The sequence below is a fragment of the Dermacentor andersoni genome, chromosome 4 (assembly GCF_023375885.2).
Source record: "Dermacentor andersoni chromosome 4, qqDerAnde1_hic_scaffold, whole genome shotgun sequence".
NCBI classification, from domain to species: domain Eukaryota; kingdom Metazoa; phylum Arthropoda; class Arachnida; order Ixodida; family Ixodidae; genus Dermacentor; species Dermacentor andersoni.
The window spans coordinates 141,347,861-141,492,039 of record NC_092817.1 but is presented as its reverse complement, the minus strand read 5'-3'; the positions used below and the strand labels follow the sequence as shown (position 1 = coordinate 141,492,039).

The following is a 144,179-nucleotide window of genomic DNA, read 5'->3' as shown; positions in this document are numbered from 1 at the left end:
TTTCAGTAAGATGGCGCGTGCTCTAGCCGTACCGCGCACAGCGTGTACCCATGGTGGACTTTATACAAGCACGGTAACGGCACGGCGGTAACGGTTTGGTATACCGCTAATAATATTGCACTCGGTCATTTTCTACTGTAAACAAAAGCCATTACTTGCGAGCTCATGCTTAACACAACCTCAGAATGTGCCGGTAGCGATGATAATCATAAGTAGACCTAAAGTTCCCAGTGCCTCTTTTTTCTTCATTTTTTACGTGCTAACTCTGCTATATATAATCAATGACGTTTTACTTTCTTGCTTGGCCTCACAATTCGCATTAAATTAAGGCTCGACTATATATATATCTGCGTTAGATGCCATCAGCGGCGTTCGAAATTATCGTCCAGGAGAACTAAACCCGCGTAAGCTGTGCCTCACGCAGTGAGGGTAATCGCAGGGAATAATGGTTTTACAAATTCTTCCCCTGGGTTGTTAAATTGACAGAACATTCTGAAAGACTGAACTACGAAGGCAGGTTCGGAAGCACATGTAAAAAGTTGTGATGCGCTAGTTATACGCTACGTTCGCTGTCACTCCAATTTTGCAAAAGGACGGAAAATGCATTTCCACTTGCCACTTCCATAAAACGATGAGTGGCAATGGTTAAGGACTCGTTCTGTCGATGCCTTGTCAGTGTATGCGTTTTATGCTATAGGAATGCTTAAAAATCGCCGAAACGATTCATCCGTAATCAAGCGTAGTCAATCAGCAGCGGTTTAAGCCCAAACCCTTTTTTGCAGCGCACACAGTGGTATTGCGATGCTTTTTTCCGTCTGAAGTGCCGACTCTAGTGCCGTCTACCGTGCGCAGAGCTCCCCGTCGCCGCTTCTGAAGCGGCTGTGGAGATCGGTGATACGCACCAACGGCTCGCAGCTGGGCCGCATCATGTACCGCGACGAAAACATGCGCGAGGTGGTGGAGCGTCGCGCCGTGTTCATGGTGGACCACAACTCGCAGCGGTTCCACATGGCCGCCTTCTGCCGACGGGAGGTGGCACCCAGCTTCCACTTCGGCCGCGAGATCATCGAGGAGCACCGGCTGTCCTTCCTCATGTCGCGCTTCATGCGTCGGGATCTGCACCGACGCATACACATAAGGTACTGCGAAAAAGAAACGAAAACAGAACTGCACGCCCTACTCGCGTCATCACTTCAGAGAGCATGCAATGCGATAGTGTTTGGGGGATTCTATGTCAACTATAATCATCTCCCACAATACATTTTGAAACGAGTGAACCTCCAATTTTCCTGGAAACCCGCTGTTAGGCATTTTCGGCAACATTCACACGACGATTTCATTCAGATTATATTCCGGCGAATAGTGCATATGACAATCATTTTCATATATGCGTAACGGTGAAATTTTTGATAGCCGCAGTCTTTCACGCACATTGCAGGTGTGGCTGAAGTCTTCTTCCTCGAGCCGGCGATTGAATTCACTTACCGAAGACGCAGCTTGCGAAGGATCATCGCTCGTCCTTTCACGCTACTTGCCTCATAGTGGTCAATAACGCGTCAAGTCTGGCACGCTGCTCCGTGGTTTTTCATTGATGTCAGTCCCTGGCTTAGCACGACGATTCGTTTCGCGCTCAGCTACGGTCGTCCTTACCGAACGACGCATATTCGGCACGCGAGTGACTTCCGAGGTAGCGGCATGTTTCCCGTGTGTTTCGGGCCTTTCGTCAAGCTGCGCTGCTGCGGCCTGATGACGCGCCGTCTATACATAGCAGCAGCGACTGCCCCCCCCCCCCCCCCCTACGGACATAACCACCTGTTTAAACGCGTAAGCATTTCGATGCTTACCCAACGAGAAAAACAGCCCGTCCGCCGTCCGCCCCGTAAGACGATCGCTTTCAAGATTGCAACCGCAGCACCAAGCGAATTCACCTTCGTGCTGCCTCTCGCTTCAACGCCAACGAAGCAACGAAGCGGCGAGAACACAGCGCTCATGGAGCTCTTAGCACACAGACACACTCTGCCTCTTTCGCAGATCACTTTCAAGATACGGGCCCGCGCCTCTCTCTTCAACGCGAAGAAAGCGTCAAGAACACAGCGTGCGAAGCTATCAGCAGTCGATACTCTCTGTCGGCATCGCAGATTGCTTTCTAGATATGGTTCGCGAGGCCGTGCCTTACGGAGCCGCCGGCGGAGTACGTTTGGTCACAGTTCATAGTGAGTCGACGCTGACGGATAAGGCGCTAAAGAGCGATAACGGCTTATAATGATCGGAGCGCCACCGCACCACCTGACGCCGCCAGCTGCAGTAATTTGCTTGCACCTTGCGCTGCCGTACGTACCACTTCGTGTCGCCGCAGTTCAGGATAACAGGATTACATTCATAACCAAAACTACAAAATAACCAAATCTATTCCCACCATCACATTTCGTGCCAATCATAACAAACCATGGTTTTCAAAGTCCTTAAAAACACTTTAGAACAAAATGAAACGACTTTCCCCGCAGAAAAACAAAACACGAGTGCATGAGCACGGAAAAAATATTACGAGGCCGAGTCAACGTATTTGCAGTTCATTTGTAACGCCAAAAGCGCATTTTTTTTTCAAACTGCCCTGCCGAAGGACCTAACCAATAACCCGAGAAAGTTGTGGAAAGTACTAAACCCTGGTCAGGCGCCGATCATCACACTTACCAACACACTCAGCGAGGAAGCAAGCTACGTTGAACCTGCAAATATATTTAACAGCACATTCTCATCCGTCTTCACGAACGAAACTGGTATGCCACCATTTGTCTCCCAATTGGCCAACCGAGATCGCTTATCCAGTCAGTCACTTCTTCAGCGCACGGCACCTCCTGTATCATTGCCAATATTAAGATGTCATCTTCTGCAGGTACTGACAATATCACCAGCAAACTGTTAAAAAAATACTCGGCATGCTTCGCCAGTGTATATATCATTACTGTTCGCATAATCACTTTCCACAAGTAGCATACCCAGAGACAAATGTGACACTCGATGAAGAATTTCACGAGTCAGGGATCCGCGCAGCTCTCCAAGACCTTAATGGCAAATCAGCACCTGGTCCCGACAAGGTTACGAACAAGACTCTACGAAACATCGAAGATGCCTCGATAACCGCTCTTATGGCATACATCAGCAAATGCTGGCGAGCAGGTCGGATCCCAGAGGCGTGGAAACGCTCTAGGGCAGTCCTGATACCGAAGCCAGGTAAGCCGTCCAGCCTCGATCACTTGCGGCCCATTTCCCTCACATCCTGCGTTGGCAAGGTGATGGAGCACGCGTTCCTCTCCCGCATCAACCACCACCTCGAGGACACTGGAGCCTACTCACCCACTATGGTGGGCTTCTGGTCACACCTCTCCACTCAAGACGCCATGCTCCAGCTCTACCACCAGATTATCAATAACCCAACTAGTGGCAACCGGGCCATCCTCGGCCTAGATCTGGAAAAGGCATTTGACAATGTAGCACATGCAGCAATCCTGAGCCGCATAAACAAGCTCAACTTGGGTGAGCGAAGCTACAACTACGTCAGAGACTTCCTGTCGCGCCGCACAGTCACCCTCGCGGTCGGCAGCATGACATCCGACGAACATGCACTAGGAAGTACCGGCACTCCTCAAGGGTCGGTCATATCCCCGCTCCTTTTCAACCTCGTGATTCCGGGTCTCCCGGCCTACCTCGACGAGATCGATGGCCTCCATCACGCCTTGTATGCAGATGACATCACCCTGTGGGTCAACAAGGGCAGTGCCGGTCAGATAGAATGCGCCTTACAAGCAGCGGTCTCTGCAGTAGAAACCTACCTCCAAGACACAGGTCTCCGACTATCTCCACTCAAATCAGAGTTGCTCGTCTACCACCTGCGCCGCCGGCCCAAGCCTACAGCCGAATCGCGCCAATGTGACGACATAATCTTCTATACGCGAGACGGCTCCTGCATTCCCCGAGTCCCGAAGATGCGCATCCTAGGCATGCATATAACAGCCAACGGGTCAAACATAGAAGCTTTTCGCAAAATCTAAGGCAAGGTTACAGCGGCTACCCGCCTGATCAAACGCATTACAAACAAGCACACGCGCATGAAGGAGGACAGTGTCATGCGCCTCATACACTCTTTCGCAATCAGTCACATCACTGATGTGACTGCCTTCCACAACTGGAATGTCACCGAAAGGGAGAAAATCAACACCCTTATACGCAAGACTTACAAGATCGCCCTTGGCCTACCGGAGTCCAGAAGCACTGCTCGTCGGCTACAGCTGGGGGTATACAACACGCTTGAGGAAATCGTGGATGCGCAAAGAACCTCTTAACTCGAACGCATGTCTCTGACAGCCGCTGGCCGGTACCATCCTGCAGAAACTCGGCTTCAACTACCACGTCCAACACGGTCAGAAACAGGTCATTCCACCCGACCTCAGCGACACACTGATTGTCGCCCCTATCCCTCGAAACATGCACCCCGAATTTAATCGGGGCCGACGCCAGGCCCGTGCCAAGGCACTGCTGCGCTCCTTAGGTGAAAAGAGGACTACGCGCTTTGTAGACGCCGCAGAATACACACGAGAACACCGGTTCACGGCGGTAGTCGTAGACGTTAACTCCCGGCTTACGCACGCGTGTAGTGTCGCAACGGAATACCCTGAAACAGCGGAAGAGGTAGCGATTGCGCTTACCGACCCCCTCTGCGAAGTAGTTTTTAGCAACTCACAATCCGCAGTTCGCAACTACGCACGGGGGCGCATTTCCTCCGAAGCTCTCCAGATTCTAAGGAAAGCTGGTCGACAGCACTTCGATAACACCGCGATCATGTGGTTTCCAGCGCACGTCGCCAACCCCACCGATGAGGGCCCCATTAACTTGAACGAGGTAGCACACCGCTCTGAGCGAGAACTGACCCGCCGCGCAGAATCGGAGACCGCCTCTTCGAGTTCGGAACTCCTGGTTCAAAACACGCGAGAACGCCTGGTCAGGTACAATGACATCACCAAGCACTACCAGCTAGGCAGGTGGTTGCTGCCCCCACCTCACCCTATGCTGAAACCTCGCCAGGCAGTCATCTGGCGACAATTGCAAACACAAACATCCCCCAGTCCGGTGCGATTGCAGCACATTTTCCCCGCGCAATACCCGACTGCTCTTTGCAAATTATGTCAGGAAACTAGAGCGACGCTGTCACACATGTGGGATTGCAGTGGCGTAGCAACGAGGGGGGCCGGGGGGGCCGTAGGCCCCGGATGCAAGGGGCCAGTGGGGGGGGGGGGGTGGGGGGGGGGAGTGTCATATACGTCTGAAGACACCCCTCTTTCCACCAGCTACACCCGGGGGGGGGGGGGGTGAAACAAGACCTATGGGCCCCGGGTGCCAGACGACCTAGCTACGCCACTGTGTGGGAGTATCGTGTTACATCAGCTACAATGGCAGTAGCTCCGGAGGCTCTTGCGTCGAAGTGGGCCGCCGCTCTGCGCAGCTCCAACCTCAAGACACAAGAGTGGGCTGTCCAGCAAGCCCGAGAGGCGGCGACGAGGCAAGGCCTCGAAGTCCCCTCATGGGAGACCTGAGCCCGGGTCGTCAAATTTGTCGGATCTCAAAATAAAGTTGTCTCCATCCATACCCAGCGATTGTAAGGTGCGGAAGGTCGTTCCAATCTTTAAATCAGGTAACAAAAAATTATCCTTTAATTACCGCCCCATCTGTTTAACAAGTGTACCATGCAAAATCATGGAACATGTTATCTATTCCTTACTCACTGTTGTCTTTTCCTTGTAATGCCGTCTTCCACTCGTGCCAGCATCCGCGCTGTTGCCGCTGCAAACGAGTCACTTGATCTTCTGCATCCTCGTCTAGCGGCAGCTCCCGAACAAAATGGATGCAGTTACCACATGCGGTGCGCATGTGGTAACTGCCTGTCGTTACACATTGAAAGCTGGATGCTGCATAGATGAGCAGCGGATGCCTCGCGCCGGGCTTGCGACACTCTAAATGAGCTTTGGCGATTTAGTGCAGTTCGCAGAGTGGTGCAGTGAAGGCGCCTATGGATGTCAGCTGTATCTCGCCACGATGCCCTGGGTTCGAAACGCGTTTCCTTAACTTTCAGTATCTTTTATTGCGATAGCAATTACATAGACACTCCGGGCGAATTTCCGCCGTCTTCGCTGGCGTAGCCGGCGCCGTGAGGTTCCACATAAAGTCCAAGTGCGACGATCCTATCGCGCCCAGCGCACTGTATGCTGGAGTGCGAGGGAAAGCGTGCGAGAGTGAGCCGAGAAGGGCGGTAGTTTGAAGCGCGGCCCATGTGGGAGGTCACGCGATAAAATTCGCGCCAGGTGGCGAGGGGGGAACAGGAGAGCGCGCGTTTCCACCGCTACCTGGGCCGCGACTGAGCTGTTCGCGGGACTGAGCGCGTACGCCACCCGCGCCTTACCTTGGAGGTAATCTCTGGCAAGTGCAAGTATGAACTAGCCGAATGGCTGGTCGCTGCATTTGCGCTGTCTTTCCCTGTGCCTCGTGCTGTAGGTTGGGTAATCTCAAAGCTTCCGAGACGCGGTAGAGCGAGAGGAGCAGAAAGCGTTCGCTCCCCTCTATTCGCGTTCGTCATCATGCCAACGTCGGGGCAGCGAGCGTTCGCGGTCATCGAGTGTTCATGTACGCTTGCGCGCGCGTGACACTATACTTGTTAATCTTATTAGCAAGTGAACGCTTATGGCACCATAAAGGGCCGATAAAACTACGAAACTTACTTGGTGTAGTTGTCTAATCATTTGCTATCACTATCTATGCCATCATCTTTCGCGCGAAACTGCAAATCTTTTTCTATATTTGCTGTGTAGGCTCCATGGATACTGGGTTATCACATGTACAACAGCGCTGGACTGAAAGGCGAGCCATTAAGGAAAAACGCGTATTAGCAGTTACACTCTCTCCAGCAAGAAAATGTCAAGTTGACTTACAACTTTAAAACGCCGGCTATTTTCTTTTTTGATACCTGTGCAATTTCTGACTTCTCACGTGACAATCAGTCAGTGTCGCGGCAGAAGATGCCGGCATTTCCAATCATATCGAACAAACCAATGAATCAACCTTGTTTATATCCGCGGACTTCATCTGGCTCAACTATTCTAATTCCAGGATGGTGTAGGATGCCGGATTCTGATGCTATAACATGGTTAGCGGCCGGCTGCGCATCGTTGACAGAGAGTGCCCCCAACCTCAAGTTTGCAGACAGACGCCAGGGCCACGCCTTTCCCTGACGGAGAGAGGCGTCACCACTTATCAGGTCGCCGTCGCCGTGAGGTGCTTGCGATGCCCGAGATCTTCGCAAAATTGTGCCTCGCGTCGCCGTTGTTTCGCGATGGTTCCACGGTCGAACAGCCAAGGTGTCCGCGGTGCTGTTGCGCGGTGAAGTGCCACAGCAGTGACTAAAACACCCGGGGCCTGCAACCACGTGTCAGGTTCTACCGTATGGCGCGAAATGAACGCAAGCAGGCACAGATAACCACCGTCCGCATAGCCAAGCTGGTCGGAATGCGACAATTTGCCGCTTTACTTCATGCTAAAAAGAATTATGGGGTTTTACGTGCCAAAACCACTTTCTGATTATGAGGCACGCCGTAGTGGAGGACTCCGGAAATTTCGACCACCTGGGGTTCTTTAACGTGCACCTAAATTTAAGTACCACGGGTGTTTTCGCCTTTCGCCTCTATCGGAATGCGGCCGCCGTGGCCGGGATTCGATCCCGCGACCTCGTGCTCAGCAGCCCAACACCATAGCCACTGAGCGACCACGTCGGGTTCGTTCATGCTAGCTATTATTGGTGGCAGCGTTGTTACTTCGCCTTGAAGCTCAGTCGCCACAATTTGCTCCTGGCTGCGAGATTATCGCTGCAGCTCTACCCGACGTGCTTTGAGTGACACTTGAGAGTCGGCTAATTTGAGCGTGCGACGCGCATGGTGCTTTCTCCTATTTGTTTGACAGCGCGCGATTGATCGGGAACATTTCTGTTGTAGGAAGCTGCAAGCCGTTGAGCGCTTTAGCGCATCAGTATGATTAGGTAACCCATTTCTAGAAAGAATGCGGGCCATGCTGTGTGGCATCTCGACTCCGCGAGTGCTGTTGCAAGCGGAGGGCCGCGTAGGTTTGGATCGCTTTGGCTCTCGATCGTTCTTTAATACCGCAGCAACACGGGCACTTCCGATCGCGATCAAGCCTGGTACGGTTTATCCTTTTTTGTTGCGATTAAGAATGGCAGCTGTTACACGGTCCAGCGATCCGGATGGCGTCGGTTGAGCTCACTCAGCATTACGGTGCAGATCTACTGGATCCGGATCGTGATAAACCGTGATCGAAAGTGCAGGTGTAGAAGCACCCGATCCGGATAGGACTCGAAAGCGCTCCAACGTGGCTGAGTTACAGGGTATACATTCATCGTGGATTTAGACACCTCAAGGACGTCAAAGTCGTGTCACGCGACGCGATGGTAAGAGTCGCCTTTCTTGGTACTTGTGAGGCGGCTTTCCACGAGAAAGTTTCTTCACACTTTTACAGCGAAACTTTTATCCTCTACTTGGTCGGCATTTCTCGCGACGCGTCCTCACGGAAAATATACCTTCAGCGATTAAAAATAACTTAAGCGATTGTAGGGAAAAGTGCACATATTCTTTGATATTACGCACACTACATAGAGCACAGCATTCGTTTCAATAAAGAACACACGCAGAACAAGCATCTAAACCACATCATTGATGATAAGGCGCTTTTGATAACAATGTGAATCACGTAGCGCTCCCCGCAGATGTTTCTCGGTAAAGATTACTGTTGCGCAAGGCTGCCGCGACGACGGCAACTTGCGACGTGGGGAGTGACGTCACTAGCCTTTCATACATAGAAGAATCAGCCTAAATGTTGATTTAACTGTTTTGAGCTGCTAAGCACGAGGTCTCGGGATCAAATCCCGGTCACGGGATTTGATCGAAATGCGAAAACACCTGTGTACTTAGGCTTAGGTGCACGTTAAAAATCCCAAGAGGCCCAAATTTCCGGAGTCCTAAGGAGTCCACTGCGGCGCGCCTCATAATCACATCGTGGTTATGGCAAGTAAAACCCAGTAATCTAATATATTTCGTTGTTGTTACAGCACCGCTACTGGTAGCCAACGCACAGCTGTAGGACTCCAGAGGAGCAGTGTCAATACGAAGAGTGGCAAAGGGGAAAAAACGGCAATACAAGTGGCGGCGTGCTGCCAAAATTACAATTGCTTCCATTAGTATACCATTACTCTAAATTACCATTACTACCACTAATCTAAAGAATTACATACCCCTCTCAGCAGTTGTAGTGGTAGTTTTCAATAGCTTCGCTGGGCATCCGCTTTCGCAGAACCGGGACAGCGAGTCATTTTTTTTTTGTATGGACCCTTTGCCTCTTTTCTCGTTCTCGTTTTTAACATGCCATGATATCGCATCACATCCCGCCACTCGCAGTGCCTGCGTGACGCTGCAGCTCCTGGGGACACCCAGCGAGGCTACGAGCCCCAGTGCCTCCCTTAATGATGGACCCCAGTTACATGGGAGAGAACCCTTGACTGACTGCGCCATGCACAGGGATAGATATTTCGCATGCGAAAACGGTAAATAAATCGGCATGCAAAAGCGAATAACGCGACTCACTTGATTCTGCCAACCACAGCAACGGTGCACGCTTGTCTCCCCCCTTTCTCGGACTGCCTCCCCGGAAATATGTTGAATTTCAAGGCCGGGTGTCGACCCTTCGTGTTTTCGAGGCTGTTGTGGCATTGAACGGCAGGCTTGTGCGAACGAATGGACGGGAGTCTCGCAACCAGCGCTCTCTTACACAACACGCCTACGCAGGCGAGCGCTGCCTGGCAACATATATATGCGTAAGCATTTCTATGCCTACCCAACGAGGAAACCCGTCCGTCCGTCACGTAAGACGATCGCTTTCAAGATAGGGTCCGCAGCATCGAGTGAATTCACCTTCGTGCTACCTCTCGCTTCAACGGGAACTAAGCGGCGAGAACACAGCGCGCACGAAGCTATCAGAACTCGGTGAACTCTGTCCCCATCGCAGATCGCCTTCAAGATAGGGCCAGCGCAGCCGCCGCCGGAGTACAGTCGATCACGGTTGGTAAATGTTCGCATCGAGAGCAGGCAGCGTCATCGACCACGTCAATGCACGAGGTCTACCAAACGTGACACTGCTAAATTACGTCACGTACTACAGCACGCATCGGCCAGTGCTCATGTTCCGCGAAGCAGCGGTGTCTTGTCTTGTCTTGTGTCCCAGACATTGGCGCATACCCACTATGGGGGACTGGCCAAGAAGCAGGCGGTTTTTCGTGTGTCATCCAAACGCACCATCATATAACGTCGTCGTCGTCGTCGTCGTCGTTGTTGTTGTCCTGAGTGGCCGTGGCACATACCCACAGTGGGGGATTGGCCAAGAATCGGGTGGTTCAATTAGGTGCATAAAAATAACAATAATAACAAGGGAGTTAACAATTTGGGCATTGGAGTTTAAAAGTAAACGTTTTGTGTTTCGAGAAAAAAGGAAATAATCAGATGAAAACCGGGTATAACGTCAGGGAACATTGCTGCCGCTCGCCTCTTCTTCCTCGTCTCATGCTCGTGTGAGTCAACATTTCGGTGTTGCAACCACATTCCTGCATTCCACGATTCTTTCGCGGTGTTACTCGCAATTATACCAAACAGAGCAGCACATGACGACGAAACAGCAGCGGATTAGTATCAAATGCTTACGCATAACTTGGATAATTCACACAGAAGATTCTGCGTGTAATGTGTTTTTTTTTATGCTCCCGCGAACGACGCTGTTCAGAAGCGTCCGTAGTGCCGCAAAGCCCAGGTTGGGAAGTCTATATATGGCATTTTCAAATAATGATGCGCGAGTTCTTATTTTGCTCGTTCGCGTTTCGTCCCGCCGTGATAATACTCGATCCCGTTTCGTTGTCATAAGAGGTCCCTCATATATATACTTGCTTTTACGTACATTCGGTCTACACATATCTCATTGATAGATGAGTTGCAGTACGCGTGTTCGTCTTCGACAAAACACTACACTCCCGCGGCCAATACTTATTGTCTTATATTATGCTGAAAATTGTCCTTGCCTGCGTCCAAGTGTAAATAATGTGAGACACTTTGATTTACTATCATCGCTTTTCTAACAAACTAAAGGACTCCAAATATCGAATACGTCTTGGGGACCTAAAACGAGGGACTTAATTGAAATTTTGCTTTATGAACACTTTAATAGTGGCCAGGTTCACCGTGGATTTCGAGCTCATGCAGAGGCGCAAAATGTGCTTGATGATAATGATGATGATATGTGGTTTTTAATGGCGCAAGGGCCAGTTATTGCCAAAGAGCGCCATGACAAATGGTAAATTTAAGGATTTATTGTGAATGGCGTGGACGGTGAATTCATCATGGTAGGTGTGACATGGCTGTATAAGGGCCTAAAAGCTTTCGCTGTAAATGGCGTAAATATATAGCTACTAAAATAATGACACTGATTTATTATGGACGTGGACGATGGCAGCAAAATGTGCTTGTCACGTTGCTGAGAAGATTGCTTTGTAAATGTTGAAACTTACAAAGGAAGCAAGGACAGTTCCACGCGCAAGATGAATATACTGTTGAAGAAAAGGAGGTTGGATAATTTATGCGTTCCTGACGCCAGTGGCTTAGCCAGGAAGCGCTGATGGAAGGGCTCTCGCAAATGATATTAGAGATTACCTTTGTTACAGTTTCTTTTTTCGTCTGCACCAGCACACAGACAGCGGCGCTGTTGTATCGCCGTGGCGACGTGCTTGACGCCCGATTTCTATATACTTCACGCAGGGTCACGTGGCTGTACGAGAGTGGTCTGGTAAACAAGTGGATGGCCGACGGACTGGGAGACTGGCAGCGATGCGTGAGACGCGCAGGAGGCCACGTGGCCGAAGATCTCACCGTCAACGACACGCTGGCCACCTTCGTGCTCTGGGCGATCGTCATGAGCGCCGCCGCGGGCGCGCTGATCGTCGAGACGCTGCGGCGCCCGCACGTCGATCGCGCAATGCCGAACGTCGAGTCGGTCGAGTTCCAGCAGCGACGGGTCCCGGCGAGGCGGTCGCGCGTTGCCTACCGTGGGACGCTGAAGCTAGCGGTGCCCGCTCGACGACGCCAGAGAGAGACGTGCGCTCAGGTTCAAGGCCGATGAAGAACAAGCGGTGTCAGCAGATGTCATACGACTGCTTCAGATTGCACCAGAAAAATGCAGACGCCATCCCTGCAGAAAAAGTGATATAGTTAGTTACTTAGTTGAGGACTGTAGGCTAGTTAGCGCAACACACTGATCATTGTGCTGAGCGCAAAACTTGTAGGGAAGAAAGAGAGGTCAGGCGGACAGGACAGACGCTCGCTATAGCAACTGAGGATTTATTGAAACCTTCCTTTGAGCAACAGAAGTCGCATGCGCTGAGAATTAAGCACGCACGTGCGCACTGGACAATTCCGAGGGAAAAAGCACGCGCGCCGTACCGTCGATAAAGCGTACAAACCAGCGTGACACCTGGTATACATATGGAGGCAATATCACTGAATACCTTTTTTTCCTATTTATAGTTCATCTGTTAGGATAGCGTACGTAGTTCTTTTTGCGTCATGAAAGCGCACTGAAGGCACATTGATGCACGAGTCGGTGCGGTTAATAATCTGAGCAGCTCCTGAAATTTCCCACTCGAGCGTACGCCCTTGCTCCTGCCGATAACCGAAGTTTGCCGAAACACTGGGCTGCAGCCAGATAGATGCCTTGGGATTTTCGCGGGTAAATGCACGCCGAAGTTGCGTGCGCCCTGGGCCCATCGTTGACACATCGGCCCGTTTGGCCGATGTGCAACCCCCTCCCCTTCCGAAAGTCATGCCCCAAATCAACCTTGCAATAATCACGTATGCAACAGGTTAACCATAGCGTTCAACATCCAAGATTCGCGCCTGACCAGCTCAGTTTTCCCCTGCAGTGTTCTCGTAGCTCTGGTGGTTTTGTTTGCTCTCCAGATTGTGTGCCCTCGCACGTGATCAAGACAAAAAGAAAAAGGCACACCAAGCGCTTTGTTGCCTTGTGCAACTGTAAGTTGTGTACCAAATCTCGCTAACGTGCAGAGTATATATATATATATATATATATATATATATATATATATATATATATATTGTCCATATTATTTATACATTTTCTCTGTATGCGTCGAGAGGCGCGCGAAAAAAAAATGAATTATTAATAAAACGGTAGAAGAAAAGAAGAGTGGATAAATGATTTACGAATGGATTACGAGCGGGCCGCCTCGCTCACCCGAAAAGCCACGAGACACGTACGCAGAGTGACAAATTCAACTGCTTTATATATTATATTCAACTGCTTTATATTCAAATTCAACTGCTTTATATATTATATAAAGCAGTTGAATTTGTCACTCTGCGTACGTGTCTCGTGGCTTTTCGGGTGAGCGAGGCGGCCCGCTCGTAATGCATTCGTAAATCATTTATCCACTCTTCTTTTCTTCTACCGTTTTATTAATAATTCATTTTTTTTCGCGCGCCTCTCGACGCATACAGAGAAAATTAAATGTATAAATAATATCGACAACGTCTATCACGGATAATTCGAATGTCAGACAACCAACAGGGCTGTCTGACAGGGCCAGCCTCGTTGATCGGCTGCCATAGTCAGAAGTGCGGATTCTCGTTCTTTTTTTTAGAACATCGTACTTCGAATTTGAAGGTGGTAAATTCGAATTCACCTCTAGTACACTACATATTCAGGCTTGGAGTGGCTCCTCGTACCGGCTAAAAATTCCAGGAGCCAGTGGTGTTATACTGTGATGACCCACTTATGGGGGCAAAGGTTCGTGTTCTCAATGTTTTAACGGTTCTCTTAGGCGGAGCCTCCGAGAACCCAATTGAGGACAAAGCCATTGGTTTGAACACACACACAAAGACTTTTAATCAAATAAAAGAAAGGCATAAAGCAAATAGAAAGAAACAGAAAGCATGCATAAGATAAACACTCAAGCGGACATAGCGGTAAGGAACACACATAAGGCTTTAACGAGGGCGCGAGTCCAGGCTTGCCACGAGGGCGGGGACGCGTCGCAGTCTCGACGCGGCAACGCGGTGAGAAGCTGGCAGAAGGAGTGGCGCCGGTCTCACCAAAGGTTGCGGCGTAAGCTGACCGACCGGGGGCCGGGAGCGCGCCAGCTCTGGCTAGGCGAGGTAACGCTGGCGGCTGGGTGGCAGGAGCAGGCGGCGTCGACGTTCTGGCCGGGCAGCTGGCGTAGAACTCGGGCCCGTAGCCCGACTGTTCCCGTCTCGCCCACGGGCACGGAAGCTCGAACGCCGGCCTCGGGCAGCAGGCGGCACGGCAGACGGGGGTGGCGTTCTGGCCGGGCAGCTGGCGTAGAACTCGGGCCCGAAGCCGGACTGTTCTCGTCCTGCCCACTGGCGCAAAAGCTCACCGGCCTTTAGGAGCTGACGGCACGCTCAGGTAGACGGGCGACGCACAGGAACAGGTTGGCAGGAGGCCCCGGGCGGGTGAAGTCCTGGTGGGCTCGGGTCCGGAACCCGACGGCCCGTCTTCAACGCCCGCTCCGGTGGTTGACCTCCTCCTGCCGTCGTTTCCTGGGACTCTCCTGGCGTCTCCCCGGCGTCTCCCTGCGTGTCCTCTTGCGTGTCGACTCCCCGTGTCCCAGCGAACCACACTTTTTCTTGTGGTCTGGCCGATTTGGCATTTTCGGATTGGCTGCCCGACGCTCCGTGGTCTTTCTTGATTGGTTGCTTTTTTTCTTTTTGTTGTCTTTCCTGCGTCGCGCGTTCTCGTGCCGGACGCTCTTCGTCGTCGTTGTTTTCCTTCTTCCACCTCGGCGCGCGTGCACTCAGCGTCGTCTGCTCTCGACCGTCCCGAGCACCGCACCACGTCGCGCACCACACATCACATATACTAATCCAAGTGCAACCAAATTAGGAAGGCCCACTAAGCTTGAACAAAAGACACTTCCTCACCAGAACAGGAATCGGACTCCCTGGTGCAGTATTCGGCCACTCCCTCCCAAATGACTCATTTGATCAACCAATGACCGTCAGTCACCAGCATCTGCTGAGCACCTGACCAAGGCGGCGGTCAGACCTGCAACGCAGCAGAGGGTGCTAAGAATCTCTGGACTCGGACAGGCCACCAATGGAAACTGAACCTGACAATGTTCAACACACGAACCCTCTCGAGTGAAACTAGCTTAGCAGGACTCTTTGAGGAACTATCATGCGTTGTGCGGAATATCATTGGCCTTAGTGAGGTCAGAAGAACTGGTGAGGCTTGTATACTGCTAACGGCCACGTCCTCTGCTATAGAGGACTCCCAGATAAGAAGCAATACGGGGTAGGATTCCTAATCCATAAGGAAACAGCGGGAAACATTAACGAATTCTACAGCATTAATGAGAGGGTAGCAGTAGTCGTTATAAATCAAGATAGGAGGCATAGAAAAAAGGAAGCACAAGCCTACACTCTAACATCCAGTCTCGATGATGATGAAGTAGATCAGTTTTATGAAGATGTTGATTTAGCGATGAGAAAAGTGCTAACTCAGAATACTGGAGTCATGGGCGACTACAATGCAAAAGTGGAGGAAAAGCAGGCTGGTGAACAAGCAATTGGCCAGTACGGCATCGATTCTACGAACACTCTAGGAGAGATGTTGGGAGAATTCGCGGAAAGAAATAAGCTCCGAATAATGAATACCTTCTTCAGGAAGCGTAGCAACAGAAAGTAGACCTAGAAAAGCCCTAATCGAGAAGCAAGAAATGAAATACATTTCACACTTTCTGCCAATCCCAGCATAGTGCAGGATGCAGAAGTGTTACGGTAAAGTGCAATGATCACAGGGCTAGGATTTACCTGGATCTCAAGAAAGAAAGAGTAGAACTAGTTATGAAGAAACAGGCCAACCTAGACGCAGTAAGGGTAAAAGCGTACCGATTCAGGCTGGTGCTTGCAAACAAATCAGCAGCCTTATAACAAAGAAATGAAGATGACATAGAGGTAATGAATGACACCTTAACTAGGCTTGCTTCAGAAACAGCAATTGAAGGGGAAGGTAAGGCACCAAGGCAACCAGTAAGTAAGCTATCCCAAGTAACGAAGAACCTAATAAAGAAACGACAAAGAATGAGAGTGTCCAACTCTTTCGTTCTTTGTCGTTTCAGATCAGATAGAATTCACGGAACTATCAAAACTGATCAACAAGGAGAAAGTAAGAGATATCCAAAATTATAACGCGAGAAAGACAGCGGAAGCAGTAATAGATGGACGCCGCAGCATGAAATCAGTAAGAAAAGTGCGCATAGCACAAGCAAAGATGTATGCACTGAAAGATAAGCAGAGTAATATCATCAGCAATCTCGAAGATATAGTAAAAGCAGCGGAAGAAGTCTATACTGACCTGTACAGTACCCAGAGCAGCCACGATACGTCCATTCGAAGTAGTGATGAACCGGCTGTTGAGGCTTCTCTTATAACTAACGATGAAGTTAGAAGGGCATTGCAAGACCTCAAAGGGGGAAAGCGGCAGGAGAAGATGGACTAACAGCCGATTTAATCAAAGATGGAGGAGACATCATTCTTGAAAAGCTTGCTTCATAAGAAATGTCTCATGACTTCAAAGGTTCCAGAGGTCTACAAGAATGCCAACATTATGCTAATCCACAAAAAGAGAGACATTAAAGACGTGAAAAATTCTAGGCCCATTAGCACAAATCCAGTATTGTCTAAAATATTCAAGATGATTTCCAATAGAATAAGGGCAACACTGGACTTCAGTCAACCAAGAAAACACGCTGGCTTCAGGAAGGGATATATTACGTTGGATCATATCCATGTCATTCGCAGAGTACAATCAACCTCTTTATATGGCTGTCATAGATTACTAAAAGGCATTTGATTCAGTAGAGATGCCAAGCCGTAGAAGCATTACGTAATCAAGGCTTACGTGAATTTCTTGGGCGATATCTACAAAAATTTTACAGCTACCTTGATTCTCCACAAGAAAAGTAGAAAGATACCTATAAAGAAAGGGGTCGGCAAGGGAGACAATTTCTACAATGCTATTCAGTGCATGCTTGGAAGACGTATGCAAGCTATTAAACTGGGAAGGCTTAGGAGTGAGGATCAACGGCGAATATCTCGGCAACCTTCGCTTTTCAGATGACGTTGTCCTGTTCAGTAACACTGGGGACGAATTACATCAAATAAATGAGGACCTTAACAGAGAATGTGTAAAAGTGGGGTTGAAGAGTAATATGCAGAAGCAAAGGTAATGATCTATAGCCTAGCAAGGGAACAGTTCAGGATCGCCAGTCAGCCTCTAGGAGTACGTTTACCTAAGTCAATTAATCACAGGGAACCCTGACCATGAGAAGGAAATTCACAGAGGAATAAAAATGCGTTGGAACACATACAGCTGAAAATGTTAGCTCCTGCCTGGAAGCTTACCGTTATTATTGAAAAGGAAGGTGTACAATCAGGGCATTTTATCGGTGTTGACATTTGGGGAAGAAACTTGGAGACTGACAAAGAAGCTTGAGAACAGCTTAAGGAACGCGCAAAGAACGATGGAACGAAGAATGCTAGGCGTAACGTTGAGAGAGATGAAGAAAGCGGTGTGGATCATAGAGCAAACAGGTGTAGTGGATATTCTAATTGATATTAAGAGGAACAAATGAAGCTAGGCAGGCCGTGTAATGCGCAGGTTAGATAACCGGTGGATCATTAGCGTTACAGAATAGGTGCCAAGAGAATGGAAGCACAGTGGAGGACGGCAGAAAACTAGGTGGGGTGGTGAAATTGGGAAATCCGCAGGCGCAAGTTGGAATATATATATACATATATATATATATATATATATATATATATATATATATATATATATATATATAAGTCCGTGTGGCAGCACGCATTTATCCGTGAACATATGCGGCTGCAGCCCGGTGTTGAGAAAACTTCGGTTATCGGCAGGAGCAAGGGTATATACGCTGGAGTGGGAAATTTTTTCGAAGCCGCTCAGATAAATAACCTCATCGACTTGTGCATCAGTGTGCCTTAAGTCGGTGCACCTGACGTAAAAAGAACCACGTTATCTTAACAGATGAAAGAAAAATAGGAGAGAAAGTTACTCGATCATATTGTCTCTGCGCATGCCAAATGTCACGCTGGTTTGTACGCTGTACCGGCGATATTACGTGCTCGCTGTGTCTCTCGGAATTGGCCCGTGCGCGGCTCATCCCAGGCGCGTCCGCGTGCCTAACCCAGTGCGTGCGTACTTCCGTATCGCTCGTAGGAAGGTTTCAATAAATCCTCAGTTGCAATAGCGAGCGTCTGTCCCGCGCGCCTGGCCTCGCTTCTCTCCCGAAATTTTTTTTTTTTACTGAGCTTGTTTACTTGCGGTGTACCCAGTAAAGTTAGCCTTAAGCTGTACTTGGACTTGTCTCACGAGATATGCAACTGCGAGTGAAAAGAAGCGCATGCGCACGCGCGTTCCAGCGCAAAATATGGCGCCCAATCGGCAGGAATGCCTGTGCCCCAACACGCACCTACGCCAACGTGAGCAGTAGCGTTGCCTGCACGAGACCGCAGCATGAACACTATAGCGAAGGATGTGTCGATTTTCCCCTCGCTGCGTACACACCACTGCTGTTGACACGCGAAGTTTCGGCCCTGGTTGTTCACGGCCACGCGGTTCGAGAGTGCAATGATATACTGAGCAACTGCTGCTGATTCAGACAAAAATCCGCAAGCCGGAACGCTAAAGGAACGAGTCAAAGAGCGAACCCTGGATAGGACGCACGAAGCAATCTCAAATACTTATTAAACATCAACTATGCTGTTTGTATTGTTGGGGATCTGTTTTCTTCTTGCGTTTCCATCACTTTTCAATTAAAGCTCACGTACACAACGCAGTCAATAAATATGTAGCTTAAAGTGCAGTGTCAATTACTCTACGGTGTTGTTGAAAGCGCGAGCGCAGCCACGACCAAAGCCTTTTATACACAGAAAGCAAATAAATGAAAGCGGTGTGACAGCAAAGTAGAAGTGGCTTTTTAAATCTTTCTTTAAGTTTTTTTTTAGGTCCCCGCGAGCAAAGTTCATATCCTACCCTCGTATATTGGGTTGTGCCATTAGGGCTGAACCAATCACAGCGTTTCATACAAATGTAAGAAACGAGTGGCGTAGCAACTCTTTCTAGAGTGTATGTGTGTGGAGGCGGGGGGGGGGGGGGAGCGCAAACCACAGAATATATATATATATATATATATATATATATATATATATATATATATATATATATTGGTCGCACACGTACGTTTAATATGGCTGGCGCTGCATGGCCTTAGTCGCTTTTGCGCCATTAAACTCGAATGAACTAACCAACATACGTTTAAAGCAAACGAACAATGGGGGAACGACAAAATATTTGAATTTGCATTTACCTCTTGCAACGCTATACAATCTCAAGATGACGCAGGGATAAAAGGCAATGAGTGGCCCACAGAGGTCCAGGATCCCGCCCAGTAGCACCAGTACAGCGCATATAAAAAATACAAATTTGCTATAAACAATTTGAATATTGAAACAAAGAATTGTACTTGGTGTTTAAGTCTACAGCATAAATGTATGACTAGTTCAGATAATAGTATTGTCGAGGTTATACGCAACGAAGTAGAATCAACATAAGTGACTTGCAATATTTAAAAAAATATGACTCGCCATTCCGACCCTGCCAAAGTGCATGTCCAGCGAAGCTGTTGAAAACCAGCACTGCAACTTCTGAGGAGGGTATGCAATGCTTTATTGCTTTATAGCACCCCCCCCCTCACACACACACACACACACACACACACACACACACTCTCAATTTCAGCTAGATTTGATATTTCTTGAGTTCACAGTTCCTCCAGGACAACGATATAAATTCCTTGTTCGCAAAACACATTCATAAAGTTCCGGATCGCTTACATGCGTAATTTACTACAAATGCCATAGTAGGTCCCCTGTCTTAGAAGTTTACCTACATGGTGCCCACAGCACGCCCTTTATTTTCGCCCAATATAAACAAGACGTTTTGTTCATTTCACTGAGAACATCGCTGAAACTAACTCGGAACGTGTTATGACACCTGAAAATAGGTAAAGAGAAGCGATATGAACTGGCAATCCCCCTTGCGATGAAGAGTGCTATTCTTCGTTTTTTTTAATGAATGGTTGGTTCCTAGCGTTGCTGTTGTGTGAAAATAGTGCTATAATACTCGCCGTGCTATTCTGTATATATGAATAGGACGCAAAGTATGACGACAAGCAAATTATATGCGCTTGTAAGCGCATTATAGAACTATGCTACCTCATCCGGCACGTAGTTCAAATAATGAGAGCAAAAAAAGGCTACTTCCTTTTCATGCAGATGCATGTAGCCAGTTTAAAATTCTGTGGGTCCTGACTTCTCATACTGTCAAAGAAATACGTGTATTATAGTCTACCTTCTGTCTGTAAGCCAACAGTTGTGTCGCCGTCATAACATACGTGATAGTCAAGTTCCGTGTGACCAGCCAGTGATGGTTCATTTTTGCATTGGTTTGGATCTTCTGGAATCTATGTTCGCTCATTAAGTATAAATTTCAGTTGTGAATGAAAATTGCTGCTGCAGACTAACACTTTCGCACTGTGTGGAGGTCACTCTTTTTCCAGTACAGAATGTGTTAATAAAAACAAAAACGTTCAACTTTTACTTTTCTTGATTTATGGCTGACTGAGAAACCGGCCAACTTTAGTTGATCCGCTTCAAAACACACGAACAAAATTAACGATTGGTGGAGCAAGGAAGTTATTTTCATTATACTACCCTCCTCTATATCTCTGGACTAGTTGAACTGTAGCCCTAAACTTAACCACAAGTTAGGAATTTTAAGCGTCTACTTTCACGAAATAACGAAATGTAATATACTACTTTTGAATATTGCTAGTTAAGGACGGTTTGCTGTATAAATATTTTTCAATACAATTGCTTGGCACTGGTGTGTACGAGTGCTGTCCCAGTGCTTTAAAGAATGAGCAGAAGCTTCTAAGGTAAAGTCGGCAGAAAAAAAGCGCTTCGCAAACACGGCATACTTCAGCGGGTTCTGCTCCGCGATTTGGCCAATCACGCCGCACGGCCAGTGGACCTGCAGAGCGGACCTGCAACATAGCCCGCTTGCATGCGAAGTGGGAAAGGAGGGCTCCGCGGCAAGGGTGCCCCTTCCTTCCGAAGGGGCACCCTCTCCTTCTACCTTCTGACCTCGTCAATGACGTCATGGAGGCATTGTTTTGTTAGTGAGTTATTTCCAATTGGATATCCGGCAACCGTCAGTGGTAGATGCGGAGCTGCCACCACGTATCGGCAAGGGACCGAGTGTCCCGAGAGTGGTGTAGGGAGTTTCCGCCCCCTGCTACCGTGTTTGACGGGACGTTTGAAGTGGGGCGTTTCGGTAGTTCTCGCGAAAGATTATTACTTCCCTTCTTGTAATACTTGTACACGATAACCTGTGCATGTAATTCGAGCAGGTGATTCAATATTTTTTTTGAAAAAACGTAGCATGAGTGACTACAATAAATGAATATTTAATTATAATGTAATTATGATGGGTCACTATACAATGCGCAGTCATTCTCCCACCTTCACTTGCTTTCTATATGGAGTCTCCAGCACCTTGGCATAAAATTATGTAAATTCCACACATTTATCGACAGTCGATAGTAATAGTAAGAGGGCACGGCACCTGGCCTAGCGACAACATGCCTAAGCGGACGTTACTGCTGTTGCAGGTTTTGCCATGAATTTTCGTGAACGCTACATCGGTCTGCAGTCCGGACGAGGCACCGCTTTTCTTAACGCCTTATCAGGACTTTGGGATAGATGGCATCCGGCTCGTGGATCATCTTTCGTGACGTCACCGTGGACGGTGACGTCACCAGCGGACCGGCTACAAAAGGAGCCAAGCAGCGAGGGAGGCTCCAGAGGGCACGGCACCTGGCCTAGCAACAACATGCCTAAGCGGACGTTACTGCTGTTGCAGGCTCTTCATTTGCCTAATGCTACAACTTTTAGAAGCGACAACCGCTTTTTGTTAGCGCTGCCGTGCCCTCGGAGTTAACTGAATTTTTTGGTTGACTCTTGGTCTATGATGATGACACTGTTGGTTTCAGGAGATGTTGAAGAAAATCCTGGGCCCAAAACCGCAGAAATGTTGCAATTAATCATTGATAATCAGGCTTCCTCAAATGCTAAAATAAATGCATTAAGAGCTGAAATGACCGAAATGAATGAGAAATGCGAAAAAATGACCACTGCACTTAAGTAAATGCAGAATTGAACAGGCGAGTACAAACCCTAGAATCCCTTGTTCGTCATCAGGCGGAGAAGTTAGTAGAATATGAAAATAGAAGCCGATCAAATTAACTCTTGGTATTTGGTATTGATGAGGACAAGGGTGAATCAGAGAGTGATCTGAAACAAGCTGTTATTGAGAATGTCTTTAAAGCAACCCTGGGGGTGCAAGTGAACACGATCGACAAAATTCATTGCATTGGCAAGAAAAAAGACGGCAGTAATCGGCCGGTAATCATGCATTTTTATGATTCGCGAGAAAAAGTCTGTGATGCAGAACTGCGGCAAGCTGAAAGGCAGCTCGATAAGCACAAGACTACGCTAAAGAAACTGTAGAAGTACGGAAAAAACTAGGGCAAAGCAGTGAAAAGGAACGAGCAAACGGCAAGAAAGGTAAATCTGGTACATGACAAGCTTAAGATCAACAATCATATCTACGTCTGGGATCGTGAAAGGAATAAACGGTGTCTGTACCGTACTGAGCAAGATAACGTTCCTCAATTCAAAAAGAGGGTAAATACTGCTGGCCAGACATTGCTTCAGTTGCAAACTTTAGACAAGGCTTCTGACACGGATAGCCATTCTTCTCGGTTATAGCTCAACATTGTACTTGTCAACGCCCGCAGCATAGCAAATAAAGTAACTGGTTTAGAGTATCTACTAATTTCTCAGAATCCTGATGTATTGATGTTGACTGAGGCATGGCTACATAGTGCAATTAGTAACAGTAGTATTTTTCCTCCTGACTACAAGGTATTTAGATGCGACAGGGATTCCAGAGGTGGTGGCGTGGCCATTGTTGTGAAAAGTACTACAAGCACAGTCGCTCTTCATTGCAGTCTCCCTGCAATGGTTCGGTGCAAGATACGCTGTGCAGACATGTGGTATATATTAGGGACTGTGTACAGACCACCAGCCACTCCGCCAGAATTTTTGGATGGCTTGAATGAATTTCTTAGCTCCCATGTAAATGAAAAGACTGGTGACTGGTGACTGGCTAGTGACTTTAATTTGCCGCATATTAACTGGGAAAGTCTATCAACGGGTAATGTAGAAATAAGGAGCGCCAATAAAATGATCCAGATCATGTTTTCACATAACCTTAAGCAAATAGTTAAAGACTTCACAAGAGTTACACCAAAGTCCCAGTCATTGTTGGACGTGGTTTTCATATCCAGTAGAATACCTGACTATACTGTATCAGTTGAGAATGGTTTGTCAGATCATAAGACGGTTTGCTTGAATGTACCGATGCACACAAGTATCTGTAAGCAAGCATATGTCGTGATGCATGTTAAGGATTATGGCCGTGCGAATGACACGTCTATCCTAGACGTTTTGGAAGAAAAGTTTAATGAATTTGAAATAGCATCCAACCGGGAAAGTGCAGAACTATGGGACCGACTTAAAGGCATAATCAAATACTGCATAGATTATTTTGTCCCCACACGTATAAAGAAATCAAAGCAAAGAAATCCATGGATTACTAGGAACATCATACATCTTAAGCGTAAGATAAGAAAGATTAAGGAAGAAAAAAAGCAGGGCAACAGAGCTTTCAATAACCAAACAAATGCTGAAATCTGCATTGGTGGAGTCTAAGAAAACATTCTTCAATAAAACGCTTACAAAGTTCCTCAAATGCTCGCCACAAATGTTTTGGCGATATTTCACAGGTAGAAAGAATGAAACAGAACAGATAGCGGATGGCGACGTAGTCGTGACAGAAAAAAAAAGATATTGCAAACGTACTTAATCAGTTCTTCCAATCAGTTTTCACCAAGGATAGATGTGATAGTGATGATGATCCTTTAGTCTGTGCAATACAATACCCAATGGAAGACCTACGCATTACAAGGGAGGGCGTGTTCCAACATTTGCTTACATTGGACGCAATAAAACCGTGTGGCCCAGATGAAATACCGACGGCATTTCTTCAACGGTACGCTGAATGGATGCCGTATTATTTGCAGCTTTTATTCGAAAAATCTTTGCGGGATCATTCAGTACCTCAGGACTGGCGCGATGCCAACGTCATTCCGATATTTAAAGGTGGCAATAGGCTATGTGCAAACAACTATAGACCAGTCTCGCTCACTTGTGTGTGCTGTAAAGTCCTAGAGCATGCAATAGCTAGACATATTCTGTATTATTTAGAAAAAAAAACGATTTATTATGCCCAGTTCAGCACAGTTTCCGATCTTGCCTTTCGACAGTCACACAGTTAATAGAGGGTGCTATTCTCGACACGCATGGCGGCTGCACGGCCGCCATTATCCGCCATGTTTACTCTCTGATTGGCTGTCGAGAGGTCACGTGTTTTAAAATTTGTGCCGGGAAGCGGAAGTATTGCAAAATGCAATTTTGCGTTTTCATCAAGATGACGAAACGTGACGTGGAGCTGCAAATTTTATGGACTAATACATCTTTTGGGTCCTTGGCAGCTATATTGCGATGTTAGCGCTTCAAAAAGAATGTGAGCGGTAGCATGCACAACCAGTGCAATGCATGCGCAAATGCGCGAATATGTGGTGGCGATCCAAGATATGCGCCATGCCAGCTTGCTGATTGGCTGAAGGAATATCTCGTGAGGAGCGTCACAGGAAGGACTGTTTCGTAAACGTCATTTTGACGATGCGTGACGTTGCGCTGGGCCGCCATTGCTGAGATTTTCCGCCATAATTTTTGCTGCGACGAGCCGCGCGAATTATGCTAATGAGCAGCCATATACAATGACAGTCGAGAGGAATGCGTATCGCCACATTTTCCCCACCGTTTGGCGCCACGAAAATCTTTTGTTCATAACGCGTGCTCATAGTATTTGCATCGCTCTCGGGTAGTGTTGGCATTTGTGTTTGGGGCCATCATTTTTTAAAAGAACGCGTCTATACGAAATAATATTGGTTGAACATAGCAAACTTTCGGCAATGTTGTCCACTTTTCACTGCTGCATTTGTATTGTAATCAAGATTAATGCCTTTTCGCACAATCAAAAGTTATGACAACGGCCTCTTTCTAATTTATAAAAGAAAATGTACGCAAGGCCGCGCCTTGAAGTTTCCTCCCGCGGTGCGAGTAACCAGCGAAATGAACAAGAGATGGCAGCGCCGGCGCTTGCGTCGCGCTAGTGGATATCTCTGGCGCGCGCAACGCTATCGGTGATACTCGGCCGTTTCTCAGCCAGCCGAGTCGGGCTGAGTCATTTGCGTTTCACGATATAGCGATAACGTGGCCTAGAACGTGCGCGCATCACCACTGGTAGGTCGCGTATGTTGTCTGAAGCAAGAAAACAAGCGCGTTGGCGCCAACATGCGATGACTCATTCCATTTTCCGGCGGCACGCATCCTAGCTATTGAAGCAGACGACGGCTTGTGCGCAGCAGACAACGAAAGCGAGAAGCCTTTTCGACGGAATAATCATAAGCTTTGAGATAGCGGCTTTATTTTTACTGCGGAGGAAAACTGTTTTGCTTTACTGATAACGCTACATTCAGTGCCTTCATTTCAGTTTCTTAGGCAAAACGTCAAGTTGGCGTCGCATTACGTAAGCAAAAGTTGGCCACCAGCGCCATTTTGTTTGCGTCGCGCCTACGTCACGCACCGAAGAAAATGGCGGAATGTCCAGAATAGCGCCCAGAATCTGTACATGACCTTTCTAAAGCTATAGATGAATGCCAACAGATAGATGTTGTATGTATAGAATTTGCGAAGGCATTTGATAAAGTTGCACATTATAAACTGCTTTCCACATTGAGACGCCTAGGAATTAGTGAAAATATAGTATTGGTGGATTCAGGCATATTTAACAAACCGTTATCAAAGGGTCAGAATCGGGAAAAGTGAATCGGGGAAGTATGAAGTTGTGTCTGGAGTGTCGCAGGGGTCTGTTTTAGGTCCGCTATTGTTTTTATTGTAGATTAATGATATTCCTTCTAATGTTGATCCGCCTGTAAAAATTCAACTATTTGCCAATGATTGTTTAATTTACACGCGTGTAACCTGCGCGGAAGGTCAGATTAAACTAAACAGATGCCTGCAATCATTAAACTCGTGGTGCCAAAGTTGGGGCATGGTAATTAATTTTTAAAAATCTACATACACTCACGTAAGTAAAAAACAGAAGTTTATCAAATTTGAATACAATATAGGAGAAAATGCCTTGGTCGAGGTACAGAGTTTCCGATATTTAGGGGTGACAGTGACGCATAATCTAGACTGGCGTATTCACATTGAGAATATCTGTTCGAAGGCTTACCAAAAGCTCTGCTTTCTTAGGAGAAAGCTTCCAGATGCGACTAAAGAAATTAAATTGGTCGCCTACAAAACGTTTATACGACCAGTTCTGGAATATGCGAATGCTGTGTGGAGCCCTCACCAAAAATGCTTAAAAAAGGTGGAAAGGATTCAGCGGATTTCAGCACGCTTTATATGCTCCAAGTATCGCCGTACTGACTCGGTTACGGAGATGATACAGCAGTGTGAATTAGAAACGCTGGAAATGAGAAGAATAAAACATCGACTCAAGAGAGAGAGAGAAGAAACTTTATTAATGAATGGCCGGCAGTTTCGTTGTGGTGGCCTCAGGTGGCGGCTCGAAGTCCTTGGACTCGGGTGGCATCTTTGGCTTGCCGGACGGCCCAGAGCTGGTCTGCCAACTCTGAACTTTTGAGAGCCGCCTCCCAGCGGCGGCGACGCCGATGGAGAAGGTCCCCGGCGGCCCCCGCAGCTGGGGCGGCGTCGGGGAGGAGCTAGCTCGAGGCTTCCCGTACTGTGGTAACGGCCGCGATTACGGACGCGTCGCGAACGGATGTGGTCCCATTACCGTGGTTGCCGGCACATTCCCAGAGCATGTGCCGCAGCGTTGCTCGTTGTCCGCAAGCTTTACAGGCATCTGTTGTATATAAACCTGGGTAGAAGTGATGTAGGACCGCGGGGCTAGGGTAGCTGTGTGTCTGGAGCAAGCGTAAAGTTACGGCCTCATTCCTGTTTAACTTGTCGTGTGGTGGCGGGAATGTGCGTCTTTGGAGCCTGTAGTGTTGGGTAAGGTCTCTCAAACTTTTTTTCCAGATAATGGAAAGTGGTTAAATGATTAGTGGTTAGTGGATAGTGCTTTTATGATTAAAAATAAATAAAGAACATTATGTGAAAGCGCCTCTAAAACGTGGTTCACGAAAAAACCACAGCAGGGTACTACAACCTATTAACACGCGTACAGATGTATATCGGTATTCTTTTTTTCCTGATGTAATTGAACTATGGAACAAACTGCCAAGTGATGTCGTGGAAAGTGCGAACGTGCAACAATTTGAGCTGGGTGTCGATATGCTTTTGAGAAATGGTGCACAAATTTTGAATTCTGATTCATGATTGCTCATTGAAGTGCTTAATGGAATGTATATGTTCTTCTTCCCTCCCTGTAACGACCCTCATTGGAGGGTTGACAGTATGACCAAATAAATAAATAAATAAAAATTCGTGTTTGAAGGCATCTCACGAAAGTGCATGAAAAAACGAGAGCTTAGTAATTATCTGAGACACTTGCATTTAAAGCCGGAAAGTGAAAGTCTCGCAACGCATTGAGCTTAAGGTTTCCCCACTTTCATGGAATTTCATGTCCGTATCTCGTGCGGTTGTTTTAGTAGCGTAGGAAACATTTCGATTAGCGGCAGTATGACACCCTGGAACGCTGAGTATCTTTCTAGAAAGGCTGTAATGAAACTACACAGAATAAACATGTAGCTCGTGAGTGTGAACATTGTTTCGTACTTCGAATAAATATAAACACAGTGTCCTGCATATTTTACCGAGGATACCACGGGAAAACAACTAAACGCAGTGTATAACGCATAAAAATTGAGAGAAAGCGACCATTCATTTACTGTTTTCAGAGCACATAAGCAACCTACAAGTTGAAAATTTTCAGTTCACGTCACCAAAAAGTGGGCCTCATTTTTTCAGAATTGCGAAATATGTAGTGCTTTTGTTTCTGCCGGGAAACAATAGTGCAGATCTTATTTAGAAACAGCCTGAAAATGAAATCGTCAAAGTCAGAAGTGACACATGCCTTTAAAAAAATTCTTGTCAATGTTCTATTGGTACTGAAATAGCTCTGCGCGTTCGACCAAGGTCATTTTCAGAAGCATATTTACGATAAGTCGTGATTACACAATGAAATTGGACAGTTACACCTGTAAGACGTTTGATTAGATATTTGATGGCGATGAGATACTCAGACTGCAACGCTGTGTAGGCTATCTCTGAAGAGAGATGAAATAGTTGCGGCATTTGATAATGTAACGATTTCATGCCGTAAGGCACATCAGTCGTTGGGCGCGGCTGGTTATAATACTTTATCCAGACCTTCCTCTCACCCGCAGGTTATATGTAGCAAGCTGATTGTGTTTTCGAATACGGATATAGCGGTCCCAAATAACTTCGCATGATGCAATTGCGCAAGCTGACAGTTTGTTAGGGCGGGAACTGCCCAGAGCCAGGAGTTCTCCGCAACGTGAGCGTGTATGGCGAATCCCGCGCGTCGTCCGCTACAGGGCGACGCGATGTCCTCGTTGTCCAAGCAGGGATATGCATAGCAAAGAAAAGCATCACTTATGTGGTCACTCTATTAAGAAAGAAAATATAGCTTCAGCTGCAGTTTTGATCGACTTTCCAGCGTGCAGCCGAAAGTGCCAGTGCCCGCTTTCAAAAGTGGGGGAGGGGGGTGCAAATGACACACTCTGCCCCCCCCCCCCCCTGCCCCCACTTATGACAGCCGGGGAGCAAGTGACCCCTTTGCCCCCTCCTTCACCCCTCCCGCCCCGGTAGATACGCCTGTGTAAGAAACCTTATGCGAGCAATCGACCACTTTATTTGTTGGGTCTGGCCTGTCAACGCTGTCACGTATCGTTGGCACTAAACGCCTGTGCCCGCTTAAATTCTCGTCCAGTGACACGATCCTCCTCACCCCTCGCCCTATTTTCTTCATCTTTCCTTCTCCTCTTTCACTGCTGCTTTCGATAACTCACAATGCTGGGCGCCCTTGAATGATCCGCTCAGTGCTATCGCATAAGAATAACGGTCAAGCTTAAATTTAATGTCTGGCGTTTTATGTGACAAAACTACAATCTGATTATGAGTCACTCCGGAATAATTTTGACCAAATGGGGCTCTTTATTACGTGCGCCTAAATCTAAGTACGCGAGCGTTTTTGCATTTCGCCCTCGCGGGTCAAGCTTAGCACGAAATGTGATATGTCAAGGCTTTCCGCTTACGATCGAGGTCGAGACAGTAGTTTGTAAATATTTAACTTTGTATTCCGCGTTTGCCTTCATCAATGACTCTCATGACGCGGCCCTGCTTCTGTCACTGGCTTCAGCCGCTCGGCGCGACAGATCAGATGGATCGTTACAAAATACGGGGTCGCATTACAGAATAGCGCCGTCCTTCTGGTGGGAGGAAGCGCACCTGCAAAGTTCCGCATATCACTTATTACGATCATTGTGTATATATATATATATATATATATATATATATATATATATATATATATATATATATATATATATATATATATATATATATATATATATATTGGTCGCACACGTACGTTTAATGTGGCTGGCGCTGCATGGCCTTAGTCGCTTTTGCGCCATTAAACTCGAATTAACTAACCAACATACGTTTAAAGCACACGACACTTCATCTCGACACTAGCTACCATCTGTCGGCGCGGTCTACGCAGGGAGCTGTCGGTTTGATGACTGGCAGATGACACATCCATGACGAACGAACACTGTCGGAAAGCATGCGAGAGGTAAAAAAAAAATAAAAAAATTGAGCGCCATCACAACTGTTCGTACCGTCTAATGCTCCTGTATACCTTTCTTTTCTTTTAAAAGCTATGCAGTGACCTTTGAAGTGCCTCCAACGCATCCTATTCGTCGGCGCTCGATTTCCGACTGAAAGCGGTTTCCGTCCGCCACGTTCTTTCCAACTTGCTCTGAGGCTGCTGACAACGAAGTCCACTGTCAGGCTAACAACGTATTTCAGCTACGGATCGCCGAAAAATGACGCAGCGGTCATTAGTGCGCTTAGCTGACCACCGATAGCATAAAAAATTGGCCCCAGGTCACAGTACAATGCTGCGCTTCTTCCGGGCTGTTCTACAACTTTTTTTTTTTAATTTTGCTCCGCGTTATCCATTGCAATGTAGAAATTGCCATGGACTGTCAAAAGTTGCGTATTCATCCACTCCGTACATGGCTAAGAATATGGCCGCGACAGGATTGGCTGTGAAGGGGAAGGAGGAAGATGTCGCTATTTAGCACAGAAAGCAAGCAAATCCAAAGGCTTTAGTTTCGTCAGTTCCCGATAAAAGATGGATGCCACATACAAGCACTGCCAATTCAAATTCAGTAACTATACGTGTGAGCTAAACTCCATGGAAATTCTGCGAGCCGCAATGACCAGAATAGGCTTTTCAAGTGGAACAAACTGAATTCAAGTCAGTTCGACTGTCTCCGAACACTTGTGTTTCCCATGTTTGGGTGCAAGTTCACGCTTAAGAGTTCCCAGAGCGATGCTAGTGTTCGCGAACTTTTATGGTTCTGCGTTTCTGCAAGTTTGCTACCGCTCTTTGGAACAAAAACAACGCGCACAAACGGGACAAGAGCAGGAGCTAAGTGTCTGTATGACTTTCTTCGAATATGTTGAAGATGACAGCGTCTCTCGATCCTGTCGCCGCCTTCGCTCTAACCCTCGTATTTTTTACACTGTTATATTTTATGACGCGGCTTACCACCAGGCACTGTACTAAGCGCAAGCATTTGACGAACCTCGCTACTTTTGAGCCTGCAGGAGATTTCACTTGATTTTACAGCGAAGCTGCGCCACCGCGACTGAAAGCGCTCAAAAACGTTATGATAGATTTCACGGTTTAGGGAGTGGTTTGTCGCAAGAAAGACTCAAACTTCATTATAACAGAGATAGGAAAAATTGGAATATGTCAAGCTGCCATACTGCCAGGGGGCAAGCTTCACTGTCAACATACTTCCTCCATTTGCCGTGACTAGCGTCCGCAAGTGGCATTCTTTCCTAACCTTATCCTACGCACGTCATGAATCCAGCTTTATCTTTTTATTGCGATAGCAATCATATGGGCATCTCCAGGCGCGTTTCTACCGTCGCCGTGAGGTTCCGTATAAAGTCAAAGGGCGATAAAATCGTCGCCGCGCGCGGTATGCTGTATGTGCGAGTGAAAGCATGTGAGCGTGGGCCGGCGATCACGGCTCAATCTCGCACATGCTAGAGAGGAAAGCGGGGGGAACGCGCGCCGTATTCCGTCGCGCGCAAGGCTTCAAGGGGAGGCTAGGGATGGGGGCGTTCTACTCCGGGTCGCTATTGGCGGCGAGGAGTTACGGAGTCGCCATCTATCGGAAGCGCCTCGCTGGCGTAGTATGAGGGATCACGCGGCGCGCTCCTCATAGGTTTTGCTGTCAGCGCTCAATGAAAACACCACGCGCGAGCTCTCCCGGACATTTCTGTAAGTACTTTCGAAACGAGAGAAGTTTTTTACGGTCTAAACAATAATCTGGGGCAAACTGAAAGCACAGAATCGTTTACAGACGCTATCCCTTTACCGAATACGTGCAGTGAACGCCACTGCGCGCGGTCGCCGCGATGGAGTCTCCCGAACCGGCTTCTTGCGTGAAAGGTAGGTAAACGCCGAGAGAAAACTATGTGAAATATGTTCTTATAGTGTTTGTATAACTAAATGGAGCGTAGTAGAATGAAGCAGCGGTCGCACAGATTCGCAGCGACCGACTGCGCGTCTGCATGCTTGTCCGCGCACTGTTTCGCTTTCGCCGCGTGCGCGTTTTCGCGCCGTACTATGAGCTTTAGGCCGCAGAATATGAGAATTTCCCAGTACACTGGCAACCATTGTTGCGTGGGCGCTATGGGAGCTGTTCAAAAATAATTTCATTGTAGAGACTTCGACACCTACGGGGACTGTGATGTGCCGTCGCGACGGCTCAATCTTTTTTTCTTCTAAATTCTTGGATGTTTCAATATTATTTCTCGAATTGCGTCGCACTGTATGTTTGTCGGTGTTCTATATCGTGCGATGTCCCGCTTCTTCTCTTTTGTAATCCAGTGCATTAATTCATAACACAAACATGACCATATGCCGTGCTTTTTTTAATGTGCTTCTTACCGCTCCCTTTCCACTCCAGTGAACTTGCCAGTATCTATAGCATCGACAAGTTCATAGACCAAACCGTCATGACATTAGTCGGGCAGCGGACTCGGGCGAGCGTCTCAGTGCGCGTTTTCCGAACTTCGCACACCCGGCGCCGTAGCAGAAATCTTCCTCGCGTCTGTGCTTGCTGCATACCCGAGTTGTAGCCGATGACTGTTTGCCGGTTTTATGTTTCGCGAGCCAAGCTTCACGCAGCTTCTTGTCCTGTGGCTACGTGTGAATAAGGCTGACACCGGGCTCCGCTGCGTACGTCCGGCACTGCGGCACCGAGCATTAGCCTTCCATGTTGCGCGCCTTCAAAGGCAGCCACTACCTACTGTGGTGCTTTCAAGCGTTGTAAAGGAGACACTCGAAGCGGGAAAATCTCGCCACTAAATGAGAACCGCAGCGTACGAGGGAATTTAAACTCGTTTTCAGCTCGCTTCGGCTGCTCCCGAAGCAGCCGACGCGGCCGCTATGTCCACGTGATGCCTAATAGCACGTCACGCCGACGGTGGCGTCAGCTTTTCCAGTGGTGGAGCTCGAGGCCAATATCTTGAAAGCCATCTGCGACGGGAACAGAGTCCGCCGTGCGGTTTTCGCCGCTTAGTAATTTTTTGTCCACGTCTTAGTTCACGTTGATGCTGCACGCAGCACTAAGGTCATTTCGCTAGCTGCTGCTGCCTCGCTTTCTCACTCCAGTGTTCCGACAGAGTTTCTGCGGTCAGCAAGTGAGATGTGGGGCCGTATAACGTAAAACTATTCCAATATGTGTTTATTCCAAAACGCGTAACCACCGACGCAAGCATCGGGCGGTCACCCGCAGGGTTGTCAGAATAAACCAATCAAATGATCCCCTCATTCATAGGAATAGGATTCCACTTTTGTTTGCTTGAAACACGAATAACATTGCCTGCACTTAGCGGCTTGTCTTATCTAATTGGCTCACAAGAGGCGAGGATCACGCTCAAGTGGGGAGGGATTCGATGGGGCTGAGCCACTGCACTGAATGTCGATGACCGGATGAAGAGGGTGGTGCCGGCGTCTGCGATTGGTCCGCTTTCTCTTACTAATAGCGTCCTCGATCACCCGCACCGGTGCGCACCGGGGCGCCTTGGTGCGCACTTTCATCCTCGATCAATCGCACCGGTGCGCACTGAGCATCCTCGATCACCGGAAGCGCACCCTGTTGGAGCGGTTTTCCGTTGCCCCGTCTCGCACCGAGAAAATCGGCGGTGCGCGGAGTGCAATCCCAGCAAGCACTGCGGGACGCGCGACGTGCGCGCGTACTGCCGACTGCAGAACCGCGGACGCTCTGGTGCGGTACGTTGCAACGGAGTTGACGGAGTTAGCTAGTGGATTTGTCGGCGATGAGAAAGGAAGCGCTGCTAGTTGCCGCAATCGATGAGCATTCTTCAAGTTCGTCTGACAGCGAAGACGACATTCTGCTCGACCTCGTCCAAAAACAGTGTGGTGAAGAGCGGCCGAAAGTGGACAGGTTCATTGAACGGGTCGTCAGGATTAATTATAAAATTCATTGGTGTTTGCTTGCAACCAGGTATGTCGGAGCACGCAGTTTGACAAGGTTCGAGCGCTTGCCGCAGATGCTCAGCATCTGCAAACAATAAAATATGCGCGTGTTCGCGCACGTTTTGCGCGCCAGGGGCAAAGTAGCGCTGCATGCAAGCACTCTGCGCAGGGTGCAGTTTTGTCCTCGATGTTGACCCTCCGCAGTGCGGCACCACGGCGGGGCAAAGCGCACCATTCTGGTTTCGGGGCAACCCCGGGGCAAGGTGATCGAGGACGCTATAAGCTTGCGGTGGCTCGTCGACAATCGTGGCGGCATGGAACGGAAGCTTAAGAATGACGCTAAAACGGATCCTCAGGAAAGAAGAGTTGGCAGAACGAGGTCGTAAACGTGCCGAAAGTTCTGAAAAACGTTTTTGAACAATCGTGGTTGGCTGATTGCAGAATTGAAATGGAAAAGTTCGGAATAGTTTTACGTTACAGCGCCCGTGGTCACGTTTGCTTGTGCGCGAGTGACACCATGCTTTCCTCCCATTGAGCACTTCCCTCCCCCCACCTCTCGATTCTTGAGTCACTATGGTCGGACTCGGCAAATTTGGGTGCGCAGGCTTTTGTTTGAAATTTCAGCGGTTGGAATGCGCGCCGTGCAGACGTTTTACTGACACTTTGCAGACAACCAGCCATGGTTGCTTAGTGGCTAGTGTTGGGCTGCTGAGCACCGGGATCGCGAGATCCAATCCCGAACCGTGACGGCGGCCGCATTTCGATGGGGTCGAAATGCGAAAAAACCCGTGTACTCAGATTTAGGTGCACGTTAAAGAACCCCAGGTGGTCCAAATTTCCAGTCCTGCACTATGGCGTGCCTTATAATCAGATCATGGTTTTGGCACGTTATGCCCCTGCATAATTTTTACTTTGCAGACACGATTGCCACCACGTGATCTACGCGCCGCGCTTCTCTACGTCTGCAGTACACAAACCTGGTGAGGGGCCCTTTAAGAGGGCCCGACAACGCCGTTTCCGGGCCATCATACTTGCGCTAGACATATTATCAGCATGTGATTGTACGCCGAGCAAAACGAGTTATGAAAATTGACCCACCCAAACCCAAGTTATCGGTCAGAGAACATTCAATATACAAAATCAACGTTACCCTCCACTCGACGTCTCAACGTGCCGCCCAGTATCAGCAGCAGCACATTAGGGGAAGTCTGTGTCCCACGGTTGCCAAGTCCATTCAGCCTGTTGACGGCATGCCATGGCTTCCACGATAGGGCAGCACACCCTATCGTTCAATTTCCTTTAAGAGTGACCAGGCCCTTTAAGCGCGATATCGCCACTCAAGCACTCAATTAGAACTTATTCAAGGTTTTCTTTGAACCTTGTCTCGTCAGGCTAAGGTTGACATCAATAAACATATCAATCCTCGACTCGTGGAACTGCAACTCGAAAGGTGAAATGTCCCAAAAGTGAAGCCGGACTGACGCTACCTCAGGAAGGGCACTATAAAACGTTAGCTTATAGTGAACAAAAAGAACCCCTTACCCTGCACTCCCCCAGATATTGATGTCTGATTTTGTTGCACAGATGTTGGTTGACAAGTATCCTTATGTTACTAGTATTAGCATGAACGACGAAAATCCTGGCAAATTTTATTGGAGAACACATCATCAATAATCAGCCAAAGTTAACTCTTTCATTGGGAACACCCAGCTCTTATTTTCTAATTAGTCTAGCATTTACATTAACTGAGCAAAAGCACTCGATGTGTGACCGGACTTCAGCCAACAAGGCTGTTTCAGAGGTGTTTCTGTTTCAGAGGTGAAGCACAGGGCAAGTGCTGGTTGCACCTTTGCTGGCAAGATGCTGCAGGAGCTTTAACTCCAGAAATTGGTTTCAAAGGGTCCTTGAAACGGTTCTGACAAATTTTGCAAACGTGTAGGGTACAGCTGCAGTAAATCATTCGCAGCACAATTTGTGTGAACTCATATTAGGAGAGCTACGGATGATTACAAGTTACCCTCCTCTATAGCCATGTGTTTTATCCTCGACTCGTTCGCCGAGTGATTGGGGCTAAGCTCCGCCTTCACTGGCTCTGCGTAAAGATGGGACGGCATGTAATCTACTTCTGGTTGTCTTGGAGCCAACGCGCCAAGCCTCTCCAACCTCTCCACCAGCCGCCTGGCAGTCCATCCCAAGCGAAAGCTATCGAAGCAGCGTGTGTTGTGAGCATTGTCACAGCGCCGAGCGGTGACCACAGGTGAGATTGGTGTTTCGACGGAAGGGTGGAGGGATAAACTAAAGCCCCTTCACAGTACTATTGTTGTGATGGAGCTTTAGCATAGATGTATGTGAGTGGCTTGATCGGTGTGTATGGTCCAGCCACCTGCTGGCGCAGAGCTTAACCAACCAAAGAGCTAACGTTGCTCTAGCCAAGTGTAAAACATCTCAAACATTTAGAAGAATGTGTCCATGATTACGCTCCTGCCAAAAATTTGCACCAGCAGTAAAGTAGAATACACTTTGTTACTGCTATATTAGTTCTGTGTTTTGTTGAGCTATGTGCCACCAGGTGGCTGCACCGTGCAGACTGTTCTAAAGCTTTAGATAGTTCATGTTTGCACTTCCGCTCATCCCATGAAACGACCAGGCCCCTTGCACCTGCGTTTACTCAAATACCGGACACTCGAAACACTATTGTGGTAGTAATCCTCCGGCATAATGTGACCGCCGCAAATGTGCAAATTCTGGTGTCGATTGAATACCAACAGTCTGATGTGTTACAGCCACTCAGCTCGTTTGCTGCCTTGCACAAGGACACGATGTTGCAGCTTGACATATAGCCAGTCACTACGTTTGCAGCTCACAACGTAATAAGGGCGAACAATGGTGCTCGTGAGAAGAAAGATCGAGACCAACAATGACCGCAGAGCTTTTGTCAACATGGAGCACGCTGCAACACAAGCAGACGACACTTGCTATGTGCCGGAAGTCTTGAGTGTACTGTTACTTTCTTTTTTTAGAGAAACAAATGAACTAACATTCCAACTATTATCAACATTTGTTTGTCATAGAGTTGGAAAAAGTATCGATGACGCGAACTGGGCAGCCAATTGCATAGCTTGCCCTACTGGCGTCATATGGCCACCTCGTGTCGTCTGGTCAGGGGCGGCTGCAAACTCAGCCTAGTGGCATGCTGCGACTGGTAAAGATGTACATCTTTTAAACCTTATAATAAATTACAAGCTTTTTGTGGAGCACTTAGATGCATCAATTAATGATCAGAAGAACTTGCCCTAACGACTCGGTACATTTGTACAAAATCGTTTGGGGGTGCCTTTAAGTCCCCTTGCACAATCCTTGAGAAAGGGAACTTGCACAACACACAAACACATTAAAATGCATCAAAGCATAAATGGGACTATGTGGTGACATGCTTTATTTCCCCTGACCACTACTGGCTACAAAAAAAAAAGTACAGCATGGTTAAAAAAAGTTATCAGTAGTCACTTGTACATATACACTCTTGACCATGGTGTGACATAGATGCCTCTGCAAGGCTAAAATGCAGAACAAAGTTGGCAAAAGGAGATAAAGACGAGGTTGCTCGGCACCTTCGACGCTGCCCACAGGTGGCACAAAAGAGGTGAGGCAGGTCATTCTCGACTGTCGTTCATCTAGAACAAAAAATGAGCACCACGGACAGCATAGCCAAGGTCAGGCATGGCAAATCAACGTTAAAACCGCTAGTGGGATGTTTATGAAAAGCACTTTCTCCACGAATGCGGCAGTGCAAAATAGGCTAATACTGTGAGCAAATGCAGCAATCACGAGAAATAAAGCTGTGCTTGCATAAAAATTCATGAGAGTAAAATCAATAACATCGCCAAGGGCAGGAAATGCCTTCTGGCCAGTTCGATGCACTGTTGCGGTGTAGCTATCTAGCAGAAAAAATGAACATTGCATAGCAGCTCATGCAATTTCGACACACAGTCAACTGTGAACACATGACAAATAAAAACAATCTGCAACCGACCATATAAGTGGAAATGGACCAACACTACAGCCACTCTCAACATGCAACGAGCCACTGTTTACCGTTTTACAAAATGCCCACATATATATATTCTGCAGAGAGTGCCCCGGGCAATCAGAATTGTTCAAGTGACACTGCACTGTAGACAAGTCCAATCAGTATCACTACTAATCGGCAACCAAGACAGAAAGATGCTTGAAACCAAAGGTTACAAATAACTTGCGCCACTCTTATGTACACAGTGTCTCACAGCCACCTTTCCACATGCACAGGACTTCTGAAAGAACTGTCCAGACTTACAAAGTGACTGGTGCCAAGTTATAAACGTGCAAGAAAATCTGATCACGCCAAGCTACAACATAACTGCGGCAGCAACAAATAGCCTGTTGCAAGGGGGGCAAGTGTAGATTCTATGGCATGGAGAAAACAAGCTGAGCGCAATATGAATGAAAAGCTGCCAAAAAACCAGGACAGAGGCCACTACTGTCGTCAGCCGTACTTAACACTGCCATATTGCAAGAATGTAACTCCGTGTGACATGGAGTCTTGAGGGGCAGTCTCTTCTTTGCAAGCTGATCGCACAACTGCAGTCAAATGAATATTTAGGCATGTAAACCACTACACCTAAGGGAAAAATGGACATATACCCAAATTTTCAGCATGAAGCTACAAAGGAAACTGCCACGAAAAGGCGTTGGTTCTGGGTTTGAATCCTGGACCAGGATGAATTTTTGTTCAAGTAAGAAAAATTTTGTGAAGAAACGCACATGGGTTTCCTTTGCAGCTTTGTGCTACAATTTGGGAGGATGCAACTTTTTCCCTTTCGTGTGCTTTCCTCCACCTTGCGGGCTTTCACAGAACTGATTTGTCAAAACCACTACACTAAGCTGCACGCACTTTCCAAAACTTTCAACCACTATTCAACTGCAAGTCCATGCCTTACTTTAGAAGCATTGCACTGTCCGACCCAAAAAGTCAACCGGCAAATGCTTGTGTCTAAATGCAAGCCACTGAGGCCCAAAACTACAGCCCTATGCTGTGCTGGTGCGCTCATTAAACTGAGATAGGGACATCACCTCGTGGAAAGGCACTGTGCAATAGTGCCTATGCAATATTTTACCCAGTTTTGCAGTCTTGGTGTTAACAATTTCAGTGAAGAACTGCAGGATCTCAAGTTCGAGCAAGAAATGTTGCCCTTGACTAACACAATGGGCAGGCAGCATTACACAATAAGTCTCAATGTGTTTTAGCTCAAACATGTGCCTTGAAATAAGGCATTATCTCCCTTAGCTTTGGAGAAATCATGTAACTCCCAACATGAAACTGAACACAATAAATGCCCATACAATGTCCCCACTACACGAAGCCAAAGTGTTAAATAGCTACTAAATGAGAGGCAATAATGCCAGTTTTAAACGATGCCACTGAATGCTTTTAAGCATGCTATAACAAAATTGCAGAAATGATGTAAAACTGAAGCTGCTTGCTCACGCAGTGATGAGCACAGGCCCATGATTTCAGTATGTTTAGTCTTGTCTTGTAAAAGAAAGCATGCAGAGAGGTCAGTAATGAAGCCAAGCTGAAGACAGTGACCAAGCTGAAGACAGTGATGGAATGTGGGGCATAAGGTAAGCATGGTCTCACAAAGGCATAGTGCTTACATCGTAATTTTACTCTATCTATAAAGGTACCCATGTTGCAATTGATACGCAGGCTGCTTGAAGTGTGGCAAAAAAAATGTCTCATTTATGCTGTCTGCCACACCTGCTGCGCATGCTTTTTGCACAGCAGACAATGAGGTGGCAAGGCATGGTCTCTAATGGTGGCAACTGCTGGGCAAGTGATCTACAGTCTATGCTTGTTACAACGGACCCTGCGTACAACGAACTTTCGTATATAATGGACCATATTGCAATCTTAGTTTGCTCTGCTTATTTTATTAATGCAACGAAGTTCGCTTTTAACAGAATGTGCTGCTGTGGACTAAATTAGCGGCAATTTTTATCAAAATTGGGCGTATAAAACGGACTTTTGCCTTGTAGACACGGGCTGACAACCGACTTGCGAGGGTCAGCCAACGATTGCGACTCAATATTGCGTGTGCGAGGGACGAAGGCGGGGCGGAAGGCGCGCAGTCTTCTTTTGCACACGAGGCACGGGGAGGAGGCAGGGGAGAGGGGTTTCTACTCTGGCGGCTGCAGCTTACGGTGCGGCTGTGCAGGTGCCACATTTTGAAAGCGATCTGCGATGTGGACAAAGTGTGCCCAGTGCCGGTAGCTTCGTGTGTGCTGTGCTTTCGACGTTTAGTGGAAGCGAGAGACTGCAAAGAGGTAACTTCATTCGAGGATGCTGCCATGCTTGCTCACACAAGCTCTTTGACAGCGAGCATCCGCGCTCATCGAGTATGATGTATTCATGCCTGCCTACCTGTGTGCACGTGACACCGTCCTTGTTAAGTCAGTTAGTAAGTGTATGTTTACAACTTTATACAGCCGATAAAACTACTATCCTTACTTTGCATAGCTGTCTACTAATTTGCTATCGCAATCAATGCTTCGGCTCCTGGGTGAAACTGGAACTTTTTTTTGTTAATTTTTTACTTTGGACGTTCGTCACTCACTTTTTGTGATAACGTTGTTGCACGTCACGACCGAAGTTTCAGAAGCGAGGCGTCTCGGATGTTATGGACTTCGGATAAAACGAACATCTTTTGTCGCATTATCAGGGTCCATTGTAACGTGCGTCGACTGCATCTTTGTCACTTCCTGCAATGCGACGGCTGCCACAATGGCTACTGTATGCTTTGGGAGTGCGTGAAGATACCATCTCAGAGGCCATGTTGCACATAATTTTTCTGCGTTATCTGCCACGTGACCGTGGGCAATAAAGAGAAAGGGGGGGCCACACGACATTCTGCAGTTAAACAACTGATAGTAATCAGACAGAAGCATTGCCGTCTGTCCTGTCCTTTGGCTGCATTTCCACAATGTATAAAACATTCTTTTTTTTTTTTGTTCGACCATCTCCTCATTCATCACTCTGGAGAAATGTTTAGTCCCGTGCATGAAATGTCGGTATGCAGAAAAGATCAGACACAGTGGCTCACAAGAATGCACGCAGCATCCTGGGCAATGGCTGTGTGAATCCAATGCCTGACCTGCACTTTGTGAACTCTACTTCGTCACCACCTGAGGGGCGTAGCAAGACTCAATCAAACAAAGCAGTCACGCAGTTACTCCTTTGCACACAGTGCACAAACAAACTGTTTGCTTTACAAACCTCCCGCACGTTGGAACCGAGGATGATAGAAAAAACACAGATCGGGGATGTTCATTTCAACCATTGTGCGAGCGAATATGTGCATTGCTATTTCTAAATTGAGGGGAGAAAAAGAAAGAAAAAAAAAAAAAGAAAAAACAGACCAACAATATATATAACAAGATATAAAAGAATTTAACAAAACATATTAAGCATCAGATTGATGGCAAAAAGTGATAAACAGCAGCAGTAAATTCAAAGTCACAATATTCCAAATACAAATTACTACACATCACTGTAATGCAACACACATTAGTGAGTTTTAACATACTGCTGGTGCTCCACTGTTACTGCTACTGTTACTGCCAGCTTTCTGTGCTGTTTAAGATCATGTGACCAACGAGGTGTACACACGCTTGACGTAGTTCTCCGAGCACTCTGCAAGGCTAGATAAGCTAGTGTCGGCTATAAACATTCTTTGCGTTACTGACACTGAAGTGACTGTCTGATGCCTGAAATGAATCATGTGCACAAGATAAGTTGGGTTGTGCCTGCACCCAGCAGCGCTGGCAAGTGGCCGAAACAGCACCAGTAATGCACAGTGGAAGCCTTATGTCAGAACTCTCTACTTCAACATGCCCGTGAGTTGATAACAGCACATGAAACAGACTGGATTAAGCAGCTTCTTATTTGACACCGTTCTGTGCGCCCTGTTCATTTTGCTCATTCTACAACAGCGAGAGTCGAGAGAACTGTACCGCAAACTGCTCCGCACGTATGCGGCTGCGCGTGCAAGACAGAGTGACACCAAAGTGACAGATTCCAAGAAAACCAGGTGCTATTAACGAATGGCGGCAGTGTTCCTATTGCAAAGGAAATGCCATCTTGAAAAAGTTGCAGTGCAATGTGGCCAGGACTCGTATCATCAACACTGAGAACCTCCTCTGAATACACATACTGCTACCCAAGCCACTAAAGCAGTTCCCTCAACGCAAAGTACTGGTTTGGAAGAATCAGAAACACACTCACGCGACTGGAAGGCCTTTTCGCTTGGCTCCGAATGAAGCCTCCGACAAAACGGCCGTCGTATAGAAATGAAGTGCATGGGAGAACGCCCTTATTCAATAACAGCATGCCTTACAAATTTTCTGTTACAGTTGAACTGCCACGACTGAAACGGGACATGCCAACAACGCGCCACACTAGGCAATATAATACTGCTCCATGCAAAATTTTAATGGACACCACTGCTGCTCGCCTCAAAGCATTGCGAAAAGGCTATTTACAAGCACACAGGTACAGTTAACGGTCTTGTGTGTCGACAAAACGATGTTTCACCCCACAACACTAAAAGTGACACCACAACATTGAGGTGGTACGTTAAGACGACACCAAAGGAAATCATTACGTCAAGCTAACATTTCATAAGGTACAACACTTCTACCACCTGTATTTTAGTTGCTTTTCCTTTTTTGAACATCACCCGTCAGATAAAGCAGTTTTCTTTCTCCATCTGCAATGTTTCCGACAGATGAACAACACCAGCATGACATGTCACGATGAGCAATTAGATAAATCCTCAAAATTCCTATAATAAGCTTTTTTGATGATTAACTTCAGGCCACACACCACTTCCACGGCAAAAATATAGCCAGCCGATTCTCAAAGCAGGTCTGTTTAACAGGCATCCTAAGGATATCACCGTTATGTATATTCATCCCCAAAATATTCAAAGATTATACATGCAGTATTATTTTCCCAAAACGCCTCCCCTTCAGTAGTGGGCCGAAATAATCTAAATGCTGAGAAATGTGGTGCCACAATCTCAAAATTGGTAATAAAAAAGTGCTACAAATTTATCGGCAGTATTTTGCTGACTATTTAAACACCGTGACATGCCGTGCAAACAAAGCGTAGGAAAGGTGAAGGTAATGCAGATGAACTGGAAGAATTGCGCTAGTTTCCAAATTTTCAACATGCAATTTTCAAAAAATCACCTGTATCCTTAGGAAAACAACACAAATCAAGAAGCTGGGTATAAACCAAAGCCGAATGAATTGATTGATATGCAGAAAGTAAGAACACAAACTAGCAACATCTGTAGACACCTTTCCCAATACGAAATGTACCGAAATACGCAAAAGTGCATTGAATCTCGTGCTTTGGCAGGAAATACAGACATGAAATACAAGCATGAAAAATAATTGCTCATTACTCTTTTCTTTCATTTGATTCCGCCCTTGAAATGTAGATTAAGGGACACTAAAGGCAAATAATAAGTCGACGTGGACTGTTTAAATACCATTCCAAAAACCTCACAACACTCGCTTCGTGCCAAGAAAGGACTTGGTTTACGAGAAAAGTGCACCTGAAGGATCCGAATACCGTTTTCGAAATTCTAATCTCCTGCCACCCAAACGGGGAAGTGGTGACGTTGCATATGCCACCACCACCCTTCGCTGCCGTCATTAGTAAAACGGCACCCACCAGACGGCGGCACCGAGCCAAGACAGAGCAGTGGATACGCCGCTGCAGCAGCTTTATGGTCAAGTGGCGTAGAGCGTTCGGGCATCCCACAACATAACACGGTAGTTGAATTTTCTGTTACTTGCAGATTGTGAGAGTTTCGCGAGCCAGCAACACTAGAAAAGCACTACACGATAACGAAACTGCTGAACGCAAAAGCGAGCACGGCGCAGAGTCGTGCAAAAACAAAGCCCTCCAACTGCCCGCGTCATCGTGAAGGGTAATTTCAACGAGTTGTGTTTTTTCTAAAAATGAAGTTTAACTGGACAAGTAGCATTTTATTTCGTCTTATAATACAATGCTGCTTTTTGCAACGAGTGGTTGGGTACTAGTAACAGAATTCAGCTGAGGACTGCTTTCCTTATCAGACATGCACTTAAATGTCCCGGGGGAGTCTCTAATCATGTCTTGCATTTACCTCAGTTTCTCGGTTATTTGGGCTCTGTTCGCGATAATATTGACGCCTTAGAGATTCTCAAGCACTAATCTATCACTTTAGCTTGACTTAATATTTGCCTTTAGTGTCCCTTTAAGCCATGAACAAAGCTTGTGAGCCTACCCTGATAAGTTCCCTGTTAGTGACCCTTTAAAGAAGCAATTCATCTACTAACTCATAGACCGCTGAAGCAGCCACATCCAAGAGTCAAAAGCATGCGTTCAGAAAATGCCAGCAACAGCGAGAATAAAGACTATCTGTTCGCCATCACAAACTGCATGAAAGAAACAACAATATCCAAGATTCTAAAATGTATCGCGCCTCAATAACTAGAGTCTCATCTAAATGACCCTGCTCTACTGAGAGAACAATTTCAAACCAACCACAGTTGACTCCTAAAAAATTATTCTGCGGTACAGTGAAATCTTGACATATAAACTGTAGGTACAACAAATTATAGGATATAACAAAGTACATCTAAACTGTTTCTTGCCGAGACCAACCCATAAAAATGTGTTTATCGGATATAACAAAGGCATATTTGTGTGGGATGCGACTTCATTAAAATGCCACTCAACTGTGCACTTTATAGACTATATAGAAGACAATCGGCAATCCACTATGATAAATTTGGGCTGGCAATAACCACCAATATTGATGAGAGTGACTGCAGCATGGAATAATAAGAAAAAAAAAACACACAGGGGTCCAGGGTTAGCTTGAAAAACTGTGCCAGTGATGCAATACCTAAGCTGCCAGTCTTTTACGTGCTTCAGTTTCTTGATTAAATCAGATCAGCAGAAGCTCAAATTATGCAGCTACTTTTCTCGAGTCAAAAGGTGACACATTATAACAGAAAGGCCTAGACAACGGGAAGACCAGGGAAATATAGGAAAGTTACTCCAAGTCTAAGATGAAAATAAGTCTGCAGCTGGCTGTAGACGAAACAGGTTTACATTGAACAATGATATGGCAGTGGAAGAGGTGCCACTTTTATTTTAGAATTTCATCGCGCAGACCACGCGGCTTACTGTGTTAAGGTGTTTTGCTCATCCCTTAAATGCCATGATCACTGTGGACCCATTCTGCCCTTCGTTATTTTACATTAAGTTATAAAAGCACTGCAAAACTTTAAATTACTTCATTTTCTTTTAACTTTTGTTCTTGTGCCATTTCTTCATGCTAGTAACCGCTGTAACCCCGTTTTCTATGGCAACACAGCCCTGCCCAGAGAGGAACGGTGCTGCGACAATCGAGAACGGCCTTCCAAGAGCACGAGGAGAAAGGCTGAGGAGTGTTGTGCGATGAAGAAAGCGGAGCGGGAGGATGTCACGACTCTAGCAGGCACACCACTGCTGGTCCTTGCAGGACACGACTGAACGCCACAAAAACAAGGGGGGGGGGGGGGGGGGGGGGGGGGTTGGGAGAACTACACGCCCTTAGCATTTTGTGCCTTGTTCCAGAAACACTTGAGTGACCAAACTCAAATATGGTGCGGACACCCAATGTTACGAACACCTGGGAGGCTCTGAAGCCTGTTTCAAGCTGGCACCGACTAATGGCTAACAAAGACAGCAACCATGCCACTTCTGTTGCCCTGGTCTGCTTGGGCTTCAGCCCATGAGCAGTATACCTGGCCGCCGTTTTGCGGGGGCATCACTTTTGATGCGCATTCACTGGATCAAGCCAGACATGGTCTCCGAGATCACGTGATGTAACCAAGAGTTGCTTTTAAGTCATCCAATCTTGGAGGCTGTGAGAATCGGCGAACACAAAGGATGTCACTCGAGTGAGGCACTGTACTAGATGCTGCATCTCGCAGAAGTGAAGCTCCCCCAGACAGTGATCAGCACAAAATATAACTTTAGCAGCCGGTTCACTGGTTCTCAGCAGCTATGGTCTCGGACTTTCTTGTGTTCATGCACAACAAGCCCAGCACCTCCTCCCTGCGTAAGGAAGGAGGTGCTCCAATCTAATCTAATCTAATAGCTCTTGCAAGCGCAAATGATGCAGACGCCACTTTCCTGAAGCGGTGAAACAAACAGTGAAGTTGCCATACCTTTTGAACTTTTGGTTTTGGTGTTCCAAATGCAACCCCAGGTTACATCCACACCACCTCCTTTGTTCTGTTTTTCATTTCTTTGTGTCATGCTAATCTGACCACCAACTTACACAGATGCTAAACAAGAGTTACTCCTCCCAAGACATCTTTTGGTGTCATCCCACTTTATTGATTTGTGCTATCCAGTCAAACTAGAGCACAGATCAAACAAACAATACGTGCCTAATGCAAAGCACACACCGCAGCTGCCACATTGCGTCTTGACTAAATGCAGCGTGACAGAAGCACACAATGAGAGGAACGCAACACAAACAAGATAGGAATGAAGGCTGAACCGAACCAGTTCCTGCAGAACTTATTCTCAAAGGAAGACTACCACAAATACCCAGGTGAACAGGGCCGCCCTTACATAAGTTCAAGTCTGTCCCTTGCTTGCACTGGCTCACAACAAAAAGTCAACTAGCCCTGCGATATCTAGCTCCCAAGCCTTGAAGAGTCATTGCTTGAAGAGTCAAGCTTGGGTGATTGCTTTACCTTCACTTAGAGTGCATTACTTTGCAGCGTGGATCATCAGCAGTCATTACTGTTAGTGAAATTGTGCAAGGGGCAGACAAGAACCAAGGTGCTGCTTTCTACCAAGATGAAGGACAGTGACGCTTACACAGACGACAATGGGGAGAGCAGGGTGAAAAAATTAGGGCCACGAGGGAAGCTCTAGGGGAAAGCTTCCCTCTTTCCCAGGGAAACGGAGGGTGGCATGAGAGAAGTGAAAATACAAAGAAAAAAAAAAGGAAATGACTGTACACAAAAAGCGTGTGCTGTGTGTCGTTGAAGGAGGCCTTGGGAGTGATGACGACAGCGGACAGGGAAATCCAGGGAAGCCGGCGGCAGCCGGTGGATGAATAAGCCGGTCAACTGGACCCGAGTGCACATGTCCGCCACAGCTTCTGCAGGTTGGCATACATCTGCAAAGAGTGCGCAAAAGGGTTTCACAGGATGACATGTGCCGACAAGCAAGCCACTCACATGGGAACAGCTTAAGGTGAAAATTTCTCTAGTTCGCCCTAAGCACACAAATTCTGTGGGATACAAAAACGCACACACACTTTGTTAACAATAATTTACCGTTAGATGCAGAACACAAGCGGCAGCCAACCAGGATCGGCAGAGACTGGCAAGCGACCCATTGTTATAATGTCACAGCGACTTTCTCAGCAAAAGTCACTGTTGCAGATTTTGCCTGCTACAGTTGAACCCACTTATAACAATTCCAGGTATGTATAATGATTTATCGGTTGTAACGCCCATATTTTGCTAGATTTAAGATTTTCCAACATTGCCTATTGAAACTTCGTCCAGGTATTAAAACATTTTCAAAAGCACCGTAATCTTACAGTGAACACTTGAACCCGGTCACAGTAAAAGGAAGGCGCACGCAATGTTTCAAAGCACAGAAGCGTGAACGAACTGGGCGCATGGCAGCACGCCCCACGCTCCAGTGCGCCTCCAAGATGAGCAACTGCTGAGTGCGGGTGTGAGAAGCTGCGAGTAAAGTCACCTGCTTTCAACCGTGCCAGAATAACCATACTTTCAAGGCACGCCTCCAGCATGCTTCAGGATGAGGCAGTATAGCGTAGGGTGCCTCGATGTGCACACTCTACAGTGTACTACAGGCATATTAGTTTTTCCGCAGTTCTCTGTGCGGCACTGCGTGGACCAACGTCCGCTCAAGCGTTGCTACCTTATTGTTGCTGTCGATATTCATGTGGCCAGAGTTGGCAAGAATGCGGCACGACACGATGCTGCCACGCAAAGTTGCAAAGGGTCGGCGGCAGCCGCTGTGCCACGATCGGGAGACCACAGTTCGTCAACGCTCAATCTATTTACATTGTTGCTGATAATGGTTCCGAATGGCGCACGTGAACTTTCGAACTTCATACCATTTTAGCTGAAGCGACACGGAAAGTGTAACTCCACGACTCTCGGCGCCTGCATCATGACTGATGCTGCAGCCGTAAAAGCAAGACCTTTGCAAAATTCTGGCATGTCGCAGTACAGCCAAATCTCGATGTGTGATGAATTAGGCGGGACTGCACAAAATCGTTCCTTATTCTGAAAGGTTGTTACAGTGAAAGCCCCAAAATTAACCATTATGCCCATCAGTTCATAAGTTGTCGCCATTTGAGCTATCCGCGAAAATGTCATGGTTGGCTCTTGGCCCACCCACGCTGTTGCTATTTCCCCTAGATTCCGTCACCATGCACCACCGAAGTACAGTATAGTAAGAGTGATGTGCACAAAGCAGACGCTGAGAAAAGGACTGACAAAAACAACGCTCCACGTTGCTTCCAAAGCACAATGTTTCTTGCTGTTTGTTCGTTTTTCACATTCCTTGACATGGACACCGCAACTGTCTCACTTGAGCTGGACACCGTCTGCTAGGCTCTCGGCTGAGAGCGGCAGTATTGTAAAATAAAATTCCAAAGCGCAAGGCGCATCGACACTGTCCGGAAAGTGCGACCATGTGGTAATGGATATAAGAATCAAAATTTTGCCGTACGGATGGCTTTTTCCGTGCAAAATAATCGTGACATTTGCGTTGCTTAGTTCGCTGAAACAAACGATGTCGAGACGAGGCGATGTTTACCTCCGTAAGTTCGTATCTGCCGCCATTACCACGCTGTGCGTCCCAACGTTACTAGGCGCGTCCCGCCCCGCCTGCGCACCGGAGAGTACCTGAGTAGGCGCAGCGTGCCACAAGATGGCGCTAGCTGCTTCATGCGCGTCGGACACAGTTGCTCCGAAAGAGAGAGAAAGAAAAAAAAAAGCGACAAGCAAAGCGGCGCGGTGGCGCCTGTCCCGCACTCAGTCTCTCTGTCTCGCGATAGCAGGCTGCCGCCACCAAAGCAGCGTGCAACCAACGGTACAACTCAGTTCGAAGATGGCGCCGACAAAGCGCAAAGCTGTGTCGCTTGACATGAAGATGGATATTTTGCAGGACTCTTGACGCGGCTTCAGGGTGAGCGAGCTCATGAAGTATGAGCTCGCCCAGTCGACGATATCAACCATCTTGAAAACCGGGAGCACCGCGATAGTGAAGGCAGGAGCTACAGTGAAAGCTCGTTAATTCGACTTCCGTTAATTCGGAAAATTCGATAATTCGGCCTTCGCGCCTGGTCCCTACAATTATATATAGGAGTCTATGGGACGAAACTCTCGTTAATTCGGACGGATTCCAGCCCACCTCGGATAATTCGGACGATTTCGGGCGAAATAAGGCAAACGCACCACAAAAGTGATACCCAAACCAACGCCTCGTTGCCCAAACGCAGCATCGCCATTGACATCAAGTGGCTGAAACTTGGCCAATCCAATTCAATTGGCTCGACTTGTGGCTGGATGGGTGCTTTTCCTTGTTTTTGCATGTGTCAGCCTTATCGACGGGGCCATTTTGTCGCTTTGTTGCTGTTGGTGCGCTACATCCTTGCACGCTGTTTTGCCGAGGACCGCTGGATTTAGCGCAGCTCAGTTGTTGAACTTTATTGGTGCTTTTCTGTTGTGCGCCTGTGTCACTGCATTCTCCGCCGATGGCAACGCCGGCGAAGCGGCCGAAATACGAAGCGAAGGACTTGGCTACCAAGGTGGAAATGTTGCGGGCCCTGAAGGACGGACTCTTTCGACAAGAAGCCATGAAGAAGTACGACGTGAAAAGAAGTACCTCGAGCACGTATGTGAAAAATGAAGAACAGATTCTTCAGGCGTTCGAAAGCGAGAAGTTTCGAGCGTCACGAAAGCGTCTGCGAACAGCAGCTCATCCAGAGTTAGAAGAGGCTTTGCTTCGGTGGGTGGACGACTCGCGTAATGCAAATCTGCCATTGAGTGGACCCCTCATCATGGCGCAAGCCGAGAGATTTGCACTGATGATGCATATCGATGCATTCAAGGCATCGGAAGGGTGGTGTGCGCGCTTCAGAGAGCGACATGGCCTCGTTTTTAAGACTGTGTGCGGCGAAAGAGGCGCTGTCAACAAAGACGTTGCCAACAACCGGAAGAACGCTCAGCTGCTCGAACACATCGCCGCCTACGATCCAAACGACATATTTAATGCTGATGAAACAGCACTTTTCTTTAAGGCTTTGCCAGACAAGACTGTGACCATGAAAGGAGATCCGTGCATCGGTGGCAAAAGATCCAAGGAACGTGTCACCATTCTTTTAGCCGCCAACATGACAGGAACAGAGTGCTTGCCGCTTGTCGTCATTGGAAAGGCACAAAAGCCACGGTGCTTTAAGAACATGCCTGCTCTTCCGGTGGAATACCCAGCGAATAAAAAGGCCTGGATGACGTCGGAAATTTTTTGCGGCTGGATGCAGAAGTTAGACCGACAGTTTTCCGCAAAGAACCGCAAAGTGTTAATGGTGCTGGACAATTGTAGTGCGCATAACAGTGTCACCGGACTGGACAACATAGAAGTTGTTTTCTTGCCGCCGAACACAACATCGGCCCTCCAACCGATGGACCAAGGCATAATTCAGTATGTCAAGACCAAATACCGCAGGCGCGTGCTGGAACGGATGCTCCTGTGCCATGAAGTCGGCAAGCAGTACGACGTGAATCTTTTGAGCGCGGTCAACATTCTTGCCTACGTTTGGCACAACACGCCCGTGCACGTCGTCGCCAACTGTTTAGACACAATGGCTTTGTTGTGCGTGAGCCTGGCGATGATGCAGTGGCCGAAGTGTCGCTAGATGACAATGGAGATGACTGCGAGGATTTTGGAGGAGTTCTGCCGGATGCGGTGACACTCGCTGATTACGTCGGCATTGGTGACGGCGTTGTTACAGCTGGCTCGCTTACCGAAGAAGAAATTGCCAGGGACGTGCTGCACGGCGAAGATTCTGACGAGGAAGAGGAACCGCGAGAGGAGCAGCCTCGGCCCCCTCGCACTGTAAAGGAAGCCGCGGAGGCCCTCGCTGTGTTGGAAGAATTTTGTTGGGACACTGCAGACAGCATGCGAGCTGCTAAGCACCTGGAAGGACTTCGTAAAATAGTATCCGCGCGGGTTTCTGCTCGAAAGCAGACGAGAATCCTCGATTACTTTGCGCAGTAAAGGTTTGTTGATGAAAGTCGTGCATTTATTGTTTTTGTTGTCCGCTCGATAATTCGGACATTCGGTTAATTCGGACATAATTTACGGTCCCTAGAAGTCAGAATTAACGAGCTTTACACTGTATCAGCGGCCCTGCCAATCAGCGGAAAAGGGTTGAGACCCTTGTATGCCGATGTTGAAGTTGCGCTTTACCAGTGGTTCATCACAACCCGCACGCATAATGTGCCTATTAGTGGGCCAATACTTGCCACCAAAGCGAAAAACTTCGCTTTTCTTCTGGGACGCCCAAATTTTGAGCCTGGGGTAGGCTGGATTCAGCGCTTTAAAGAGCAGCACGGAATCGTTTACAAAAACGTGGTAGGGGAAGCGGCGTCTTTGGACACACAGGCAAAGCAGCAGTGGCTGCAGACAAAGCTGCCCAGTGTGCTGGAGCGCTACGCGGAGAAGGACATACATATTTGCGACGAAACTGCTGTTTTTTCAAATGTTGCCGTCGAAGACTCACGCTCTTAAAGGAGATCGATGCCCCGGCGGGAAGCACTCGAAACTTAGGGTGACCGTGTTGCTGTGCGTTAGCATGGACGGGAGCCATCGTCTCAAGCCTTTCATGATCGGGCGATCAAAGAAGCCAACATGCTTTAAGAATCAGCACATCCCGGTCCGCTATCGCAGCAATAAGAAGGCGTGGATGACCCGCAACCTGTTCGAAGAATGGCTGCTCGAGTTCGGCAGTATAATTGAAGGCCAAGGAAGAAAAGTAGTGTTGCTACTTGACAACTGTAGCGCACACAGCGTTAACCCGAAGCTAACATCTGTCAAAGTGATGTTTCTGCCTCCGAATACTACGGCAGGCCTGCAGCCGTTGGACGCCAGTGTGATCGCCAACTTTAAAGTCCTGTACCGGCGGCGCATGCTGGAGTGGCTAATTTTAGCCATTGACCGCGCAGCTCCTGGCACGTCGGGTCACGCAGACGGGCCCGCTGACCTGAAGATCAGACTTTTGAAAGCCGTGCGCTTCGTTTATGGTGCATGGTATGAAGTAAAGCAGTCAACCATTTACAACTGCTTCAAAAAGGCAGGCTTTGTGCTTCAGGACGAACTTCCCCAACCCACTGAGACCAACACGGTGGAAGCCGCTGACATAACCGAGCTCTGGATGCTCGTTCCTACTGGTGACACAGGTGGTGCGTCGATGGAGGAGTTTTTGACTGCAGACAGTGCTGCCTCGTTCTGCGATGAGGTCACCGACGAGGCGATCGCCAAAGATGTGCTGTCTCAACAGATGGCAAAGTTGAGCGACGATGGCGACGGCAGCAGCGACAGTGACAACAAGATTGACAGTGGCTCTTTGACCCCGACCATGATGTCCACGCAAAGTGCACTGTCGCTGATCGACTCCTTAATTGATTTTACGCATGCTAAAGGATTGCCGCCAGTGTTCGTGCAGCAGCTGGAATCCATGCACACCGCGGTTGTGAAGCTGAAGCTGCCGCAAAAGCATGTGCAGATTTCGGACTATTTCGGCACGCCTAACCCTTGACACGGTCACTGGCGCTAGAAATAAAGTTTGTTTTTCACAGCCTACTTTCTACATCATCTATTCTTTGGAGCAAGTAGCGAATTCGAGTTCGGAGCTGCAAAGATATGTTCCGCGCTTTTTTTTTATATGACTACAGTCCAGATATAGCGATCACTGGTTATAACGATTGTATTTTTCGTCTTTCTCGATATTTTATAAGTAGACTGTACTGTAGCGCGGAATATAGGTCGAGGTTTTTTCCAAAAAGTATTACTAAAAGGTCACCCCTTGACTTATATACCGGCCCTTGGCACAACATGAATAGTCGTCTGGCAACATGTAGGAGCGCAGACCTTTCGGCATCTGCATCTTTATCGCCTCCTTGGTGACCGAAGCGGCCCAACGTTAACGCGGCCTACGCAGTTGGAACGACGCCATCTTCCCTTTTTGTGCAGCAATCGTTCCTGGCGTTGCTAATTTCCCGACAACCCTCAAAATGAGTGTGAGCACTCGACGTCAGTTCACCGTGGCGTTTAAAAAGAAAGTCATCGAATATGCTGAAATGCATGGGAACATGTCTGCCCAGCGGCAATTTGGCGTCTCGGAAAAAAGCGTCCGGTACTGGCGAACGCAGAAAGTCAAGCTGTCTGCCTGCAACGCGCGGAAGACGTCCTTTTGCGGGACGTCTTCGCCACTGTGGCCACATGGGTGTTGCAGGCTTGGCGCTCGCTGCCCGACGATATGGTGGTGCGGGCATTCAAGAAGTGTTGCATTAGCAACTCCCTGGACGGCACCGAGCATGACATGCTGTGGGACGCAGCCAGCGAAAAGCAGTCGTCTTGGGACGAGAGTTCAGACAGCTCAGAAGAATGAGTAGGTGACGAGTCTGCCGGCACCACTAAATAAAACAAAGTTTGGTGCCTTATAATTTTTATGTTGACTTCTTTGCTTCAATGTAAGGGGGTTGACCTATATTCCGCATTATACGGTATGTCTCGTACGTACAAGACGTGCTCACTCTTTGCCGGAAAGTCGATGACAAAATGGCCGAGGTTGACAAAATCGGCCACGTACTCAAAGGGATTGCGGACGACGGCTTCAACTTGTTGGTCTTCAACAATGTGACCACCATCGACATCATTGCCAAGGAATGCCGCCACTTTCAGCTCGCCAAACACTGCCACGTCATTCAACAGTTCTCCCGGCTCCATAACACGGCTGTGACGTCGTCTTGCACCGACTTTACCGCTTCACCACCCTTAAATGAGCGCGTCACCTCTATTGTTTGCCGCGAGCTCGAGGCTACAAGTACTGCGCCGTTCCATCCATGCACACTTGACCCCACCATTGACCAAACAGCCCCAGCGATCTCTCTCATTCAGGCAGTTGTGCGACAAGAATTTGCCAACCTCAATTTTCCCGCTGCCTGCTCCGTCTCCAGACTTGACGCTTGACCGGTGCCGACACCTACGCCTCACAGCGATCGATATTCCCCTCCCAGATACCGCAACCCTACCGAGTGGAGAACTTTGGACGACAAGCCCATTTGCTTCCGTTGCCTCTGCATTGGCCACGTCGCTCGCCACTGCTGCACATCCGGGACGTCGCCGTATTCAAGCTTCTTTTCCCCACCTCCTTGCCCATATGCCAACCTGTGCCGTTACTCGCCGTATGCCTCCTACCTCAGGCGTATCCGTCGATGACAGTCGTCGTGCTCGCTCGCCGTCACCTTAGCACTGTTGGTCCCATCGCCCTAGCCACATTGCTATTCGTTGCCGACCAATTATGGACCCTCCCGGACGGAAAACTAGACCATGCAGCATCTGGGGGTAGTGCTGCATTATGTTCGTCACATAGAAATCCTCCATTGACGCCCCCAACACACCAGAACTTACTTGATGTTCACGTTGACGGTCTACCTTTGACGGCGTTAATAGATACTGGAGCCCAGGTGTCCACAATGAGTTGTAACCTCCGTCACCGACTGAGGAAGGTTCTCACGCCTCCTACTACTCGAGCCATACGCGTGGCCGCTGGTAGTAGCACTGTTGACGTCACTGGAAGTTGTACTTCCCGTATCAGTATCGCCGACTGCTACGTTCCTGTTCTTTTTACAGTGCTGACTAATTGTCCCCATGACCTAATCCTCGGACTCGACTTTCTTACGGCGCATTCAGCTTTGATCGACTGTTCTGCCGGTACCCTTTGACTCAAACTTCCTTTACTTGTGCATATTCCTGCCGAACAACTTTAGTATGACTGCCTTCGTCCGCTTGCCGCCTAAACCTTTGACTTTCGTCGATTTGCTATTATCTTTTCCTGTGCCCAATGGTGATTACATCGCCACAGCTGTTCCTGATGTCCTTTTGATTCGCAATATAACTGTACCCCACTCCGTCGTCACCGTCGCCGATAACCAGACATGCCTCCCCGTCGTCAATTTCGCCCTGACAAAGGAAGTTCTACCCAAAGGCATATCGGTTGCAATGCTGCGTGCTATAGGAGATGACCACGTCACGACGTTTTCAGTTGACGTCTGCTCAGGTTCTTCACCATGTCCACACGATGCTATTTACCCTGACGCAATATTTTGTCCCATGATTGTTGCGGAACTATTGCCTGGACAAGCAGCAGCTATATACCGCCTTTTGGGTTCCTACCACGATATCTTCAACCTCAACAATCGCGAATTGGGCCAGACTTCAATTGTTAAGCATCCCGTAAATATTGGTGATGCCAGTCCTATTCATCGCCGGCCATATCGAGTTTCTGCTTCTGAGCGTAAGGTTATTCAAGATGAAGTGAACAAGATGCTTGCCAAAGGTATTGTTGAGCCTTCGTCGAGCCCTTGGGTGTCGCCCGTAGTACTTGTTAAAAAGAAAGATGGCACATGGCGTTTCTGCGCAGATTATTGTCATCAAAACCGCATTACCAAGAAAGACATCTACCCCTTTCCTCGCATTGACGACGCCCTCGATTGTCTCCATGGTGCCAAATATTTTTCATCATAGACCTTCGGTCTGGTTATCATCAAATTTCTGTGGATGAAAAGAACCAAGAGAAGACCACGTTCGTCACCCCTGATGGCTTATATCAATTCAAAGTTATGTCGTTCGGTCTATGCAACGCCCCAGGAACGTTCGAACGTATGATGGACTCTTTGCTTCAAGGCTTCAAATGGTCAACATGCCTCTGCTACCTAGACAACGTTCTCATATTTTCACCTACATTTGAGACACACCTTGAGCGCTTATCAGATGTTCTTCAAGTCTTCCGCGAGACTGGGCTGCAATTAAATTCATCGAAGTGTCACTTCGGTTGTCGGCAGATTACAGTGCTGGGCCACTTCATCGACGCTTCCGGTATTCGACCAGACCCGGAGAAAATTCGTGCTGTCACGTCTTTTTCTGTACCTCAGTGTGTTAAAGATGTCCGAAATTTTGTAGGACTCTGCTCCTACTTCAGACGCTTCTTTAAAGACTTCGCAGCGATTGCCCGCCTGCTTACTGATGTTCTGAAGGACGTGCCATTTACATGGGGCCCCGCTCAAACTGTCGCATTTGGCCAGCTCACCAACATTCTTGCCACGCAACCTATACAGGCCCACTTTGAGCCGTTCTCTGCTACAGAGGTACGTACCGATGCCAATGGTCACGGTATTGGAGCCGTCTTAGCCCAGCACCAACAGGGTCAAGATCGTGTCAACTCGAAGAAAAAAAGTGGTACAGTAAAACCTTGTTAAACTGTACCCGCTGAAACAGTAGTTTCGGTTTAAAAGTAGTAAAGTCAATTCCCCGACTCAGCGGCCATTGAACATAATGTGTTTTGTATCTGCGTAAACCGCACCAGCTTATTGCGTACACATCGGTTAAAACGTAGCGTTTCCACTTTTCGTCGTGCAAACACGGCGGTGCATCGTCTCCATCGGGCGGCCCGGCAGAACAACAAGCCTCAGAGATTGGAACAACGGCCTCCAAGCACCCTGTGCGTTTGCGTGTGAAGCCACATCAACATCAACATCATTTTGACGCCGTGCCAGAGAATGTTGTGGCATCGTGCAAGCGAGGACTCGCGTCATGCCGAAGCTCAGATAAAAAAGACGCTGGGTGCTCAGCATAGAAGAAAAATTAGACATCGTCCGTGCTATCGAACGTAACACGAAAATAAGTCGGCGCTGGCACGGGATATGGATCTGCTGTTGACTACAGTGTGTGGCATTTGGAATGCGAAGAAGTTGCTCAGCAGCGCTGCTGCGACCACGAAGAGATGTCGGCTACGAGGTCCGACTTTTCGCCATCGTTGCTCTGTTGTTGCCGAAGTGTCGACTAGCAACAGTGATGAGGACGACACGGAAAGCAACAGCACAGGCGATTCAGGCCCGACAGTAGCAGAAGCTGCGCGTTCCGTCAACCTCATGAATGCAATCGTCGCGACGAGAACAGGGGCACGATAACGTAACTATTCCAAACGAAAAGTATTTCCGAACTCCGGCACCCGGCAATGAAAAAGGCGCCCTGGGACTTCTGCAGCACTACTGCGCGCGTGCACGGAGAATACTTAACGCCAACAAGGAATCTGCCATGCGCGTGTTTGCCGAGATGAGGGGGCTGGCTGAGAAGGTGGCATGCAGCTTCAGTAAGTTTGAGGCCGCTGTCTTCGTGCTAGGCCACCGCAGCGGCATCAAACGAAAATAACACTTTTGTCGCGCGAAGTGAATAAATACTGCATGTCTTCTTCCTCTTTAATCGCACTCTCTCTTAGTTCCATTTTCGACAGGTAAGTGGGCAATCTCATGCTATTTCGGTTAAACAGTACTACCGTTTATCACAAACTTTTTCCGAGCTCCGGCTAACTACGGTTTAACGAGGTTTCACTGTAGCTGCGGTCATAGTCATAGGTCATAGGTTTCGGAACAGCAGGTGATCTGAACTGGCCAAGCGTCGTTTTGAAAGAGCTGCAACACTGCATTTCTATCAGAAATTTACACTAGATAAGGAAAAGTGGTGGAAATAAAAATGAAGCCATTGAAAATCCGATTTTCAGACAAATATGGTGTCGAATCGTAACTGCCGATGCCAGCATCAGTAACGTCACTTTATGAGAACATTTAGGGCAAGTTCACAAATAAAGAATTACTGGTACAATGACTACGTTTCACAAGACTGTTGAATTTATTATAAATGGTTTCAACTGTATACGAACATGCTTGAATAAACTTGCTCGACGCAGGTACCCTTTGTTGCCATTTGGTTAAACTGTGCTTCACAAGGTGTCGCTACCAGAATTGTCGCTGCCGTACACCTCTTCTGCAGTTGACATACTTTTAGACAAGGTAAAGCTCTCTACTGCCAGCTGAAGGCTGCATGCAGATACGTTATGGGATTTTGGCAAGTTTTACCTATACACCGTGCATTGATAATACTGTGTGACAATGAAAACAACAATGCTCACCTGGTTGACCCAGGTGTCGTCTTGCAGGCAACGCTCGAGGATGATATGTGACTCGGTCACCTTCTGCTCCTCCTTCAAGCGCTCGATCTGCACATACATCACATGCCTACAGTCAGTACGAGTACTTGAAAATTCATGCATGCAGCTTACAGTCGCTGATGGATATTTTAGACTCCAAAAATTCTGACTTGATGGATATTCTGGACTTCACAAATGCACCGTCGGGGTTCTCATAGAGCCAATGCATTTTTGCTACCAATTTTTCGGACTAATTTAGGCTCCAAAGTTCAATTTTCTGGACTAAATCGCTTGTTGCAAGCCATGCTGCCTGTTTTCTGCTGGCTTGGCGAGGCTTAGCTTCCAGTGGCGCACTCTGTAGCCTCTAAGATAAACACACGCACGCTTTCAATAAAGTGCGCGCAACATCTTCTAGTCTCGGAGGTCATGCCCGCTCTTCCTTGGCCGACAAAATGCTCTAGGAGACGGCACTTTTTCTTTATTTTTATTTCAGTGGTGGAACAGCCATATCACCTTTCAGCGCAGGTCCTGGTGCAGGCAGAAAGCCGTTTTGGCGCAGGGTCCAATGCACGTGTGCTTACCATATATCATGCAAATATTAACTGATATAGTCGACATGTTGTGGAGACGGGTTTGCGCGAGGCTTATCCTGCAAGCCTGGTCAGGAGAGGATGCGATGCTCCTCCAAACCCACCACAATGCATAAAGAGCGCTACGGCCAGGTTCGTCGATACAGCGCAGAGAAGGCACCACAGACAGATTGTCAACGACGCGTGTTTATTAAAGGGAAGCTGAAACGGTTTTCAATTTCCATGAATTGCTGGAGTTGGGAAGAACAGACCTATTAAATTACGGTTCTGAAATTTTTTTTTTGCATTGTCAATATAAGGGGCAGAAATCGCTTTCTAAATCCCCCCCCCCCCCCTTGCGGACACGCCCCCGTCGCTTCCCGGAGCGCCGGGTGAGGAGGCAGCCGGAGGAGAGAACCGGCGAGAGTGACGTCATTCCCGGGGACCGTACTGCCGGACTGGCGTGCTGGCATGTGCTAGCATGTTTCCGTCCCGCGCTTTACTAAACGACGCTACGGGAGATCTGCCGCTGCTCACATTTGTTTTCTTTTGCGATTTTCGTGAACTGTGCTTCCTTTCTGTGCTGCGTGATGTCCTACAGCCAAGGGCGCCCAACATGCCCTCGTTCTGTGCAGCATTCGGCTGTGCAAACACAGGCGGGCGAGAAGATGTGGTGTTTCACATGTTCCCGAAGGACAAGAAACTTGCAGCGCAGTGGGTCCGTGCGGTGAGGAGAGATAATTTCTTGCCGACGAAATCAATTGTGCTGTGTTCGGACCATTTCCGCGACAGTGATTATCATCGAAGCTTGACAACGATGCAGGCAATCGGTATTCCAATTAAATCGGCGCGACTGAAGGCCGGCGTTGTTCCGTCTATATTCTCCCACAAGAGAAACACCTCGCCACTTCCAAGAGTGGCCTTCGCCAAGAGGAGAAAGGGTGACGTAAGGGTTTTAGTGTGCACACGGGCAATTTTTTAAATTGATGATCACCTGAATGTCGAACAAACGGCCTTACAGTGGCCTATGACGAAGCGAGGTGGCGGCACAGCCGGGAATATGCACACGCGTGCAAAGTGCTAGCCGTTTTCATCCTGTTCTTCCACTCCGCTTTGTCACGGAACACTGTACTACGGCTGTTTGTTCGGCGCTGTTTTGGTATGGTGAAATAACTCGCCGGGGGTACGCTTGCACATTCAGTGACATTTGCTATTCGTCCTGCCACGCGGTGCCCGCAGGTTTAGCTGATCAGCATTCGTGTTCAAATCGCACGACATAACGCGTTACGGTAATATTTTCATGCTCGCATTAGAGTAGTTGAACTCGTCGTGTAAAAACTTCGTTCCGTAGATTTCGCACTCACAGCTTGCTGCCAGCAGCGAAATGCCGCAAAAGCGAGCGTCGGCACAGCCGCGTTCGTGGCAAGGTGAACGGGCTCAAATATTGAAGTAACGTTGTGAGGTATTGAACTTGTCAGCGTTCGACGTGGTCTAGCCCAATACAGGCATCGCTGCTGGACAAAAAATGTTTTCTTGCCTTTAACTACCTATGCATCACGCATGCAAAATTATTATTTGAAAGTAAATATAATACATCACTCATTACTTTCTTATTACGCTAATTGATTTGAATTACATTACCAATTACCGCTTTCAAAAAAGTAATGGTATTACTTTACGATTGCTTCCAAAAAGTTTTTATGCACACAAGAAGCAAAAAGCAAAGTATAAAGGGACGCCATCCTTTCTTCAAGGTAACATACACTTGCCAACATTTCATGCCCTCCCCACCCCATGTGCCTCCACGACACCTCACGTCACTACCAACGTTCTGGCGCCGTACACAGCTTACTGGTGCATATGTAACGCAATTATTAATAACTTTAGCCATGAAATTACAGACACCAAATAATTCACATTACTAAATCACTAGACAACTAATCCATCACGTAAATTACTGAAAAAGTATTTCAATTACTGTAAGTAATACAACTGTTGTCATGTTTGCTGATATGCATGATATGCTGAAATTCCTGACATCCATGCCTTGCACTCTTTCAGATTCTACCAGAGCACCTTGAGAACCGAGCCCCTGATGAACCTGTTCCACTACCATCACCAATCGAAGAGTTTGAAGCAGCCATTGTGACACAGGCAGATAATGTTGAAGAGTTTGAAGTAGCCAAACGCGACACTTATGTTCGCGATCGTGTATCAATACGCAAAAAACCACGTAACTTTAGACAAGCAGTGGCAAGGGGCATGACATCGCGGAATTGCACCCGTATTTACAATCTAATGAGATGTTAATGCTTCGGCATTCTTCCAGCAGCATGTTCCCAGTGACACTTTAGCGCGTTCTCCTGTGATTGGAACGTGCAGCTACATGAAAAGACATATGTGCCAACTAAGATTTCCAACGCGCGAGAAGGTGCACACATCGCTCTCGCTGTTGGCACACTCAACATCGTCGTTGCCCCTGTTGCCGCCATCGTTTTCTGTATCGGCTGTCGGTTTGAACATGTATGGCGAAAATACAAGTTCTCCGAGACAGCGAGAACATCCCATAATGCTTACAACTCAGCTGTGAAGCCAGAACAGAACAGCATGCTACGCCATAGAGAAAGGCTACGCTCTAAAACGGCGGCGCCGACCAGCGATCCCCGTGAATGACGTCAAAGCCGTCCCGACCAATCACGAGCAACAGCGGCGTTCGCGCGATGCCCTGAGGCGCTGGTGCGTGTTTTCTTGCAAAAAACAGCCGCTTGCGTTTGTTTCCGCCCTTTTTAAACGCGATATTCGCGTTCAGTGGACTCAAAACTTTATAATGCCGCAGGGAACTCATTTTTTTTCGAAAAGTGTTTCAGCTTCCCTTTAACCCAGGATGCAACACAGTGTGACAGTCACGGCTTGTGGGCAAAGGATCACTGCAAGACCGATTCGAGTATGTGCGCCAGCACTGAACATGATATCATGCAATATACTCATGCCATGCCAAGCACATTAGGGAATTTTGGAATAGGGATGCAAAAGGTTTGCAGCAACAACAACGACGACAACAACAACGATGACAACAACAACAACGACAGTACCAGAATGCATTCGTGAGATGCAAATACGGTTTTGCGATTGTGTCGGCGACGCTATGTCACCGAAATAGCGCGACACAAATTCAACGCAAAAGTACTGCATCAACAAACATGGAGGCACCCATTGAAGTGGCGGCTCTCGCCGTGTACCACATTCGCTAATACCATTCTTAACTATGCACCACGTGCGATTCTGATCGCAGCGTCTCTTTTGCGAAGCCCAGCTATCACCCATAAACATGGGAAAAGCTTAATCCTAGAACGTGACATCCTTCTTCAGCAAACTTTGACGTACCACGTGGGATCGATGAACGCCGAAATAAAGCGCAAGCAAGAAAGTACAGCGGCGCTACATTGTATACATCCATTGGAGGAAAATGTGCGAATGACGAGCCAGACGACTCCAACGGGCTCATAGAGTTTCTCCCTAAGAGTGGAAAACTCTTCGGACGGGCCTATGCATTTTTCTATGATGATGATGATGATAGAGAGGTGTTGGTTTTGATTGCAGTTTTGCTAGCTGCGAAGCATCGATGGAAGGAGGGTTTTGCTTTTATGCATGCTTTGGGGCAGGCTCGGCAAAATTTTCAACTAAAATGACGATTTGGTGCAGGATGGCGCAAAAGCTCGCTCTCGGCGCAGCTATTCCACCGCTGCTTTTTTTCGGCCAGCACAATTACCATAATCACTTAATGTGAGATCCATGTCTATGAATTTATTTATTTTAAAGTTTCGGTTGCTATTTGCACGTGGTGTGTCCACAGAGCAGTTGTGCCTCGGAGACGATGTCACATTTTTGTGTGTGTTTGTGCGGCTTCGCATTTGTGCGATTGGCATCACTTTCGTGTGCCTTCACGAAAGCCAAGCGGTGCGAAGAAACGTGGCTCGTTTCTACTATCGCTAGGGCGATTTGCTGCAATAGACATCACCAATGCGGTGATGCTCTTATCAGACTGTATACGGTGACGACGTCACTCCTGCACAAATCCAAGCAAATCCGATTGCCCCCAAGCGTAGTATGAGGCAGGGCATTATTGAGATTTTTTTTAAGCCACTCTAAGTCGAATAATCTTTTTTTTTTTGCCAAATGAGTGTTTCGGTTCCTGCGAGGTCCAGAAAATCGGTTGACGACTGTACACACAGAATTCTGCATTGTCACCAAATATACGCAGTAAACCTCTGTTAGCAGAATTTCCTCCCGAGTCCGATCTTGCCATACAGTTCAGACAAGCAGTAATGCATTTGAATGAGCTGTGCCTCCTGTGATGTTTATGTGGTGGTAGCAGCGCAGAAGCATAATAATGAAAAATACTAAAAATTACGCAGATCGAGTTTAACTAAAGCTTAGCTTCAGTAAAGAGGTTAAATAAATGTTACAGTACAACTAACGGTGATGTGTATATTTGTGTTTACTTCCAACCTGTGCAATGTGTAATCACATGCAATGTATGTTTATGCACTGCAAAGATCGCAACTTCTAGTTACCATGTGTCACACAGGCTAATATGTGTGAAAATATTTAAAGCGTCTACACCTGTTGTGTCACAGTGGCACATGTCGAATGACTACACAACATAAAATCAAGTAAATCAAAGAAGCTGGTGTGTTCAGCAGACTTACTTTAATTAGACTCCGGTTAATTAGATCCCGACCAAGGGCTCTGGCTGGCACCCATGAATCTCTATAGGACCAAACATACGTTATTTAAATCCTAAAATTGGCTTTTTCCAGATAACTTGAACATGATGAGTCAGCACACAAGTGCCTGACCATTATGGTAACCCCAATAGCGACCCTTTTAGTGGCAGCGTGTGCGTCGGGGGAGGTTGGGGAGTGAATGCTATTAAAACATGTTGTCCCTTGTTGCAAACACTTATTTGTGGCCTAATCTAGGAAGAATTTCATGATATAACAAATGCTCGTGATGCCTGCATGATGCCATGCATATTTGCCCGATTCTAACTCACTTTTGTTTTTGTTTCGAGAAAATTGGGCCGAAAATTGCCTGCGTGGTGTAATCAGACACGGAACCAAAACAGCCTTCGTGGCGTTTGCATGCCTTAACGCATAACAATGATCTATTGCAGTGAAGCTGGCTTTTAAAACTGGCCGCCATGACGCAACACATATTAGCAGCGAGGAATTGGAGTGGCGCCCTCTCGTGAGTAACATTACAGTCGCTGCATACTCCGGCTCGCTTAGCTGCCGTGCGTGCTCGTTAGCTATGTGCGTGCTCCAAATAGTGGGCACGCCAGCCGTTCTTCCTCAAAGATAGTTTGGCTGCTTTCTGCTGTCACACTTAAACTGCAGTGTTTTTCAAAACTGCCTGAATAGTGAAAATTTGCTGCTAGGGTATTGTAAGCTCTGTAGCGTTGCATGGGTCTACTGCTTTCGCAATGCAGAGGTCTGCCTTATCTGTCCATAAGTTTCACATTAAAAAATTGGCAGAACCAGCCTCCCAATGTAAGTTGACAGTTATGCATTTTAATGCAGAGGTGCACCATGTTAAATTTAATGTAACAATGTCTTCAAATTCTGCATGGTAAATTTTCTATGATGCTTCACTCCAAACATGACATTCATTAAGTGTTTAGTTATGGCAGACATTTCCTTTTAAATGGAACAGCAATCTTGGTATTTGGCATCAACTTTATATTAAATCACCATGTTAGAAAAGGTACTGCCAGCAAAGCCTTCCTCAAACTTCTTGTTGCTCTGGTGAGTTCTACCCAAATGTGGGCACCGTAATAATGTGTAAGAGGAAGAGCCACAAGACGGTGCCAGCCACTTCACGTCCGTGTTGCCCACCATCGTGCTGAGTGTGAGGAGAGAGAAAAAAGAAAAAGCGAGACGCAAAGCAGCGCCTGCCCTCGCCCCCTTCTCGGCAAATGTGGGAACACGCGTGGAAATAGAAGATGACGCTGACAAAGTGCAAGGTCGTGTCGCTTGAGACGAAGCTGCAAATTTTGCAAGGCTCAAAGTATGAACTCTTGCAGGAGCACCGCTGTCATGACGGCTGCAACCAGGGGCCATGCTGATCAACGGAAAAGGCGGGCTTCACGCACCAGGGCGAAATCCTCCACGATAGTGGAACCAACATGGTGGAAATACAGTAAAACCTCGTTAAACCGTACCCGCTTAAACAGTAGTTTCATTTTGAAAGTAGTAAAGTCCAATCCCCGACTCAGCAGCCATGAAACATAATGCGTTTTGTATCCGCATAAACCGTACCAGCTTATTGCATACATATCAGTTAAGACGTAGTGTTCCCACTTTTCGTCGCGCAAACACGGCGGTGCGTCGTCTCCATCGGCCCAGCAGAACAACAAGCCTCAGAGATCAGCGCAACGGCCTCCAAGCGCCCTGTGCATTTGCCCGTGAAGCCACATCAACATCAACATCATTTGGGCGCCGTGCCAGAGAGCGTTGTCAGTTGGTTCTTTATTCTATGGTGTTGTGGCTTCGTGTAAGCGAGAACTCGCGTCATGCCGAAACTCGGTTAAAAAAGACACCAGATGCTTAGCATAGAAGAAAAATTAGATATCGTTCGTGCTGTCGAACGTGACACGAAGAAGTCGGCGCTGGCACACGACAGGGATCTGCTGTTGACTACAGTGTGTGGCATTTGGAATGTGAAGGAGTTGCTCGGCAGCACTGCTGCAACGGTGAAGAGATGCCGGCTACGAGGTTCGACTTTTTGCCATCGTTGCCTCTGTTGTTGCCGAAGTGTCGACTAGAGACAGTGATGAGGACGACATGGAAAGCGACATCATGGGCGATTCAGGCCCGACAGTGGCAGAAGCTGCTCATTACGTCAGCCTCATGAATGCAATCGCCGTGACGAGAACAGCACCACGAATTAAAAGGTGCCCCGCGACTCCTGCAACGCTACCGCACCTGTGCACGGAGGATATGCAACGCCAACGAGGAATCTGCCATGCGAGTGTTTGCCGAGGGGGCTGGCTGAAAAGCTGGCTCATCGCTTCAGCAAGTTTGAGGCCGCTGTCGTCGCTGCTAGGCCGCCGCGGCATCAAACGGAAATAACACGTTTGTCGCGTGAAGTAAATAAATACTGCATGGTTTTTCCCCTATCATCGCACTCTCTCCAAGTTCCGTTTTTGACAGGTATGTGGGCGATCTCATACTATTTTGGTTAAGCAGTACTACTGTTTAGTACGTACTTTTTCCGAGCTCTGGCCAACTACGGTTTAACAAGGTTTCACTGTAGTTGACATTGCCGAGCTCTAGGAGCATGTCGCTACTGACGATGAAACAGGTGGTGCTCCGATGGAGGACTTTCTGAGTGCAGATAGTACTGCCTCGTTATGCGAAGAGATCTTCTACGGGGCAATCGCTGTCGCGACAGATGGCGGCGTTGTGCGACAAGATTGACAATGACCTGACTTTGACATCGACCCCGATGTCCCCACGAAGTGCGCTGTCATCAATTGAGTTGCTTATTGATTTCATGCGTGCCAAATTCTTGCCGCTAGTATTTGCGCAGCAGTTGGACGCCACAGTTGTGAACCTGAAACTCTCGCAAAAGCAAGTGCTATTTCAGCGTGCCTAACACTTCATATGTTGTTTAGAAGTATAAATAAACATTTATCTTTAAGTCTACTTTATACAATGTCTACCTTATAGCGCAAGTGGGAAATTTTGTTTTGTAGCTACAAAGGTATGTTTGGTAGCTTTTTTTTTAGGGCAGTCCACATATAGCGATGATCGGTTGTAATGATGGGATTTTTGTTCTTGGTATTGTTATCAGTGGACTGCACTGTATATGCCTGCTGCAGGACGGAGAGTTTACCTGCTCACAAAACAGAAATGCTGACCAGACATGGACGAACTCCGACATGCCAATGAGCAGGACGGTCGACGAAAGAGGCATGCACACAGCATGCTTAGCATGCTTGTTAAAACAGGTGCCGAAAAGCAGCGCTTCTACTTGATGCCTGTGATAATAGCAGACGGCTGGAAGCAGCTGCGAGGATAAGGAGAGAAGTGCAATAAAAATGCCGTTACTGTATGTAAATAGTATACATGTATTTTTGCTGCGAAGATGTGTTATCTAATGGATTTTAAAATCATTACCGTCTCATGGTTTCAATTTTCACTGTATCGAGAAGTTGCCATAAAATTTCACCACATAATAAATGCACCTCCAAACTTTGCTTCGGTTTTTCGGGGAAACAAGTGCATTCATTATGCGAGTTTCTTCGCCACCAAGAAAACAGACTCCCTTATCTTGCGCAAATCCCGTCCTCATCACCATCAGGCAGCAGCAAAGACCCAGCAACAAAAGAAACTCGAGATAACCAGGCAGACCTTGAAATGTTGGCCTCGGAAGGCGCTAAGTACACTGCTCGCTGCTGACAGAATGGGCACGAAAAAGTGCGGCAGTGATTCAAATTGGAGTTAGCCAATAAGAGTGCTCCCTGCAGGCCATGTGACTGCCTAACGAACTACGATGCTAGTTTTCCCTTTCGTGCTCGCTTTTGCTACTTTTATTTCTGCAGAAAGAAATACAGTGCTGCAGCTATTGGAATCTATCTATCTATCTCTCGTGTCTGCAGCGTTACTGCAGTGTCAACAGTAAGCCACACGTGATCAGCGGCTCAATAGCACCTCCCAAAGCCCGATTTTCTTCTCAAATTCAAAAACAACACACTAAAAAAGCATTTTTCTCAAATTCTGCAGCATACTTCTAAATATTTCGCCATAACAGAAGGTCTTAGGATTGCGAGAAAGGAAATTTAAAAATAGGAAATTTTGAGCAAGTAGGCCATTTTATAGTCGTGCCCTCCCTTAATTTCCCTGTTTCCTTTTTTTTGCTGTTGGTTGATACAAAGTTCTCTGCCGTCCCAAAATTGGTATTACTGAGATTCTATTATGATGCCAGATTTTTAGCCGAAAGAGAATCAGAGGATAAAAGACAACAAAGAGGAAGAAGGAAGGTGATAAAAGATGCAAAGTTGTGCACCGAAATCTCGGAGGCAGCAGGCCATGATTCTCCTAGTGCGTGCTAGGTGGCACCACAATACGTATGTCAAGCCAGAGCAAATATACAAGCTTCACCGAGGAACACAATATGAGGGTCTTGCTAAAACAAGTTCATCAACATGCACATGAATGGGTGTATGATGATCAAGACCATGCATGCCAGTGGCTTTATGTGCCAGAAAGAGCTGAGCTTGCGATTGCTAGATCTTTCAGCTAGTTTAATGCGAAAGGGCCTTTAACTCTATTTGTGCCGGCAATTTCATAGAAATTGTCTGTCTATGAAAGGTCTATGTAAATGCCGTATACAAAGAACTGTGCAGAAATCATTGAAGATGACTGTTAATGTAAGCAAATAGCTGAGTGCTTCTAGAAAGCAATTCGCTTTACTAAAGGACTGATATATAAGCATAGAAGGGCTGATATATATAAAGCATGCACTTGTTGCAGTCAGGATAATTAGATAGCACTTGTCATTCCACTGCAAAATTTCATGGAGAACCTAGCAATTAACCAGCACATCTGTATCGATGCTGGAGCTCAATCCTGCAGCCACACAGGAAAAGAGGTGGTGGGAGAGTGGGAGGGCTGTCCTTCCAGAGTGCGCCACCCCAGCATCTAAACTTTTGGACAGCCCTAAAGCCCTGGCGCACCGCACAAGCATCTCAAAGGTGCTGTAATAGATGGCACTTGGCAAGGAACGTGCCCCACAACTCGGTTGCTTGAGAGAATGCTCCCCTTGCACGGGCATCTTTGCATTGGCGGTGAAAGTCCAACTACCGTGAAAGCAAGCGAAACAGGCAAAGCTACCCGTTTCAATAGTTTACCTGTCCTGGCTTGTACATCCAGAATTGTAGAAAGACCCTCCCCTGCTCACCTTCTCCCTGCATCGATTGAAGGTGTGGTACTTGTAGTGGTACAGCTGACTGTAGGTAGGAAGGTGACTCGCACAGGAGGTGCACAACTGGAAGCTACGCGCCTCGGGCCTGTCCTCACAGCGGGGCTCCAAGGAGAGGTCCATCTTGTCGTAGGGCTCGCCAGAGAACTCGGCCAATCGCGAGGCTGTGCCTTCCCCACATCCCTGCGGCAGCCAGGTAAGTCACACTCAGTTTGTGTGGGCACACACCGGAGTCTGCACCTCGCAGACTCGAGAGAGCAAGAAAACATGAAACTGCTCTCTGCAAGCGACTCTGACATAACAGAAGAGCGTGCCCAGCGCGCGTGCACTAGATGCGCAGCCGGGCACGACACACAGGAGAGTTCAAGTGAAAAAAGGGCGGCCGGCGTTTAGTCGATTCAGTGGGCATAGTCGGGCGTAGTGTTGAATTCTCTTTTGTTGCTCGCTTTTCTGCCTGTCTGGTTTCACTGTGTGCGATGGGCCTGTAGTTCGAGTAATAGGCCTGCTGGAGGATAGAGAGTTTATCTGCTCACAAAATGGAAACGCTTATCAGACACAGAACACTTTGACATGTTGATGAAAAAAGAATGCACACAGTGCTTGGTGTGCTTGTCAAAAACAGGTGCCAAAAATGCAGTGCTGGAACGTGATGCTTGTGATGACGGCAGACAGCCAGAAGTGGCTGCAAGGATGCAGAGTGAAGTGCAATAAAAACACCGTTATGGTTTGCAAATGATGCACCTGTATGTTTTACTGCAATGGTAAGTTATCTAATGCATTTTTCAAATCATTACTGTCTTAAGTTTCAATTTTTGCCGGTTCGAAAAAGTTTCCATAAAGTTTACCCTGCATAATAAACACACTCCTCAACTTTGCTTTTGTTTTTCAGGAAAAGAAGTGCGTTCATTACGAGAGTATATACAGTATTCCATGTGTACTTAGAAGCCCGGATACAACCAACACCTTCATTACAAAAAGTATGTTCGCTGTATTAGGAGCTCATTACAGTTGTACTTGCTCTCAAAACAACCAATACAGAGCACAACAAGGCACAGAAGAGATGTCTTATATCTGTAAACAACATGCACTACATTTACTGGCAGAAATTTGCGATTTAGCTGTGTTTAAGTAGTTTCCAACTGACATGATCCTTTCCACATTTGTCAAGCTGTCGATGTGATTGTGAATAAAGCCCGTGGCATATACAGAAAGCTTAGGTTAACTATGAGGCTCAAGGCAGTCAGTGTTGAGACCACCAAGGCCATGCTCCTCCCTGCTTGTTGAGATGCTGCCACGCATCAGTTCATTGCAACTGAACTGACCAGTGTGTGGAGTGATCATAAACAAACTGGCCTCTCATAGATTTCTTGCGAAATATTTCAGTTGTTGAGAAACTGTTCATAGTAGCTGAATGTTCACTCTAAGTGGGATCATTATACGTGCGCTCGAGTGTTGTTCACGGTGCAAGATCCCGACAACGGCTTGCCTCCTGCCGTCTCCTGCCAACTAGGCCTAGCGAGCGTCACTTGGCCATAGGCGGCAACCAAAGTACTGCAATTTTGATGAGCCTCATTAATTTGTTGTGGCAGGATTTAGCTGTAGCAGGCAGGGTAAAAACCATCCCTTTCTGCATTCAACGCATCTAAAAGGGACCCACCTCACACGGCTTCTCGACTATCTCCTTCTTCACCACAGTTTCGTCCCCCGCTGGGCTTTGGGTCTCGTTCTTAATGGCCACCGCAGCCTTCTGACCGGGAGGAAGGTCGGTGACACGTAGGTCAGAGTATGCAGCGATGGCCGCCATCAGATCGGGCCTCCACAAGCCGTTGCGAATCTGGGCGCTGCGGCGCTCATTCTCGCCGTCTACCGTCTGCAGGTTGGCGAGGAAATACTCGTCATTCTCGCGGCGCACCTCGGCCAGGAAGTTAGGGTCCAGCACGTGGCTCAGCAGCGTCTGCAGGTACACCTCAAACTTCTCCTCCAGGTTGGGCTGCTGGTCCCCACATGCCGTGGGCCTGGCTTCCATACCACCATTCCTGGCACAGAGACAACAGAACATTTCACAATCCAATCCAATCCAGGGTGATCGGCCCTGAACAGACAGTCTAACCCGCATATATTAAACTACCGTGCTTATTCGAATCTAGGCAGATAGGTTCTTTCAAATAATCATATGCCCAACTCTTGGGTCAGCTTAGATTCGAAGATTTAAAAAAAGAAAACATGCCAGTTTCTAACTGAAAATGATAAATATTGTGTATAGTTAGCACCATCTGGAAAAGTCAGTATCGCAGCCGCTACTAGTCGTGCCAATAGCCAACTGAAGTACACAAATGACGTTGCTGTTTTGACCTGTGTCATACCGGCATGCGGCATGGCGTTATCATAATGGCACCAAACAGGCGATTACACCATAGTGCCGCATTCAAACAAGTTGTGCTAGCTGCAGAGGCAGGTACTTCGGCATCGTTGAGAAATGTGTTCGTCGTTAGAGGAGGGCAACGGGAGACACTTTTTGTGTGCCGCAACAAGGAGATGACAGCTATAAGAAAGACAAGGTGCATTTATAATCCGACGTTATACGCACGCAGGTGAGCATTGCGACGCCAGGCGTGTTGGAGCGTGATGGCAGCGTCCGGTTACGTCGGCTGTGCCAGCGCATCAAACCACCGGTTGAACTATAGACGCTGTTGCTCTTTCTAACGTGATGTAACGTGGGCCTTAAAATTAAGGCGAAGGTCCAGGCTTGTTTCATGACCATGTCGCACTTCACTGGCAGGGACCGATCACGCATTTCAGCGACGTATGCCGCAAGCTTAGCCTAGAGCTCCGGAAAGCGTCCAGACTTCGGCACGTGGGAAATTTCTCACTTGCTGTCACAGGTGAAAATTTCGCTTCGCTGCAGTTGCCACTCTCGCACCACCCGTTTGTGATTTGTTTCTTCGGCGTAAATGATGGCAACCCTCTTGAAAGCTGCTGTGAACGAGTGCCGAACGATTAGTGGGCCTGGAGCACTCATGACAACTGGGGAAGCGTAGAAGTAGCACGTAACCGGCAGTCAAGTGGAACGCGTCAAACCAATGCCAATGCCTTTCAACAGAGAAAGTAATCCGCGAGCGGTGTCTGCTTTTCCATGAACTACCGATATTCCCCGCGAGCACCGCCGTTCTGAGGGTGCCGCCGCAAATGGGAACAGCGGCGCTTCTCAACTATCGACACCCCCCCATGAGTGTTGCATGCACTGTAAAACTCTCAAAAATGTTGAAAATGTCCTTCCGAAAAGCGAACAAACATGCGGGATAGCGAAAAGATACGGGTAGGGCCATAGAGCAAACATAAAATTGTAACTACGCTGTAGCTCCCGTTGGTCTCGCTTTTTTTGGCGGGGCCATGTTTTGGTTTCGATTGTAAGTCGACCCCCCAACTTCACACTCAAATTAAAAAAAAAGCGGTCGACATACAATCGTGTAAATACGGTAAGAAACTGAGAAAACGTGCCCAACGACCGCTGTTCGTAAACGGACTTCCGGATAGCGCATTCCCGTTCCAACAGGCCAGTGACGTCATAGCGTGACGCGTTCCGGAACTTCTGAAGCACTCCGGCTAGCACTACAGGAGCGCGTCCGCTGCAGGTTTCGTACCCGATACGTACACGATAGATGGCGCAGCGGCACGTTCTGCTCCACGTATTGAAGCGCGCCGGGAAAATTTGAGCATTAAAGGGCGCATGCAAATTGCTGTAAGCCCGGCTAAAGTTCTCGTCTGCCTGTCAAGGAGGCTCCTGGTATGTGCGTGCGATGCGCGAGGACTTCGTTAAATTGGAAGTACAGTATAAATTGACCTCGTTAAATCGCGAAAAAAATACATGGTTTTCAATGGGGCAGAGATTGGGAAAAATAAAAAGTGCATTATTTCGAGAATTTCGTTAAATTGAGGTTCGTTATATCGAGGTTCGGCTGTAACACTTTTGTCGCGTGAAGTGAATAAATACGGCATGTTTCTTTCCGCTTTCATCACACTCTCTCTGAGTTCTGTTTTCGACAGGTAAGTGGGCGATCTCATGCTATTCGGTTAAACAGTACTACAGTTTAGTACATACTTTTTCCGAGCTCCGGCCAACTACGGTTTAACGAGGTTTCACTGTAGTATGTTTTTCTTGTGTTTTTTTTTCCCATACGTATCAACAAGATTCTACTGCATTACAAAAACTAGACATGTTGGTTTTAATCAATGGCCCACAGACCTCAATACAGTCGTCAGCCCTGACAAAATCCTCAAAACAGACATTGCCCGGGGCATTGCACAAGTAGTCATTATCACTGCAATCTAGGTTGCTCAGGTCATCACTGTCGTCACTGTCATGTCACTGTCGTCGTTTACGGAACCAGTAGCACTGTCTGCTGAACTTCTTGCGTTTTCAAGTTTTTAGTAACCGCTGCTCGCATGAGGGGGCATGAGTGACAGTCTAATTAACCGAATCGGCATGCTTTCGCATTCAAACTAAAGTTTTTCTTCTACAGCAATGTATGGATTCACACAGACATTCAGGCGCGGTCAAATTACACAAAAGATCTAATTAACCAAATTCAAATTAGAGAGTTTTAGAATAGGGGCCCTAGTAGTTTGGGACCCCAAAGAGCTTTGCGGGTGTTAGCGTTGGGGCGTGCAGGAATGAAGAGTTTTAGAATAGGGTTTTGCGTTTGCGGATAGTGTCTTGCGCTGACAGTGCCACTATGGCGTCAAAGAAAAGTTAAATAAATAAAGAAAGAAATAAAGAAAGAAATATTTAAATAAAATATGCCATTTTATGATAGGAATAGTAATCTTGACTTGCGTGTATTCGCGTTTAAGTACAATTTAGAGGCTATTCTGTAAGCAGCAAATGATTAGATGCACTTTGTTTTGAGCAAACCAACTTTACGTGCCTTCACCAGCCAAGCTTAACCATGTTAGGCCTACGAGCCATAAAATCCACAATCAAATTCGGAGTCAGCAGCGTCTAGTGAATCAATATTCATAACACACACTAGTTGAGAGAAAGCGATAACCGCAGTCACTTCTCCTAGCTTGCGAACTTCAAGCGTTACCCCGAATCGAACCCAGTTTGGTGCTTGGTTAGAGCCGTCGCTTCGATGGGTGCCGCCATGTTTGCTGGCGCAAAGCTTTTGGGGCCGCTATTTGGGCTCTCGTTAAATCGGTGAAATAGCATTCCCAACGCAGTTTGTGTCTCGCGCATGCGCAGTGGCTTCGACGCTATTTCTTTGAGGCCCCAAAACATTTGGGGCCCCTATTCTAAGTCTCTCTATCAACAGCAGTCTAGTGTACAATGAATTATTGGCTATAAAGAAGTAAATCTGGTGATATACAATGCAAGAAAATTTTGGTGGGCATGGCTTTTTTCAGCGAGTATTCCCCTGCTACAGTAAAACCTCGTTAATTCAACCCTCGTTAATTTGCAAAATCGGATAATTCAGACGTATTTGGCCACACAAGGTTGATTCGGACAACTCTCAGAGCTCGGCGAGTGCCGCAAATCTGCAATGCAAGAGAGCAAAAACGGCGTCAGCGCCCACCAAAACGAAGTGGTGGATTCGGCACCACCATAGTCATCAGTAGAAATCATAGGTGAATGACAGCAACGCCAGAATGCTTCGTCCTTATTTGTGCCTTTAAAGTCTTTATTCTAGTGTTCACTGCCACGCGTAGCACCGCGTCACCTTTGTGCCTTCATGAAAGCGTAGTCACCATCCATAAATGTGTCGATAGTGACCGCGGTTTAATCCACAGTTGCAGCAAGCATTCGTTTTCGGTCACGTGCCTTCAGAACCGCAAGGTTGCCGTTCATGATCGTGCAGACAGCAGCCGCGGTTTTGTCCACAGTGGTTGCGGCAAACAGTAGTTTCGTGTTAGAGCTCAGCTCCTAATGCAGTGAGTGGCGGTGGCGGCGTAACCAAGTGAACGAGCACAACAGTAAAAGATAAAAGAGCGAACGCGGAGTGGCAGATGAAAGATGTGAGCCGCAAACGGCAGAGACCAATGAGGGCGGCTCCTTCAGTGATGTACGCCTGGGAAAATGGTTTCATGTGGACCTGCCTGGCCATTCGTTTCGTATTATCGTCTGCTCGTATCAGCTCTCACTCGCGCTTGTTTGCTTTGCTTGGTTTGGTCTCGTTCATGCTTGTTTCGATTGTCGTGGTTCGCGATTATTTTGTAATCAGGTTGTATGTGCAATGGGAATTGTGTAGAACTTTCTGGAAGCCAAGTGGCACCAGCGATTACACTGGAATCTTCGACGAGTCATCTAGAAAAGCTGATGTACTTAAGGGGGGACGCGGCCCTTGAAAACCGAAAAATCGCGAAAAGGTCGATTTTTGAAAAACCATATTTTTGGGTTGTATGTCTCATAAACTACCTGTTCCGTAATTATCAGCACCTAATTCAACCGTAAAGTACCAAAAATAACGCTACTTTTGAGGCCACCACGGCCCAAAAAACACGCGCAAATGCCGAAATCAAGTCAAACTTCGCGCGCGCGCCATTCCCAGCCCATGCGGCACGCCCGCGCCATCTTGGTGTCGTTTTGACCGTGGATTCTTTGTCTCTATTTTGCCACCTTGCAAAATGGCATCGTTGGCGCGGTTGAGGCGCTATTGGCATTTCCCGCGATGTGATGCGGAGCGCTGATTGGTCGGAACAGCGCGTTCAAATCTCGCGGGCTAAAGCGCGCCTGCCATTGGCTGCTGCGCGGGTGGCGGCGGCTGCTCCCGCCGCGCTCGCGTCGCTGTTGCCCCTTGCTCCGTCCGCCTCAACGTGAGCTTGCGCGCTGCCCATCGCCTTGCGCTATCTTTTCGATTATTTGCTCCGCTTTTTTTTTTTCACTAGTTCTTCGCTGCACGCGATGCCGGCAAAGCCCAAGACAGTGCAGATGCTCGGTGCACGGGAGCGCGATATGCGTCTTGTACGAGCATCGAACTTCTGATCTCCCGCAGCGAGTGCCGACTGCGTAGACGCTTTTCAGCGGCGGAACTGCGCTTTCGGCTGTCGCCAGTCGAAAATCCGACACACTGAGTGTGCCTGGAGCCGCAAGAGCTAATTAGAAGCTCCGCAGGAGCTTTCTAATAAAAGAAGCACATGGGTTCAACTTAGAGGCCTGTTTTCTCGGAATGGATTTTTTTGCTAGTAGTGGTGCTGGGGACGGCGATATCTCAAGAACCGCTCTTCAGATTTGTATGCCGTTTTTTTTATTCTGTTCCTGAATGACATTGCAAGGGGGTAACTGACTTCTTTTTTTGAAAGCTGGTGCAGTTAATTTATAATAAGCAATTAATTTTTGATGAATGTGGTCATTAGTGGCTACATCAAATTCAAAGTTGTCTTAAAATTTTTTGGAGGGGAAATTAAAGAAAAGGGCTCTTTAGCCCCCTGGGATATCTATCAAGGGATCATCACAGTGAATTTTAGCTTCCTACGATGTCCTGGCATTTCTTCAGGCTCTTCCTCAGGCATATACATACATGAATCACCTAGTTAGACCTCAATAACTCTGTAACTAATAAACATATCTTCATGAAACTTCGCAATTCCTCATAGTTCGGTGGTGTGAACGTACCCTGAAAGTTTCATCTGGATATCTTAAAAAATAAGAAAGTTCGGTCTCCAGGGTAGCCTCCCCCCTTAACCTGTAGATCGCATTTTCGACGATTGCCGACTCTGCTACATGTATCTCTCAAATTCTTTGCCTCAATATATCACAAAATGAAAACATGTATAGAGCTGCGCTCAAATTTCGCAATAAGGAGTATCGTAATCGTCGGTGAATTTTTTACTAAGTGCAAAGCTGTCAAGGATGAAGCACCGTCTACATAGCAATGGGCAGCAATCTGGTGAAAAAATGATTGGAATGTGTGCGCAGTAGTGAAAGGCATATCAAGACGCATGCTGCGGCTGCGCTGTGAAGGAAGTCCCGAGACCTTCGCCAGTGTGCGAGCTAATCAGTCACGAGATGAGAACTGCAGCTTCCGCTTTCGAGCAATATAAAAACAGGATTTGCTGATTTCTTCAGTAAATAAAAGTGTGTTGATGTAGTGAGCATCTGTTTTGTTTTCTTGATACTCTCGATAATTCGACATTCGGTAAATTCAGACATTTTTTTTTGGCCCCACGATATTCGACTTAACGAGGTTTTCCTGTATAACAAAACTGCATATGCGAGATCTATTTTCTTGCTGAGCACATGCCCCGTGTTAAAACTCATCTGAAGCAGCTGTATTCCAATGCGGGCGGAACACAAATAATGCTTGCATACTTGGATTTTGTCGCATGTTAAAAAAGCCAGGCGGTAAAGATTAAAACAGACCCCTCTGCTACAGTGCACCTCGCAGCCCAATGTGCAGTTTGAGGACCTTGAAACTCGCAAGGAAATTAAGAACAAAGTCCCAAGGACGAAAGAAAAATAAAGCTTGCCACCCTGGACTCTCACTTGGTGAGGCTGGAGCTGGGACTGGCATGGATCTCGAGCACTTCGACAACGGTGGCTGACCGGCTGTTGGAGTGCACCCGCACCGAGATGTTGGCATACTTGGACTGCTCCAGCGGGTTCCACGCCGAAAACTGCATCGACACAGTTCCAGCACGTTATGAGCCCCAACAACTGGCATTGATCACTTGCATGAAAACAAATGAGAGACTCCTCTAGAGGTACAGCACTGTGAGGCTATGCACAAACAGCCATACTGTTACACTGTAGTGACGGTGAGCAACTGAGTACTACCAAATGTGCAAGTTAGGAATTTTAACTCTAATTGGGTGAATTTGAGCTCAAAAAGACAAGCCACACTCCAATCGTGACGGTGGTGAGCACAGCTGTCAGTCGTTGAGTCAACTCTACCGGATCTAGTGTGTCCGACACATATAGTATGTGTATCACACAGCACATTCCAGGGTAATCACTGATGCACGCTTACATTCAAACATGTACACTATTTGCAACACACGCACAATCTCATCAGACACACCTCTCCTACTACAATCACCGACAGATTTTTCGGACTCCAAAAATTGTTGTTGTTAATCATTGTTAGCCCGCTAACTATGGTTTGAAACGCCGGTTTTGAGACTTCCCGCGCCGCTCACAGACACACTGCCCTCTGAAGTTTTTGCGCTCATCGAAGTAGAAAGCAAATATCGCCGCCCACTATCGATGATTTGAAACGCCGCTTTTGAGACTTTCTGCGCCATTCATGGACACTTTGCACCGTAGGACATAAAAGAGAATAACTATATTTTTGTTTTCTAAGCAGTTTGCTTTTCCCCCACCAGGTGTTCGTTTTTGGGTGCACTCTGAAGTTTTGGTGATCGTCAAAGCACAAAGCAAAAATGGCCGCCTCCCGGAGCGGCCTGTGTGCTTTGAAAGATTGCAGATCTCGCAATGCCGTTGCATTTGTGGCTGACTGTATCCTTGGATTGAGCCGCAGCGAGTCTGAGGATGCTACCTTTTCGTCAGACTTTGACTCTGAGACCGACAACGACGCAAGCCAGCCTGGAATATCGACGGCCGCAGCCTGGCACACGGAACTGTAGTGCTTGCACTTAAATTTTTGTAGTTGAATACCTGTTCAATAAAATATTTAGACTTTTTTCGGAAATAGTGCCAATTAGATGGCAGTACATTTTGCATATCACATAATTTTTGTTACATTTTTTTCTTATTAGGTAAAAGGGTGTCTTTACAAACTGTTCAATTTTGTCGTGCAATCTTGATTTTGGCAATTTATACCTTTTTTATGACATACATCTCGTTAATAAAAATTTTATGGGTGAAAAGTGCATTCATTCTGCCTTTTGTTTAAGTATTGCATAAAATATTGAGTGCAGTAGTTCCTTCAGAAAAAGAAACCTGGCGTAACTTACAAAAAACACCATTTCCCTCCCCCATGGCGGGGAAAGAGTTAAGCCGCAAAGTTCGATTTTCCGGGCTAAATCGCTCATTCCAAGTCACGCTACCCAATCTTGCGGGCCGCCATGTTGAATTTTCAGGTGGCATGGCTTCCAATGGGTGCTCTATAGCCTCCAAGATTGGGAGGTGCACGCTTTCAATAGAGAGCGCACGTCATCCTCCAGTCTCAGAGGTCATGCCCGTTTTTCCTTGGCTGACAAAACGCTCCAGAGGATAGCACTTTTTCTTGTCTCTTTCTTTTTTCGGTCAGCACTATCGTTATAATCACTTAATGCGAGATCCATTTTTTTAATAAATTAACTTATATTGAAAATTTTGGTTGCTATCTGCACATGCTGTGTCTACAGAGCAGGTGTGTCTCGGAGACGTCGCATCTTTGTGAGTATTTGTGCGGCTTTGCATTTGTGTGATTGGCACTCTTGGAGTGATCGTGGGGACGTCACTCTTGCGTAAATCCAAGCAAATCTGATTGCCTCCAAGGTTAGCATGAAGCAGTTCATTATTAGAGGTATTATTAAGCCACTCTAAGCCTAATCAATTTTATTTTTTGGTTGTGAACAAGTTTTTCACGCTGTTTGATTTTTCACACTATTTCTCAGTCCCCACGAGGTACGGGAAATCGGTCTGCAACTGTATTACGATTGGGACAATATACCAGAAATTTGGGATACAGCAGGGTTTGCGATGCACTAAGCAACAACTTGATAATGCTGATTATCCAGTGTAAATTAACATAAAGAAAAAGTAAAAGAACAATACATGGCAATATGCATGCCATAATGAAGGACACTGGCGCATTAAACTGAACATGGTGATAGCTGAGGAGGAGGGCACCACTGAAAAATACAAGGAGCATTGCAACCACTACTTTCATCAATGAAGGTCGCGTAGAGAGGGGGCTCACATTAGTGAGTTCCTAAAGCAGCTAGGAGTGATGTCAATGATTGCACCCATGACTGGTTGAGGTTCGTTAGTCATCGACTGAAAAAACAACTTAAGTTAAACCTCAACATAACAAACACAAACATAACGAATTATCAGATATGACAAAGCAAATATAAACTTTGGTTGGTCACGCTCTATTTCAATGGAGTATTCTGCTACTAAAACGAAATTGGTAATGTGGGCTCTGACAAAATGTTGGTTATAGCGAAGCAAATTTTTGTTTGCACATGCCTCAATATCTATATCCTGGTAGCAAAAATGCCAGATACAGTTGCTGACCCGAACTTTCAGACACCCGATTTTTCAGACCTGCACATTCCTGTGGCACCACCACCTAGCTTTAGCACCAATGTACAATGGTAATAACGGACATTTCGGATGCCACATGGTGTTTCGGGCCTGAAGAGTGCGTGCATGCCACAAACATGGTGGCCATAACACCAGACCACCAGAGGTGGTCACCACCAGATCAACTGGTACGTAACCCCAACTTTGGTTGCAGACTCCTGAGGAAGCAGCGCTCGTTAAGCCTAGCAGACTGAGTAGTGCCGCTGGCAGAGTGGCTGGTGACAAGTTGCCATGGGAACCTCACTGCCAATATGTTTGTAGTCGCAGACCTTACTTACGTGCATGTTTTGGGTAGCGGCTTTGCTTGGTTAGACCACAGTTGGCAAGGCCAACATGACAATCCTGCGCAATAACACAGATTGTGCGGTGGCGTATTCGTAGTGATGCAGAGTGCGTATGTGCAATTTATTGTTTTCCCGTGCCTCTCACCGGCATGGCAAGATGTCGACGGTTGATTAAAATCCACAGGAGACCCTTTGGTGGCCTGTTAGAGGCAGCCCTCTTGTGTTTCTTTTGCACAGACCCGATCGTAATTTTTTTTCTCAGGTACTATTTATAACATAACCGCTTATAGTATGGGACTGGAAAAAATGCGGTATTTTCATTCTGACTCCCATTCCTCTTCCCATAGGTGTATCTGCATACCACTTATAGCGCAGCCCCATGAAGCGGTATACTGGTTATAATGTGGTTGCCGGAAAATCCTGCACACAAGTGAGGCAGCGAGCGCGCTTCTCAAGGAGGTGAAGTCTAGGGTTTGACGAAAACTCGTCTGGCGAGGAAATAACATGGCTGAATAAACGTACACTCGCCAACTGAAAAAATTCAAAACACGGATTGACGTTTCGGCGCCCAATACGGGTGCCTTGTTCACAATGAGCGAATGCATGGTGGTCTTTATTATATATGCGTCGGAAGACGTAATGCGCTTGCGTACAACTCAGGGAGGGGTCCCCGTGTCCGGTTTATCATGTTAGTAGTAGTGTTGTTACTACTACTAACACGTTAAACCGGACACGGGGACCCCTCCCTGAGTTGTACGCAAGCGCATTACGTCTTCCGACGCATATATAATAAAGACCACCATGCATTCGCTCATTGTGAACAAGGCACCCGTATTGGGCGCCGAAACGTCAATCCGTGTTTTGAATTTTTTCAGTTGGCGAGTGTACGTTTATTCAGCCACTTCCCAAGGAGGTGCGTCGGACGAGGGAAGAGCGACGAGGGCGATGCAAAGGAGGAGGAAGAGACGTGGAGAGAGCAAACAAATAAAGAACAGAAGCAGGGGGCAGGGGAGGTTAGAAAAGAAAAAAAAAATCACAGCTACAAGAGGGAGGAATACGGGAGGTGCTTAATAGGCGCGCAGCAGGTTGCCTAGGTGATGGAGAAGCCTTTTGCTCCGGCTGCTTGTTAACCATGTGTGGTGTGTATCAAGTGCATTGCCACTCTCTGGCTCTTCAGTTTGTGTGCGGAAAGTGCAGCCGCTGACTGATTTTTTTCCGACAGGGTAGGGGGTTGCAAAATTGGCTGAATTATCGGGCAAGCTGGAAAAACAAATTTTGACAGTGAGATCAGCTTGTAGTTCTCCACCATCACTCCACCATCACAGAAAAATCAGTCGAGGCAGTAAATGTGTTTCGTGTTTGCCCACCGTGATTTACGTCGTCATGAAGTGCAGATATCACGCATGCAACCTAGACTCTGCAATGCTGTCAGTTTAAACTGTGTTCCACAAATTTATTAGTTCGGAACATTGTCCACGTGCGAGCTTTCACAGTTTTGACCAGAATTATTGTAGGAAACTCCATGACTATACCAGTACAGCCATATACAAACTTTTGCTATATGCATTCAGTGTAGTTGCCGGATGACCAGGCGTCACTTCACTTCAGGAGCGCTGCCATCAGTGCAGCCTGTGCACGTGACATCATGCCAGATCAATGTGTATTTGTCTGAGTATGAACATACATCAAAAGCGAGCTTCTCACGATGACGTACTGCCTGGCAACCCCGCAGGCTAGGCCTAGCCTGTGCCCTCTTGTCTGGAAACGGTGGCCAAAGTTGTGATTTGGCGCAGAGTCAACGAAATACATTGCTGTGACTGTACGGTACTTAGGAAATGGAGGAGCCATCTTGCCAACGAAATTGAAGGCACATCCCGATCGTATGCTTCGATTCCCAAACACATGTGGTTGCTTGGCCTACGTGTTTTGCATGTACAAGAGCCTCTGAAAAATGTTTTGATTATAGTGTGGTACCAGATATTTTGCGACTCGTGTGACTTGTGTTATAAGCAGTCTACGCTGTATGCGTATAAAAAATATCAGATATAATGAAAGCATTTTCATATCCGAGACAACTTCGTTATAATAAAATCCGACTGTATAGAGCATTCATAAATGGCAAAACATTCAACCTGCCTACTTCTGTGGGCCTTCACTGTCAAGAACCCAAATCTATAAATACAGCGAAATGATTGGCAGGACCGCTCTGATGCCATTCTTAGACATGCCGGGTGAAGTGCAGTATAGGTGTCAGGCATCATCGACCTGCAAAATAAGCAGATACTCACTCACCCATACTTTCGCAGGCGATGAACTCAGTCACACTCGTGTGTACTCCCATTTGTCGGCACTCACTCAGATTCCCACTGACGTCCACTCGTACTCCCTAACGCCGTCTCGTTTTTGTGGTCACTTCCATTTTACATTTACCGGCACTGACTCATGCTCATCCTCATGTCCACCCACAGTCGCCGACAGTCGCACACATTCCTACTCACGCCCACTCAAAATCACCATCACTGAATTTTGTTTGCACATATGTTAACTGACACTCACTGCTGTTTATACTCATGTCCACTTGTATCTTTCATCACTCACTGAATGCCTGTTTCACACCTGTGAGGTGCATATGGAGGGAATACTAGTCGGTGCAGTCGTGAGCGAGTATGCCAACCTATGCCATGCACAGACACAAGCACTAAATTTCCCTCTAGTGTTCTTGTGATGAAACCCTACAGTCGCTACTGCAACAGGCACTCACGGAGGAGCTGTTTCGGTAGAGGAGGGTCTCCTCGCCGGTCTCAAGGGCCTCGAAGCGCTGCAGCAGCGACCGTCCCTCGATGCGCCAGATGGGTGGCCGTGCACGGTGCACGTCGGTCACTGCGATGATGTAGTCGCCCGGCTGCAGCTCTCCAGATGTGTTGGCCGCGCCCGGCTCCGTCACCACAACTGGCACCGGCGTCCGCCACGAGCTGGTGTTGGTCGCAGGCCGGCGCGTGTAGTCCCGCTTGACCCCACCACCGATGCCGCCCTGCACACAGCGTTGCCGCCGCGCCTATTAAACCAGAAGACCATCCGGTAAGCGACTGGGCATTTCATTTCGGAATGAAATTTTCCAGTAAAAGGTCAGAACCTGGAATACTACTATTGGCCATAGTTCAACGTAACAAGTGAAACAGCCTAGCTGATAAAGGGCAGCATTTCAGGCCAGTTGGTGTAGTGCTGCTCACTGTATCGTAGAACAGGACAGAGGATGTGCAGCGGTAAACAAAACGACTGTTTGGTATGCAGTAGTCGCCCTTCTTTTTGTTTTCAAATTGTAACACAGTTCAGACAAATCTATAGTAGACTTCCCTTAATCAGACCATGACGGGACTGTCAAAATTGATTGAATTATCCAGCGAGTTGAATTAAACAACCTGTGAAAAAAAAAATGCCATAGCATACCGCTGATTCATTTGCCAGTACTTCTCCGATTCTAAAAACAAGCCTGCGAATCAAATGCGCTCCCTCATTCTACGCATCCAAAGTACAAAACTGACATAGAAATGACCATTAAAGCTCCGAAACAGAAGCAAAAATCTAAAGCGCACTCAATTTCTTAGCAAGAAAAATGGGCAAGGGTCTAATATGTGTTGCATTTTGACTGGCTTCCTAAATTCAATTTCGCCACGATACATCAGTGTTATGCAGTAATGCTTATGAATGCCGCAAAGGTCGTTTTGGCACTGTGTCCAACTGCACCACACAGGCAATTTTCGAGCAAACTTTTTGAAAAAGAAAGAGAGAGAGAACAAAAAGAAAAGACACATGTCAAAAGTGGGCAAATAATTTTTTTTTAATTAATTTTTTGGGGTTTTACGTGCCAAAACCACTTTCTGATTATGAGGCACGCCGTAGTGGGGGACTCCGGAAATTTGGACCACCTGGGGTTCTTTAACGTGCACCTAAATCTAAGTACACGGGTGTTTTCGCATTTCGCCCCCATCGAAATGCGGCCGCCGTGGCCGGGATTCGATCCCGCGACCTCGTGCTCAGCAGCCCAACACCATAGCCACTGAGCAACCACGGCGGGTTAGTGGGCAAATACCATAATCAGGCATTGTGAGGTACAGTTATTCTTGAAAATCTTCCTAGGGCAGTGCGAAAATAGGCCTTTTAAACGAGTTGGGCTGTGTTCAACGTATTTACTATCCCCTGAGCTCCGTAGAGACAGACGCCAGACGGACAAAAGCGGTCACTGTTGGAGTCACCATTGGGCTCTGGCATGTGCATGCCAACGGGTCAAGTTCAAATTATCTGGCGAAAGCCAATTTTAGAGTCAAAATAATAAAAGTCTGGGCCCATAGAAATGCATGGACACCGGCCGGGACCTTAAGCCAGGATCAAATTAACCAGAGTCTAATTAATGAGTCTACTGTACTGCACTGTAGTCTTTAACCAGTTATATAATACAGTTTTTTCCATTCCAGGTCACAGGTTAAATTTAAATTTTACTTGCAAGAGAAGTGGCAAAGTCACAGCATGCATAGAGAGCTGCTGTTAATGCACTGAGAAATGAACCCACACACCATCTGGACTCACAAGCGTCATTCAGCAGATGCTGAGGTTGAATCATTCTCATGACCCCCCCACCTTTTCTTTTTTCCTTTGTAGCTTGTAGTCCTTTGTTTTAAAAAAAGTTCCTGGGTTTTACATGCCAGAACCACGATCTGATTATGAGGCAAGCAATAGCAGGGGGGCTCCAGATTAACACTGAGCTCCCAGGGTTCAGCCACCCAATGCACAGAACGTGAGAATTTTTACATTCTGCCCCTGTCGGAATGTGGCCACAAGATCAGAACACATGACCTCTAACAGCCCATCGCCATAGCCACTGGGCTGTTACTGAGGTGGGTACCCTAACTGATAATTTAAATTCACATTATTGCAGCAGTGTTGTCAAAGCTTTGGAGAGCACTTAAAAAGGTCAGCTGCAAATAAATTTCAGACTACGTAAAAAGCTTGGTTTCAGATAATGTAGATACAGAAGAGCCTTCGTGCAAAGTTTCACACTTGAGATACGACTGGATGTGTCAGAAAAAGCTAACTAGTAATTTTTTTATTGGCCCTTTTCCCGGAGCAGTTTGCTCCATAGGAGCGAGAGAGCGCTTCTGCCATCACACCACACATTGCCTCAGGCGAATGCGAAACCATTACCGTTTCTACACTGCTACTGTGCTATCAGCTGCGGAAATGCAAGCAGGTGATTGCTAAGGCACTGCACTTCGTTTGCGCCACAAAATGTGGAATGCTAGAGGAAAGACGTGTGCGCTAGTTGGCTGCAAGAACAGCGAATGGCATCTTAAGAAATGGAATGAATCTGTGTGGCCCAGTTCACGAACCGCTGCTACGAAAAGACTGCCTGTGTTGCCGGCCCTTCGCAATGCACGGCTTTCCTCGAGGAGAAAAAAAAATATTATTCATCCACCAAATCTACATCGCTAACCTCTAAACAAAGGACTTCCACCGTAGAAAGCCGGCAAGAATGTGTACCACCTGTTACACAGCGATAACTGTAGTAGCGTCGCTTTATGGCATAGTAAGTTTCTTGCACATTATTTATACGCACCTACTTCAAACTCACGACCACTCTATCACCCCTATGTCAAGGATAAGTGAATGGGCGCACAGTTGAATCAATGCGCCGAAGCATGAGTGACGTCGACTACACCTACAGCAGACGAATGTTAGAAGGTGAATGTTTCGTAATGGTTCAGAGTAAGCAAGTGACTAGCAACAATACGTGTTTGCCACAAGCTGTTATACAAAGTACAGAACATCAACGTTGCAAGCCTAGTGCGCAGCAAAAACAAATCTGTTGCAACAAAGCACACTGGCGAGCAATTAGGCAGGAAATAAATACTCGGATAATGACCGCACGAGGAACTTTTCCTTTTGCCAAATAAATAAAGAACAAAACGCACTCATCCTGATTTAATTCATAAGTGGAAAGTTTGGACAGCTTTTAATACATTTATAGCGTCACTTTCAGTACATACACTGCTTGTGCCGTTTAGACAAGGCATAACGAGCTCCAAAAGCGCTTACATGTCCTCTGAAGCTGTGACCGAAGCTTCGTGTCATCCAACCAGTCACAGCCCACGATTTCTACTGAAGCAGAGCTTTGCTGAACCGCACCGACGTCGTACAGTGCCATTGTAAACACGGAGGCAATGGAGGCAGTTGGGGCAAGCAATGGATGCGTCACCACATGATCAAACATGGCAGTGCCCACAAAATCGTTGTGAGAAGGGTCTGTACCAAAATTGAAAGAATTCCGGCAGAACCCATCTCACGGTAAACATCAACATTAATGCGATTAGCATTGAACCAATGTAGCGACACACCGTATTGCCATCACTGAAGCGCGTCATGTGTGAGGTATGTATGCAGCTGGGCTCCTCTCTCGCACTTCTCTGAGGACACAATGTGTCACCTAGGGCACCCCTGTGATGTCCAACCAAAAAGCCTTGACCTCCAAGAACCAATACTCGGAACGAAATCAAACCAGCTTAAAGGTCAAGACTGGCATGTGGCTTGCCATTCTTACAATCCATATATATTGTCGGAAAAGGACTACGGAAAGCCTTTACAGTACTGGCCCTAATATATGAGGATGTCCTACCATATGCAGCACAAGTGAGGAACTGTCTCAGAAACCAGCATGAACTAGGATGCTGGCTATACGGGAGCAAATGCGCAACAGCCAAATCAGTTGTAATTGGAGAGACAGGCTGGTCTTAATTTCAAATCAGAGAGGCAAGATAAAATATGCAGTATGCAGGATGGCTGTAATTGATGCCCAACACTAACTATAGCTGCAGAATATATAAATACCTATGGTACCACGGCCAATAGATGCATCGGATAAAGTGGCTAGAAAGCCTGGAAGAGAAGTACAGACGAAAGAAACCACGAGCATCCAGGAGCAAAAAAGGAGGTGGACTGGGGCCAAGCAGCGGCAGAAGGCATCATCAAATCGAACACAAGAGACCTGGTTCAGGGCAGTCAAAAGGAAGCAAAGCTTGTCGCTCTACCACCAGCACAAGGAAGACCCTGCACAGGAGCCATACTACAGATGGGATAGAGCAACTGCTCTCTTCCTCTAGACCCGAATGGGCTCCCTTCTGGCGCAGCAACGGAGACACAAATTGTTCAGGTCGGGGCCAGTATGTCGCCTGTGCAGCAATGGTGAGGACACCAATTCCCATTCCCCATGAATGCCTGGGGCTACCTGCAGATCCCCGACCACACACCCTGCCTGCAATATTTGTACTCAGCGGTCTGACCAAAAACCAAGACAAACTGGCAGAGGCAACAAAGTTTGCAGAAGTTGAAGCAGCTACGCAATCGCACTACCGAGACAAACTCGGCTAGTGATGACGACACATGAACGAACACTGCGTGCAAGGTCGCGCAACCGGCCAAGAAAACTGTTACCAAGGAAAACAAACTGCGACCCGTCAAGATGCATCAAATGGACTGAGCCAACCAAAGCAACTCAAGGTGCCATGAAGCAGGCAAACACTTGGGAATGAATATGGGCTCGGATTGAACTGATGTCGGCTTCACACAAGCCGCCGCAAGAGGGCATCAGAGAACAATGCAGACAGATCACAAAAAAGACGCGACATGTTCATGGAGAACAACCATAAAAGTGAACTTAAGAAACTGAACAACGCTAGTTATCCTGCAGCGCTTCAAGCACCTGCCCTGTATCAAAATGGATGAGGAAGTCTTACTTTACTTAAGTCAGCACAGGGCATGTGTGTAAATATACAGTTAAACCTTGGTACAACAAAGTAGGTAAAATCGGCAATTTGCTTTGTTATAACGAAATTTATTTCGATTAAAATTTGACCTTCTTGTGCAAATAAGTACAGTCGCCGATCGATTTTCTTGCAAGGAAAGAGGCCGCAGAATAGTCCGAATTATCGGGCAATCGAGAAAAGCAAGTTTGAACGAGAAAATTTATTTTGATGAATTTGGGAGTCAGCAACAAATGATACGGTTTCATGCCACGTCGACAATACCTTCACATCAGTGGTATGAATTAAACGAAGCCAGCCACACCTGTGCGTACACTCCGGCTCTGCAGCTGATAGCATTGCCCGCAATGGGACGACACTATCATGAAAAGTGCCGACGGTGGGATGCGAATGCTTCATCTGCCTCTCGCTCCTACAAGTCCTTTAAACTTCAGATTACGCAACCTCCAATACTAAATGCATGGGAAGACAGCTAACATGATGCCACGCCGTCTCGGAATGCCCACTCTTTGCACACGCAGAAGATTATCTCTAAAGCAGGGTGTGTGGCTGCGTATGCGCTCAGCCGTGCTTACAGCCATGCGCAGCCATGGCTGAGACATGCGCCAAGTTACCCCAGCCCCCCTTCCATCTATCCCCTCATGCACGCTTAATCCCATGATCGCGAGCGAGCTCCCCTCTTTGCTCGCGCGGAAAGAGGGCCCTTGTAAAGCCGCCATCTTTCGTGCCTCACCCTCGCACACTTTCCCTCGCACCTAAAGCAGACAGTGCGCAGGTCGCGATAAGATCTTATCGCACTAGGACTTTATACGGAACATGATGCGGCTCCACTTTGGCGGTCACTCTTGTCATGCAATTTGAGAGGTGCGTTTGCAAGCAGCCGCTTGTAATTCAATCATTTAACCATAGGCATCCGCGGAAGTTTCCACTTATTGTCTTGGCATCCCTTGCGGAGGAAGCGAAATTTCGTTCAATTGAAATCACATAAAAACACACTTTGTTATATTGAGGTTCTGAATACATGGTGTTCTATGGACAAGAAGCATTGAAAACTTAAGTACTTCATTATATTGAAGTTCGTTTCGAAGTTCGTTTAACTGTATATTCAGAAAAGAGTATCTGAATATGTATGGTGTGGGTTCGATACCGCTCAAGACCGGATAAATTTTAAAGGATTTTTTTGTCATTGAAGAGCGGCACATACCCAGTGACACATAACCAGTGACACAAGTTGGTCTGACAGTTGGTTACGAACCCAGTTCTCTCAGCACAGCAGTTCGATTAGCTGCCAATTGAACTACAGACTACCCAGTGTCCCAAGGAAAACAGTAGCAGACACTGATAGATGGGCAAACCGACACATGAAAATGCGTGAGGTACCTTAAGAATGTTAATCGCATTAAGACACTGCCACTAGCCCTCGCCAGAAGGGACACATGACCTAGAAAGCGCGGCTCCTTGGCGTAACATCAGAGTTTAGGTGGCATCTGCAGTGCGCTGAAAAATCTCAGAGGCGACATGCTGGGACTCACGTCGCACATGTCATCTGCTTAGGTGCTATTTAATGGCTTCTAATAAGTAAATTAGTAGACAATTACTTGCCCTACACATACATTTGCCATGATTGCAGTACACTCAAATCTCATTACTACGAACCCCACATTAACTAATTTCTCAAATTTATGAATATATTAAAAATCCCTGCCAGATTTCCTATATTTTCAATGTAAAAATATTTCAGAACTACAAATTTCAATACAGCACATATTTCAGAATAACGCACATAGTTTATTTTCTCCTTTATAACCAAGGAATATCAGTATTACGAATTTGGCTAAAAGTAACAGTGCCACAACTCTCGCTTGAAATAGAAACCGAGAGTGCTGTAGCTATCATCACCACCATGTCGAGTGCCAACTGCTTCACCCCAACTTCACCCCAACTTTGTCGTGAAGACGACAAAGGTGTGGCGATGTTCGTGCGAGATCCAACGATGAATGCAGCTAGCGACGGCGCCAAGAAGAAACGAAAGCAGTTTTCGCTGCAGGGAACAAGTGAATCGACGTGTGCAGACAGCATGGCATTGTCCCATCGTCCATCGCGACCGTATTGAAAGACCGAGACAAGATTGTCAAGCTACACCGGGAATCAATCACAACTCGCTCCTATGAGGAAACGGTTGCGACTGGCAAACTTTCAAAATGTAGACCAAGCTGTTCTCACGTGGTTCAAAGATGCCAGACTGCAAAGCGTTCCCGTGTTTGGCCTAATGCTCCAAGAAAAAGCCTGTGAATTCGCCGATGCACTTGAAATAACTGGGTTCGACGCCAGTGCGGGTTGGCTTTTTTGTTTCCGCCAAAGGAACAGAATAGCTTGGCAGGTAGTCTCAGATGAGGAAAAGGCTGCTGACAGAGAAGGAGTGGATTCCTGGCACTATGATTATTTTCTAGAGGTGGCTGAATCATACTCTGAAGACGATATTTTCAATGCAGATGAGACCGCATGTTTTTATCAGTTGCTGCCAGACCGGACGAAGCACTTCAAAGGGCAGCAGTGCAAACGAGGGAAGAAGTCGCATCTTCACGTGACAGTCCTGCTGTGCTGCAATGCAACCGGCAAGAAGAAAATTAAACCGCTCATCATCGGCAAGTACATGAAGCCTCGCTGCATGAAAAACATCATGTCGTTACCGTACGACTACAGCACCAACAAACGAGCCTGTATGACCACAGAACTCTTTTCCAAATGGCTCAACAAACTGGACGACCAAATGAGGAGGGATGACCAAATAATTCTGCTGATTGTCGACAACTGCTCTGCTCACATTGTGAACGTTCGCTTGATGCACGTTCGCTTGGAGTTTTTGCCGCCAAACAACACGTCCTTGCTGCAACCCCTAGGCCACGGCATTATAAAGAGTGTGAAAGCAGAATTTCATAAGCGCCTTGTGCAGCGGTTGATTATCAACTTCAGCCTAAAGTAGCCGACTGCAATCAATATTCATCAGGCAGCGGAAATGCTCACTGAGGCTTGGCGGAACTTGAAGGCATCCACCGTTAGCAACTGCTGGCGAAAAGCAGGGCTTGTCAAGGCGCCTGTGCAGCTAGAAGATGACCCGGAGGTGACGACAACAACCCAGGAGACCTGTGGACCGAGGTTGCGGAACTGCTGTCTGCCGTCTCTTCCTTTGACGACTGAGTGGAAAGCGACAGTGTAGCACTAACGGCGGCGGATCTGACAACCGAAGAGATTGTTAATTGCGTTTGCTGCGTCTCCAGTAACGATGACGACCCGAAGAAAGACGACTGTGGGTCAACGAACAAAGAAGGTGAGATCATGTCGAACATTCATGTTTTAGTTGATGATGATGTGTGGTGTTTTGTGGTGCAAGGGCCAGGTTTGGCCAAAGAGTGCCATGACAAGTGGTAGCGTTAACAATGTATTATGGAAGATGTGACTTGGCTGTAAAGTGGCCTAAAAATAGTCGCTGTAAAGTGCGTAAAATATACGTGCTATAAAATTATGGCGATGACTAATGATGAATACAATGAACATTAAAATCCATCGTAGAAGAATGATGCATTGTTTAAAATATGCGAGATGTTAAATTGTTAACAGCACTACTACCTCGCCAGAGCCCTTGAACCACAAGGGCCTAGAGGCATGTGCTATTCAGAGTAATTATCACAGCGGCATCCTCTGAAGAGAGGAAGCGCTACGAACGTGTGGGGCTAATAACATGCAATACAACATCTTTCAAAAAACCTAGGACGGCGTCGGTGTCAAAGAGTGGTTCTGGACCAAGTAACATAACAGGATGAAGGGGGATGTGTTGCCGGTATGCTAAGAGAAAATGTTTCCTTCTTTCAGATTCGGCTTCCCGACACTCCAGTAGGACGTGGAGGACGGTCAGCCTCTCCCCGCATCTACCACAAGTTGGAGGCTCGTTTCCCGTGAGTAAAAAGTTATGTGTGCCAAAAGTGTGTCCTATTCTTAGACGGCAGAATAGGACGTCTGTCCGGCGGGATTTTGTTACAGGAGGCCAGAAACCTAATTGTGGCTTTATTACATGCAGTTTATTATTTATTTCTTCGTCCCACATGCGTTGCCAGTGGTTTCGTAGTTTCCTTCTTAAGAAAGGCTTCAGGTCTGTGACAGGGACCGAAGCAGTAGGACTAAGTGCATGCAATGAAATTGATGTGGCCATCTGGTCGGCTAGAACGTTTCCCTCGATGCCCCTATGTCCAGGCACCCAGCATATGATCACATGTTGGTTAGATATATATGCTTTGCACAGTGCGGAGTAGAGTTCATTAAATACTGGATTTTTGTGATTACAGAAAGACATCAAGGCCTTCACAACACTGAGGGAGTCCGTATATATAATTGATTTCTGGAGTTGTGATTTATTTATATGCTTTACGGCCGACAGCAATGCGTAGGCCTCAGCTGTAAAGATACTAGTTTCCGGATGCAGTACATCGGTTTCAGAGAAGGATGGGCCGACGGCTGCATAGGACACCCCGTCGTGTGACTTTGATGCGTCTGTGTAGAACTCCGTGCAGGAGTATTTGTGCTGGAGTTCCCGGAAATGCATCTGGATTTCAATCTCTGGAGCATGCTTTGTGACTTCCACGAAAGATATATCGCATTGTATGAGCTGCCACTCCCAAGGAGGTAGCAGCTTGGCTGGATGCATTAGGCGAAGCTCGAGGAGTGGAACGCGCATTTCTTCACTAAGCTCCCTCACACGCAGCGAGAAAGGCTGTCTTACGGAGGGACGATTGCGAAAGAGTGTAGCATATGTCATGTCATTAATGGTATTAAAACAGGGATGTTGAGGATTTGAGTGTACTTTCAGAAAATATGTTTGGCTGATGTATGTTCTCTGGATATGAAGTGACCACTCATTCGATTCTGCATATAAACTTTGTATGGGACTCGTTCTGAAAGCATCAGTGGCCAGCCAGATTCCTAGATGGTGGACTGGGTCCAGCATCTTTAGCGCGCTCGGGGAGGCAGAGTTATATACTACAGCACCATAATCTAATCGAGACCGAATTAGGCTCTTGTATAGGTTCATTAAACACTTCCTGTCACTACCCCATGTAGTCTGGGATAGAAGTTTCATTAAGTTCATTGTTTTTAGACATTTTTCTTTCAGATATTTAATGTGTGGAATGAAAGTGAGTCTGTAGTCAAGTATGATACCTAGGAATTTGTGCTCTTTGCTGATAGGTATTCGTTGTCCACACAGTTCTAAGGAAGGATCCGGAACCAGGCCTCTCTTTCTTGTAAAAAGAACACAAGAGCTTTTGTTAGGATTGATCTTAAATCCATACTTGTCTGCCCAAATTGAGACTTTGTTCAGGCCATGCTGTACCTGTCTCTCGCACACTGCGAGGTTACAGGATTTGAAAGCTATTTGAATGTTGTCCACGTAGACAGAATAAAAGATTGCCGGTGGTAATGAAGCGCAAAGCGTGTTCATCTTCACGATGAAGAGTGTGCAGCTGAGCACGCCTCCTTGGGGTACACCCGTTTCTTGCGTAAAAGGACGCGAAAGTACACTACCGACTTTTACCCAGAATGTACGACTGGACAAATAGCTTTCTATGAGGTTTAGCATATTACCATGGATGCCCATTTCTGACAAGTCTCTTAAGATTCCGTAACGCCACGTCGTATCATACGCCTTCTCCATATCTAGGAATATGGATAACAAAAACTGTTTGTGTACAAATGCGTCCCGAATATTTGCTTCTACACGTACAAGATGGTCAGTTGTGGAGCGCCCTTTTCGGAAGCCGCACTGATAAGGATCAAGCATTTTGCTCTGTTCAAGGAAATGAATGAGTCGCCGATTTATCATTTTTTCAAACACCTTACAAATGCAACTTGTGAGGGCTATCGGACGGTAACTTGCCACTGAGGAAGGGTCTTTGCCTTGTTTCAAAACAGGGACCACAATGGCTTCCTTCCACGCGATTGGAAGGTACCCTGCATTCCAGATGGTGTTGAAAAGTCTGAGTAGTGTAACTTGCGTATCATTGTGTAAGTTTTTGAGCATTTCATACATGACTCTATCAGATCCTGGTGCGGAGCTCTTGCATGCGCTCAGGGCAGCTCTCAATTCGGCAATACTAAATGGACGGTTGTAAGGCTCATTTTCTCGACATTTTCTTGTTAATGGCTTACGTTCTTCTATTTGCTTATATTTCAGGAAGGATTGCGAATAATGATTCGAACTTGATACACTCTCAAAGTGCTCCCCAAGTGAGTCTGCCTGATCTTGCAGTGTATCGCCCTGTGTATTTACCAGAGGAAGTGAATATGTTTGTCGCCCTATAATTCTATTTACCTTGTTCCATACTTTGGCCTCATCTGTATAAGAGTTTATACTCGATAAAAACTTCTCCCAACTTTCTCTTCTAGCCTGTCGGCAGGTTCTCCTGCCTTGGGACTTTACTTTCTCAAAGTTGACAGGATTTTCTGCAGTGGGCGAAGCGCGTAGCAACCCCCACGCTTTGTTCTGATTCCTACGTGCGATTCTGCATTCATCGTTCCACCACGGGACATGCCGTTTGCATGCCGAGCCACTTACTTCACGTATGCATTTACATGCGGCATCTATTATGAAGGCTGTGAAGTACTCCACAGCAGCATCGATTTCTAAAGAAGACATGTCATCCCATGATATACTAGTTAAGTTTCGGAATTCCTCCCAGTCTGCTGTGTCAATCTTCCACCTAGAAGCCTGTGGTGGATATTCATTTTCTTTAAGTGTTCTTAATAGTATGGGGAAGTGGTCGCTTCCGTAGGGATTATTCGTAACTTCCCATTCGAGTTCGGGCAGTATAGACGGGGTAACTATGCTCAGATCTATTGAAGAAAAGGTTCTGTTTGCAAGAGAGTAATATGTAGGTTCTTTCTTATTGAGAAGGCACGCTCCAGAAGAAAAAAGGAACTGTTCAACAAGACGACCTCGCGCGTCTGTACGAGAGTCGCCCCACAGGGAGCTGTGCGCATTGAAATTGCCAAGAACAACATAAGGTTCTGGCAGTTCGTCTATAAATGACTGAAATTCATGTTTGTTTAATTTGTAGAGTGGGGGTACGTAAAGCGAGCAAATGGTGATGAGTTTATTAAGGAGAACAGCTCGAACCGCCACTGCCTCAAGGGCCGTTCGTAGCTGTAAACGTTGACAGGCTACGCTTTTTTGAATTATAATTGCAACACCGCCCGATGATGCGACAGCATGATCGCGATCTTTCCGAAAAGTAACATATTGTCGAAGAAAGTTTGTGTATTTTGATTTTAAGTGTGTTTCCTGTAAACACAGCACTTTTGGATTGTGTGTATGGATGAGTTCTTGCACATCATCAAGATTCCTAAGAAGACCTCTGACATTCCATTGAATGATTTGTGTATCCATATTTAAAGAAATATAGGTGCTGTGTTTACGGAAACGGAAGGGATGCCTTACATTACAGAGCCCTTTCGAGGCCCTGTAATAGGTGTTTTGTTCTTTCTGAAGCGTTCAAGCGATTCTCGACGCTCCTTAGGCGTTTCGTGCGCCTTGGGGACAGGTGTGGTGTCCATTGCCTCCTGTGAGACGCCGGACAAGCGCTCTTGCGAGCGAGAGGTTTTCCGAGAGAGTCCTGCCCCAGAAGGCAAGACCCCTGCGCCCACCAGCCCGGAGGTCGATGGGGCTCCCCGAGGGATTTGGCTGCGCTGTCCGTTGCCAGCGCTGGAAGGGGTTTTGGAGGTTGGGGCAGCTTCGGCTGCGCCCACCTTCGGGGTCGATGGCCCCGTCTGCTGGGTTGGCGGAGCAGCGCTAGCTGCAACCGCCGCGGGGGCAGATGGCGTAACTGCCGACTCACTGCCTGTGGGTCGGACAGCCGCCGGAGGCCGTTGTGACGCTGCCCCCTTACTCGCCACTTCGGCAAAGCTGCTCTTAGGCAGGTATGACACCCGCCTACGTGCCTCTTTGAAAGATATGTTTTCTTTGACTTTGATTGTCACAATCTCCTTTTCTCTTTTCCAGGACGGGCATGAGCGCGAATATGCGGCATGCTCGCCATCACAGTTGACACAATGTGGAGTTTTCTGGCATGTTTCGGAAGAATGTTCATTGTCACTGCACTTGGCACATGTCAGCCGGCCTCGACAGTTCTGTGAACTGTGGCCGAACCTTTGGCACTTAAAGCACCTAAGAGGATTGGGCACGTATGGCCTAACACGAAGTTTGATATAACCGGCCTCGACGGACTCGGGGAGGACACTTGAACCGAAAGTGAGTATAAGGTGTTTCGTATTGATCTCTTTACCGTCTCGCCTGATCTTAATTCGCTTAACATTTATGACATTCTGTTCACTGAAGCCCTCCAAGAGTTCATCCTCAGTGAGCTCCAGCAAGTCATCGTCCGAGACAACACCGCGGCTTGTGTTCATGGTACGGTGCGCGGTTACTGTTACTTGGGTCTCTCCAAATGACACAAGTTTCGGCAGCTTCTCATACTGCTTCTGATCTTGGAGCTCCAAAAGGAGATCACCACTTGACATTCTGGACACCTTATATCCTGTACCGAAAACTTCGGTCAAAGTCTTGGAAACAAGGAACGGTGAAATGGATCGCACTAGTCTGTCTGGTTTTTCTGAATGAATCACGTGGAATCGGGGAAAGTTGTGGACTTGTCGTCCGAAAAATTGAAAGATATCTTCGGTGCGCCCTCGTTTCTGAGGGCGATCAGGAAGTTTGGGGAAAGAAGTTTCCATGGAAATGTATAAAAATTCGGTAACAGCGCCGACCGCCCACCACGGAGCCCAACGAGGGGACGCGGCAGAGCTTGCATGCAAGTCTGCACGACGCCAGTCGTACGCCGCCACTATAACCAAATATGGTGTACCCAAGGTTGGATAACCACACAGGGTTAACCCTTGCCGCCAAGGAGAAAGGAAGTAAATAGAAGAGAGAAGGAGACAGGAAAGGTGGAAAGTAGGGGAAAGACGAAGATTGTAGGGAGAGAGAGACAGGAAAAGGCGACTGCCGATTTCCTCCAGGTGGGTCAGTCTGAAGGTGCCGTCTATGTGAAGCTGAGGCCGAAGAGGTGTGTTGCCTCCGCCGGGGGGGCCTTAAAGGTCCAAACACCCAGCTTCGGCTCAACCCCCAGGATCCCCTTTTCCCCAGACACGGCTAAGCCGCGCACGGCTACACGCGGGAGGGTCCGACCCTCGTGTGCTCGGGTCCGTGGTGTCGCAACACACCATTCATGTTTTAGTGCACATGAACAAAGTCCGCACTTTCATCGCTCGGTGCAATGACGTACCCGATAAGGTATTGTGCAAAGTGGAAGATGTAAACGCATTCCTAAGCGGTCGTGCCTGCTGCACGCGCCAGAAGAAGATCACTGATTTCTTCAAATAAAGCAGCTGTGAAGTGAGTGAACATTTTTTATTTGTGAGCATGCTAGTCTGCACACGCGTCTACTGCGAAGGTATGTCATTTTCATTCCTGGGTTTGTCCACTGGCTTATTTATAACCGCAAGTTTTTCATTACAACAATACTTCAAAATAAACGATTTTCGGCGGTCCCACGTGATTCGTTACATCGAGATATGAGTGTAATAGCATATGTACTGATTTACCGTATTTACTTTTTTGTCAAAAAAAGTGATGCGAATTCAGGGGTGCGATCATTACGCGGGTTAAATTTCCCACGAAAAGAAACATTTTCTTTCTTAATCCCGCATTTGCTGCATGATGACAAGCAGGCGGCTGCCGCTGTCAGTGCGGGACACCAAAACAAAAATTGCAGCCAGTGGAGCAAGCCGAACGCGATTATTTTTCTTCTCGTGAGTACATTACGCGCATTGTAACAGTTTCTTCCATATCAGTAATGAATAATATTGTTAATATCGGCAAGTGTGCGACAATAACGTAGCCTTGTCCACTTTGAGGGGACAGAAACAGATGGCGCGCTTAGCTGCCAGTGACATAGAAACACATGGCGGGCTTGCTGCAGAAACTGCAGCATTTTTCTTCACTGCTATCCTAATACGGCACGTTTTTGATAAAGGTGGGCGAATATCTTAGCAGCTTTACAAGCATCGGCATTTGAATAGGGTACACTTCTAACGTATCAGTGTAAACGTGGCCACTATTGTTGCCGCTCGCGATTTGTTGCGTGCCCATGAGTGCAGAAGAGAAGAATCGAAAGGCGCCCTTTATGTTGTTGTTGTTGACAAAAACCATTATGAAGGCCACAAATAATAAAGCCGAGGCAAGTTTGGTTGTAGCTTTTTTTTTTTTCATGGTAAAGCGGAAAGTGGTGAAAGGAATGAAATGGGGCGTCTGCTTAAGAATGTTGGGTGCGGGCAGACCGCTTGGTAGTCGTCCGCGCAGCATTCGACAGATGGTAAGTGCAATCATCATTAGCTAGACTTGGCACACAACATATTGCTACGACAAGTTCAGGGTGCGATCATTGCACAGGAAAGAAAAAAAATTTTATTTTGATGACAAAATTCAGGGGTGCGATCATTATGCGAGTAAATACGATATAACAAATTTAGCCAAAGTAAAATTTAGCTGTAGTTTACCTTAGAAAGTAAACTGTTCCTCTATGGCAGCTTAAATTTGTACAGTGCCTCATTCAATTTTTTTTCTAACCTTGCGCATTGTTTTCATCTGATGTTTTGTGTTTTGAAGAACTGTCTAGAGGCTCACCTTGGCAATCAATGACATAGTGAGTATGAGTGGCACTGAGCTACATAGTCCATTGCTACAACAGCTATTCTGATGCACTAACCGTTTACACCACTGCACTATTGTACTTTGAGAAACATGGCCGTAGAGAAGTTGCAGCGTCTATGCAGCCAGGTGTCAATGTGGAAGAGATAGCTGCAAGCATCAGCTCTGCTGCGCCAGTGTGTGGCGTTGCCCTAGGCCTCTCTACCACAGCGGTGGCCTTGTGGTAGAGCATCCGCCTTGTACGTGGGCGGTACCGAGCTCGAATCCCGGTGCCGCCAGAATCCACCCCCCCCCCCCCGAATTTTTGTAATGGATAAAGATGTCCCCTGGCATGGTGCTTGGCTTCTTCTGGGGGTTCACATGTCGAAAGGGAGACCATTAGAGATTTAATGTGAGAGGTGTGGTCTCTGGGTGCCCTCTGTCCAACCCGAGGGCCTTGTTGAAAAGCATCCGCCATGGCTGTGGGAGGCAAGTGATGCCGCCGGATGCCTACCAGTAAAATAGGTACAAGCGCGCTCCTGGCCTGGTGCTCTGCCATTATGAGACCTCAACGCTTGGAAAGGGGGGTTTGTCCATAACCCTGCCGGGGACCTCGTCTTCCACGTGAGCGTGCAATGTCTGCAAGTCTGTTTCTATGTTCAAGCAGTCAATGAAGCCTAGTCAGCCTAAACCATCGTCGCCATGCTCATACACTAGCAGAAATGCGCCATGCCCGAAATATTTCACGCGGTCAGGAATTGTATGCACAAAACAAAGCAGCAGTGGATGACGAAAATGGGATGAAAATGTGACGACGCATATGATGCAGCTGGTATTTTACATGGGAAAAACCACAATCAAAAAAGCAAATGATGATGATGCTTTTTCTCGCTTCTTTGTAGGGGACGTAAACATATAATTAATGCACACCACAACATGATGCTGGCACTTCGCACAGCTGTATGCATTATCAGTGCCTGGACCATGAAATCACTTGCTCAGTCATCCAAATCACAGTCCCAGCAATGGTTGCTTTAGATCTAACCTCAAAGGCCATGCCATTATGTATCGCAAGTGCCAGAACCAATCAACGTTACCACAGCAAAATCTTATCTCGGACGATCATGGATGGTGACCACGCTTTTATGAAAGGATGCGGGCAACATGCACCGAGTCAAAATGGCCCTACTGTTTGCTGAAACCACTGCAAACGAAACAGCGGTCACTATCAATGTGATCATCATGGATGGCGACTTGCGACTGCGCAGTTATAAGGGCAAGCTGACAATGCAGTGTCATGTGCGGTGATAAACCCAAAACTAAAGGCTATAATGGCACATGTAGGCACCAAGCGTTCCGGCAATCCTATTTTCCCGTACGGTTTCCACTTATAATTGTGGTGGTAACGTCAATTTTGTTCATTTGCATTGTACATTTACAGCGGTCTGTGTTAACCACGCTTCGAGAGTTGTACAAATTAACTGGTGTGAGGCTAAATACACTCGCCGACCGTTTATTCGGACCTCACAGGGACTGCGGAAATGTCCGAATAAACGGGCGTCCGAAAAAGAGATTAAGAAAAAAAAAAAAAACGAAATCCTTTATTTCCACGCACTTATTTGGGCTTGGCAGTAGGCTTGAAGAAATCGTGAATGTGCCGTTGCACGCTGTTCTATTTAGGCGCAATCAAATAAGCCTGAATCTCGGAGAGGGTCGTACGGTCACTATAGGCGACTGAAAGCACAGTAACTGCTTGTACACGTTCAACTGCTTGTACACGTTCCGCATGCGACGGCAGCGTAGCACATGGTGCGTCATCTTCCGACTCGCAGTCATCGTCCGGCGGTGCAGCAGAAACCTGACGAATGATCTCGCCGTCGTCAAGTTCTGCGCGTGTCAGTACAGCAGTGTCAGCACCTGTGAAACTGTCAAATGAGACGCTGTCCGGAGTTGCAATGCAACCACTGCACAGGTCTCGGCAGAACATTTTCCGCGTCAGTAGGGAGCACATCGGAAGGCGACAAATCTTAGGCCTCCCGGCACCCGCTTGCCCAACGTTACTAGACCAGGTTCAGTTGTCAAACTCTCCGTAGGCGCCGTACATCGCGGGTGCCCCTGTTTCTTGGTTTGCCGCCAGAGGGCGGGAGCACCGCAGGTAGCTCTACGCGGGCGCACCTCTACGTTTGCGAAGGGGCTCGGGTCCTCCGACTTCGCAACTCACGTACTCAGCAAGTGTTTTCACCGATGAGTCTTTAAATGTTTGTATAGTCTCGCGCTTAGGAGATTGATTAAAAAAATTTTACATAGCTGTGAAAATGCTGCTGCGCTGCCCCAGAATGCGCTGTGGAGTCCTTAGGCGAGGGCCGCAGCAGCCCCGGCCGTCCACTGCGCTCTATTAATCAGCTGTTGCTGATGAGTAGCTATAAGTAGCTGATTAGTAGTTGTAATCAGCTGTTGCTGCTTAGTACTAATTAATGATTAATGCAAACGCTTGGTATGACTCATGAGGCGATGTTAGCGCGACCACACGATGGTCCAAAAAATTCACGGGAGCCCAAGCGAACCAATCGAGGCAGTTCACGACGCCAGTTAAGGCAGCGTGGATTAAGGCAGAGTGAATTAGGCGAAGTTAACTAAGGCACAGTAAATTAAAATAGAGTTAAGGCACTCGAACCCACGACCATTGGGGGAACCTTTCGAACCCGCGACCATTGGTGTCAATTAGGGCGATGTTAATTAAGGCCCAGTTTGTAAGATATAGTTAAGGCACTCGAACCCGCGGTCGTTGGTGAGAGTTGAAGCCTTGACCTTTGGTGGTGGCAATGAATTACCGAACTAGGTGAATTAATCAATTAATGATTAAATTAGGTAATTCACTAACAATCAATTGAATATATTATATATATATATATATATTAATCATGAATTAACTATGCATTACCTAACTAGGCAGATTTAAAATACTTTGAATATCTCCAAGCTACGGCAAACAACATTACCTTGGTTGTGACCAGCTACGCGGCATTCGCACATTTTAAAACTCTGGCTGAAGTTAGCTGGGACACACAGTATATACGCACTCTCAGCACTTCATTTCGGGATCAAAAAAGAATGAAGCTAACACTATTTCTTTCATCAGAGCACCGCATTCATAAGTGCAATGTTGAAACCTACGTGAGCTTTGCTCCCTTGCGAGCAGACTTGCACATTCAAAGTAGGTTATTGCTGCAGGAATGGAGCATAAATATGCATTCGCGTGACCAAATAAAATTGGATGATATGACCCGTAAACCCTTCAAAACGCAGACGGCATTTAAAACACACAAGAGTGTCGCAAAAATGCACCGAGACTGCAGCAAAACACGCCTGTATAAAACGTGCCAAAACAGATAAACAACGGACAGTGCTTCGTCGCCCCGTCCGCGCCGTGCTGACCGAGCAAAGTGCGACAGCAGCGCCACGAGATGCGAGGATCGGCGGTGGGTCCACGCAGTCACGGGAGTTTGAAAACTGAACCTAGTCTAGTAACGTTGCGCTTGCCGGCATTCCCCAGCGCAGTCTGTGCGGGCACTGTCGGCGCCATTAGACACTTGACGCGATGTTTCCGTATGCCGCGTTGGATCACCAAAACCTCGACACGGCACTCAAAGCAAACACCACAGTGCCGACACCAGTCGCACAAACGATAAACGTGGCCTGTTCGCAGCGTCGTGCGTGAAGAAACAAATCAGCTGCTGAATTGTCTTGACATGGCTTACTAAGCTGAAACCGGAACTGCTGCAGAGCCACTCTATCGAACCAGGCAGTAACGATGATGATGAGCGCGGATTTCCAGTAGCGCCACTTCGTGGGGCAGTAAGGAAGCTCCGTTCAAAACAAAAATGGCGTTCAGCAAGTCGAACCATGCACCGGTCAGAGCCGGTGCATGGTGCTCTCGACAGAGTTGACTCAAGGAGTGTCCGAAAAATCAGACGAGAGGTTGCAAGGTGTCCGAACTTTCGGCAGCTGTTATACATTATGGTCTATGGGGAGAATGGCGGTGCCGTGAAGCTGACCGAATAATCGGGCATGTCCGAATTTTTGGAGTCCGGAAAATCAGTCGGCGACTGTATGTCCTAATTAATGATGAAGGGTTTCATGCCATTAAATAATGCCTATTCCTACTGGGACCAGAGGACGAATCCGAATTATCAGATTTTCTGAATTACCGGGGGTTGAATTAACGAGCTTTTACTGTAGATACAAACGATTGCAGGAGCTGGAAAAGCGACATGGCCACCATATTTCTTAGAATGCCTCCGAGATGTTCGAAGCCAAAAGCATATTGCAGCGCGTCAGTCTCAAGAGGCCACAACTGGAAACTACGAATTATCCAGATGGATGCATGTGGGCTTTTCAAGTTATCCAGTATAATTCACATTGCAAATTACGGAACTGCAGGAATTTTGCAAATTAACAGAATATTCAAATATATAAGTGATGCAATTATCGAGGTTTCATTGCACTTCAATATGCATACCAGATGATCAAAATTGACTGCCAAGCTAAGAAGCATTGTCGTTCGTTACCGAAGCATCTAACAGTGACCAGTTTTAAGCACTCACGAGTGTATTAACATCCCAACGAGCCACACTGAAAACTTAAACACTGCTGCCAGTTTACATTTCTCTTGATGTCACAACTGGAGCAATACTTCCGGCAGGAGTAGCAGCAGAAAATCTAGTCCCAGGATTACAAGGTGTTGCCTCCATCTGGTGGTGCTTAATGACAGTACTGCATTGATACCACGACCTCTGAAGTGATGCTGCACAACCCTCCACTGTGTCATCCAATCATGGAGGGCATGCCACTGTTAAAAATCGGCGAGTTAATGGGCACGGCAAACCGGTGCAATGTCAAATGAGAGTACAGTGGCGAGTACTGCAAGAACCGTATTACTGCCACTAGCTCCACTCATACAAGGCACATGAAAAAAAGATTCAGTGAGAAAATATTCCAACAAACATGCATTTTACAGAACCTTGCATAAATGAGTTTGTAGAGTACTACAGTGCAATTTACTGTTGTACAAAGCTCATGGGTGGCCCACTTTGATGTACGCAAGCAATGCCTGGGGATGGCTGCTGGGTTTAAGATAGCGTGCCCAGAAGCACGCGGAGCCGGACAGGCATGTAGGAGTGTGCGGATAGCTTTTCACGAGCGGCGACGTTGATAAGTGCTTTCATTTAACCAGATATAGTACACTCACCTAAGTGGTGTACCAAGCGGCACGAAGAACTGCGCTCATGATTTGCCTGTGTGTACGTTTCCATTACCCAGAAGTGTAGTGAGAGACAGTGCCCACAGGCCCAGCAAAATGAAGGCGCTTATCAACATCACTGCTTCTTAACAGAGATGTGTGCAGATATGCATGCCTATTAGGCAGTGCATGCCAATGGGAACACTATATTGCACACAGCAGCCCCCACCAGGCATTGTCCATGTACACTCAAACGGGCTGCTCGCATGCTCCAGTGTGACCGTGCAAGCCGTGCACTGCACTGTACCTTAACAAAGGGTTAATATGGCACCTTTCAACCACTTCCGTGCAATTCATGGCCTGGGTTTGTCCACATATTTCTGGCAAACACGGCCAAGAACGAGCTCAGCTCGTCAGTAGTACTCCGCATTTTTTCAGCAATGCCAAGGCCTAGCCTAGCATTGCCTCAGTGCTTAGCCATGCTTTTGGTAGATTGCACCAAACAAATCCACGAGACACTGCAAGCAGAAACAAACTTATTCATTCTGAGGAGGTAAAACATGTTGGCAACTGGGGTTCCTAAAAATAATTTGTCCATTTTTGGTCAGAAATCAAGATAGTAGCTTGGCATGAATTTTAAGGCCCCCATGCCGAATTTAGGCTGCTCGTGAGCTTTAGCGCTAGCAGAATATTTTCCTTTCGATACGTACTGGTGCCAACAACAAACAAGCTAGTACAGAAACAGCAGACACTTGCTATAGTGCATAAATCCCAATGTCGCATGGCCCAATTAAAAAAGCTAGGTACTGACCTCTTCGCTTTCACCAGGCAGTTCCACCTTGAGCTGAAGTGAGTCTGGTGATGCAATGCCGCTGCCCAGGTCGATGCTTGCCGCCGGTTCCGTCTTGCGCACATTGCTGCGCCTCCCCCCTTTGGCCGCACCTCCTCCTCCTGCTCCAGCCTCGCTCTTTGAAGCTCCGTTGGGTTTCTTCACTGTTGTTACCGCGCTTTTCCGCGCTCCAGCTTTCGCCTTGTTCGCCTTCGCCGGCTTCCCGCGACGCGCCACCTTTGGCATGGGCTCTGCGCTGTCGTTCGCCACTGTTGGCGAGTCCGCGTCAGCCCCAGCCGCACCTTTGCTGCCTGTCGTCGCATCTGGCACCCACACCGGATCAGAATCGGAGTCGTCATGCTCCATCTCAGGCTCCGATGTGGAGAGCTCTTCCGCGTCAGACTTCTTGCGCTTCCAGGTGCCCCGGCCGCTAGCCCGCTGCGGCGTGGTGGCGGCCGGTGTATCCGCCTCCGCGGCTGCGGCGGGTGTGGCTCGCGTGCGAGGCCCCGCCTGCCGCGTTGCGCGTGCGCCTTGTCGCGGCGTGCTGTTGCTGCTTTCGGTAGCCGCGCTTCCACGGGATGCCGACGACGCTACCTGGTGGGGGGCAGACAAAGGCAAGTTGCTGTTTGCACACACACTGCTGCACTGCAACAGTTCTTGAGCTTCTAGAAACCCCTAATGACTTGCCAGGCTCCCATGTCCTTTAGCGTTCTTTAGCTACACACAAGACATGAAAAAGATCTCTTTGCACTTGGCACTTATCTCGTTATAAGCTTCAGGGACCTTGAGACACCTTAAAATTAATTAAGTTATGGGGTTTTACGGGCCAAAACCACAGTCTGATTATGAGGCATGCCGTAGTGGGGGACTCCAGAAAAATTTGGACCACCCGGGGTCCTTTAACGAGCACCTAACTCTAAGAACGCAGGTGATTTCGCATTTCGCCCCCATTAAAATGCGGCCGCTGTGGCCTGGATTTGATCCCGTGATTCGATGCTTAGCAGCCCAACACCATAGCCCCCTAAGCAGCCACAGAGGGTCTTGAAACACCTTCTAGACACATAAATTTCGAACAGGGATGGAAGCGGCCAAGGAAATTTTGGAGCAGCTCTGGGAACAGCAAATTTGGCACTTTGCAGCAGGTTTGGATCATGAATTGTCCGTTTCGGAACAGTAAATATGCATCTTAGACCAGCTTGGTAAAGGTCAATATGAGTGAAATACAGGCATATGAAGAAAATGTGTTCTCTATTTGACTTTGCAGAACACTATTAGGTCATGGCAAATTAGTTTTGGACAAGCTGTCCACTTTCCGTTCAGGGGCACCTCACTTGTCACCGATTCAGAGGCTCTCCCACCAACTCTACTAGGCGCAAATTTCACACTCGCAGGCGCGGCAACGCCACAAGCGCAAACTTCACGATGCCTTCAGCGACCACCGCAACTCCAACGTTATCGGGATTCGAGATTTCTTTGCAAGCAGCAGCAGGCGAGCCTTTCAATACATCTGTGCTCACACCTTCCAAGGAGGCATGGCCAACCGAACTTTTACAGGAGCTGCTCTGCCCTGGTTTCTTCATCTCGAGAATCACACCTTCATCAACAACATGAGCTACAAACACTTGCACTATCTCCACGCAAGTCTCGAGCTACCAGGCAGTCTACTTTTGGAGCTCCGACTGCTGCAGGCCCAGGCATCTACGAGAACTAGTGGCAAGTCGTGATTTCACACGATGGCATCACTGTGGCTGTGCCTCGCTCGCAACCTACACTGCCGGTGCTGCCTGGTTCATCTCCCTCGAATTGCATGAACCCGACATTGTCAGCTCCTGGCTGGAAGCTTGCCATTATCATTAAAAAGAAGGTGTACAATCAGTACATTTTACCGGTGCTCACATATGAGGCAGAAACTTGGAGACTGACAAAGAAGCTCAAGAACAAGTTAAGGACCACGCAAAGAGCGATGGAACGAAGAATGCTAGGCATAACACTAAGAGACAGAAAGAAAGCGGTTTGGATTGAAGAGCAAACAGGTATAGGCGATATTCTAATTTAAGAGAAAAAAATGGAGCTGGGCAGTTCACGTAACGCACAGGTTAGATAACCAGCGGACGATAAGGGTCACAGAAGGGGTGCCAAGAGAGGGGAAGCACAGTCGAGGACGGCGGAAGACTATGTCGGGCGATGAAATTAAGAAATTCGCGGGTGCTAGTTGGAATCGGTTGGCGCAGGACAGCGGTAATTGCAGATTGCAGGGAGAGGCCTTCGCCCTGCAGTGGACATAAAATAGGCTGATGATGATGATGACACTACTAACGACGACACCATCTGCACACTTCACCTGGACTTTACCATAGGAATTTATTTCAATCGCACTTCACACTAGGAGGGGACCCCTGCAGCGGCACGAATATCGCCTCCAAAGCAGGCAAAGAAGCAGATGGGTTCACGTGCAGGAAGTGCAATAATAGAACAAGCTAGGCGCGCGACGTGAGCAACCGCAGTGTCGGACTCTCGCGAGATCCTGCTGCGCCATGGCTGGTCGGCATAAATAAACCATGGCTACAGTAGCTACGTCTTCGCAACTCCTCCCACAGCAGAATTGCTCGTGCACTCACATTAAATGCATGTTAGAACCCCACGTGGTCAAAACAATTCCGGATTCCCACACCGTGGCCTGCCTCATAATCTTGTGCATTTCGTATATAAAACCCCAAATTTTTTTTCTTAAACGTCGCTGAGAAAATTACTTACACACCTAACCTTTTTCGAAATGCGTGTGAAACATGTGCTGGCTATTGAAATTTGCATCAACCAATAAGAGCGCTTCCTTTGTACGTATGGTAGCAGTACAGAATAGCAATGCTAGCTTTCCCTCTTTGCCCTCGCTTCTTTTGTTTTTGCACTGCAATTTTGGGTGCTGTGGCTTTCTGAAGCTCCCATCATCAATCCTCTTTATGATGGTATCAAAAAAGTTGTGTTGCATCAACGGAAAGCAGCGCATTTCCCTGTGTGATGGTGCCTGCGGATGGCCAATTTTCTATTCGATTTTTGTTGACAGCACACCAGAAAAGTGCAATTTCCTCATCTTCTACTTCACTTTTTTTATTATGATTTCCCAGTGTGATAAAAACATAACTGAGCAGCGTGAAAAAAAAAAAAAGAACAAAATTTTTCATTTAGGCCATATCGATCATTCTAATGGCAGGGTTGTGTGGTAAACTGGAGCGGTGACAGCATTACCCCTGCCGGCCACTGTGGGAGAATTCTGGCTTTACAAAAGAGCAAACTTCACGAAAAAATCATGGGATATATTTTGGACGATCACTTTCAGCGATACCACCACTTCCACATCACACAGTGCTCAACTAGCCAATCAGCTCATCCGGTTTTGCTCAGCCGGCCATTAAGCACTCACTGAAAGTGATATCGCTGAAAGCGACCACTGGAGAATACATCCCCTCTATGGATGAATGTTGCTTCCAGGCAACATACAACAATGTTTTTTGCTTCTTTCTGAGTTTCGTTATTGAGTACGAACTTTCCGACTAAATGCCTTCAGCCAACACTGAATGACAGGCAGCAAGCATCATGTGTTGCTTTAGAGCAAGAACACAGGTTGAGGAGGAAGAGGATTGGCAAGCCATTCGCTTCGTTTTGAAAGCTCATGCAGAGGAGACAAGCCGATGCAGCATCTCCAGCTGCAGTGGTATCACACATGTGATATAGATGTACAAATGAAATGTACACCCATGGTTCACATTCAATGAGAGCTGTCTGCATAAATTCCCAACAATGCCATACATGGCTTGGGGCAGAGACCACTTCGAATTTTCTGCCTGGTGTTTCCCTCCTATTGCTCCAAAGTAACAAAATATTTTTTTCCTTTTTGTTGATTATGCTTACTCTCAATGTGTTCTGCACATTTAGAGAGAAAATCAGCATCTTTCTGAGGTATTTCTATGTGCCATCATTAAACAGTTAACCCAACTTTGATAAAACTTGCCTGAGGTGCAAAAAAACAGGAAATTACCGGGGTTTACTTGAAAATGAGGAACCCTATGTATAATGTTTCAACCAAATTTCAATTTTCTGGCCTTGTGCGCCTGCTCTCTGCTTACCTGTCGAGCTGAGGTCCTTCGCGTCACCACGCCCCCCAAAGGCTGGACGGGTTTGCGTGTGCGGCGCCCGGCTGCCTGCGCCGGTGTCGTCTGCAGGTCAGCCGCTGCTGTGGCATCTGCAGTGTCTACGACTGCCGCTTCCTCCTCTGGTTCTATCGGTCCCAGAAAAAACAGATGATTAGGGCAATAAGCCAATGCCTTCCCACTCAGCTTCTGAAAACGCCAACGTTGATAATGACATACATCAAAGCACACCAGCCACAGTGGCTAAAGATACAATAAAAAGTGCCATAAGGAGAAATTTGTCTGTTCACTCAATGACATGACCCACGATGCCATGATCACTTTATAGTAACGTCAGTGAAGCAACTAGCTTCATGGATGTCAAACGGTATGCAGCATGACAGGACAGGCACAGATCAATGCACATCAACCCCTGTCCTGTCTATGTCATGTAGCATGACTACCTTTAGCACAGTAAATATGTCCTGCAATGGTGTTCCTGTGTTCGGCGTCTTTTCATTTGACCTTTACTCCTACCTCATTTGACAGCCGAATACTAGCCACCCCACCCCACCACCCACAAAAGTATCGATGGGCAATGTGAAGGTGACAGAGGAGAATTCAGGCTAAGAGTTCCTTTGTCTGATGTCAATGTGCACTGCATAGATGCCCTGATGGCATGTATGGGTGCATCAATGATGGCATCATATCTTAGTGCAGCGAAGTGATGTGCATGTCACCTATGACGTCCAGTCACGAAGTTGTGATTACTGCCTCAGCCTCCAGGATTACTGTTCCCTAGGCATGAAGGGTTAGTGTTGTGAAATCCAGGATGTGTCCTATGTGCAGAGGTATCCTAGCTTTTTGCAAAGAGATTATACACTTTATTAATAAGAGTAGCTGTGAAGAGGGCTCCCCAGTCAAGGGTCCCGCAGGGCATGCCTTTCATTGCTTCCGCGATGAAGGTTGCCATGTTCTGGTGAGCCAGCAATAATGCTACAAGAGTCAACCAAGCAGCCGTAGAGGTAGGGGATAAATTGGTGGATGTTGGGGGGGGGAAGGGAGGAGCAGGGCAGGACTACAGTATGTAAGAGTTGTTGGGATGCCCACCACACCGTGACATCGCGGAAGCGGTTCTTCCGCGAAAAAGATGTACACGTGTAGGAGAAAGAAGAGAGCCTGTCTTGGCTTGTCGGATAAGGGCGCCGTGCGTGTGAGATAGACTGAATTGTAAAGGCGGAAACACATGGCGGGCAAGTCGATAGAGCTGGAGAAAAATGGGAGAAAGTTGGTAATCATGTGAGCTTGGCCCGGGGAAGTCAGGAGCCTAGGGAAGAGTGTCATAGGCAAGCCGATTAGCTTGTTCATTCCCGAACAGTCCCACATGGCCAGATAATCCCACGGACTCAACAGGTGCAAGAAGACTACTTTGGAGAATGTGTGTGTCAGAGGCATAGGAAGTTCCAAGCGTAAAAGAAGACGACAGGTGGCCATGGAGTTTGTGAAAATGATAGGCAGGTGAGGGGTGACGAGGAGAAGATAGCAGCAAGCAGCTATGGCATGTAGTTAAGCTAGTGTGGGCTCTGTAACTGAGAGAATCTCTACATGAAGGATAGCACAGCTGCTCAAAAGAACCACTATGGCAGAGCCGAGTGAGGAGACGCTAGTGTCTGTGTAGTAGAATTGATGGTTTGGATGAGTGTGGATGAAATGCTGAAAATAGCCGATTCTAGCCACACGGCGCTGTGTGTGTACTCAGGGGTTCATGTTGCGAGGTAATGGCACAATTCACAGTAACGTTGCACAGGATGAAAAAAGTGCGGTAGAGATAGCGGAGGGGGACCTGGAGACACAGTAGCCAACATTGGCCAGGATGTTGCACCCGTGGGTGTGGTTCTCAGGCGGAGTGCCTGGTTGTGACGGTAAGTCAGGATGATCTCTTCTGTAGTGTTGTGGATGCCCAGCTGAGCTAGGCGGTCGTTGGTGGCACTGATTGGAAGGCCCAAAGCAATTTGTGTTGCTTTACATATGAGTGTGTCAAGACGACTAAGGTTCTGTTAGCAAATAAATAAATAAGGGAACTGGTAGTGATAGTGAGATAGAAGGGGTTCGTCCTGATGACGAAGTTCAGATTCACATAGGCCCCTAACCCGGTTAGCGATGTGACACATTAGGTGTAAAATTTGTTCTGCTTGCTGGAGAATGTGCCAGGTTGATAATGAGACTACGCCATAGGCTCAGATGTGGAGGCCAAAAATTTTTATGCATTTTACGAGTCAAATGGGATGACGATCCAGCCGTAGTGCTAGGGGAGGGGATTGCCATCAAGGATAGTGGACAAGAAGGACATCAGATTTGACAGGTGAACAAGAATGCTCAATTGTTTTGGCAGCAGTCGAAGCAGTAGCAAGGGAATCCTGTAGGCACTCTTTTGTATATCCCGGTGAACCTTGATAAAACCAGATGGTTATGTCATCTGCATACACAGTATAGTGGACGGAGGTTTATGGTTCGAGGGCACACTGAATGAAGCACATGGGGAGGATGCAGAGGAGAGGAGAACTGAGCTTTGTGGTATGCCACGTTGAGGGTGCAAATATATGGATGATGTCGGGACATTGGCGGATCATAGGGAGTAGGAGCTTCCACGAAGGAACGAGCGAACATAATGGTACATTCGAGCACCACAGCCCATGCGAGCAAGTTCCTGCAACATTGTATCATGTGTCACGTTGTCAAAGGCTTTTGAAAGGTCCAGAGCTTGTATAGCATGCAGTTGCAAGGTGCTGGGTCCACAGAGAATGTCATGTTGGATTTGTAAAAACGCATCGTGAGTGGAGATGTGTTCATAATAGCCAGTGAGAGTACAAGGTAAGTAATATGCATCCTCCAAGAAATATTGAAGACAGCAAAGTACTCAGAGTTCCATGAGTTTACCGATGCAGGAGGCGTGAGAAATGGGTCATAAGGTTAGAAGTGCTGGTGGTTTGCCTGGTTTGGGTATGAAAATGATTTTGGCATGCTTCCACGCAGAAGGAAGGTCACCGGTACTCCAGGCGTTATTCATAACAGCGAGTAGGGCCGCTATCTTGTACGCGTTCAAAATGCCAACGTTCGGATTCACCTCACGTAATTGGCCTAGATTGGCCAAGGCTGCGATATCAGCGCGGCCTGGGACAATCACGCACGACAAAACCGAACAGCAGCTCTTCGAACATATGCAGGATGGCGGTTTAGGAAATCGTAATCTGAGTCGGCGACATTGAGAAGGTAACAATTGGAGACTTTGTCCTGACCCAGACAGGTATTACTTTGGAGATATAAAACAGCTGTGTGGAGTTCATGAAGAGTGAAAGGATTTAAAAGATTGGGACTGATTGAGGGGTGATCCTGTGTAATCTGGGTATGCTGGTTTATTGTATGGGGTAACATAGGTGTCCAGGAGATCTTGATAGAGAGCTTCCACTGTGTCATAAGAGTTGAGGATATTGCGTTGAGCGTGGTGGTTGCTTGTGCATCTCGCCGCAGGATTAAGAAGGGAGCGGAGGAGATGCCATGCAGAGCCGAGATGCATGGTAGTGGCTAGACAGTCGCAAGTGTAAAGCAAGCTTTCTCGCATAAGTGTGTCGGAATAATCGACGACTTCTTCATTAAGCCAGTTAATTCAAGCAAGTAGATGGCAGTTGCTTTTTTTGCACCGCCACCGTTTCAGAAGGCCTCGTCAAGCATCCCAAAGATGCAGGAGATGTTGATCGGGTGGTTCATCTGACGCGCTTGTCTGAGTCCATGTAGTGCGATCGTGAACACAAGAATGCAGCCCATCAATCCATTCCTGCAGTGTGGAGGCAACGGGGGCAGCCTGTTGCACCTGTCTCACCCAGGACCAGTTCCTAATACACATAGAATTTCGTCGGCACTTGAATGCTGTGGTATGTAGAGTGGTGATAAGAAAAGTGTGGTAGCCTGTGAGCGTGTTGTGGGTGTTGTTCCACGTTGCCGTCAAGGGTCCTCATATGTAAGTAAGATTCGGTGTTGTGTCCCATTGAACAGAGTTGCCATAGCGCGTGGCAGAATCTGTGCTGTTAAGTAAAAGAAAAGGATGATCTCGAAAGTTTTTAGGAGGGGAGCGCCTTGAGGGGTGTTGTTTCAATAGCACCAGGCAGTGTGCAGGGTCTTAAATCCCCTCCAATGAGATTAAAAAAGAGGAGAGTAGGGCGAAGGTGAAAGACATACGTTATCTAAGCTAGTGCTATATGCTCAAGAGGGGCAGCAGATGTTACTGAGGAAAACGCAAGGGGTAGGAGAAGTTCCGGAGGAAGTGGAAATAAAGCGAATGTGAGATAGAGGATAGAGTGTCCGCTACCTCGATTTCTGTGAGATCTTTGCACACATAGATAAGGCGAGTGGAGTGGGAGCCAAGAAAAGTGTATCCAGTGAGAGAAATAGGTTCTGCAGGTTCTCCAAGAAAAATGATGTCAGGTGACAAGGTGTGTGCTGCAGTGTAGTGCAGGAGGAAGCCCCCGCAGTTCCACTGCCACATGATTAAATCAGACGCCATTGCGGCGAACGAGAATTTAAAGTCGTCCGGCCGATGCTCAGATGCGGTAGGGCAAAGACTACGCGAGTTGCAGGGGCTATGAGAGCGACACAGATGATCAATGTCACAGAAGCAGCGTGCCAGACGATTGTACAGTGCTTCATGGATGAGGGTGGGAAGAGTTATGAAGATGTGGCGGACAGAGCCCGATGCTGCTTCGACTCTAAAGAATATGGTTTCAAAGCACTATTCCAAAGAGTTGTGCTGGTGTAAGACTTCCGTGAAAGCCACAGGAGGCGATGAAAGGGCATGCCGCAAGACGCTCAATACCTTTAATGTGGGCCTCCACAGAGGCATCACCCGATTGGTTCAGGTGCAGCGTGTTAATTTCAAGATGGAGAGGCGGGTGACGAAGTCTGTCGATTTAGACTAGCGGTAGATACTTGTTGAGTAACGGTTGCGGAAGAGCTGTTGAAACATGTTTCTCTATTATTAGCTGGAGCAATGTCCACAGCAGATAACACTTGAAAGGGGGGAAAAAGAGGAGGAGAGTTGATTTCTACTGCCTGAACGTAGTTGGTACAGAGGGCAGCAGCACGATAATTGCATTTTGCTTTACAAGGGTTTAGGGGCTGTTGAATGTGTTTGGGGGAGGAAGGGCTGAGGAGTGGCTGCCTGGTTGATTTGCCTGAGAAAGGTGTTCTGCTGCAGCCTGCGAGGTTGCGGCAGCTTGGCCTGCTGGGCCATTGGGTGAGCGATAGGGGTCTTGGAGCAGCTCTTGGGCACACTGCTGCTCCTGGCGTGGCTGATGCTTTTGGTTTGGCGAGGTGTCCCAGTTGAGGCAGATGATTCGGTGAATACTGCCTGGGTAAGCGAGGTAGTCGAGGGAATGAATTGCTGCTGACCTGATGGCTGTTCCGTTTATTGGAGATCTTTGGCGGAAGCACGAAGACGCAGACAATGTGCATACTCCATTTGACAGAAGTTGTAGTCTGCAGCCGCTCAGACTTCGCAGTGAGAATCTCCAGCTTGGTTGACCCCGCTGCAGTGAGGGCAGCCCATGCAGCAGGCGTGCAGTTGGTTTGGCGAGTCTAATGTAAGCCCACATAAGGCATTTTATAACTCTGGTATTGGGACATATATCTGCATAGTGACCGAGGATGGAGCAAGCAGTGCAGAATTGTGCCCGATGCTTGTACGGGGCACAGTGCACCATCATGCCCCGATAGTTCATCCAGCATGTGTGGAGCCCATAATGAGAGTGGTCAGGATTCCCAAGTCGGGGTCCCAGATGTTTCCCACGAGTTTGGCCGAGGAAGTTTAAGGTGTTATATGACGGATGACTCCTCGGCAGGTGTTGGGCGGAGTAGCTCGATAGATGTGAGCAGCTAGTTGGAAGTGGGGACGGTCAAAGGATTCGCTGCCAAAAGCTCTGCATTTTCAGAACTAGTACGGCAGGTGAGCAGGGCAACGTTTCCCTCAGGTAGGATGCGAATAAGGATAGAACGTAGCTCTGCCTCACTTATCAGGAATGTCAGCCCTAGCGAGGATTGCAGTTCGTAGGGTGGAATTTCGATGAGGTGCAAGCCTTGTGGCAGCCGGTATATTAATTGTCTAGCAGGGGCAGATGTGTTTGTGAAAATACTTTTCAGGCTCACCCATTAGTGGGTATGAATGGCGATTTAGCCTTCAGTGTCTGTAGTGTGGGTGGGAGCCATCATGGAGCTCTGCAGTGATTTGCTGTACTCGTACTCATTCGTATGCAGAATTAGGTGTACGTAGCCAGTCGATAGCAAAGTGGGGCTAAAAAGGACGTGGTTGAAAATTCGACAAAAGTCATGCACATAGCATGGTGGCTGGCTCTCAGCGTGCAGCATCTCGGGAGGCCCAAGCAAGGGGCAGCAGGCGAAAGTTGCGTCGTCACAATGGTTTCGGAGTGCGCTGATGGCACGTCCGTTCACTTCAGGTGGCTGTGATAGAGATGCAACATGCTCTTGGTGAATATTGTCATGGCAGATTTAATATTGCCACGGCACCAAGCCCCTGCATGAAATTCTGTCACAAGTTGGGTAAAACTATTGGCTATGATAGGCGCCATAGTGGAGGGCTCGAATTCTTGCCGCATGGTGTTCCATGTTGTGCATCTAAATTGATGCATGAGTGTTCTTGCTTTCCACACCCATATGAACACAGCTACTGTGGTTAAGAGTTCAGTGCACAATCTTGTGCCTAGCAGAACGCCATAACCGCCCGTCTTGGGTATAATGCTCTAGAAAGTGAAACAGCTCCTCGAGAAGAAGATGCACCTAAATGATTCCCAAATTTGTCGGTGGTTTTACTGGTTTATAGCAGGCAAGACTAAGAATACTGATGACAAGCACTCTGGTTGATCAACGGCCAGTTCAATTCCAGAAATCACACAATGCATCAGATTCTCCACAAGGCAGAACTGTTGGCATGGAAGCTGTCCCAAGATTTTGATGGTAGGTTTGGAGATGAGGCATGCTGCACCAGTGCCTGTGGCCAGGCTATTAATGACAAAAAGAAAGAGACGGCTTTACGTTTGCCAAGACCTCCAACTGTTAACGATACCTTTCTTTCAAATGTCATTAGAGATGATGAACGCTCGCTTTATGACCCAGGAACTAAACGTCCTACCAATGGAAGAATACATGGTCACATGGAATGAAAAAGACAGCAGCGATGCTTCAACAGATCTGCAGCATCGATGAAATCACCAGTCCAGAAGCTTTCTGAGTAGACCTCCTATATGCAAACACCACAATAATATGGTGTAATCATGGTGGTTAGTAAATATCTTCATATGCTTATATGATATAGGCTGGCAAAATTCAGGTCCTTAATGAAAATGGCAGTAAAGCCACTTCAACATGAACAGCATGCCTCTCCATTTTTAGCAATTGAGACCAAAGGTTTTTGACAACATACTAACGAAGTAACAACATTAACACAAACGAAGCGTACTGAAAACTTCTAAAAAATGTTTTAACCCTTAATTAATATCATGTGCACTCCCGACAATTGGCAATATTTTACCAGCCAATCCATGGAGCTAAAAAAAAAAAATACCCTGGCAACAACCTGCACCTTTAAAAAATGAGCACGCGCACATTTTGCATGCGGCCGGCAAGAAATTTGAAAGCGCAGCTGCACGAGCATCTACCACTTGTTGACACGTGCGGTTAATTAAATTTGACGGAGTGAAACTCTCTGCCGTTGTCAGTTAACGCGTCTGAAATTGCATGCGAAAAACAAAAGGTGAAGGTATATAACAAATGGATCCAACTGCCCCCCCCCCTCTTTTTTTATTTCCTTTAATGCAGTCGTTCACAGTTCGAGCACATCGCACAGCTGCAAACGCGTCGGCCGAACCTTCCGCGAAACTTTGACGATAACCAGACGCTGGTAAGTAACATGGACACATTTGAGTTATATACACACGCTTCTATTTTGCGACAGCGATTCGAGTCGTTCATTCATTTCAGTGATCGTCACACATGCCACAAATTTGTGTCTTCTCCGGTGTTCGTGCGCCCTCTCTCGAAGCGCAAAGGAAAAACGAAACAAAAAGCACCGGACGGGTACCGTTTGGCCGAGACCAACCGCAAGAGAGCCTTCAGACACCAAAGAAAGCTAAACAAAATAAGGCAAGTCTGGCCGGAGGAGCGCCACCGCTTCAAAACGCGATAGCTCCGTAGTTTACGAGGGGGCCCGTTCCAAGCGCGCTCGGAACTTTGGAGAATATCTACGGGCCAAAACATTTGCACGTTTTGTCAGGCCGATTCACGAACGAAAGACGAAAGCCTTGCGATACAAACAACAGGTTTGCGGTGATAAACTTGCTCGAAATTTCAAATGCAGAGAAGCGATGTGCACATCGGTGGCGAAGCCGCTCAGCACGCGTGCGCGCGCAACGGTCGCACAAGCGCAGCCACAGGTAACAAAGCGCGCGGGAACAGTCACCGCGTCGCGATCGCCTGTGCTCGACTATGATCGCGCTGGTCCCAGTAGATTAGCGGCTACGTTTGCAAAGGAGGTCTCACCTGGTTTGACAGAGACGTCCGCCATGTTTACAAGCAGGGCGGGCGGCGAAGCTAACCAAGCGTCGGCGGTTGCCCAGGGCTCGTCGTGGCTACAAAATGCGGCTGCGCCGGGTCTTCAGGCCGGCGCAGCGGCGATTCGGGCTGACGGTGCCATGGTGGGCATAAGTGGCAACGGACCCAGTTGCACGAAAGCGTCGCAGAATAAAAACCCGGCAGCCAAGCGATCAGCTTCATGGATGCATACGATTACATGGCTGCTGCCGCGAAGTGGGGGTACGGGGTCCTAGGGAACCAAAGCGGCGAGGAAACCGAGAGAACCGCTTTTTCGTTTCCCTAGTTGATTGATGATAATGATAGCTAAAGAGGCACATTGTTGAAATAATATTACACTTATTTTTATACTGGAGAAAGTGTGACTAACTTGCAAGAAGTTTGTACACTTATAAACCTTGTACACATCGACCAACTCTACATGGAAAGTCGGAGATCCCGGAGGCTACGCAGGGTCATATGGCAAGTTCTTTTTTTGCGCGGGTGTTCTTTAAAAAAAAGCCGGGTGCAATGCGAGACGGTAAATGCTATTCGTTAAGTTTGTTCAAGTGTTTTTATTGTTGTTGTCGTCTATAAGGATATCCAAATATTCGAAATTTATAATACTAATCGAAGTCCTTAGTATTCGAACTTGTCGAATATTCGGGTGACAACGACTTGCGCAAACGTGTGGATTGTTTTGAATGAATCTGCTGCAGGAGCGCCACTGTTTTGCGCAGATGCATCAGATCCTGACTGAACGCAAGTGGCGGATAACGTTTGCACAATAATTTTTCAGTCATGCAATGTAAGAATGACTCGCTTTCAGGTAGCCTATATATGAATTTTCTGTCCCTATTCAGGCAGACCTTTTTGGTCCAGTTTCACCATATTTGAACCCATCTAAAGGGGCCCTCTGAACCACTTTTTATCGAAGTGGAGAAAGACATTTGAAGTGAAGATGGGCTATTTCAGAACCACTTGGCCGCCAAAAGTACTTCAATGCGTTCAGCAGAAGCGCAGTTATCGGCAAACACGGCCTCAGCTGTTCTCCCCTTCCTCCTCCAATGCCTTGCACTGCGAAGGCTAAGGCGGAGACGTCACTGTGGCGCGCACATGGGGCGCGCAGTTCAAATTTCCGATTTGGCGCCTATGCCGCGCTAAACGTAAGCCAAACGCGGCTGTCCTCAGAGAGCCGCAGTGCGCTTAGCCACTGGACTTGTGGCGGCACCTCGCGGTGGCCGCGGTGTAGACGAGGGCAGCGACCAATAGCAGCCGCGTATTGGAGTGTGCTTTATGACGAAATAGAGCACACAGAAAAGAGCGAGGATCATGTGGTCTTTGAAACGAGAGCGCTTGAGAAAAAGGTGACTTCGCGCTCCGCTTGCGAGCTCCACGGACCGCGTACGACAGCGGAACTTCGCTGAGATGTTCACAACAGCGTGTGCTACCCGCGGACTACGTTATTTCATCAAGCCCGAGGGGTGGTTCAGGGCCCCTTTAACGCAACGTGCACTCCTCTAGGATCGCACTTATTTCCCTTATGGAACACAAAACTCTACGTGTATCTGGTGATGTGTTGTTTTCTTGTTAGCATGCGCGCGCGTGTAGGGCCGGCCTAGCCATGGTGTTGACAACAGTTTTCTAAACGAAATAATGCTTTCGTGCCTGGAATTAAACAAAACAATACGCGTACGTTGGTTACTCCTGTTTAGCCGTGCTTTTCTGTTGCACGCGCGGGTGACGATCGACGCGCGCTTGCTGTCATCTTATGGTGGTTAATATTATGGTAATATTAGCCGCAAGATCGAGCAATAGGTACCGCACTGTGCGTAGGCCAAACTTGCACACGTCACAGAAAAAAGAAAGAAAGTCGATTGCAATTACTTCATTCAAGAATGTACTTGATTACAATTACTCATTACTGCCCCTGTAAAGTAATTGAGGCATTACTAAAATGTAATCGATTACTTCTACGTGACTTTCATCTAGGCATTTAATAGCATTGCAGAGATAATTTAAACAGAATGAGCTATCCTAGAACATCCAGTCTGTCTTCTGCAGCCCTTCACGACATAGAGTTTCTAAACATACCCTAGAGGGAAATGTGGCGCTAGTGTCTACGGGGGTTCTCATGCGCGTTGCCTCAACCTACATGGGAATGATGGGAAGTACAGGCTTCGGATTGACTTCGGTCTTTAGACTAGTGGCGTTTGTTTCTGGCGCAGTAAACAAAGCTATACTCAAATATTATCGCGTAAAATCTAATTCTATTTCTGCAGTATGTTATATAATGTACAACACGCTGCATAAACTTTGTATGACTTTGAGATGGAAGCATGGTTTACTATGGTTCGTCACCAGGACACACCAGGGTATGCATACTTGTGCGATTCTGTTCCCAATTTACCGCCAAAGAATAATTATTTATTCATTTTTTCAACAGCAAAACAACCGTGCAAGTACTTATATAAAAATACTCATCATGTATTTCTGGAAATAAAAATGTTGTATTGTGACAAAGCGTTGCGCCCTTGAGAGGAATGCTACAAGTGTCGTCTGCTACGACGCCTGCTCGCTGCAAACGCGAGACTTTTCTCGCAGACGACAGGCACTTGCGAACTCTCTCGCTCTTTCGAAAGGTTGCGTCGGCTGTCACGATTGCTGAACGTCTTCAAGTACTTTTAAGCACATCTGCTGCAGTGCTAGCTAGGACGCTAGTGGCCTCCTACGAGTATGCTGCATCGTATTTTATATTGGCGTACCGCTTCCGAAGCGTTACAGCGTGGCTTTGCGGGTACCCATTGTGCGACACTAGACTACAGCTAGGAAGCAGCTATCTTTCCTACCACAAGTAAGTTTGTGTTCTCAAAGTCCTAAAACACGCATTTCAATGGGCACATAAATGAGCACATAATGAAGCCCTCAATGAAATTTGATTGTCAAGCCACTAGAAGTACAACTGTATATGTCTTGTATCAGTAGTGCCTTCTTTGTCCTATTCTGAAGTTTCATAAAGCACGTAACGCTACAGTGCCAACCTAACACACTTAACAAACAAAGGTCCAAACGCTCAAAACATGTTCTTTCAACGTTTACGATGCCGCCGCTTTCTCGTCACGGCTTCGACGCCACACCGCGACACAAGCATCGTCCCAGTCGCTGGCCCAGCGCGCTATCGCCACTCCGAGCAACATAACAAAGGCAAAGAGCTTTGCGTTGCACTGTCCAACTGCAGGTTATAGCAATTGCGCTTGGAGCGAAACCAAAACTGCCAAAAAAATACTTGTACACTAGTTCGCCAGTCAATAGAATGCCAATCCGAAGCCTGTACTTCCCATCATTCCCATGATGGTTGAACGATCGCAGCGCCAGATTTGCCTCTAGGTATACTAATATGAAACTCTATGCTTCACGCATTGCTTACCTTTACCAACTCTAGGGGATATTCGAAAATCTGTAAGCAGGCTTTCCCACACAGCTACTTAGCCCTAACCGTGATGGCCGCGTGGGAGGGAAAGCAGAAAGAATGGTGCCAGCAGAAGTACACCATCGTGGTTAAAGGGAAGCTGAAGAGTCTGTCGAATTCAATAAGACGCTCATATACGGATGCGGGAACCTTATAAACCATGTAGGTAAAATTTGAGTTTTTTTTTTTCAATTAGGGGCGACGTAATCGTCGGTTAAAATTGCGCTGTAGCTCCGCCCCCCGTCGAATGCCGCGCGCTGCTGCTGACGCTGCCGATGGGAGCGGAGACCGGAAACCGCGGTGTTGTGACGTCAACTTGTTCCTTCGTAGAAAAGTGCACGTGCAGGATTTATATATCTTCTATTGATTTAAAAAAAAAATTATTTCGTCATCTTTGCTAGTTCTTGTCGCGAAGATGTCGGTGGCGACACTGAAAACTCGCCCGATGAGCGGGCTGGGAGACAGGCCGGTGTTGTAACGTAGGAACAACTTGCGCACAAGGTTGTTGTTGGTCAGCGCCTGATTACGCGCAGCGTTCATTTTTGCTCGGACTTGAAGAAGACACGTCCGTTTGGGGCAATGAAAAGCCATAAAAAATCGTCCGTAGGTGATATCTTGGCATTAACCTCCTAAGTGGCCTTCGGTATCGAGACACACCAGCACCGGTTCGATTACACTCTAAAAGCAGTGGCACCCTTTGGGGTGTATATCTGCCACACAAAAATAATCGTCATCTGTGTCTTGCTTGCGTTTCCTTTCTTGAAAACGCTGCACTCGTTACTTTCCTGTCGAAAATGATCTGTCATGCTGATAATGCGCATGCCGTTCGTGACTTGGAAGTATCGGGCTCACAGCGTTAAAGAAAGGGAATGCGGGCCAGACAGATGACGATTATCGTTGTGTGGCAAATATACACCCCAGAGGGTGCAACTGTTTTTAGAGCGTAGTCGGCCGTCATCTTGTGCAGCCGTTAACCTGAAAAAACAAATATTCAACTCCCGGGTTTGCTTGTCTTAACACGAAGCACCCACGAGGCTGTCGCGTGATTTGATCTCGGGCGCTCTACTGCAGTTCCCGCCAAATTCAAGATTGCCAAAATTGGAACTGGTTACCTAAAAATTGGTTACTGAAAAAATGGTATTGCATTACAGTAAGCATTATCAAGTAAAAATATAATCGGTAAATTACAACGTGACCAATGAAAAATATGGAATGCAATAAAGTAATTAATTATGCGTAACATATCGTTACCTACAAGTCTGGAGTAGGAGGTCAGCGGGGCACCGAGGCGCATTGAAATGTACGCAGCAGCGCTTCGTTATGAGTGGACTATAGCTGCTAATGAAGCGCGTTGACTTCGCTTGAGCATTCCCTGATTACGTGGAAATAGCTCAAACTCAGTCAACGGAGAACTGGTGTTCAGCAACACAGTCTGTGTTTCGGCACATGAAACTTTCTTTAAGTGTTCACTTGCGCTCTGTCTGCTATGTTGGTATTGGTTTTGCATAGCTAAACTACAATGCAGCATTTTCTGTATAATGATGCCTTGCTTATAGAGTTTGTGTTTCCTACAACGAGGTTAACGTAATATATATATATATATATATATATATATATATTGCGACGGGGGTGTTCGCCTAGCAGCACTAGCTCTAGGTTGCAGCGGTATAGGCTTAAAACAGGTCGGTGCTATCTCGAAACGGGGAAGCAAGCACACCTCGTCGTCTTCTTCTAATTCACTAGCACCATGCCCACTGCCCAGTGCCTTCAGTACAATCACTCCCCACCGAAAGAAAAGGAAAAAAGGAAAGGGCAGGAAAACACAGAAGGGTCATGGCACTGCTTGAGCCGGGAGACGTGCACAATTTCCTGGCCGCGACGACGCTGGTCGGAAGGCGCTTCCGTTGGCTCGATGAGGTAGTTGACCGCGGATGTTTTTTTCAGTACCCGATAAGGACCGTGGTACTTGGAGAGCAGCTTAGAGGAAAGGCCTGGAGGAGTAGAGGGCACCCACAACCAGACCAGCGAGCCAGGAGCAAAGCACGTAGCCGCAGTAGATGAATCATGGCGATGCTTTTGGCGCCACTGGTCCTGGGATGTTAACGAACGAGCGAGCTGGCGACATTCTTCGGCGTAAGCAGCCGCTCTAGAAACAGTCGTGCACTCCGAAGCATCTGGTCGGTAAGGCAGAATCGTGTCCATAGTGCATGAAGGTTCATGTCCGTAAAGGAGAAAGAAAGGGGAGAACCCAGTGGTGCTTTGCGTGGCGGTATTGTAAGCGTAGGTGACGAAAGGCAGAATGCGATCCCAATTCGAGTGGTCAGATGAAGCATACATGGCCAACATGTCGCCAAGGGTGCGGTTGAAACGCTCTGTCATCCCATTAGTTTGAGGATGATATGCCGTGGTGGTGCGGTGAATGATGCGACATTCCTTTAGCAATGCTGCAATGACGTCGGAGAGAAAAACGCGACCGCGGTCGCTCAGTAACTCTCTAGGTGCTCCATGGCGTAAAATCAGGTTTCGAAGGATAAAACTGGCGACGTCTTTTGCTGTGGCAGATGCTAGGGCTGAAGTTTCGGCGTACCGCGTGAGGTGGTCGATAGCGACAAGAACCCAGCGGTTGCCACTTGGAGTGTTGGGAAGCGGACCGTATAGGTCAATGCCGACACGGTCGAACGCGCGCGCGGGGCATGGTAAAGGTTGCAAGGGGCCGGTGGCATGTTGAGGTGGCGTCTTGCGTCGTTGGCATATGAGGCAGGACCGGACGTACTGGCGAACGAAGCGGTACATACCGCGCCAGTAATACCGAAGCTGGATGCGAGAGTATGCCTTTAAGACACCAGCGTGGCCGCATTGGGGATCGTCGTGGAACGTGGCGCAAAAGTCAGGGCGCAGGTGTCGGGGTATAACAAGCAACCACTTGCGACCGCTCGAATTGTAGTTGCGGCGGTACAGTAGGTTATCCCGAATGATGAAGTGCGCGGCTTGACGACAGAGCGTCCGAGAAATTGGCGCTGGCGACTGGCTAGACAGGAAGTCAATAAGCGAAGAGATCCATGGGTCCTTGCGCTGCTCTGATGGCATGTCGGTAATGTTGAGGGCGAAGGCTCCATGTGTGGAAATAGACGAGTGGACAGGAACGGAGGGCAGGGGTGACCGGGATAGAGCGTCTGCGTCTGAATGTTTTCGGCCGGAGCGATAAACAACACGGATGTCGTACTCTTGTAGGCGCAATGCCCAACGGGCGAGCCGACCAGTTGGATCTTTTAATGAAGATAACCAGCATAGGGCATGATGGTCGGTCACGATGTCAAATGGACGCCCGTACACATAAGGACGAAATTTTCCGATTGCCCAAATGATGGCCAGACATTCCTTTTCAGTAACCGAGTAGTTCGCCTCGGCTTTGGTAAGGGTGCGGCTGGCATACGCGACGACGTACTCTTCGAAGCCATCCTTGCGTTGTGCAAGAACAGCGCCGAGCCCGACACCGCTAGCGTCCGTATGGATCTCAGTTGGTGCAGAGGGATCGAAGTGTCGCAGTACTGGAGGAGAGGTGAGAACGCGTCGCAGTTCTTGGAATGCGTCGTCGCATGCCGGGGACCAGGCTGATAGGTCAGAACTGCCGGTGAGAAGCTGCGTCAAGGGGGCGATGATAGAGGCAAAGTTACGGATGAAGTGCCGGAAATATGAGCACAAGCCGATGAAACTGCGAAGCTCTTTCATGGTGGTTGGTTTAGGGAACTCGGTTACGGCGCTAAGTTTCGTGGGGTCCGGGAGGATACCGTCTTTGGAAACAACATGACCGAGAATAGTAAGCGTGCGAGCGCCGAAGTGGCATTTCTTCAAATTTAGTTGCAGTCCTGCAGTGGAGAGGCACGCAAGGACTTGCTCGAGGCGGCTGAGGTGCGTCGCAAAGTCGGTGGAAAAAACCACAATGTCATCCAAATAATAGAGGCACGTTTTCCACTTCAGCCCTCGAAGAATGCTATCCATCATTCGCTCGAAAGTGGCAGGCGCGTTGCAAAAGCCGAACGGCATGACGGTGAATTCATATAGCCCATCAGGAGTTACAAAGGCTGTCTTTTGGCGATCGGCCTCTGCCATTAGCACTTGCCAATACCCGGAGCGTAGACCCAGCGAGGAAAAGAATTCTGCTCCCTGCAGACTATCCAAGGCATCGTCGATGCGCGGCAAAGGATAGACATCTTTGCGCGTTATTCGGTTAAGGCGGCGATAGTCGACGCAGAACCGAATGGAGCCGTCTTTTTTTTTAACAAGGACAACCGGAGATGCCCAGGGACTGTTAGAGGGCTGGATGATGCCACGCTCCAGCATGTCGTCAACGTGCTGGTCGATGACACGGCGTTCAGCGGCCGACACACGATACGGACGCTGGCGCAATGGTGTTTGTTGGCCGGTGTCGATACGGTGAACGACTGCGGACGCCCGGCCCAAGGATGGTTGGCCAATGTCAAATGAGGCACGAAAACGCTGGAGCAGCTTGATGATTTCGGTGTGCTGCGCAGGTGTGAGTTCTGCGTCGACGGCACGAGCGAAGACGTCTACAGGGGCATCGGTCGCGGCGGGAGGAGTTACGGTACAAATCGGAAGTGATGCCGTATCACCAAACATGGTGGCCGGCAGAACGCTATCGAAAGCTTCAGCGGTACCCAGGCACTCGCCGCGGAGCAGGGATGATGGGCAGGCGGACGGATTGCACACGTAAAGGGCAGCAGAACCTTCGCAAAAAGTGACGACAGCAAACGGAAGCAGAAAGTTCCGGCGGCGCGCACAAGTGGTCGACGGCGTAAACAGAACAGATGAGTTCGCAGCAGAGCTACATAACACAGGAACCAGAGCGGCGGAGAAAGGTGCGATACCCAGGTAGCACAAAAGAGATACGTAACGTTTTCGTAGCGTTTATCCAAGACGATAAAAACGGTTTAAAGAAGACACGAATGAGAGAACTTCGGCGGGAAAACGTCGTATATCTCTGCTAATGTCCGGCTTAATTACTTTCTTGAGACGATCTAGAACAGGTCTGCAAGACGTATTCGAAAAGCTGGTCTAGAAATAGGATTGGGAAAGACACAAGTAATCCCTTTGGCAAAACTATTCGTAACCAATTTCTAAACGTTTTTAGGACGTTATCAAAAAGCTGGTCTAGAAGCGGTCTTGAAAGGTTTACGATCATCTGAAGCTAATTTTCGCGGGTGACGGGCGCGATCAGACATCGTTGTTCAAAACACGCGTTTAGTTTCGCCTCACGCGACTGGCCTATGCCGCGCAGACGTCGTCAGCCGCACCCGTTGGCACGGCCTAGGCCAATCGCGTGAGGTGAAACTGATCGGGCGTTTCGAACAACGATCTCCAATCGCGCCCCAGATGAGTAGAAGCGTCGGTGTTGACTGTAAGAGCCACGGCGCAGTGCCAAGCACTGTTCCCCGCATGGCCGGCGCATCCTCTACCAAGTCGCACAAAAATGAGCCTGTTAGGAATAATAAATCCTTAATACCGCCTTTAGTAAGCTACGATGCTTACAACCACAATGGGAATGACATCCTGCAAAGAACAAATGGCCACGTCTTGGCAGGTGGCCAGACCAAGCCCTTCATGCCAAGAGTGCATGAAATGAGAACATTGTGACAAAGCAAAAACACTTTATTAAAATGTAATGCTTATGCAAGGTTCGAACAAACTGTGTGAGAAATGCAAATAGAAGTAAAGGTACATCAACAATGACAAAAGTCGCAGAAAGGATTCGTAATGAACTCGAAAGTGAACATTCACTAGCACATAAACAAAATTCCAAGTACACATACAAAAATGAACAGAAGAACCTGGAGTGTACTAAAGTGTCTAATTTATCATAGTAAAGTGCACGTGCTATTAGATGGACTAGAGTTATGCAGAAGTGACATCGGAGCGAATGGAAGAAGTAGACTGAAAAATGCAAGAGTATGAATCGGATGGTAACTGCCTCCAAGTAATGTTACCTATCAGCTAGAAGCTTGAAAAGAGCACAAAAAGAAATACCACCGCATACCGTACCTGTGACAGAAATAAAAAAAATGGGAACAATGCAAAATTGGAAATATTGCCTTTAGGATATATCAAAGAAGGTAATGGCGAGAAAAAATAACCATACAACAAAAAAGCAAAAAGTGAAATTAGTACAGAATACTTAAACGGGGGATTCAGTGTAACAAGTGAACACTACTGTATATAGTACAGCGAACGATGAGACAGTAATGCTGCATCTTGCCACTCCAGAACGTGAGAAATGAATATGCAAGCCTCATATTAGAAACTTACATAAACATGGAAATAAACTGGAATGCACTGGAAGCTGCATTTGTGTAACAAAGGAAGCAATGGTCATAATAAATAGTATGTGTTTTATCTAAAAAGCCCTTTACAAGAGGCAAAGTTGTACCTCTCTGGCACAAACAAAGTTGCAACGAATAATTTGCAAACCAGCAAATACATTAATTAGCACACTGACATGTCACACTTTGCGCACATCTCCAGTCTCCTAAAGTAAAAAAAAGCACTCTGAATGAGAAAAACGTTTAACACATGTAGCCCAGAGCAAATTCCTTGCCAGTTCACTCACACTTTCACATCCAAAAACATTTGCCACAAAGTCCAGGCACAGTTCCACTGATGTTTACCAATTCACCCCCACTTTCACGTCCAAAAATATTTGGCACACAGTCCAGGCAGAGCTTCATAGATAAACAGCTTGAGAGCACCCTACTGATTATTGTGCAGTCCCGCTGCTGGAAATAGAACTGCCGCACATGCTGGTAGTGGTTTCAATGTAGACACACTTGCTGCCCTGGACAGGTATGCTCAGATATCTGCACTGGTGCTCCATTTTGTCGAAGTAGACACATTGATGCACTACGCTGGTAATTGAAATGTATTGAATGCATAAGTATTGGCTTCACTAGAGAGACTTGCCCACATACCACCACTGGCATATATATGCACTTGCTCTTCACTCAGTAGCATTGAACTTAAAGTGTTCCCTATGTGGGAGCCATGTGTAAAACCGGTGTCACACGACCACTCTCGATCGCGATCACGCCCGATCCGGATCGAAATTATCAATGCGACTGGCTCACTCTCGTAGCTTGCGCAGAGGAGCCAATCACGACTGAGAAATTCGATTTGTAACGGACTGGATAGCGGCTAAAAGAGCCCCGTGTGAAACCGGTATCAAATAATGCACAGACGTACGCTAGGAAAATGTGTTGCACAAGGACAAAGAACTGCGACATGCCCTGTTGTGCGAAGCGCAACTCCATGCGCACACATGGCACCCGCACGAACTCGGCAGGCCGCCGTAAAGCGCGAAGGGCGCATAGCGTACATTCCGACACATGTCCCAAACTGCAAATAATCGTACTACCTAAAGCATACAAGTTATTTTATACCAAGGGCATACTCGACTCACGTATGCAGTATCCACAAGCGAGTTATGCAGCGTACATGCTGTATCCATTCGCCAAATAGTAAAATTGATAACAAGCACAAAGCTACAAGGGACTCAATACATTACTACCATTTGAGGCGTCAAATAAAATCGAATTTGGCCGTTTCATATATTGGACACAATATATGGACACATGTGGTACCCGGTAATACCATGAAATACCCATCACGTGGGTAAAGGGGGCGAAAACACAATCGAGAACCTGAAGCGCAAACGATAAAAGCACGGTATGGTGCACGCAAAATTCTGTCAGTGCGCTGTAGCGCGAGGGAAGAAAATAGGGCGAGCACTTGACCTCACCTTTTGGGATACCGCACTAGTACTGAACCATTAAAAAAAAAAGCCTGTTTGAACCAGTTCCCTTGTCTGCAACACTCTTGCTAAACGGGAGACTAAAATACCACGATGACGGCTCTATTGCGGAGATCGGCAAGGTGCGCACAGACAGAAATTTTGCCGCCTTTCTTCGCATTCTGCAAAATGCTTTCTTGTTAGGATCACGCATAGCGGCCGATCCCGACGCTAGGGACACACAGGCACGATTTCGTCCCTCTAACTTTCGTCCTTATACTGCCCTTAACGCCTTAATTACAGCGTCAGTGAAAAGGCGCCTCACATAACATGACAATGAACTTGAAGAGCTGATTAGTGCCCTCCACTCCGCGCCCTCCAATTGAAAACACTACTGATTTCCAAATTAAACTACACAAATAGATCGCACAACCCAAACTAATCACAGAACGGCGTTTTCTTGACGGCAAAACCCTGCAACACTTACATGACAAAGGGCAGCGGCAGCACATTCAGAACAGCCGCTATCATACCACAGCGCAATGCAAGTGCGATAACGCTATTATGCCCGGCTCAAATAGATCGCAAAACCCAAACTAATCACAGAATGTCGTTTTCTTGACAGCAAAGCACTGCAACACTTACATGACAAAGGGCAGCGGCAGCACATTCAGAACAGTCGCAAACAGACCATAGTGCCATGCGAGTGCGATAACGCAACTATGCCCGGCTTCACGAATAACATGGCCGCCTTGGTCACATAACAATTGAAAACACTACTGATTTCCAAATTAAAACCACACAAACATATCGCACAACCCAAACTGATCACAGAATATCGTTTTCTTGACAGCAAAACACTGCAACACTTACATAGCAAAGGGCAGCGGCAGCACATTCAGAACAGCCGCAAACACACCACAGCACAATGCGAGTGCGGTGACGCGACGACGCCATGACGACGCGACTATGCCCGGCTCGCCCGGCATCACGAATCACGTGGCCACCTTGGTCACATGATTTGACGACGGTATCGCCACCTTGCGCAAGGTTGGATCGCGTTGATGGGTTGTTGAATATTGTAGAAGCCGCTAAAGAGGCTGACGCGCCGTGGCGTGGCGGTGGCGCCTTGAGTAGTTTTCAAAACGTATTCACCCCTCGTTTTTAAGCTGCCTGGCTTCCAACGTTATCAAAACGTATTCACCCCTCGTTTTTAAGCTACTTGTTTGGAACGTCTTTGATGCGTCGATTTTGGTCAAAAATCCGTTTCAGACGTTGAATCCCTTAATACGACGTTTTCAAGACTTTGTGTGCTACCTGGGTATCGATGTCAGAGGCGGCAACAACTTTAGGAGAATAATGGTCGTCAGGGTCAAAACACGGCACTGATAACGTAAGTTCGCAACGAGCGCAGTCGATAAGAGCTTGATTGACAGACAGGAAATTCCAACCAAGAATAACGTCGTGCGAGGAACGAGGCAGGACGACAAATTCGATAACATGCATAACGCTTTGAATGACAACCCGGGCTGTGCACGACGCTGAAGGCTGAATGCGATGCGAGGTTGCCGTACGCAGAGAAAGAGAGGTAAGGGGAACGGTCACTTTGTTCAAATTGCGGCAGAGCTTCTCACTAATAATAGAAACGGCGGCTCCGGTGTCGATAAGTGCGTGTACGGTGACGCCGTCTACGGACAGTTCAATTTCGTTCGCCGGCGCAGAATGAGGCCTTGAAATGTTCGACGGAAACGCAGTTCTTGCCTCTGGAACTGCGACTGCTCGTTTTCCTCTCGGGCTGGGCTGGGTCGGCGAACCATCGGGGAAGTGGATCGGCGACGTGGGGAAGGCGACCGGCGTGAATCGAAGGGGAGGCGACTGTAAGAGGTGTCCGGAGGAAGGTTAGATTGGTCCTGACGCAGAAGTCGAGCAGGCCTGTAGCTTGAGGCACCCCCACTGTCAGGTAAACGGGGGCTGCGACGGCGGCTGAATCGTGCTACGTGGCCCGGAAAATGGCATGAATAACATATTGGCCGGTTATCAGGTGTTCGCCACGGGTTGACGACAGGGGCGCCAGCAGCCGAGTAAGGAACGACTATCGGACGCGAAGGTGGCGGCGGTACATGGAAGGTGCCGGTGGCCCGGTAGGAATCAGGAGCCGGAGGAGTGTAAGGCCGCGCGACAACGTCAGCGTACGTTAGCGGTCCAGCTGCAGGCTGCGGAGGAGGGGAAGATGGCAGCGCCGCGGCAACTTGCGTCTGAATGACGTGACGAAGCGAAGGAGCCAGGGTTGTCGACGGCTCGGGTGCGCTATTCGCCAGAGAGAGTTGGCGTGCGACTTCCTGGCGGATGAACTGCTTTATCTCCGGCATTAAAGCAGAGATGTCGGCAGCGTCGCGACCGAAGTCCAACGGGGATAGATCCGCAGTGTCCTGCTGAGCAGCGCGTGTTGATGCACGTTGCTTGCGCAGCTCGTCGTACTGCTGGCAAAGCTGTATGACCTCGGCAATAGTCCGGGGACTCTTCGCGACGAGCATCTGAAAGGCATGCTCATCGATGTGTTTCATGACGTGCTTGATCTTGTCTGCTTCATCCATGGATGAGTTGACGCGCTTGCAGAGCGAGAGCACGTCTTCAATATAACTGGTGAAGGTCTCGTCCTGGCGTTGAGCTCGACCACGCAAGCGCTGCTCAGCGCGAAGCCGGCGAACTGCGGGACGGGCGAAGACCTCAGCCAAAGTCGCCGTGAAAGCCGACCAGGTGGTAAAATCGGCTTCATGATTGCGGAACCATAGGTTGGCCACGTCAGTCAAGTAAAATATGACATTTGTGAGCTTGGCGCGGTCGTCCCACTTATTATAGGCGCTTACACGGTCATATTCGGCTAGCCAGTCTTCCACGTCGTGGTCGTCTGTGCGGCTAAATATAGCCGGATCGCGCTGGCGGATAACACCAGAGCAGACGATGGCCGGGGGCACGGGAGCAGCAGCCTGGGACGGTCCCGGTTCATCCATCGTAACAGCTGGTGGTAGTGTCCGACTGCGGAGTTCCAGGATGTTGAAGAGAAACCCAGCAGCTCCACCAAACGCAACGGGGGTGTTCGCCTAGCAGCACTAGCTCTAGGTTGCAGCGGTAGGCTTAAAACAGGTCGGTGCTATCTCGAAACGGGTTTGGTTTGGTTTGGCTTGGAGCCTGTAGATATAGCACAACCCACTACGGGGGGTTGGCCATGAATCGGGCGGCAGTGGGTTGAAAAAGAATAAATGCCTAAATAGGGTTTTTTTTTACTGAAAATGTGATATTAAATTAATTCTAATCGTTAATAATAATTTTCATGCTATAGTTTCTTAAAATTAGAAGTCAATATTTTTTTTTGGTTTCTTGTTTTTGAAAATAAAACAGTAAAATTAGCATGGAAGTCTCCTTGTTTCCATTATAAAATTATATATCGCATCACATAAGTTCCTATTACAGTGTCCTAGTGCCGACGCCCCCAGAGACAGAATGATAGGTAGCGTGATGGCTAATCCAAGTTGGCGGAAGGGACCTTCTAGAACTCGTTTTCTATGCACGTTGAACCTACGACACTCAATAAAAAAATGATCCATAGTTTCGGGTTCATTGCAGTAAAAACATTTAGGAGAAGGTGCCAAACCAGACCTATGGGAATAGAAATTCAGTCGTGGTATTCGGCAACGCAGACGCGTAAATGAAACTTCAAATTTTCTTGTTGCACACCATCCGCTGTGCCAAGGAAATCTAAGGTGCTGAAAATCGGCGTTATCTAATACACATGATTTGGCATGTTCTTCTTGAATGGAACATTTTTTAAATCTTGCAGAAGTGACGTATGCCGAAGGTTTTAAGATCCTCAGTACCGGGCCTTTAAGAGATGCCGCTGCTAGTGCGTCTGCTGACTCGCTTAAAGTGAGCCCCACGTGCCCTGGCACCAATACCAGGTGGATGAGGCGTAGATGTTGGGGAACCAGTGAATGAAATTCTCGGAGAATGATACTTGAATTTGGCACAGATAAAGAGGAGCAAACAGACAAGGAGTTGGTTAAGATTACGGCTGAAGAAATAGATGTGAGAAGTTTGCGTAGAGCTAGGATGATTGCCAATAACTCTGCTTGAAATATTGGCGTAAAGTCGGGTAGTCGAAGAGAAAAAGACCAATTTAATGATGTCGAAAAAATGCCCACTCCGGCCTTCTCCTCACTGACAGAAGCATCTGTGGCTATTACTGCATTTATTTGGAGGTTTTCAAGGTGGTCATCTAATAAACCTTTTAGGTACCGAATAGGTAGGAGCTTAGCGTTATTGGGAAATATATCGCCAAATTCAACACTTACTGTCGAAGTAGGTAAATTTTGAAAAGCCACATCACACATTGATATTTGTAATGGCTGTAATAGCTTCTGCACAGCTCTGCAAGCTCTGTGTCCTCTCGCTGCGGTGCTCTGCTATCTGAGCGTTTTAGCAATCGAACTATAACGCCTCTTGCCATTTTGGTGGACGTGCTGGGCCCTTCCCAAACCTGGAACTCCGCAGCCGGACGCTCCCTACCGTTTCTGACATGCCTCAGGACGCCGCGCAGCCCGATCCTCCCCTGGCATCGCCTGTCGTCTGCTCCGATGCTCTACGCCAACGAGATCCTCCGGTCTTCAGCGGCAACGACGACCATGACGTGGAGGATTGGCTCTCGTCATACGATCACGTGAGTGCGCATAACGAATGGGATGACAAAGCTAAACTGACTAACGTCATCTTCTATCTTTCTGGAGTCGCTAATCTTTGGTTCCGGAATCACGAATCCAACCTTTCCACCTGGACAGCAATTACCCATTGTTTCAAAGAAGTCTTCGGTCGCCCTGCTGTGCGCAAGCTTCGCGCAGAACAACGCTTGCGTAGTCGCGCTCAGCAAAAGGGTGAAAACTTCACCAGCTACATTGAGGATGTAGTTGACCTTTGCCGGGGCATTAATCCCGCCATGCCCGACTCAGAAAAGATCAAGAATGTCATGAAGGGCATAGAGGATGACGTCTTCCAAATGCTCTTGGTGAAAAATCCTCAAACGATTGACGAGGTCATTACGCTGTGCCAGAGCTACGATGAGCTCCGCAAACAATGCCTTACTACGCGCCCAGCTGCCGCGCCCGACGACACGATTTCGACTTTAACTGACATTTCCAGTGCTGCTTCCGCCCACTCTTCGTTACTCGACCAAATCAAGCAATTGGTTCGCGAAGAAGTCGCGCGCCAACTGTCACTACTGCCTGTTACCCAGTCGTCTGACTCTTCTTTGTTCCCGGAACTCCAACGCGTCATACATGAACAAGTCAGCGACGCACTACCTCTCGCTAATCAGCCATCGTCAGCGCCGGTTCCGCTCACGTACGCTGCCGTCGTCGCCAGGCCAAGACCACCGCCTGAAGTTGCGCACTACGCCCCCACAAGCGGGCTTCTACGCCTCGCCTTCTCCAGCTGCAAACTACTTGCCCAGACGCGGTTTCTGCGCGCCTCCACAGCCCCTACGCCCAGCTCAGAACTTTGCACCGCTATACCTATAGGCCCCCTGTTGATAATCCGTGGCGTACCCAAGACAACCGGCCGATCTGCTTCGCGTGTGGCTTTGCTGGCCACGTGGCATGGTTCTGCCGCCGGCGGGGTTGGTATCCTCCCGATACTGCGAGATGTCAAGGGAATGCCCCTGACTCCCAGTCCCGCTATTCGCCACCAGCTCCGCACGTCGCTCCTTCATCTCCTGTTCCCCGAAGCTTCAACAATCGTCGGTCTCCATCTCCCCGTCGACGTTCCCTCTCCCCCATCGTCCGCCGCCCTCCAGCTGTGGAGGAAAACTAAGAGGCGCAGTTCAGGAGGCAAGAACTGCGATCTCTTCGAACTGCTCAACCCCTCATTTATTCCCTACGAACGTCATTGAGGTTTTTGCCGAAGGTGTCGCCGTTCACGCGCTTGTCGACACGGGTGCCGCAGTGTCGGTGATTGCCGACCAGCTTCGCCGTACGCTCCGAAAAGTCGCGACGCCGTTTTCTGTAATTTCGCTACGTACAGCAAGCGCTGAGCCAATTGAGGCCTTAGGAATATGTACCGTCCGTGTCGCCATACAAGACAGTTTACACCAGATTGAGTTTGTTGTTCTTCCCGCTACTCACATGCCATCATTCTAGGATGGGACTTCTCATCTCATCACGCTGTTATTGATTGTGCCCGTGGAGAACTTGCGCTGACTCCATTTTGCGGCAGTCCTTCTGAAGATTTGCCTCCACCTTCTGCTCGGGTGTTCGTCGCCACCGACACTGATATCCCTCCTTTCTCTTCCGCCCTTGTACCCGTTTCCTGTACTGCTTTCTGCGATTCCACAGTTCTTTTCACGCCATCTCAACTTGCTGCACGCCGTCATCCCTTCTTGTTTCCTTTTCGCCAGGGCTCCAGCGCACTTTACGTTTCGAATCCGGTTTCGTGTCCATCAAGCTTACACCGTGACGAGTGCCTCGGTTTTGCTGATGAATTCGACATTAGCTCTGTGTACGATGTGCCTGATGACTCGACTCCTCATCACGTTGACGCCATGGCTCTCCCTGTCTCTGCGCCTGCGCCTGCATGTGACCGAACGTTTGCTCCATTTATTGATCCTAACCTCACTCCGAGTCAGCGCACGCAGATCGTCGACCTCCTTAACCAATTTCGAACTTCTTTCGACCTCCGAAAACAATGTTTAGGACGCACCTCCACAGTCGTTCATCACATCGATACCGGCAGCCACGCGCCTCTACGCCAACGTCCATACCGTGTGTCCGCGACGGAGCGCCGTGTCATCCATGAGCACCTAGGAGACATTTCGCTAGAATAGCAGCTTGGGCTTGTTGGTTTTCCATCCTGCTAGTAACAGCGCAAAAAAGTAGACAAGGGACGAGACAAGAAGACACCACAAGCGCTGACTTTCAACAACGTTTATTCCAATGTTGTTATGTTATTGTTTATTATGTTGTTATTCAACAATGTTTATAAGAAGCCGTGTTTCTTTTGGAATAAACGTTGTTGAAAGTCAGCGCTTGTGGTGTCTTCTTGTCTCGTCCCTTGTCTACTTTTTTGCGCTGTTACTAGCAGGGTAGGAGACATGCTTCGACGCGGCGTGATACAGCCATCACACAGTCCCTGGGCTTCTCCGGTAGTGCTGGTCAAAAAGACAGATGGGACTATTCGATTTTGTGTGGACTATCGACGTCTAAACAAGATAACCCGGAAAGCCTCTTCCCCGTATCGACGACGCACTGGACTGCCTCCAAGGCGCTGAATTCTTTTCGTCCTCAGACTTATGATCCGGTTATTGGCAGGTCCCCATGGCTGACCGCTCGAAAACAGCATTTGTTACGCCTGACGGCTTATATGAATTTACCTGATGCCCTTTGGCCTCTGTAATGCGCCTGCAACATTTGAAAGAATTATGGATAACATCCTCCGGGGCCTCAAATGGCAGACATGCCTTTGTTATCTTGATGACATTGTCATATTTTCCCCAGACTTTTCTTCTCACCTGTTCCGACTCAAACGCGTGCTCACTTGCATTGCCGATGCTGGACTCCAGCTCAAGTCAAAGAAGTCTCGCTTCGCCGCCCGGCAGCTAGTCATCCTTGGCCACGTTGTTTCGAAAGATGGTGTGCTCCCAGATCCAACCAAACTCCAAGCCGTTGCCGTATTGCCACGACCAAAGACCACAAAAAAAAAAAAACTCCGCAGCTTCATCGGATTATGCTCCTATTTTCGTCGTTTCATCAGCAACTTCGCCACCATAATAGCGCCTTTGACGCAGCTTCTCGCGGGTAACCACTACCTCTTCGCTTGGCCGCCAGTTTGCGATGCCGCATTCACGACACTGCGTCGTCTTCTAACCTCACCCACCATACTCCGACATTTTGACCCAAGCGCACCGACAGAAATACACACGGATGCCAGTGGCGTCGGCATTGGCGCTGTTCTTGCACAACGAAAGACTGGCTTCGATGAATACGTTGTTACCTTCGCTAGCCGCGCACTCACGAAAGCGGAAGCAAACTATTCCGTTACAGGAAAAGAATACCTGGCTATCATTTGGGCCATAAATAAGTTCCGTCCTTACCTCTACGGTCGCCCGTTCGACGTCATCACGGACCACCATGCACTCTGCTGGCTGTCGTCCTTGAAATATCCTTCAGGTTGCCTCGCTCGATGGGCGCTTCGCCTCCAAGAGTATGATATTCGAGTGCTGTACCGCTCAGGCCGTAAACATTCGGACGCGGATGCCTTGTCTCGCTCCCCAGTGTCAGGTGAGCCCAATCATCAGAAAGTACGAATATGCGAGTCCTCCCTCACCGCCACGGTTATGCTTTCAGAGCAGCAGAAGGATCCATGGATTGTTGCTATGCTGGTTTTTCTGTCAGACCCAATAGGGCCTTCTACTGGACGTGCGTTGCGTCGTCAAGCACACCACTTTGCTGTTCGTGACGGGCTCCTATACTGCCGTAACTACCTCTCGGATGGGCGCATATGGTTACTCGAGGTTCCTTGGCATCTACGTTCGGATAGATGTGCAGCGTTTCACGATGACCCGCAATGCGCACATGCAGGAGTACTCAAAACATACGCGCGCCTGCGAATTCGTTATTACTGGCGCGAGATGTACTGATTCGCCCGCCAATATGTCTGCTCCTGCCTCGCTTGCCAACGCAGCAAGAATACCCCTCATGCTTTAGCTGCTCCACTGCAACCATTGCCTTGTCCAGGGCGGGCCTTTGACCGGGTCGGAGTTGATCTTTATGGGCCCCTTCCGTGTATTTCAGATGGCAGCCGCTGGGTGATAGTGGCGATTGACCATCTCACACACTACGCCGAAACTTCGCCTCTGCCCAACGCATCTGCGCGGCATGTTGCCTGGTTCCTTCTGCGTAACATCGTACTTTGCCATGGAGCCCCCAGAGAGTTGCTGAGCGACAGAGGCAGCGTCTTTCTGTCTTATGTTATAGAAGCCCTGCTCAAGGAATACAACTAATTCAGCGTACCTCTACTGCATACCACCCGCAAGCCAATGGCATGACTGAGCGTTTTAACCGCACTCTTGGCGATATGTTAGCCATGTACGTCGCATCTGACCAAACCAATTGGGACCGAATTCTACCCTTCGTGATGTACGCTTATAGTACCGCCACACAGACCACTACAGGATTTTCCCCGTTCTTTCTTCTTTACGGACGCGAGCCTTCCTGCACAATGGACACCATCCTTCCGTATCGCCCTGACACAGCGGAGGCTAGTACCCTGTCCTAGGCTGCTGCACACGTGGAAGAGTGCCGGAAGCTCGCCCACACATTTACTTCGGAAGATCAGCAGCGACAGAAGCACCTTCGGGATATTCCCTCCTCTCCGGCACCCTATGCCCCTGACTCACTAGTCTGGCTTTGGGTTCCCGCTACCAGCCCTGGACTACCATGGGTCCCTACCATGTCGTCAGTCAAACGTCTCCTGTGAACTATTTGGTAGAACCCCTTGCGCCGCCTTCCGATAAGCGCCGCCGAGAGTGCGAAATCGTGCACGTTCACCGGCTCAAGCCGCACTTTGACCCACGTGTGCTATCTTGCCCGTAGGTCCTCTTCCCCGGGGAGGCAATTGTACTGGAGAAGAACGAGCAGCAGGCACTGCTTCGAGAAAGACGACGACAACGAGTGGTTGGAAGCCTTGTGCCTGTGTTGCCGAAGCTCTGTGTCCTCTCGCTGCCATGCTCTGCTATCTGAGCGTTTTAGCAATCGAATTATAACGCCTCTTGACAATATATATATATATATATATATATATATATATATATCCCCTACGTTGTCTTTGGCGTCATTGTTGGCTTGTGATATGTGATGTTGTCGCAGAGATCTCTCCACATGCCAGTTACGAGAACTCTCGAGAGGTACACTTCCACGCGTCTCATCGCTAAAGCCCTTAGGCATCACTCATAACATCGCCACTAGAAGAGCGCCAGCAACGCCTCACGCATGGCGATACAGCGCGTGTCTCGCGTGCACGCCCACACGGCAGCGCCCGAGTCCCCCGTCCAAATAGAAGTCACGACGTGGCACCTGGCCTTCGGGGGCGCGTGAATGTGTGTTCGGTGTGGAGACGCGCTTCAGTGTAGAATAGGCTCCTGCTAACTCTTCTTGTAAATTGTGTGAATGCTTTAATATTGAGTTTCCGGGCACAAGTTCGCCCACAATAAACCAGTTTGTTTAGTGTGCTTCATTGAAGAGTGCTACAATATAACTAATAAATATCGGGCTCGAGTTTGCTTTGTTCACGTTCACTGCAAAGCGAGGGTCTCGTATCCGGCAGCTTTGATGCCTTCAGGTAGCACGTGGGGGTTTATTGCCTTCACCCAAAAAGGTTCCTGTACATGTGACGCCTACGGCAGAAGTGATGTTCCACATCTGCCGCCAAGGCCATAAGTGATGGCGCTGGCTAACATTCCCTGTCTTAGTTCTAGCAGATAAACATAAATACGCCAGAAAGTAGACGGGAAAACGGCGCCGCAGTAGCTCAATTTGTGATAGCATCGCACACGTAATGCGAAGGCGTGGGTTCTTGCTGCCAGTTTCTTTTTCATCCACTTTCATTTCCATTTATTTATATCTAATTAAGAACTATGCATATTTTCCTATATTCTGTCCTTAGTCTCATGTTTGTTGGCTTATGACGTTATGACTAATAAAAATCGGGATCCCCGGCTTTCTTTCCTCTCGTTCGTATGCATATATATATATATAAATATATATATATATATATATATATATATATGCATAGGTTATATATATATATATATATAACCGGAGATAACCGCGAGGTTGTGCCTGAATTTTCAGTGGGCCAAACATATTTAGCCGGATGACAAGCACAATTTCGTGGTTATCTTCGGTTTAATTGCCCAACAGTTGTGGTCGGTGGACTGAGCTTTCTCGAGGGCTACATTAAATTGTTGCAACACAGTTTCTTCATATATATTGGTTACAAAAACAAAGTGTGGGAGAGAGCAGGGGGCTAAAGGGATTACTCGTTTGTATGCGCCAGCATTTGTAAGCGAAACAAAACAGGGGCATTCACCGCGATTCGGGGAGCCGTGCGTTTCATCACCGGCAGCGTTTGGGTCGTTGACGCGTTCCCCACGACGAGTGTCATGGAGTCAGGAAGTGAGAAGCGTAAGAAAATGAATTCGGTATGCGTGCTAATACACACTTAGACAAAGGTACACCCTTTCGGGTGTATATCTGCCACAAAACAATAATCGTCATCTGCCTTGCTTGCGTTTCCTTTCTTGAAAACGCCGCGCCCGCTACTTTCCTGTCTGGAATGCTATGTCATGCTGATAACACGCGTGCCGTTCGTTACTGGGAAGTACCGGGTTCGCAGCGGTAAAGAAAGGAAATGCGGACAATACAGATGACGAGTATTGTTGTGTGGCAAGATGCCACCCAAAGGGTGTAATTTTGTTTTTGAGTGTACATACGGTGCACTAGATGGATAGAGGAACACGCAAGCCAACTTGTGGAGTTCTGATCAAACGAAGGCACTGCAATATGAGAAAATATGAGGAACAGGAAGAGAGCAGCGGTGGCGTAGAGGTAGAACACCCGCCTCGCGTGCAAGAGGTCCGTGGTTCGAATCCCGGTGCCGCGCAATTTTCCACCGGATTAAAAAAAAAAAAAATCCGCGTGTTGATAAAATTGCATAAACAGGCCTGGAGTGTGGCCTGATGCCGGTGACCAGAACCGGTAACACACTCCCTCACCAGAGCAGGATTGGCCACCCTGGTGCAGTACTTGGCCACAACCTCCTATATGAACACAACAATCAAACCCCGGCCCTCAGTCCCCAGCAGCTGCGAAGCAACTGACCACGGCGGCGGTCAGACCTGCGACGCTGCAGAGGGTGCTAAGAATCCCTGGCTCCGGACAGGCCGCCATTGGAATATGAACCTGGCAACGTTTAACGCAAGAACATTATCTAGTGAGGCGAGTCTAGCAGTGCTATTGGAAGAATTAGAGGGCAGTAAATGGGATATAATAGGGCTCAGTGAAGCTAGGAGGCCAAAAGAAGCATATACAGTGTTAAGGAGCGGGCACGTCCTGTGCTACCGGGGCTTAGCGGAGAGACGAGAACTAGGAGTCGGATTCCTGATTAATAAGAATATAGCTGGTAACATACAGGAACTCTATAGCATTAACGAGAGGGTGGCATGTCTTGTTGTGAAACTTAATAAGAGGTACAAAATGAAGGTTGTACAGGTCTACGCCCCTACATCCAGTCATGATGACCAGGAAGTCGAAAGCTTCTACGAAGACGTGGAATCGGCGATGGGTAGAGTGAAAACAAAATACACTATACTGATGGGCGATTTCAATGCCAAGGTAGGCAAGAAGCATGCTGGAGACAAGGCAGTGGGGGAATATGGCATAGGCACTAGGAATAGCAGGGGGGAGGTATTAGTAGAGTTTGCAGAACAGAATAATATGAGGATAATGAATACCTTCTTCCGCAAGCGGAATAACCGAAAGTGGACATGGAGGAGCCCGAACGGCGAGACTAGAAATGAAATGGATTTCATACTCTGCGCTAACCCTGGCATCATACAAGATGTGGACGTGCTCGGTAAGGTGCGCTGCAGTGACCACAGGATGGTAAGAACTCGAATTAGCCTAGACCTGAGGAGGGAACGGAGGAAACTGGTACATAAGAAGCCGATCAATGAGTTAGCGCTAAGAGGGAAAATAGAGGAATTCCAGATCAAGCTACAGAACAGGTATTCGGCTTTAAGCCACGAAGAGGATCTTAGTGTTGAAGCAATGAACGACAATCTTGTGGGCATCATTAAGGAGTGTGCAATAGAAGTCGGTGGTAACTCCGTTAGACAGGATACCAGTAAGCTATCGCAGGAGACGAAAGATCTGATCAAGAAACGCCAATGTATGAAAGCCTCTAACCCTACAGCTAGAATAGAACTGGCAGAACTTTCGAAGTTAATCAACAAGCGTAAGACAGCTGACATAAGGAAGTATAACATGGATAGAATTGAACAAGCTCTCAGGAACGGAGGAAGCCTAAAAGCAGTGAAGAAGAAACTAGGAATTGGCAAGAATCAGATGTATGCGCTAAGAGACAAAGCCGGCAATATCATTACTAATATGGATGAGATAGTTCAAGTGGCTGAGGAGTTCTATAGAGATTTATACAGTACGAGCGGCACCCACGATGATAATGGAAGAGAGAATAATCTAGAGGAATTCGATATCCCAGAAGTAACGCCGGAAGAAGTAAAGAAAGCCTTGGGAGCTATGCAAAGGGGGAAGGCAGCTGGGGAGGATCAGGTAACAGCAGATTTGCTGAAGGATGGTGGGCAGATTGTTCTAGAAAAACTGGCCAGCCTCTATACGCAATGCCTCAAGACCTCGAGCGTACCGGAATCTTGGAAGAACGCTAACATAATCCTAATCCATAAGAAAGGCGACGCCGAAGACTAGAAAAATTGTAGACCGATCAGCTTACTGTCAGTTGCCTACAAACTATTTAGTAAGGTAATCGCAAATAGAATCAGGAACACCTTAGACTTCTGTCAAGCAAAGGATCAGGCAGGATTCCGTAAAGGCTACTCAACAATAGACCATATTCACACTATATCAATCAGGTGATAGAGAAATGTGCGGAATATAACCAACATATAGCTTTCGTTGATTACGAGAAAGCGTTTGATTCTGTCGAAACCTCAGTAGCCATGAAGGCGTTACGGAATCAGGGCGTTGACGAGCCGTATGTAAAAATACTGAAAGATATCTATAGCGGCTCCACAGCCACCGCAGTCCTCCATAAGGAAAGCAACAAAATCCCAATAAAGAAAGGCGTCAGGCAGGGAGATACGATCTCTCCAATGCTATTCACAGCGTGTTTACAGGAGGTATTCAGAGACCTGGATTGGGAAGAATTGGGGATAAGAGTAAATGGAGAATACCTTAGTAACTTGCGCTTCGCTGATGATATTGCCTTGCTTAGTAACTCAGGGGACCAACTGCAATGCATGCTCACTGATCTGGAGAGGCAGAGCAGAAGGGTGGGACTAAAAATGAATCTGCAGAAAACTAAAGTAATGTTTAACAGTCTCGGAAGGGAACAGCAGTTTACGATAGGTAGCGAGGCACTGGAAGTGGCTGATCCAGATCATGAGAGTGAAATAATCAGAAGAATAAGAATGGGCTGGGATGCGTTTGGCAGGCATTCGCAGATCATGAACAGCAGGTTGCCATTATCCCTCAAGAGAAAAGTGTATAACAGCTGTGTCTTACCAGTACTCACGTACGGGGCAGAAACCTGGAGGCTTACGAAAAGGGTTCTACTTAAATTGAGGACGACGCAACGAGCTATGGAAAGAAAAATGATAGGTGTAACGTTAAGGGATAAGATTGGGTGAGGGAACAAACGCGCGTTAATGACATCTTAGTTGAAATCAAGAAAAAGAAATGGGCATGGGCAGGACATGTAATGAGGAGGGAAGATAACCGATGGTCATTAAGGGTTACGGACTGGATTCCGAGGGAAGGGAAGCGTAGCAGGGGGCGACAGAAAGTTAGGTGGGCAGATGAGATTAGGAAGTTTGGAGGGTCAACATGGCCACAATTAGTACATGACCGGGGTAGTTGGAGAAGTATGGGAGAGGCCTTTGCCCTGCAGTGGGCGTAATCAGGTTGATGATGATGAT

At 47.6% G+C, this 144,179-nt stretch overlaps 1 protein-coding gene across 1 annotated transcript; it reads right to left on the bottom strand.

Moving 5' to 3' along the window:
- Positions 1 to 37,685: 37,685 nt before the first annotated feature.
- On the bottom strand, positions 37,686 to 118,375 carry LOC126537846 (uncharacterized). Its single transcript, XM_050184920.3, has 9 exons — positions 118,110 to 118,375; positions 109,506 to 109,657; positions 105,367 to 105,978; positions 83,535 to 83,804; positions 77,721 to 77,851; positions 70,899 to 71,277; positions 69,221 to 69,424; positions 58,668 to 58,754; positions 37,686 to 47,552 (listed from the first exon to the last, which is right to left on the bottom strand). Exons 1-9 carry the CDS (start codon positions 118,132 to 118,134, stop codon positions 47,499 to 47,501), a joined length of 1,914 nt encoding a protein of 637 aa, XP_050040877.1. The 5' UTR covers positions 118,135 to 118,375; the 3' UTR covers positions 37,686 to 47,498.
- Positions 118,376 to 144,179: the final 25,804 nt, after the last annotated feature.

What these genes read in the sequence shown, in the direction of transcription:
- LOC126537846 (XM_050184920.3), bottom strand. Translation starts at nt 118,134, where the DNA reads ATGGCGGACGTCTCTGTCAAACCAG. An exon ending in TGCCTGGTGAAAGCGAAGAG is followed by an intron (nt 83,805 to 105,366) that starts GTCAGTACCTAG and finishes CGCTGTGTGCAG; the next exon opens with GGCGGCATCGGTGGTGGGGT. An exon ending in CCCAGCTCCAGCCTCACCAA is followed by an intron (nt 71,278 to 77,720) that starts GTGAGAGTCCAG and finishes TCTCTGTGCCAG; the next exon opens with GAATGGTGGTATGGAAGCCA.